Source organism: Hemicordylus capensis, chromosome 1, assembly GCF_027244095.1.
Source record: "Hemicordylus capensis ecotype Gifberg chromosome 1, rHemCap1.1.pri, whole genome shotgun sequence".
In the NCBI taxonomy this organism is placed as follows: domain Eukaryota; kingdom Metazoa; phylum Chordata; class Lepidosauria; order Squamata; family Cordylidae; genus Hemicordylus; species Hemicordylus capensis.
This window is the reverse complement of record NC_069657.1, coordinates 315,692,960-315,837,138: the sequence shown is the minus strand read 5'-3', so window position 1 is coordinate 315,837,138 and position 144,179 is coordinate 315,692,960. Positions and strand designations below refer to the sequence as shown.

Genomic DNA, 144,179 nt, shown 5'->3' with positions numbered 1-144,179 from the left:
TGAATGTAACCTTTCATACATCCATTACAGATTTGTAAACTTGTCTTTCTGAGTCAGGGAAAAGGTGCACTTTCTTATTTGAATTATTGCAGTTTGCCTTCCTGAAAAGTTAGCAAATAAATAATGTGCATTGTTCTTCTTGCTCATATTGAAAATGTCCCAATAGCATGCAGGTAAGAACTGAAAGGAAAATGAATGGCAACCTCTTTGCAGACAGGTTGTCTACTTTGGAAGCCATTAGCAACTTAAAAGATTCCTTAAACCATCTTGCCCCCAGGAGTTGGGAGGCAGCTCTCAGCCTGTCACCGAGACAAATTGCCAGTGGTCTGTTTCGTCCTTCTAAATGCCATTCTCTTGAATTGTCTACACAATTCTTCCATTATCTGTCTGGTGAACATTCTTCTTCCTCCTGCCTGCCTTCTTGATGTGGAAAGTGTTCTCTCCAAATCCACACTACTAGATCAGCTATGTAAATCAGTCAATTTCCTGTAGCTTGATTTTTCTTTGTGACCAGGGCAAGATTTTTCTTCTTCAGCCTCCTACCTGAAGAATGGGAGTGTAATTTAAGCAGATTCTTTTGTGGGAGTATTCAGGCACTATTTTAATTTCCATATATAAGAGGAACCCCGTCCTTTGCCTCATCTCACATCTGAGCCATTCTCAGTAAAATTGATTCTGCAGTAGATAATTTTGCATACATTTTCAACAGTTTCCGGTGGCACTGCTAGTGGCTCCGAATTTCTTCAGTGTTCTCAGTCAAACTGAATTGAAGTGGGGCAGGGGGGCTTTATGCAAAACATTTTGCCACACCTATTTCAGCACTATTTCAGGGGGCTCACATAAACAAGGGCAAAAATGTTGTCAGGATTGTGGCTCAGCTCCTTTACAGTGGTAGTTGTCATTGCTTTAAAGGAGGCATTCCTCATAAGGATTGTTTTCCTTCACCAAAAGAAAAGAAGAGATCACAATTTTTCAGTGAAAAGCTGCTTTTTTTACTAGGGTGGCCCACTGTCTGAAAAGTCACATTTTGTTTCAAAAGATGAACAAAAGAAAGTCACGTTTTGTTTTAAAAGATGAACAAAAGATGAATCTTTTGTTTGAAAAGATGAAGAAAAATTTGGCACAGTCCTTAATATGTCTAGAAAAGTCAAAATGCTAAAACTAACATGCTGACAAAAGTGGAAAATGTTAGCTCAAGGAATTATATTATTATAATTATTTTATTAAGAATATTTATATACTGCTTTTTAAAAAAACATTCTCAAAGCGATATGAATAGAAAAAGAAATAAGATAGCTCTCTCTCTCCCAAAAGGGCTCACAATTGAGAATGTGCATGAAGCGTTTTATGCTCATCCAGGGGGTGAGGGTGGAGAGCTGGGGCTTTAAAGAGAGGAAAGCAGATCTTACCTGCCCCTCCATCACTCCTCTGCCACCCTCACTGCCTACTGCAGCACTGTCGGTATTAAACGCTGCACCACATGGCTGCAGGATTGCTCCTTGCAGCCTGCAGACAACGTTGGCACATAAATGGCATCTGCTCATCCGCTGACAGCATTTGCATGGTCATGGTGGTGTTGCAGACCATGCAAATGGTATCCGCGCATGCACAGATGCCATTTACGTGCTGACGCTGCCCATGGGCTGCTTGAAGCAGCCCTTCAGCCGTGCAGTGTGGGAGGGCATTTAATACCAACAGTGCAGTGGTGGGGCGGTGGAGGAGTGATGGAGGGGCAGGTAAGACCTGCCTTCCTCCTTTTAAAGAACTCACTCAGCCCTCAAATTCAGCTGGGGCAGTTCAAAGCGTGTCAGTGCCTTGAATTAGAAGTGCCAAAATGCTTCGTGCACATCCCTACTCACAATCTAAAAAGAAACACAAGAGAGACGCCAGCAACAGCTGCTGGAGAGATGCTGTGCTGAAGTTGCATAGGGCCTATTGCTCTCCCTGTACTAAATAGAAGAGACTCACCTCTTCAGAAGAAGAAAACAATACCTTTGTGGAAGGAACTGTGGAACAAGACTCTTCACAGATTATTACATTAATAACACTATGTACACATTAAAATAATACAGGCTCCATTTACATGTAACAGGAGATTGGAGTTGAAAGGGCCTGAGGTTGAATTTCTTGTACATCCGAATGCGTGCAACTGCAGTTTAGAGACAAATGCAACCCAAGGTTTTCCTCCCCAAACCCCAATTTGAACCTTACATTTGTAGTGAATTTTGCCACTCCTACCTGAGGTTTCCTTTGGGGATCATCACATCCCAATGCTGCAGCGAACTCTAACAAGAGTTGAGGGAGGAACTTCCTCCCTCTCTCCATCTGTGATTGGCTGCTGGGGCTGTCCTTCATTCCAGTTGGAAGCCCACACAGCCAGTTCCCCCGCCTGCACAGCCAGTTCCCCCCCTCCTCTCTCAGTCTCCCTGCCTGCAGTTAGGATTCTGGTGGTTTGTCCAAATGTGGGCAGGTAACCGCATGGGGAGAGAGCAGAACTCCAGTTCCAGTGGACCCTCGATTCTGTGTTATGTGCAGATGAGGTGGCAGTGTTTTATGACAATCCTAGCTTTAGACTAATTGCCAAGTTTCTTCAGAGGAAAGGTAAAGAACAGGCAATTCTCTTACACCAGAGGTTCCCAACTGATGGTACTCCAGATATTGCTAAACTACAACTCCCATAATCTGTAGTTACAATTTATTGTGGCTGGAGATGATGGGAGTTGTAGTTCAGCAACATCTGAAGTACCACTGGTTGGGAACCCCTTCCCTACACTCATGACTGACTGACTTGACAGATCCCTTTTACCTAACCCTTACCCAATTAATCAGTGGTCATTGACTAATTGCAAAACACCAACAAGAATTCCCAACAACAAGAAATATTAATCCCAGTTGCATGAGAAACTCAGTCACTTGTATGAGGAAGAGATGTCTTAATCCTTTGCCTTCCAATAGTTGTTCTATCCCCAGCTACTTTTTGCTCTTCAGGGGAAAAGATACACGCATTGGTTTCTTTTGCCTAGCAGGAGAAAAAGTAACTTGGCGAGGGGAGGGATTTTTAGCGGGGGGGAGCACTAGACAGGAAATGGTTAAGAAGCCCCTTTCCTTTCCACCCAAGTCTTCTGCTTTCTATGGCAATGATGGTGGGGATGGGGAATCAGGGACAAATTATATGCGCTTGAGCATCTCACATAATCTGGACGTTAAAAACATTCAATCTATAAAAATATACGAGAGTACAGCTATTGTTTCTCAAAGTGACCCTTTTGCAAAGAAATGTGCTTTTACTATACTAACTTCAAGTGATGTTGCTTCTCTTCCATTCTTTCTTTTGCATGTATAGGTTGCATGTGTCTCTGGCTTTTACAGTTTGTTCTTGAAGTAACAACAAAAATGTCCAATGGGTTAAAATTTACAGATGAAGATAGAAGCTTTACCCCTTGATGACTCTAGCAGAAGAGCCCAATCCACCTCCCAGTGAGTGAATTATAGATATTTTCCTGAATGTGGTTCAAAACACTAACTGATCTCTTGAATCTTATTAGAGCAGCTCTCATTATACCAAGGCACACAAACCCTTTATCTATGTGTCTAAATGTGTCTGTGTGTTAACACATGCATATTCCAGCATGCAATGACATGTCTACAGTTAAGAGTTGGTTGCAAGACTGGCACAATGTGTGTGTGTTGGTGGAGGGGGGGGGTTGGAATATAAATGATGTAACATAGAAATGAGCAAAGAAGAGATGCTGGACTAGGTAGGCTTTGGGCCTGATCCAGCAAGGTTTTTATGTTGTTATGTGTCAGAGGCAATTAAAGCAGTGGCAGGAATAGCTGGAAGCAAGGAGAGGCATTTAGATTTTAGTATATAGCCTCCTGCTAACCTGTTCCTGCTACCATGGGAGAAAGACCAGCCACCTAGCCAAGGGAACCACTATTAATAGCAATAGCAATAGCAATAGCAATAGCACTTACATTTATATACCGCTCTATAGCTGGAAGCTCTCTAAGCGGTTTACAATGATTTAGCATATTGCCCCCCAACATTCTGGGTACTCATTTTACTGACCTCGGAAGGATGGAAGGCTGAGTCAACCTTGAGCCCCTGGTCAGGATCAAACTTGTAACCTTCTGGTTACAGGGCGGCAGTTTTACCACAGGGGCTCTGGTGGTGCAGTGGTAATATCTTCATCCCATGTGGAAAGACTCACCCCCTCCCACCCTCAAACTGAAACACTTGCTGCAAGGGCCCTGCCCCATAGCTATTTCCTGGGGTTGGGAAATATCCCCTCAGCCCAATGCTGGAGACAGGTTGATGACAACAGCAGATGACCCTGAAGTGGGAACAGTGGGAACACCAAAGGAATCGCCCTTTTAGGGTCACTGCTGCTTTTTTTACCCAGCCTGGTGCTCCTATATACTGCTTGCCTTTGGTAAAATGGGAGGGGAACAGATGCCCTGGTGAGAGGACAGCTAATTAGGAACATTGTATATAGATCTACTATATTTATTTATTTATTCATTCATTTATTAAAACTTTTATACCGCCCTTCCAAAAGGCTCAGGGCGGTTTACATTAAAACTATAAGAGTCATAAGGCATTTGTTGTCAATGTCCTTGCCTTTTGAAAGATTGGGAGAGCCTCCATATTACAAGATAAACAAAGATCATTCATATGACCATTTTTGGTGGGGCTGTGGAGGGCTGGGAGGGAGGCAAGACACAACCTACCTTCCCCCACATGACCCTTGCCGCTCTGGGAACGTTTGCTCTGTGTGCCCACACGACCAGCGCATCCGTGATGCCAGAGTGTGAGGGGGAAGGGGGAAAGCAGGCTGTGTCCTCCCACATCCCACAATGCACTGTGCAAGGCACTCCTTCTGCCTGGCTCTATATATGCTAGGGCTGCTGACAGCCTGAATTTCCAGACGACTGGGTGATGAGGTAGGGCATGTGCCATTCTACCTCACTTTTAGCCTGAGAAGAAAACCCAGGCTACTTGGCAGAGGACCGCCGGGATTGGTCCCAATCCAGGCAGTTTTCATGACCACCCTGACCCAGGCTAGTGCTACCCTACCCGGGTGAGGATGGTTGTGAGAACAATCTCATTGTTTGGTATTTACTGGTATAATTCTCTCTCTCTCTCTCTCTCTCTTTCTCTCTCTCTCTCTCTCACACACACACACACACACTTCTGCGCTTCCCTTTTTATCTGTTTTGTAATTGTTCCTGAAAAATGAATTTGGGGGACTTTTTTAATGGGCCTGGCCCACCAGGAAAGGTGGGGCCACCAAAGAAGTTATATGGTACAGAAGGGAAGCAGCATGGTGATGAAGATTGGACTGGCCAGGCAAGGGGAAGGCATATCAGATAAATACGGCCTATTGCACTTTCATGCCCTCTCTCCATCTTTGATGACACTGGTAGGTATTTCGGTGGCCAACCCTTGTGTGACATCCCATCCCATTGCTAAAGGGTCCCTCAGCTTTCAGGAATGGCTTTTCAGTAGGCTCAGAGGGTTGCAGCGATGAGGAAGGGACTGACAAAATGGCTCGAGGTCTCTTCCGCTAGTGCTGCTCAAGCTGCTCCCCACTGCTCTACTTGACTTTCAAACTACATTCTACTGTTGTTATGATACGCTTTTAATGTTAGCCACTTTGGAAAATTCATTTTAAAAGCAGGGGCTGAAATACTGTCAAATGTTACACACATGATGGAATGTAATTTTTGCACAATTGCACAAGAGTGCAGGGTGGTTGCGCCCCATCCATGAAGCTCTGGTAAGGTGCGAACCCATGCTATCACATGGCTGGGATCAGCAGCATGGATATTCCATGCCAATATCACCCGATTTGAAGGTAGGCATGGTGCTGGTATGGAAAATAATATGTACTTGTCCCTTGCCATGTGGTCTCCCAGGGGCAAATGTGACTTTGAAAAATGAAACAACCTCAAGCATATCAATCCTGGAACTGGTTGCAGCAATGCTCCTAGGAGCATTTTCAGACAGCAGGCTTTACCATGGGTTTTCTATGAGGCTTTACTGTGAGTTCAAAGTTGCCCCAAAAACCCGACGCAAAAAGTGGATGTTTTTTAACCCCAGATAAAAATCAGGCTACATTCTAATGCACAATGAAAACCCCAAATCGTATGTGAAGTGCTCCCTGTTAGCTCGCAGGGACTTCAGGGTAAATCTGGCCAATATGTGAACCCTCCATTCTGGAGGAGATATGAACTAAAAGCCCTGTGTGGAAAAAGCTCCAGGCAAGATTTTAAAAAAGTTTTGTGCATGTATGTGCATTTGTGAATGCATATTCTTCTTGTATATTAATCAACAGAGGCGAAATGATAAACCAGTGCAAAGAAATTCTGAATGTATTCACTTATTTGCCATTCTTCTCAGACTTCTTTTATTGTGTGACCATTTTGGAGATACTCATACTGCAAAATCTTCAGAGGTTTGTTCATGAATATTTTGCTTTTGAGAGTTCCACTCAACATTAGGACATTATTCAAGGAGAGAGATGGCCTTGGTTTAGAAGCCTTAATTTTCAAAGAGGACATTTTGTATCAAACACATTGACATGCAGAAGATACTTAAAATGAACAATTGATATGTATATTAATTCCTCTAGTAATCGCTGGGTTTGATACATGCTGTTCCTTCTGGGCATTTTGCATAGTTAAATTTCTGTGAAGAATCCAAAAAGAGTGCTACTGCACTTGAAATGAATTCTCCCCAATATATTATCTAGTTCAAAGAGGCACTGGTGCTTAATGGTTCTGAGGAGTTAGCTGTAATAACAATAAAAAAGTGAGATTCAACTTATTGCTTTCAATTGCATGAAAAGCCTCAGTGATCACTCAAACTATTCTTACATGCAGAAAGTGACAGAAAGGAAGCAGGTTTTTTTTTCCTTTTAAAGACAATACCACCTGGTAAGAGGAAAAAATCTTTTAAATGGTTACACTAATATACACTTACAAACCCATTTGAATATACACCTTCCAAATCTTTGCAACAAATCAAATTTGAGATGTGCCATGGATATTCTTGTATCATAGTTGAATACTCAATATGAAATATAGGATAGGAATAAACTGCTTCAGAGAAATCTCAGTTTTCTAAGGCTCCAAATTACTGGCTCCGCGTCAAGGCCATTGTTGGTAGCAGAAGAAGCTGCTGCTGGTTGATATCTTCTGGCTCTTTCTTCTGCTCCCCTGATGTTCCTTCAACTGTGGCGTGTAAGAAGAGAAGAGAATTGCAGCAGCAGGATGTAGCTCAGCCAAATACATACTCCAGCTAGAGTGGCTTATAATATCTTTCCCTGTCTTCCTTTTCTTGGAAACAGCTTACAGACTATTGACATGCAGCAGTATATTTCCAGGAACTCGAGGGTCTCAGAAAACTCCATAGAAATACATATGATGGGCATACACAGAACTGCCAACAAGATTTTCTGATTCCAATATGTGATTTGTATGGACCCCTCTTCCTACACATACACTAACTAGAGACAATAAGGCCATTCTCAATTCTCATGATCATTTTCGATGGAGGGGAGGGTGTGGGGACAAAGGCAGGATCGAGCTTACCTTCCCCCCAGATGATCTTGATCCATATGTGGGATGCACAGCTTGTGCACCCACACAATCCACACTGCTCTGGACAGCATGAAGTTCTGGAGGCTGGGAAAATGCAGTCCAGCCTCCAGATATTCCTAAACATGCTGCGCAAGGAGCACAGTGCATTGAGGGATTCCCCCTCCAGCCAAGTGCCCTGGGTGCCCAGCTCTATATCTGCTTGGGCTGCTTGCAGTCCGAGCACACACATGGCCCTGGACTTGGTGTGTGTGTGCTTTTACCTTTTTACCCAGGTAAAAGGTCTGGTAAGTATCCCACGCTACCCAGGGAGGCAGCGCTGGGATCGGCCTTCATCTTGGTGATCCCTCAGGCAACCCAACTCAGGTAGGGCTGCCCAAGCCTCATTAAGTTGTTAGAATGCTGCCGCCACTGCCTTATGACCCACTTCATCTATAGTTTGCCTTGGTGTAAATATGAATGGGCATTATATCACCTGCCAGGCATACACTATGAGGAGGAGGAAGAACCCCAGCAGTCTGATCTAATTTCTTGCATCTAGCTAGGAAAATCTGGGGGTGTGCTCCCTTGTCCTTGCACCCCACTTCAGAGCTAGGGCTGAGTCAAAAGAGGGCAAATTGCAAAAGTGTCAGTGGTGAAGGGTGTCTCCTCTTTCTGTTATTTTTTAGGGCTTGCTGCAAAAGGAAACAGAAATATTCTCATATTCAGGAAGAATTGCCTTTCACTCTGAATAGGCGTTTGCCCTCAGTGAGATCAGAACATAGCCAAATCTGGTCAGCATTGTGACATCATCATGTGATCCCTGTTTGGCTCAGATTACTCTAAGGAGAAGATAAACCCTAGAAAATGTGGCTCATGGATAGGAGAAACACTGAAAAAATATGAACATTTGGAAGAGTGGTAATACTCTAAAAGATGGCATTTTAAAAAACATAGCAGGAATAACAAGATAGCATGCCATTCGGATATGTCTGTGCCTCGGCTGGTTGAGAAATTAGATTTATTTTATTTTATTTTATTTTATTTTATTTGATAAATTGATAAATAAATTGGTATCAAGTAGTCTTAGCTGGGAACTTCTAAAGAATGCTTGTAGCAACTTAGACCAAAAAAAATGCCACTCATTTTGTGGTCCTCCAATTTTTCCTTGATTAAGTACTTCCTATTTGAAAATGGTATGGAGAGACCAGTTCCTGTCTGGAAGGGTTTGCACATGTTATTCAGGCAGTTTAAAACATATTTGAGAAACGTGTTTTGCATCTCTGTGCATTGTAAAATATATTAAAGGTAAAGTTGTGTCATCGAGTTGGTGTCGACTCCTAGTGACCACAGAGCCATGTGGTTTTCTTTGGTAGAATACAGGAGGGGTTTACCATTGCCTCCTCCCACACAGTATGAGATGATGCCTTTCAGCATATTCCTATATCACTGCTGCCTGATATAGGTGTTTCCCATAGTCTGGGAAACATACCAGCTGGGATTCAAACCAGCAAACTCTTGCTCCCTAGGCAAGTTACTTCCCCATTGCGCCATTAGTTGGCTCCATATAAGATATTACAGTTGTCAGTATTGGCGCAATGATCTATTTGCGCTGATTGCTCAGCCATGATGGCTGAGTCACAATGGGAAAGTGTATGAAATGGTAGTGGGAGGCTTAACAAAATGTTTTTTCAAAAGAAGGAATTAATAGCAAAGACTAAAGCAAGAAAGCCTTTTCCTTCTTCTCCAGAAATATTATACCACAGGTCAATTTAATACTTATTTGAAATGCATTTAAAGCATATCTGAGAGGGAATTTTATAGATGCTGTGTCACTTCATGAATGGGAAAGAGAAAAACAAAATCAAGAAAAACACAAGAGGGGAAGGAATATAAAAAGGATAACTCCATGACAAGCGAATATCAGACATGGCAAGGAATAAATTAAAACTGATGAACATACATGGTATAGCTAAGGCACTCCTCTATTCAAAACAGTTGGCTTCTGAATTCGGGAACAAACAAGGGAAATTAGTAGCAAAAATTTAACAGCAGGAAGCAAATCAAAATTAAAACAGTTAATACGTTTATACAGAATGGAAAACAACAGCTGAATTCTCTACTTTGGCAAACTACAAAACTGATAAACCTAAGCAGGAAGATATAAAGAACTAGTAATTTTAAGCCCGTTAAAATAACGGGTGCTAGTAGGGTTGTGCAGATATGTTTGTGAGATCTGTATTTCCTCAACAGCAAGGGATATGGTCTTTCCTCTGTTCTTGGCCTCAAGGTCTGTGGGGTTTTTGTGTGTGCTTAGTGCAACCTTTTGTTTTGGGCTTTTGGGCCGGTCCCGCCGCCACCGTTTCTCCTATTCCCTCGCCCAGGCTGGATCCGCCCCCTCCCCATGGCCTGGCACTCCCCTTTCAGTGGCTGGTCCAGAGGAGGAGGAAGAGGAGGAGCAGGAGGTGTTGGAGCAGTTGGAGCAGCTGGAGCAGCTGATGCGAAGCCTGAGGGGATGGGAGGCGATGATGGCTGCCGTACAGTGGCAGGTTCCAGGGCGGGCAGCGGGGGTGGAGTGGTGGTCGCACAATATAGGTCTGAGGCAGCGGCGGCAGCAGGTGGGTTTGGATATGGCGGCTTGCAGGGATGAATGTGGGCTGCCGGCTGTTCTGGAATTGGTGGCAGTTAGTTTTTTCCTCCTCCCCCTGTTCGTCGGAGGCAGGTCTGTCGCCGCCTCGCCCAGCTTCTTCCGTTGCCTCCTTCCCCATGCGGCGGCAGCTTGCCCGGCTTCCCCCGCCGGCTCCTCCCTCCGTCCGTCGGCTTTTCCTGCGGCAGGGCCAGTCCCGCCGCCGCCGCCTCTGCCCTCCCTGCAGCCCGGCCGGTCCCGCGGGCACCGCCTCCGGCCTCCCCGCAGCCGGGCGAGCAACCGGCCAACATGGCCGCCTGGTGCCTGCAGTCGTGTCTCCCTCAGCGTGTTCTGGGCATGTGCTCCACACATGCCCAGACCAGCCAAGGGAGACACAGACGCAGACACCAGAGACACGGGTGCACACACAAGGGCTTTATTATATAGGATGTCTTAGAATAACAACAACAACAACCAATATTTCATATATATCTGATTAACATATGCTTGTGTTAGATCAAACCGTCTCTCTAAAAGTGTCATTTTGTTGGTATCATGGACAATAAAGGCAGAAACAATATATCTCCAGGTCCTACTGAACTTACATCTGATTTATATATAAAAAATTTTACGGGTTAGTCTCAAAATTTGTGGAATTATTCTTTTTTACAATTAAGGAGAAATACCACAAACCTAGTCAAAAGCTAAAGCAAAGATCACGAGAAGACCTATAGACCCATATTATTACTAAACATGAATTACAAACTATCAGCACCAATCTTCGCAGCAAAATTAAATAAAATCTTGCCTGAATCCATGGTGGCTACTCAGGTTTCACAAAAATGGAAAGGAACTATTAGGAAGATTATTAATCTTATGAGTCAACAATTATGTACTTTATGGATGCAAAAAGGCATTTGACACAATAGAGCAAAAGTGTTGGCATCAAATACTGGTATCCTCTAGGCATGACTACTGCAATGTGCTCTGCGTAATACCACCTTTCAATGTAGTCCAGAAACTCCAGTTAGTACATAATTCAGCAGCCAGCTTAGCCCCTGGGGTAACTCAGAGAGTTCATATTTCTCCTGTTTAAAATCATATCGCTGGTTGCTGATAGGATTCTGGGTGCTGAAATTACTGTTAAGGCCCTAAATGGCTTGAGCCCAGGTTATTTTAGAGACACTTTCTTCTCTACAATCCCACTGTTCACTGTGATCATCTGACAGTAACTCAGGGTTGGGCCTTCTCTGTAGCCACCCTTGAGCTTTGGAACATGCTCACTGCTGAGATAAGAGGTTTCCTTGGTGGTCTTGAAAACACACATTTTAAATTGTTTTGTTGTAAACTGCATCAGGACTTAATGAGGAGTGGTATACAAATGTAATCAATAAAATAAAGGTGGGGGGCTGACTTTGCATGATGATCTGAGCTCCTTGGAGGACGGATGGGATAAAAATTGAACAAATAATATGAGGCTAAACAGAAGATGACTTACAGATTAGGATTTCAGTGGCATGCCATGTATGTAAAGCATCATCAGTTATACACTCAAAAGATATTTTTTTTTAAATAACCAATTACATTAGTGACATCATGTTGTGGACCACATCCAGACTGGTTAGTCATGATTAAGTACTACTTAAATCAATGAGATTGATTAGTTGTGACTAACTTAATTACTCTTCAGTGGAATTTAGTCATGATTATGTATGTAGGAAATCACTACATATATGGTAGAACTGTAAACATTATCAGGGTTGGGCAATTGTTCTTTTAAAATGATATAGTAAATATGTGAAATATATTTTCTGTTATCAGATACTATTGAGACCTATGAAGAATTTGCTGGGTTACTTATAGAATGGTGTAAGGAAGGAATTAAATCTTTGGTAGGGAATTTATTAACTGCAGCACAAATCATGATTGCAAACTATTAGACATTGGAATAGAGAAGGAGTGACATGAAAAACACAAGAGAAGCACAAGAGAAGGACTGACATGAAAAACTATAGCATATCAAAACTCATGACAAACAGAGTCATTCCAAATGCCCGTGGGAAGGCACAATTCATACAGGTATGTCTCTTTTAGAACAATGATGTCAGTTTATTTTATTTTATTTTATTTTATTTTGGATCACAGCTAATGAAAGTGTTAGACAAGAATTAGTGGTTATTATCTGATGGTCAATATACAATACCAATATCACAAGTTTTTCACATAAAAATGAAATAGAACTTTTTCGACATTTACATTGTAAAAAAGAAAATGTTACCATTGCATATGTACAGGGTTTTTTGTTGGGTGAAATATTTCTGCCCCTTCTCTGTGCAGGATAAGAGCTGTGGTTTGAAGGCACATGATGTTGTAGCCACTTGGTTAAAACTAATCAGGTCTGCATTTGATTGATTGATTTGGTCTGTAACTGAATGGGAGACCACCTGGCAACAGTGTTTACTATGCTGCCATGAACTCCATCATGGAAGACAGGCTCGCTTCTGCCTTAACTGTAATTGATATATAAATAAAAGCAGTATTTTCAATTTGAAAATCAAAATGGGCAAATATTTGGCACAACCCTATGCAGGGTCCTCACGATTGATTCACCTGTGCCCCATCTATGGTCCTGCGCATGCATTCTGAGACATGCTACAGCTGGCTGAACATTTGACTCTTTCCCGCAAGGCAATCCAGAGGGGAACTTGCAAAATGTTGCTCAGTGTTTCACTAGGTCTGGCATCCTTCCATGGAAAGAATGGATGTGACCTCAACAGCTTGGGTCCAGGGTATTTAAGAGAGCACCTTCTTTGTCATGAACCCTGTTGCCTATCAAGATCTTCTTAATAGGTCTGGTTACAGTTGCCACCGGCTTGTTTGGTGGTGACTCAGAACTGGGTCTTCTCTGTGGCTTTGGAATGTGCTTCCTGTTGAAATAAAAGCATTTCCTTCTCCGTTTGCTTTTAGGAAGACCCTCAAGATCCACCTGTTTTCTCAGGCTATTAACTGAAAATAATTTTAACTTGTTTAATTTCTTTTAATCTTATGAGATTGTTTTTACTTTATTTTGTGAAATTTTAATTGTCTACTTTATTTTATATTGTGTTTTAAATGTTGTGCACTGCCAAGAGATGGACATATCAGGTGGTATTAAAATATGAGAGGGGGGGGAGAGAGAGAGAGAGAGAGGATGCATGCGCATTAAGTGTGATGAAGCACATGGTTAAGACTAGACACCACCCCCAGGGATGCTGCTGAAACTGGGAAGAGCCAGAATGTGTATCTAGTGGACAAAACTTGAAATTTGTCATGACAACTGGACATATAATGAAGTTAAAGTAGCAGAGAGAAGAACTATTTTTCTTCCAACTACAGATTCTTTGCCAAAAGTCTTCAGGGCTTTTCCTGTTTCTTGAGACTGCAAGTCATTTATGTTTTTAAAAGTGGGGTGGGGGTGGGGAGATGCGATTTAACAATTTTGTATTTGGAGAGTGCCTGATACAAAGAAGCATCAATCTCTCTAGGGAGGAGCATCAATCTCTCTTTGGGCCTTACTGTGATTCAGACAATAAAACAAAATACTCTGCTTTTGAGAATAATAGCAGGAAATAAAAATTGCCTTTTGATTTAAAAAAAATCCCTTTTGATTGTGTATTTTGTCCTCACTCATTGCCTTCAGGCAATGTACAACAATTTTGGGAACACTTTACTCCCCTCAGGTGCTGTTATGTAGCTATTCACCTTTTTGCCAATCAATATTTGTAATTATCTATCTATCCTTTTGTCCTGGCCTTTGGAAAAGTGAATACTGGAGCACACAATCACTGAAAAGATTCTTTCCCCAAAATTAGAGTGACCAGAGAAAGTGATGGATTGACATCTCTTGCACTGATTATGAGCAATATTTTCTTCTCAACTTTTGCAGTTCACTTTCATTTTTACAGATTATGGATACCAATTGTTGTCTTTGCCACATTCATTTATTTAGATTTCTTTCTTGCCCTAGATAAGTTACTATAGATAGATACAGCTATAGCTATATCTTTCTCCAGGACTCACATGTAACATTTTAAAGGTGTGTGTATCTAAGATATTTTAAGTTTATACCTAAAATGTACAATGAATATGATGGACATTGGAGCCCTGCTCACTTTTTATGTGCAAGACTTGTACAATCTGTGTACAGGTACATTGTATACAGGTACAGATCTGTACATAGATACAGTTGTCATGTTATATTGAATGCAGGTACAGCAGTATATTTCCTATTTGTATGATGCATTTGAGGGACCTGTAGTCAGATTCACTTTTAAAATGAACACAGATACAGTCATTCACATAAAAACATGTATGTGTACAGATATCTGGATGCAGGTACAACATAATGTCTGAATAGGGTTGTGTTTGCAAATGCATGTATCATATAGGCTCTGACTGAATGGAGCTCATGTTGACTGGCAAACCCTCATTTTGAAATAACCCTCATTTATTGTCATCACAGGCCTGAAAAAATATGTTTGGGTGAGAGACCTTGACATCCTCTAGGCCACTCATTGATTTTTGTGGCTGGACTTAAGCAAGAAACCAAAGAAGGGTCTCCTATGTCCAAACCCAGCATGTGATCCATCCATCTCTGCTACAGGTTTGCTCACAATCCATTCCCTAGCTCACTCTGCCATAGTATCTGGGTGACAGATTGGCTGTGTGATGCTCAGGGGTATATTTACAGGTGGCACCGAGTGCTTCAGAGAAAAGGAGAGATGGGCAAAAATCACTCCATTGGGCCCTCATGCCACTCAGGAATGCCCCAGCTGCTCACATGCTTCTTTTGCTGCATGGGCATAGCATTAGTCAGTGTAGTGCTTAGAGGTCATAAGAACATAACATAAGAACAGCCCTGCTGGATCAGGCCCAAGGCCCTTCTAGTCCAGCATCCTGTTTTGCACAGTGGCCCACCAGATGCTGCTGGAAGCCACAGGCAGGAGTTGACGGCATGCCCTCCCTCCTGCTGTTACTCCCCAGCAACTGGTACTCGGCAGCATCCTGCCTTTGAGGCTGGAGGTGGCCTTTAGCCAGTTTTGTCCAGTTCACGTTTTTGTTGTAATTCTGACTGGGTGGTGTACGTGGGTAATCTAGGCCAGGTTTTGCAGGAAACCCAGAGAGAAAGAACTAGGCCTGCAGCCTGCTTGTGTGAGTCTAAATAGAATACTTTTCTTCATATTTTCTTGAAGTATCTCTTTTTCATCAGGGAAAGCTCAATGCCTCATAGTTTGGATGTTGCGATTGGCCACTATACATGGTATACGTCCAAACTGCATTCTCTGTTGCAAACACATGATATCTGTGGATGCTGTGCTGCACACACAGGACTTTGGGTTCAAGGGTATAACCAGCAGTGCCATTTGAGCACGACTGCAATACCTGAACCACTTCTTGTAGAATAATCCTTCCTGACTTTAGTGGTGTTCTTGCTGAGTGAGTCTGTTGACAATTGTGGTAATCTATGGCACCATTTCTCAACCAATGTGCCATGAGACACTCGCTGGTGGGCCCAGGGGCGTAGCTATAATTGAGCAAAAGGGTTCAAAGAACACAGGCCCCCAGCTCCTGAGGGCCCTCCAGCTCCACCCCTCCCTATTTTCTGCATTATCTCCCTCACTCTGGGGGGCCGCCAGAGAGAGTGCTGAACACGGGCCCCCTCTCCCCTAGCTACGCCTCTGGGTGGGCCATCCTTCCCAGTGCATTTGGGGTGAGTCAGGCCAGCTCCAAAAGTGAGAAGTTGAAATTCCCCACGTTTGGAGCTGATTCAGAGCAGCACACTGAATTGAAGCTCGCACAGTTGCTATTTGTTCCCTGCAGCAACACATGCTGCTGAGCTGAAGGAGAAAGCAAGCAAGCAAGAATGAATGAATGAATGAATGTTGAAATGCATGGTGGGTTTGCCACCACAAAAATAAGTGTGTGTATAAGAAGTAGGGATGTGTACAAATAGATTTTTAAAAATTCGATTTGTGCCCAAAACAAATCACCCCTGATTTGTTTTGTATCCAAATCTACCTCCTCCAAATCACCTCAGATTCAATGTGTATTTGCTTTGATTTGATTCGAATTCAGACCAATTTGGATCACTTAACAAGGTCCTAGGGGCACTGAATTGGGTTGGCGGGTAGGTCCCCATGGGTGCCACCTACCACCCAAATTTCAAGTCAGTGGGACACTTGTCTGATTCTTAATGAATTTCTTTAGTTTTTACTGATTTTGAACATTTCCTCCATAGGAAACAATGGGGATTCACACTTGCCATATCCTAACCTTAATATGGACCCCCAGCTTTCATTAAAAAAAAAAAAGCTAAGCTCTAGCCCTTGTAGAAGTGGAGTTATGGAGCAAAATGTGCAGTCATTATTTTTCAAGTGTTTGGATTCTTTGGTGTAAAATAACTTTTCCTCATAATGAATCCCTATGATTCATTGCACACCTTCATTTCTTCTGTTCATTTTGACTGTCACTGGACAGTGCCAACTGTCAACTGCCATGTGCCAACTACACACCCCTCCCATCTGCAAGGCAGTGGGGTACTCATTTTAATTTTTTGGAATATTGAAATGTCTAGATTCTTTGGTGTCTAATAACTTTTCCTCATAATGAATCCCTATGAGGATTCATTATACACCTTTGTTTCTTCTGTTCATTTTGACCCCACTGCTTTGCAGGTGGGGGTGGGGAAATAGTGGCATCCCATGTTCCAACTACTTCACAAGCCACAAGCCACTGGGTACTAAGTTTATATTTTAGGAATTTTTGAGGTGTTTAGACTCTAGTGTGTAATGAATCCTCATCGGGATTCATTATGTGGAAAGGTTATTAAGACACCAAAGATCCTAGACACTTGGAAAAAATCCTAGAACATAAACTGAGTAGTACCCCACTGCCTTGTGGGTGGGAGTGGGGTGTAGTTGGCACATGGCAGTTGACAGTTGGCACTGTCAAAAAGACAGTCAAAATGAATAGAAGAAACGAAGGTGTGTAATGAATTCTCATAGGGATTCATTGAGGGAAAGTTATTATACACCAAAGAATCCAAACCCTTGAAAAATAGTGACCACACATTTTGCTCCATAACTACTTCTACAAGGGCTAGAACTTAGCTTTTTTTTTTTTTTTTAAATGAAAGCTGGGAACCTGGGGGAATTAATAGGAAGGATCATAATCTCGAATCGATTTGAATCAAATCAGGCACGATTCGATTTGTACCCGAATCTAGCCAATGGACCACAGAGGTGATTTGTTTTGTCTCCAAATCACCTGAATCAGCTAGATTTGGGTACAAATCGATTTGTACCCAAATCAATTTGCACATCCCTAATAAGAAGGGCAATGTGCATCAATCCATTATTAATTTTTAATATGAGTGGGTGTTGGGATGAAAGAAGTTGGGAATCACTATCTTTGGCATCACAGGTATGCTCTTAGAAACCCAACGTTGCCGATTAGAACATGTATTCTGTGCTACCCAGGATTTTCTTTCCTTGTTAGCATCTTCTAAGCGAGCAAAGAGATTGATTGAAATCTGAAATGCATTAACATGGGACTCTTCCTAGTTCCTAATCTGCAAGCTCGTGGCTGTGGAACTGACATAAAAAGGCAAGAGAGGGCACAGCTGGCTGGCAAAACTCTCTCATTAGCATTCCTGCATCAGCAAAATTTGTTCAGAACGGGTCACCAGCTGGATTTGAAGACTACGGCAGCTCTTGTTTCGGAAACTGGTATTTTTCTTTCCTTTATTCGAGAGGCGTGTAAAATAACAGCCAACAAAAATGTAAATGTTTAGGGGTGGTACAGGGCTATTGGAAATTTCAGGCCTATTGGCCTTGGCAGCATCCTGGTAAGAAATTAGTGGCAGTTGCTTCTTTCAGAAGGCCTTCAGCCAGGCAAGGCTGTACAGCCAAGATGCTAGAGAGCAGCATGCTGTTTATGGATTGTCCTTATCCCAGAGGTCTTAAATGCTTTAAACTAAGGGGCTTAATCCCTTGGTTCTCAGTGAGGAGAGTGGTTTATGAGAGGCAACCCCTCAGCCCTATTTAAAACCATATCTACTCCATTACAATGGCTCCTTTCACAATCTAGCTAAAATCTGTTGGCCTCAAAGTAAAAAACAAATAAACGTAAGCCCATCCGACATGAGCACTGAGTATGTGGTCATGGTCCTTTTTTTCTATCCCCCAAATGCACTTTCCTTCTGGTGAGCAGGTCACATAACAGGCCCAGAGATCCCCATCGCAAACTACCACTCAAAATTATGACCTCTGTGGAGAAAGTAGAGAGAAGAAAATGTTTCTCCCTTTGTCATACCGTAGTAAAACTCAGGGTCACCCAACCAAGTTGGCATTAGGTATACATTAAGGAATACAGTATATCACTTCACACAGCATGTAATTATTTTGTAAGATTAACTGTCATAAGATGTGAAAGTGAATCTTACAAAATATTTACATAATGTGAAGTAGGGGTGTGTACAAGCTCAGAATGGAACACTAGATCTACAGAACATTCTGACTTGGAACAACTGGAGTGACCCCATTCTGACTTGGAATATTCTGAACGCCTTTTTGGATTCCGAAATGGCACACTTCTGGCCTCTGTGCACACACGGCAGCTATCTGCGTGGTGGTGCTGACTACGCAAATGGTGCTTGGAACATTCTAACTCTTAAGTGGGCCATTCTGTTCTGAGATTGGAACAGCCTCTTCATTTGAAAGGTGTTCTGTTCCAAACTTGAAACACTCAAAATGGCCCATTTTGAGGCAGAACGTTTCAAGCACATGCCTCATGTGAAGAAATGTGGAGCTGGCAACAGGCTTAAATGGCTTTTTAAGAGATAAGACATTCATGGTTGGCCCATGAAAAAGGCCTATCAACAGCAGTTAGCCATATTTGCTAGAGTAAACCTCTGTGTATATACTACCAGAGGAAGCATACCTCTGAACTGCAGGGGATGGGCATCAGCTTTATGATGTTTGAATGTCCTGAGGTTTCTCAGGGTGGTCTGAGATGTTTTGCTACCTGAGGTAAAGTAGGTAAAGGTGCTGAGCATTCTCAAGCCATGCTGTCAAAGCGGCATGCAAGCTCTCTTAAACTTTGCCACCAAGCCAGGCAGTGGTAGCAAGAGCATGCCTAACAGCACTCACTGGGCGGCGGGTTGGGGTGGGAGAGACAGCCCAGTGGGGTGAGCAGGGGGAAATGAACACCTTCACTCAGTGGAGTGAGGAAGGGCAGTGGCAACAGGTGGCAGGGAGGCCCGTGGGCTGGTGGCAGTGAGTCAGCGCTTGCCACTTCTTTGCCCCTCACTCTTGTGTCTGAGGCAACGCCTTCCCCCTGCCTCATAGAAGCCCTGAGGCTTCTAGTTGGCCCATGTGGAAAACAGAATACTGGATTACATAGACCCCAGGCTGAGCTGACAGGACAGTTCTTATGCTGAGTGATTATGCATCTATTTGTGATCTGGGTCCATAACCCCACTGGCCAAAAGCAAATGCCATTTGCTGATAATCAAGATGCCCAACAGATTGATCTCATCATATACTAATTGATCACAGGAACTGATCTTCAGCATAGCACAATATACACTTCATTACATTTTACCGCCCTCATATGTCCTCCAGCACTTTCCAGATAAAAATCAACATACTGTACTTGTTTTACATTACATGAGAAAGTAGCTCCTTTGCATGATGGGATAAAAGAGTTGCATGAACACAGTGTCTCCTTGTTTTTTGAGGGTGACCTGTTCCACTTCAAACAATAAGCTCTACACTTTAGAATACACATTCCCTTCCCTACTATGTAGAAAAAAGAATTTTTTATCCATTCACAACAATTAGAGCATCTTACAAATCCTATCTCTTATGTACTGTAATTTTCAGCTTTGCAAAGTCAGATTGCAATCCTAAACAGTCTCATTTGGAAGCAATTCCAAGTAAACATATCTAGGACTGGGCAGTCAAATTAAAGATGTTAGATCCAGATCCAAAGCGCGCGCACACACACACACACACACACACACACACACACAACCCTCTTGTCAATCAGCCAAATAAACTACTTGGCTGAAAATCTTCAATGTGTAATATAAAATTGAACACACCACCAGCAACTGATGTATACACAGGGATAGAACAGGGATAGAACATCTATCTATACGTAAATAGATGTTATAATTGGATGCTATGCTTTTGCCACAGTCCCATTTAGCTGGCATCACATTTAAATCCTAACCGTTTATTTTGCCTGTTCATCATTTATAGTATAACAAATAGTTTACACAAGGTAAATTGGTTGGAACCACATAGGAAGGCTGTCTGTTTCTTAACAGGAACACTGCATATAAGATAAAGACACTGATGCTTTGCCCACATATCAGCTCATTTAAGTTTTCTGAAAGGTGAGAAATATGAAATATTGGCATTGGTTGTCAATAGGTTTCTGGGCAAAATACAGCCCTAAATGGCTTTGGACGAGGTTACCCGGAGAGTGCCTTCTTATTTATAATCCCCCCTTCACCACACATTAAGGTTATCGAGAGAGGTTCATCTCCAGATGCCACCAGCTTGTTTGGCAGCAGCTCAGGAGCGGGCCTTCTTTGTAGTCGCTCCTGAGCTATGGAATGCACTCCCTATAGTCATTTGTGGCGTAACATCTTTATCATCCTTTAAAAGAGCCCTTAAGACCCATTTTTTTAAAGCCTGGCTTTTAGTAATCTTTGGATGTTTTAAATTGTGTTAAATCGTTGTTTTAACAGTTTATTTTGTTTCTATTGTATTTATTGTGAACCGCCTATAGCCTTGGAGTCAGGCAGTATATAAATTAAATAAACAAACAAACAAATGACAGAAGATAGAGCGACTGTGTGGTCTTCTAAAAGCAGGCCTCATCAATGCTTTTGGGGTGTGTGTCTGGCACAACCACCTGCTGTCCTTACCTCCTCCTCTGGGGACAGACCCTTTGAGTCCTCGGTGGAGGTAGGAGCCATGCTGGAGAAACCACCATGCAGGAGAAACAGGGGACATGCCAACTGGCAGAAGCTGAGCCCCAATGGCTGAGGGCAGACTGAGCCAGTGGAGGCCCCTGGCTTCGGAAGTGTTATATGCTGAGCAGCTGCGAAGGAGAGCTGCTGAGGAGGTGCACCGTGATGACGTGAGCAGTGTGCCTCCAGAGGGTAGGGGTGTGGAGAGGGAGGCACAGGGGATAACCAAGCCTGACTCAGCTCTACAAACAGGATTGGCCTGTTTCATTTTCCCCACAGTCAAGGCGGAGGAGAGCCCCCAAAATGCATGTTCCATGCCTCAGCACCACCACGAAGGCTTGCAATGAGGATATAGCATATGTGATCCTGGCCACTTTGGTTTCAATTAAAAACAGGTTTGCAGCTCTTGTTACAGTGCAGAGCAACATGTGAATATGAATCCTTGCTTGGCAGAACTTTCAGTTGTCACAAAAGTCAGATTTCAATGCCCAGCATAGCAACTATTTGTTGTTTACCTGTCCCTACGGCTTACTTATCCCAAAACATTTCCATCCAATTTTTCTACAATATTATCTTCATTCTTGTCAACGCCAGTTGAAAGTAGTTTCCTATAGCACTACCAGAAGCTACTTAAAGAGAAAGGGTCACTTAAACACCAAATAAAACATCATCATCAACAACAACAACTTTATTTGTTAGCTGTCCCATAACAAATAGTTCTCTGGGTGGCTTACAACACAACATTAAAACATGAGCTAAAAGCACACATTAAATCATAACAGACCAAATAAAACAGGGTTGGGGGAGAGAAAATATAATACAAACACAATTTTAAAACCCTGACAAAACTTATTCTGGCTCTGATCGGGGGGGCGGGGGGATCTAGGACTTTACAAGTAGAAGTGAGCCCCCAACCCCCTCCCCCACCATCTCAGCACCCCATTCATTATATGTGAAGTTGAGGGTCATTCTGGCTATTTGTGATGGGATGCATAAACAGAGGTCAAAACTTACTGTTGGCACATTGGCAGTACTTTTCCTGGTGCTTTTCCTGGTGCCATTTCTTTCTTTCCTGGAACAATGCAATATGAGAAGTACATGATGGTGTAGCATTGTTCTGAATGCAATCCGGCCAGTGCTTCCTGTCCTCACTTTAAGTCATTTCTCTGAGGAAGCCACTGAGCAAAACACCACCACTGCCTCCACTATTGCAGAACAGGCAATGGCAACAAAGAAAGGTAAGAGCCTGAGGCCAATTGGAGGAGAACCTTTTGCCTCCATAACTCCACACATTTGAGTAAAAAATGTTCACAGCTGTGAATTTTCTGCTCAGCCCAAAGTCTCTTCACTAGGCTGACAATAGTGATAACCCACCCACCCTTGGGCAATCACTCCTGCCCTCGACCTGTAGAGGCCTTGGGGAGGGGTCCATCTATCTCCCTTTGTGATGGCTGTGCAAAAGGTAGAAGCAGCCCCAAAGTCATGCACAATATGAAAGAAAAGCCAATCCTTCCCCACAAGCTCTGTAGCCAAGGGGGAACTAATGAGAAGGACTTGCACTGCTTCTTGACATTTCCAGTACTCTGTGTGTGTTGAAATAAGACCTTGGAACTCCATTAAGTCCTATTGCACATTTCATTTTATGGGGGTTTTTATGCAGAAAGCAGTAGTAAAATTGGCTTCTTCAAATGCTTCTGCAAAGTCAGCACAAGATGAAACAGACTTCTTCCTTCCCCTCCCTGAAGGCCTTCCAGTATGCACAGAGGGGAAGGGAAGGGGAGGGGAGGTGTCAGCAGAGACCACAAAGAGCTAGTTAGTAAGTCAAGTTAAAAAATGTGTGTAGAATCCAAGGGAAAGGGTTGTCGTATGGATGGACAAGGCTCTGGAGTTGAATCAGGAATATTAATGGTTTAATGAGATAGATATTATTTACAGAGAGGCAAGTACAATCTACCTTCAGTGCTCTTGCTGCTGGCTGTTTGTTAGCCCCGCCTCTACTCCAGAGGGAGTAGCAAGTAACTAAATAAGCAAAAACAAGTAACTAAAGCCCCATTCAAAAGTTGGCCTGGATCAAGGAATGGATTAATAAAAAACACCACAATGTGGATCGCTGAGAATTAGAATTTTAAAATCTACAGGGGGGAATCTTTCAGGGAAGTGTTTAGGATGTCTTTGTTTTATTATTCTTTTATCTTCTCTAAAACCAAACATCATTGGAAAAAAAGATGAAATGGAAGACTAATGGAAGCTGTGAGTACTCTGTTGAGGACAGGGCAGGGCTTCATCATGTTAAAAGCAGGTTAATGAAAGTCCAGCTAGAGAAAGGATATAATGAATGCTGTCCCCTACATTTAGGTCAGATATTTCCGAAAGTGCATCCCCAAACAGCAAAACATTAGCTTAATTGCAGAAGATAATAGGGCTGAGCAGTCTGTGTTGTGTCCGATGAGCACATTGGACCGAACAAGCCCTCTGTTGGGAGTTGCTGCAGGGAGTTGCACCATGACAGCAGCCAGGAGCCTCTGAGAGTCAGAGCTGTCAGGAGGCTCCCTGCTGTCGTGGCAGAACTTTGTTGGAGATCCAACAAGTGTGTTGGACCTTGCCCCCTCTCGCTGCTGCTGCCCTCCTCCTCCACCCATGACTGGAGGGGGGGGGGGCAGGAGACATGCTGCTTTGCTTCCTCTTTATTTCAGAGGAAACATGCACATGGCACACAGCTGCTTTCTGCAGCTTTGATCGAAGGGGGATTCTTTGATCTAAGGATCTAAGCTTGGAGGGGGCCTGTCCAATACAGCTGCCCCATGAAAACTGAGAGGGGCTAACGGCCCTCCCGGCATTGCCACTGCAGGGTCCTCTGGGACATAGTTTCAGGAGGTACCAGCCATTGCAGAGGGAAGAGAGGGTCTCTGAAACCTGACCTCCCCCCACACACACACACCCTGGTCCGCAACAGAAAACCCTGCTGCATCATGCAGGATTAGTCTGGATGCTGGTCAGTGCGTTGAAACTGGTAAATTGCTTCAAGACAATCTGGCTAAAGCTGTTGAATTTAAATAGAGGTCCAAGTTTAAAATGTACATTTATGATTGCCTTCAAACTGGGGAAAGTTGCTGGCCGGTGGTCATAAGTGGGCTCCTCCTAACACTTCTAGAGGACAGTCAGTAATGGCCACTGCATACCTGCCATCATGTCCCTATTTTCTCATTCACTGGAATGGGAAAATAGGGACATGTTGGCAGGAATACCACGGGTGAACAGTAAGGGAAATGAATGCCACATAGCAGCAACAACTGGGGGAGATTTGCTGTAACTGGAGACAAACATTTGTTTTCAGTGAGTAGAAAGCTATTTGAAAAAGAGATTGCTGCTCGTGGTGTTTCACTCATCCCACATTTACTTCTGGTTAACAGGACCAAAAGAAATATATGTGTACACCATGGGAAGCCATGCCTTTCTCCAACCACCTCTCTGTGAGAAAATATTGTTTGTCTCCAGCCTGTGTGCCTTTTGTTGTATGAATTTAGCACATGAATGGCACAGCTAGTAAGAGCTGTCTCTGTATCTTTAAAGTGCACAATGGGACTTGGGGAGAAAGTGGTAATACAGGTCCTGGGCTCTTTAGATTTTCAATCAGACACTGAGGAAATTGTCCTGTGTTATTAGCACACTCTGAAATCTTGGCTTTGATAAGGAATTGAATTGGGCAATAGATCTCCTCCATTAGAGAGAAAGCACACTCACTCATTCCCATTACAGGAGATATGGGCCCTATCTATACACAAACACAACCCTCATTCACAGTGTGCCGCTCTCATTCATTTCTGTGCCATTTGAAAAGCAGAGCTTAATGGAGTATCGCATCTTTCTCTGCTTATTTCTACAATAAACATAACCATATCTAGTGCATAAGGCTTTTGTGAGGGGAGCATTGACTATTACAACATCTTGGAATACTTGGGAATATTCCTTGCCCAGCCTGGGAATGTTCTGAATCTGGCCCTGTTCCTGAGAGTCCAGATGGCTATGGTGGCCAGCAGCATTCTGAGTCCCTCTCAAGTGGCGAAGACTTTCTGATTCTCATCCATGGAGAATTAATTGATTGTAATGCACTTAGATGAGACTGCCCACCCATGAAGTGACTCTGGAAGCTAGTCAGTAGCAGTCAGTGAGGGCCACTCCAGGGGGGATGGTGAGCACAGGGGAATACAATTTTAAATGGTGGCATACTTACCCACCATGGGTACCCGGTATGCTTTATAGGGCAGCTGACCCAGCGTCCTGTGGGGAGGTTGCCCTGCCTTTGCTGTATCCGGCCTGGAAACTTATTGGCAGCCAATGCAGTTCTTTTAGGACGGGAATAATGTGGTTTCTTCAGGTAACCCTGGAGACCAACCTGGTTGCCACATTCTTCACTAATTACAGTTTCTGGACTACATCCAAAAGCAACCCAACATAAAGTCAAGTCCAGATGTTACCAGCCTATGCACCACTGCTTTAAGGTTGTTTATCTCCAGAAGTGGACGTAGCTGGCATATCAGTCAAAGGAGCTAATAAAAAGCACTCCTGGCCGCTGCCTTAACCTGAGATACCAGGGAGAGGTTTGGGTCCAGAAGTACTCACACATACCTGCTCCTTCTGGGGGAGTGTAATCCCATCCAAAACAGACAAGATGGACTTGTCTGCTGAGGAACACCTGCATGTCAGTCATGGTCATAGAAACTCTGCACATTAGAACATATTCTGGGACATGTTATAGATTGCACATTTGTTTCATGCAAAACACTGACTAGGCCTTTTGGATTTGACTGTCTGCTTGTTGAATACAATGTGCTCCTGCAGCTATGAATTTCAGAGAGAGGGTTACAGTGATGGACAACCTGCCTCTGAGGGAAGCTTGCCTACACTTACTGAACCCCTATTAAGCTTCAAAGGAATCACTGTCTTCCCCAGAAGATATTTGGAAGTCTACTGCTCTAGGCTGTACTTATTCCACCCCCCTGTGTATTGATATCATATTGGGTAGGTTCTCAGGACCTACATGATGCTGGCAAAAGAGAAAAGGGGATATTCCCAAGTTGTGCATACTCTTGATTTCTGATTATAAGAACCCATTGATCTCAATTAAATGTCAGGTTGGCACAGTGCCAACCCAACATCACTAAAAAAGATTCCAAGTTCTTATGACCGGAAATCAGGAGGGCACACGCCTCAGGAATCTCTCCTTTTCTATTTCACTGGCAATGTGCAGGTTGTGGGAAACCAACCACAGTTTGTGTTGTCTACCTTAAGTCTCCTCTTGGAGAGGAAGGTAGGACAGACAATTTAGAGTTAAAAGTAGTGTAGAATACTGCTATTTTGTTTCTGGTACTTCACACACTTGCTTATTAACAATAATGAGCATTAATGAAAAGTAATCAAGGTTCACTGTGAGAGTGAGAAAGGTTATTATCAAAACGAGAATAAAAGCCATGTTTTTTGAAACAGGAAAGGTTTATTTAAATGATGTAGAAATACTGGAATTATTTGTTTGATTTTGGAACTGCAGCAGAACAAGAAATCTATCTTTCATAGTGCCACAGATGTACTGTGCTCTTGCAAATAAATATTATTCTCATGAAAACCAATTTCACTATAACTAGTGATGGAGAGACAGATCCCCACCACCACCATTAGCTTCTTGAGAAACATAAAAACACTTTGAATTTCTCAACAATTTAAAATTAACAAACAGTACTGGGAATTGTGTGTATGTGTGCGGGGAGAATATTCTAATTTGCTGTGCCCTGAGTGCTTGTGCTTTGAAATAAAAATAAACACATTGATAATTGTTCTTTTGGGGCAGCTGTTGAAGTTTTGAAAAAATGACAACAACCCACAGCTGAATACGTCTGCTAAAACCATCTCTCTTGTCAGAGGCAACTACCATGTCACTTATCACATTCAGTCCCTTCACTGGTTTATAGCCTTGTTCTGCATCAACTTCAGGCCCTTGCATCTAAATCTCTCGTACCCAACCTCACCCGTATTTCCTCTCTCATCACGATCACCACCACCACCGTTCCACTTTCTGTGCTGTCCACTAATTGCTCATCTTGCTCTCAGTCTCCTTCTCTCTGCGTAACACTGTCCTTCTTGCTAAATTCTGCTTGGAACAGCCCCCTCTTCTTGTGCTCAAACAAATGGTTTGCAGGCCTCCCACCCCACCCAAATCACCCTAGCCTTACTTTACCCGCACTTCTACAGCCAACTGAAGTTCACACCATATCATCCACAGGCTCTCTAGTTCTGTCTTGTCCATCTAATGTAGATTGTGAGCTCTTTGGACAGAGACAATATAATATTGTTCTATAGTCTTCAGAAAAAGTACTAGAAGGAACAAAGTGAACTTTTGCATAATTATAGTATGTCAAGGGTATGGGTTTCATGTCAGTTTCACTGGTACAGATTTCATGTGAGTACAAAATATATTAAGCAAGACTAAGTTACTATATATTTATTTTTTGCAGGTTTATACTTAATACCCACTCTTTTTTTAAATGCTGTATATGTCTTTAGAGTAGGTTGCTAGTTTAGTTCATGTGTCTTTTAACAATTCTCTAATAGAAGCTATCTTCTATTGTGCCACATATATTGTGGTATTACAACTAAATATTGCTCCCATTTAAAGCAATTTCTCTTCAACTATTGATAGGGAATCAGTGATGCATCATTTCAAAGCTTCCAATTCCCATGGCCCATATGTGAGGAAAACTTCAGCCTGATTTGGCTGTCCAATAGTCAACATGTCTGAGAGGGACAATATGAGACCAACACAGGTCTTGCAGTTCTCATGTTTGGTTCTGTGGTAAGCATAAGGATGTCCTGTTGGAAAATAGAGTCCTTCGTACACATCCTGCAACAGTTCTCAACTTGGTGTACAGAAAGTCCTTGTAGAACTTCCACATCCTGGTACCCAGACAGAGAAAGAAAGGCAATGTCCTCCACAAACACTTTGCTACAGAGTGGCCTTATGTAAAATCCAGCCTACAAAGCAATTTTGTCAGAAATCCCTCCTCCCGGCTAGTCCTACCACATATATGCTCCATAATTGCAGACACCCTACTACTGATCAGCTACAAAACCTAACCTTCCACCAAAGTGTTGGCTTATGTAGCAAAATACATTTCAGACTGGAAAATAAAGTGGCCATCCCTTCTTTAAATGTACTCTCTGTTCCACTGTCTGTGTTTTGGCATTGGTGTTGTTTAATCCCCTTCAGTCTCTTCTTGAAGCACTAGTTTGGATGTTCAGGGGGTTGTTTAACCCCAACAGGTCCCCTCTCCCTAAATATCAATTTATCTGTTTTAATTATTTGCATGACTGTAGAGTTATTTAGTTACTTCAATGACACATCATGTGATAGAACAGAGGTTTTAAAACAACTGAGGGAGGAGAATAAAAAGCCAAACAAAGAATACACTTTAAATATATGCAAATTATTTCTAAATAAAAACTGCTAGACAAATATCTAAATGGTCTGAAAAGAAAGCAAACAGCTTCTTCTCTGCTTCTGACAATTCCCCAGAAAACAAAGTTTGCAGAAATTAGCTGTATGACTTCTTTTAACTGATAGTACGACACTTTCATGGGCAGATACAAAGATCTCCAGAACATCATTTAATGGCTCATACATCCTTTGGAAAACAACAGCTTTTTTCTATGAACACACTGCACAGTGACAAACAACCATTAAATGACCACAATGATTTCCCTACATGGTGTTCAATATCTGGCCCATTATATTACGTTGTTCTAAGGCCAACATACAAATCTGATATTAATGACCTAATCTGTTATTTAGCCCACCTCTTTACCAGTATGGAATTGTTTTTTAAAAAATTATTTATTTTCTATCATCAGCACTGGATTAAAGTTAATGGGCACCTTATGCAGAATAATATCACAGAGCGCCTTTCCCATTCTGATACGATCGAGCCGGTCGTTATTCACACAAAAGAAAGCAGATGTAATTCACCCTTCAAATTCCATACTGCCTTTTAGTGAGGATGGCCACTCTGCTTTGTGGAGCTGGATTGACACATGCTCCACAGAGAGGTGCTCTTGGATAATCACACTACAACAGAGGCACTTACAGCTGATGCACCGCACTATAGCATCTTTAGCATTCTGAATGATCAAAATCTGTTTTCTTGGTATTTTGTCCAATACAGTCAATAAATGCCTACATGGAGAGTGATTCAGAAGATAGATGTAAACCAACGCTATGACAGTTTTGGGGGTTATTTCAAGTCCAATCCTTTACTTCTGTTTTGTAAACCCTAAAGTGCTACAGAAGGACATTGTGCCATTCCATTTTTTAAATGCCTTTTGCTTTCCTTTAAAAGTCTTGTTCAACTTATTAAGTCAAATATCATTGCATTTAAAAAAAATAATCTGAAGTTAGCTAATGCAAATCAAATAGGACTGGCATTTGTGATGCTCCCAGTTGGTGCATTTTCATTATTTCTTACATCCATTATGTATATTTAGAAATTTTATGTTCTCATCTAATATATATTTTAAGTGTTGGATTGTGCATTGGATGCTTTAAATGAATATAACATACTGAGGGCATTCACTCAAGCAGCCCTACCTGAGTAGGGTTACTCCTGTGAAGCATCGGGATCGGACCCAATCCCAGTACTGCCCTGCCAGGTAGCCCATGTTTTGTCCTTGGGCTTTTACTGAGGTAGAATGGTGCAAGTGCACCCTTCCACCCCAATCTCTGGTCGTGTGGCTGCTCAGACTGCCTGAAGCCCAAGCAGCCACAGAGCGCCTGGCAGTTAGAGCGCCTGGCAGTGGGGAAATCCCCCAAGGCACCACATGCCTCACACAGACCATTGTGGGATTTGTGGAGGCCAGGCTGTGTTTTCCCACCACTCCTGGCAGTACCACTTGTGTGGGCATGTTAGAAATGAGAATTCTAAAGCATTGCTCTTAGTACTGCAGTAACATCTTCTGGCCACTAGAGGCATGATAAGATTTTAATAGGTCTGTCTTGGTCAGTTAGAGTCTGTTAGGACTGTTCAGTTGTTGAAGGCTAGTGCCTGTTTGGTTGGGGGTGTGTGTGTGTGTGTGTGTATGTGTGTATAAAATCAGTATGTGATGCTTAGTTTCTTAATAAAGCTTTATTTGTTTTTTGAACTCAATCTCTTGGGCTAAACTTCTTTACCTCCAGACTCTGTTGTGTGAGGACTTTAATGTTTCTCCTCACACTCCTCAAGAGGGTGTGCGAGCAGGGCTGCCAATAAAACAATAAAGATTGTCTGGGGGGAAGGTAGGTGCGATCCTGCCTTCCCCTCTGCCCTCCCCAGCCCTGCACCATTAGGTCATGTGAATGACCTTACTATTTGATCCAACATAGATCCAACATTTGATCTTGGTGGAATGGAAGGAGAGCTGGTCTTGTAGTAGCAAGCATAAATTGTCCCATTTACAAAAGCAGGGTTCGTCCTACTTTGCTTTTGAATGGGAAACATGTGTGAGCACTGTAAAGATATTACTCTCGGTGATGAGGATGAGGCTGCTCTGGGAAGAGCACCTGCATGCTTGCATGAAGAAGGTTCCAAGTTCCCTCCCTGGCATCTCCAAGATAAGGCTGAGAGAGACTCCTGCCTGCAACCTTGAAGAAGCCGATGCTAGTCTGTGTAGACAATGCTGACCTAGACGAACCAAATGATCTGACTCGTATAAGGCAGTCCCCTATGTTCCTATGGACCTTGCCATACTTATTATGGGCAAATCTTTGTTAACTTGGCCTGTGTTGAATGAATCTACCGTATTTTCCGGCGTATAAGACGACTGGGCGTATAAGACGACCCCCTGACTTTTCCAGTTAAAATATAGATTTTGTTATATACTCGCCGTATAAGACTAGCCCCTCTTCCGCACACCAAATAAAACTTATAAGAACATCAGATTTGATTTCAACATGGTAATTTTAATTCAAAGCAGCAAAACTGTCACTTATAAACATAAGGCTGAATGTCATCAAACATGTACCGTAAACATACCGTAAGTGCAGGTGGATTAAACTCAGAAGCTGAATGAAAGGATAACACAATAAACGCATGGGAGCTGCCATACTGTTTGTTTTCTAAGCTATAAACTAAACTGGAACTGACAATGATAGGAGGAAGTTAACAAACAATAGAGAGAGAGCAAGTGCTGGGCAAGTCACTGGCGAGTAGCATGCATCATAACTGCAAGCTATGGTATTTTTTGCTAGCGTGACAGTTTCCCTTTTAAAAGCCTTCAAAATCCTCCTGTTCGTCATCTGATATCATAAGTTCATCAATGACATCTTGTGATACATTTGCAAGGCAGTCGTCATATGGATCGAATTCCGTATCAGATGGTGTGCTCTCAGCTTCGGCTTCCTCTTCATCTTGCCACAAGTAGTCATCCTCCATACCATCTAATGAATTTGATATTCCACACTTCTTGAAAGACTTGACTACTGTCTCTGCGGCAATATCATTCCAGGCTGTTATGACAAATTGGCACAAAACATCCAACTGTGGAGCACGCATATTTCCTCCTTTTGTGTACGACTTTTCGCCGCTAACCATCCATTCATTCCACTGTTCTCGAATGCGATCTTTAAACGGCTTGTTTAGGCACACATCCAATGGCTGTACTAATGATGTCAATCCTGCAGGAATAACTGCTGCATCCGTGTTTAGTCTTGCAAGCCTTTGCTTGGTGGTGGGAGTTAAATGAGCCCTGAACATATCCCACACCAGTAGACTACGTTTTTGAATAAGACCGCCTGGTCGTCTGCTCCATACATTATCAAGCCATAGTTTCACACCCTCTTCATCCATCCAGCCTTTTTCATTCACATGTACAAAACAACCAGCAGGGAACTTGAGTTTTGGCATTGTTTTCCTTTTAAAAATAATCATCGGTTTCAGTTTGTTGCCATCAGCTGTGCATGCTAGTACCACTGTAAAACTCGACTTCTCATGTCCTGTTGTTTTAATCAGAATTGTTTTTTCACCTTTTTGATGGACAGTTTTATTTCCAATCATATCAAAATTCATTGAAGTTTCATCCATGTTTCCAATGTTACTTAACGCATAGCCATGTTTAGTGCGCTGTTGTATTACGTAGCGATGGAAACTATTTGCTTTGCTATCCAGATCTGCAGGTAATTTTTGGGCAATTTTTGTCTTTTGCCTTAGTACCATATTATGCCTTGTCATGAATCTACTACACCAGGATACAGTGGCCTTAAAATTGTTGCTGTGATCTGGGTTAGATTTGGCCCACTGAAGTGCAAACAAGCGTATTTTATTTCGTGTTACTACATAACCGTTTTGGCGATGCTCATTCACCATGTCTGCTACATGTTTTTCGAGTTCTGGCCAATGTGGGGTGCCTCTTCTTAATGCACACTTACCCCTTGGCATAGTCTTTAATGCTTTTTCATTTGCTTTCCAGTCCCGAACCATCTTTTCTGTTACTCCATATTGTCTTGCAGCAGCGCAATTATTATGTTCCATGGCAAAGTTTACAACTTTAAGTTTGAAACTAGCTTCATATTTCTTTCTTCTTGCTGGTGCCATGATGGGGTTTGATGATGGCATGATAGGATTTTGACTGTTGGACATTTTCTATACTGTACTGTAAGTACACTGGTGCAGTACTGTGATACTGGCAATTAATTGGATGTGTACAAAGCCTGATTTGATTGGTCCCTGCTCCCTGCCTGTCCTCCCTGTCTCCAACTCCAAGCACACACACCTCTTTCACCTGCCTATTCCTACTTATCCATATTACCACTATTACCATATACCATAGTTTATTATACCATATTATATTTATTATGTTTATATTATTCAGATTTAATTCACTGGTATGTTTTTTTTATTACTGTAGCAGTCCCAGGTTAGCAGCATTGTGCGTGGAAAAATGCCTCCGGCCCGCCCCTTGTGTCTTTGCTGTGCGTCTCTCCTCCGGCTCGTGCGTGCGCGCTTGGGGCGTACGCCTCTACCTAAGAACTACAAGGCGTGCGCCTCGGGTGCGCGTGTGCGGGCTGGAGGGGAGCCGTGCAGTGCGGGATGCAGGGGCGGGCCGGAGGCGTGTACTGTGAACAGTGCCGCTATCCCTGCTGTGAAGATAGACACAAGTGGCTCTGTTTCATGTGCTGCCGGAATCTGTGTATGTTTCCTTCGAAGTCAGCGTGTTCAGTGGGCATTATTCTCAATTAAGGACAGCAGCTTCAGGCATAGACTTCCTACATGTTGACTCACTTTCCTCAAACCGGCACACCGACCCAGCGGAAGTAGCGATGAAGCGGCGGGCACCGCTTTCCCACTGCCCGCTGTCCAAACTGAACTGGAAAGCTGTGTGTGCAGGAGGAGGAGGTAAGGGGCACAACAGGAGCTCGGGACTACAATGGGCGGTAGTGGATGCAGGGGCGGGCTCCGCTTTCCCTCCGCCTGCTGTTACACTGCACCGGAAAGCTGTGTGTGTGCAGGAGGAGGTAAGGGGCTTTCCCTCCCTCCGCTTTCCCTCCGCCCGCTGTTACAAAGCACCGGAAAGCTGTGTGTGTGCAGGAGGAGGTAAGGGGCACAACAGGAGCTTGGAACCATAGTATAATTAGCGATCCCTAAACTACACTCGGCGTATAAGACGACCCCCCCATTTACGAGCAGAAATTTATGGTGTGAAAAATCGTCTTATACGCCGGAAAATATGGTAGTCAGTTATTTTGAGAAAAGAAAAGAAAATGTAATAAAACCCCAAAGAGTTAAAAAGTACTTATTTTAAAATCCCATCTAATGTTTGGTTTATTTGTGCAAATAACTTTTACTCTGCTCTAGTAACGCCAAAGGCTACTTTGTACCTTACATTCAGGTCCACATGTGTTTATGAGAATGTGCAAATATAGAAAGTTCCATTATACTAAGTCAGACTGTTGGTCCATCTAACTATGTTGATTGCCAGGCCCCCAGAAGCTTTCTAGTGTTTCAGAAAGGGGTACAGGAGATCCTCGTTATCTGCAGTTTCACAGATTGTAGTTTCATGTATACAATCTTAGGTCTTAGAAACCCAGTTTATCTGTGGCATGAAATATAGTTAATTTTTGCCTATCCACGGTTCCTGAGTGGCCGGAAATGACTTCCAGTGTCATTTTTGGCTGCCATTTTGAGTGCAGAACCATTTTCTGGATCTTTTGTTGTTGTTTTTTTAAAAAAAAGATTTAAAACAACAAAAAAGTGGATTTGGGGGATTTGAGGGTTATTCCCGGAGACCTGGAGAACTAGGTCCTATGTTTTTTCTACCCTCATATCAGCCACCTTCCTGCTTTTTAGTGTTTTTTAAAGCTCAAGGAACCTAACCCCCCAATCACCACAGACTCAAGGTCTCGTTATTCATGGTTTCATTATCCATGGAAATTGGTGGGACTGGAAACCCCACAAATAATGAAGGCCACCTGTGTTTCCAGTGGCACTCTTACCCTTGGACTTCAGGGCCAAAGTCCAGTGCCTCCATGCCCTGTGTGGGGCCCCAAATCCTCCTTAGTCAATCCTGGGTGTTGTGGTCGCCACTGGCCCATATTGCGCCGGGCAGCTGAGTGTGATTATGACCTGTGCCAGATGCTTTAGAGACAGAGGCGGGAGTGGGGAAAGAAAAAAGTGGAATGGGGATATGTTAAGTTGAATTTTTAAATGTTTCTGCTACTGCATATTTGCATAAATATACCCCACGCATTAAAAATACTATATTTGTCATGGTGAGTGAGTGAGTGAGTGTGTGTGTAGCAGATTAAAGCCTTTGTCTCCGAGCAAGCTCATGTGAGGGAAAGAAATGCTGAATCATCCCTGCTTGAGCTGCCTAGCTAGGCTTCTCCTAAAACTATTCTATATTCCCGGTAGGTTTAAAATGCTGCCGGCACCACCCCTCTTATTGACAGAGCTCCCTGGGCTTGGGGTGAAATCCCCAGGGAAACTCTATTTTGCTCTTGGGCAAGTACAAAAATCTTCCATGTGCAAGTTTGCACATGGTGAGAAAACTGATAGTTTCTGAGTGTTTGAGGACATGATTGAACCAGAGGATTGCACCCTTCAGGGCCCCCTCTTTCCTGAGTTAAAAACCAACTCGGAGAGGCTTGTAAACAGAAAAGAACTTTGAAAAACCCTGGTTTATTCAATTACTACAGACTGCTTCCATCTGAGGCTTTCTCAACTTTAATATACAGTTAAAAATACTTAATAGGATTACAAAAATAGGTTGTCTTAATGCACGCTTAAATGTTTATAGAGTCTTCTGCAATGCCCTAGGTAGGATGGGTGTAGGCGAGTGTTTCTTATTTTGATTATGTCACAGGTAAACAATTATAGACCAGTATCAGGAATATGCAAAAGCATACACACCAAAGAAATATAAATTTCTAACACAAAGTCTGACAAAACAAATTTTCCCCTAAATTAATCTTCCCAAAGCCAAAGCCCAGGCTTCCTTTCCTTGAACTCACCACACTCCAGATGAGAATTCGAGCTTCCTGCCCTCCTATCTTTCAAGGATCTGCAGAGTCATTCTCCTGCAGCCAACTTCCATGGCTGCATGTCATCCTGTGCACCTCTCGCCTAGCTTCTTTCTCTCTAACAAAGACTGCCCCTCTTGTTCCCAGAATTCTTAGCAACTGCTCTCTAAGTCCCACCCACCTGGTCTACTGATTGGCTACCCTGGAGCTCACCAACGTGTCAGTCAAGACAAGGGTTCTCTCCCTGTTAACTCTTTAGGGGGAGGGGAGTCTGATCACTACAGTGTGCCTGTGTGTAGGGGGATGATGTTTAACTTGCAGTGGCAAGCGGGTGGGCTACAGCAGAGGGCAGGCCCTCCAAAAGCCTTTGGGTCCAGGTTCCAAAATTACATAAGTGTACCTCTATGTATTTCCCAGTCCTACATGGAGATACCAGGGACTGAATCAGGGACCATCTGCATGCAAAGCACATGCTATACCACGGAGCCACAGACTTTCCCCCTATTACAACCCCCTGTGCAATTTATAATGTGAGATTGACCACACAAGTGTCTTTTTCAGCCTGATATATACATCTGCAGTTCAGAAGCAGCAACTGGCTATGTGCCTGGAAAATATGGTGGTATAATTACTGTTGGTTATGTAGTTCAAAAGATGCATGCTTATATATGACTGTATTTTATATATTCACATATTCATTTATCTATGGAATTTTTATCTTGCCTTTCAGGATGGGTGGCCTCAGGGTGGCTCATAACAAACAATATAAATTATAAATAAAATAGAATTCAAATACCAAAATATTAAGAAAAATACAAAAGATAAAAACAGCAATGAAAACAGAAGAGAAAAACAATTTAAAGGATCTCAGATATAATTAAATGCAAAAGAGAGCAAGATGGACTTCTCCAGGTACCTAAAATATAACAATAACGGCATCAGGCAAACATGTCTAATAGCCTTGTGCAATGTTTGGCTTTGAAGGGCTGAAACAAAATAATGTGCACATTGCCCCTGGTGCTGCCAGGGATAGCCATTTCTGCTGTGCTGTGTTCAGCACTGAGGAGGGCCATTAATGGAAGCCAGAGCCATGGCAGGCCCTAGCAACATCTGGGAAAGCACACAGGAATGTGCGCATAGATTAGGGTTGTGCACAAATCGAGGTTCATGAGCAATTCAAAGGGCAGTCCGGGCACCTTTAAGAGAGAGGAGAGCAGTTCCATACCTGCTCCGCCACTCGCCGGAGCTTTCTGCGGTGGTGTCACACATGCACGGAGGCCATGTACGTGCCGCTGTGGCGTGAGAAGTTCTGGGGGGTGCAATCCTGCAGCAAGACATGCAGCGAGTGGCAGAGGAACAGGTATGGACCTGCTTGCCTCGCTTGTAAATCTGCCTGGACTGCCCCTTTGAATCATGCACAAATCTCGATTCGTGCTCAACCCTAGCATAGAGCCCTGGGAAGTGAAGTCTTTCCCAGCACTTTCCTCGTAGAGCTTTATGCTCCCTGTGCACCTTTTCAGACATCACTAGGGCTTTCCATGGCTCCAATTGTTTTTAAAGGCTCTTGCACGTGCTGTGCACAGCATCATTCTGTGCAGAGATGAGTGATGGGAACAGCCACCTCTGCATGGGGACAGGGGCAATGTGTACATTTTTTAGCTTTGAATATTCAAAGCCAAATAATTGCACAAGTCTAATGTTTATGTTCTACAGAAAGCCACCTAATGGTGCAGCGGGGAAATGCTTGACTAACAAGCAGAAGGTAGCTGGTTTGAAACCCAGCTGATACCTATATCAAGCAGCAGCGATATAGGAAGATGCTGGAAGGCATCATGTCATACTGCATGGGAGGAGGCATTGGTAAACCCCTCCTGTATTCTACCAAAGAAAACCACCGGGCTCTGTGGGTGCTAGGAGTCAAAATCGACTTGACGGCACACTTCACTTTTACCTTAATGTCTAGGGAGAATGTTCCATAGTCTGGGAGCCAGTACAATTCTGTCTGTCAGCCACCACTCCTAGAGAAAAGTCGCTAAAGAAGATCCTAACTGGTGGGCAAGTTTCTGTAGGAGAAGACTGCTTAGCTTAAGTGATTTAGGCTTTAAGATCAGCATCAGCACACTAGATTGGGTTCCTAACCTGATTAAGAGGAATACAACCCCATCCAGAACATGACTGGAATATGAGATGTTGCTTTAACACTGACACCTCTGTGCTTGTTTTTTAGATTTCATAGATGTCGTATGTGGATCCAAACAGCTTTCAGAAAATGTTAGATGAAGGTAGATGGATTTATGAAAAAGGGAAGTTACTATACTAAATTGATAGAGTCACAGTAGCTGTCCATCTGTTTTTCCAGTACCTTTTTTATATTATTCAATGTCTCCCAATTAGAGTAAGTGCTATTTTTATTAATTACAAGAGTATGAGAACAGGAAAATATTTGCTTTACAGCTGGTGTATGTGCATGTATTCAGAATGACATATGATGTGTCATCCAAACACTAATCTAAATTTCATTTTCCCCACCCCCGAACCCCACAAAGGGATATAACTTTATAATCCTGGACTTGGAAAGGTGATGGTCTGCACTGTCTCAAATGATGGCTGGTAAGCCTATGGAGTCATTTGGATAGCTGACAGAGACAAAGGTCTAACTAGAAATCTTTGTGACTGTCTAGTTCTATGTGACATGTATCAAGTTGTACATATAATTATTCTAGTGCAAGAGGCTTCTAGTTATTTTATTTATTCTAGTTATTTTATTTACTCAGCTGACAATGCTCCTTATGTATAGATTATATAAAAGAAATAAAATAGCAAAACATTACAGTGATTAAAGAGGCTTGTTTTTACATTGATGGTCCCTCCTAGATGGAGAAGCAGCAACAGCAGCTGGATTTAGAAACTGTGACTCAATGTCATCTTCTCCTCCTTCTCCTCCCAGGATCATGGGAGGAGCCACCATTGGCCAAAGGGGTTCAAAAAACTCAGGCCGCACCCACAACTCAGGCCACAAGTGCAGCCCCAGACACGCCCCCCACATCTGATGTCAGATGCAGGGGCATTATTTTGGTCCCAAACGGGGCTGCTTGGCCTCGTTTGCAGCCAAAATCTGCCCAGGCTGCATTGGCTGCGCAGCTGGAGCAACTCTCCGTGCCTTAAAGGCAGGGAGAGCAGCTCCTGGTCCCACTGCCAACACAGCAGGGCTGATCGATCACCCTCCCAAACAGGGCCATGTGGCTCCGTTTAGGAGAGAGATTGTCCCGTGCTGCATTGGCAGCATGGCCGGAATGCTCGATTCAGCCCGCGCGGCTCAAAGTGGCGTGAACCGATCTCTTTTCCCAACAGGTCCGTGCAGCCCCATTTGGAAGGGAGACCACACCCCCGTGTCTGATGTCAGACGTGGGGGCATGGCTAGCCGGGCATGTCTGATGTCAGACATGGGGGGCAGGGCCAGGGGGCCACAGGGAGAGCGGGCCCGATCGCAACACAGCGGGGCCAAATGGGGCCGTGCAGCCCTGTTTAGGAGAGAGATCAGCTGGAGCTGCATTGGCAGCGTGGCCGGAAAGGCTCTCCTTGCCTTTAAGGCAGGGAGAGTCATTCTGGCCCGCACTGCTCAAAGCGGCGCGTGCCAATTTCCTTTCCAAACTGGGCCACATGGTCCCATTTGGAAGGGAGACCACGCCCCCACGTCTGATGTCTAGCTGGGTGCGTCTGACTTCAGACATGGGGGTGGGTCAGAGGGCTGTGGCAGCAGCCGCACATGAGCCGCCACCAGCCCGTCTCCGCTCCTGCACAGGATAGTTGGTGGTGTTACTTTTAATTAAATGCATTGATCCAGTATCATTCATCAGTGTGGTTGGTTTACATTTTTGCCCCCAAAGAAAAATATTTTCCACCATAATGCACAGCAACCAAAATTCCATAAATTCTGTTATTCACCATACTCTTAATTTCATCCCGCGGGGTTTCAGATTCCCTCTTTCCTCCTCATACCTTTATAGGTCTGCTTCCTAACTGCATTTAAGATCTTTATAACCATTCACCTTGAGGCATGAGGAGGATGGCAGTGTCATGTTCAGCCACTAATGAGGAAAACAGGCTTATGCGGAAGACAGACATAGAGGCGATTCTCATGATCGCCAAAAAGTGGGCTAAGGGAATCTAGCCTGCTTTTTGGCGACTGTGAGAACCACCAGGCTCGCAGGCAAGCCTGGTTGCTCTCAAGCAGGTTACCCGCTTACGGAGCCCTCCCCTAAGCCCAGGTTAGTGGAGTGAGTGCTGTGCTAACCTGGGCTCTGCGATCATGTGTTGCTGTGGCACAGCTCCGTGCCACGGCAACTCACAAGGAGACCCCCAACCGGGACGCTAAAAAGCAGCCTCCCGGCTCGGGGGTCTCTCCAGCATGCTCTGCGCACTTGTGCAGAGCATGCTGGAACTTCTGGGAGCCACAAGCCCCCCAATCCCCACAGCCCTTGCTGGTTCCATGACGGAGCCAGCAGTTGTGTGAGCGGCCGATCCGGCTGCCCAGGGAGGGCTCAAGGATCATCTGCAGGGAGAGCGGGCTTAGCCTGCTCTCCCCGCAAACCCTCTGGAGGCGGTTCTCACCAATCATGAGACCCACCTCTATATCTTTCTGAGTTTTTAGTAGATTGATGCAGCTGTGTAGTATTTCCTGCAGAGTCCTACTCTTCAGCCACTACATAATAACAACTCAAAGCACAATATGCACACAGAGATTACAATAGGTTGAGAATTATAGAAATGCAAAGGCACATTAAGTCCACACAGCACAGATGCATTCACTTGAGTAAATGGCTGACATTCAGATGAGTGCAGCACTCGTGCTGCTAAAGTTCTGCTGTGCTGGTGCTATGGAGGATGAATTATTATTGTTGATTCCCCACCCCCTTCCCTTTGAAACATACTGTGCCTTCTGAAAATATGTCCCTGAGGACTGCATGATCCTCAGGGACATATTTTTGAGAGGCATAGTGGGCTTTGGAAAGAAGGATAGATTGGTGAAAATCACACACACCACACCACACCAGTGCAGTTTTAGCAGCATCAGTGGTGCATTAGTCTGGATGTCAGCCACTGTTTCTTCAGGTAGCTGAGACAAAAAGAGTCATGCTCACATTACAGCAGTTGGTAATCTTTAAAGCAGAAGGAAGGCAGAAGTGCAAAATGTAGTCTTTCCCAAGCTGCTCAGCATTTATCTGTATTTAATATAGGGCAGAGCCAAGCTAGTTGCATGTACACCACCTTCTCTCTCTTGAGGTCTTAAAGGCAGCCCTTTAACTATGGAAGAAAGAGAAAGATCTTCAGTAGCATATGCAAAAGATAGCTCATTCCTTATTTCTGAGCAGCACTGAGCTGGCTAGACATTCAGCACATTTTCTCACTTGTAGCTTTAAGTATGTAGTATAGTAGCTAGAAGTCCTTTAGGAGAGAGAGAAACACTACATTTGGAGCTACTATAGTTGCTTCATAATTTGCCACTGTGTTGCTAGTCCAGACAATTTCAACTTGCCTCAAGCAAGCAGCTGAATGGCAAATTACAAGGCTGACTAGTTATAATAGTTACTGACATCCAAGGCCACACAGTGTGCATGATGGCAGATTCCAATGTTTCATCTCAAAACCTTAGCTGTTGTACATTTAGATCTACATATGTCAAGCTCTAGCATTTCAATTTTGGCCTCTGATAGGGACTTTTAAGTTTCACTTTAGATTGTGCCAGAAGTAAAGCTGTTCTGAAATCTACCATATTTCAGAAAAAAATAGTCCTATCCCTAACAAATGCTAAGGAACCTAGACTTCAAGAAATCTATACTTTATAAAATAAAGCCTTCCTTTCCCGGGAAGCATCTGTGATTCCTCAAGAGCCATTATTTTAAGAGTCTTTCCTCTAATGTAATACAACTTAAATTACAGTAGCAGATTTTTATGAAAGCAGGTGAAGCTTCATATATAACCTCTACCCCCACAGTTGATTTGCATGCAGTCAAAATGTTCCAAACTTGTAATATAATTGTACACAGTTGAAGATGTTGAAGACTGAATACAAAAGGTCTGTTTTTCTTACATAATGAAAATAGAGCTTTTCGGGCGGGGGGCTCTTTTTTCTATTCAAATGTACAGACAGGCTGTGCTTATTAGTCTAACGTGCTTTCATATAATTTGGCCTTGACAATGATTCTTCACAGAGCAATGCTGGCATGCAGAAATGAAATAACAATAACAGCAACAGCAGCATTTTGTGCTCTCTCTAACTCTCACTCGCTCTCTCCTTCCCATCAAAGGACTTCTGAGTGCTACACAGCAATAGATTTTATTTTTCTATAAACTCAGTGAGCTTATTCACACATTATGCTGCAAGGCACAAACATCATAGAGTTGCTGGAGAATCCCAAGCTCAAGCTCAGAGAGTTACTCTTGGGGCTTTTAGAAGCCCTCTCTAATGAAAGGGCAAACTTCCAGCCCCAAGAATTCTTCTCTGAGTTTTCACTCAGGGAATTACCCAGCTTTCCTCCCCAGCTCTGCACCCATCAGCCCTGTCCTTTATTTGTCTTGGTGTTGATGGTGGGAGAAAGAGCAGCAGCTCCAGCACAGGAGGAGGAGGAGAGCTGGTCTTGTGGTAGCAAGCATGACTTGTCCCCATAGCTAAGCAGGGTCTGACCTGGTTGCATCTGAATGGGAGACTTGATGTGTGAGCACTGCAAGATATTCCCCTCAGGGGATGGAGCCACTCTGGGAAGAGCAGAAGGTTTCAAGTTCCCTCTCTGGCTTCTCCAAGATAGAGCTGAGAGAGATTCCTGCCTGCAACCTTGGAGAAGCTGCTGCCAGTCTGTGAAGACAATACTGAGCTAGATAGACCAAGAGTCTGACTCAGTATATGGCAGTTTCCTATGTTGCTATGTTCCTAGGCTGTAACTGGCATCAGCACTCCAGGTTGCAGACAGGGGTCATTCCCAGCAATATCTGGAGATACCAGGAATTGAATCTGGAACCTTCTGCATGTACAGAATATCTGGTATCAGGACTTTCCTAGGTGGCATAATGGTCTGACTCAGTATAAGGCAGTTTAAAATTATCAGAAGCGTATTTTGTGTGTCTCCACTCATCACTCTGGTACAGCCCAAAGCAGCACACCTAGAGAAAAGTGGCACAGTGCTACTGTGCAAAGTCTAAGGAGGAGGTTCCCCCCTTATCTCCCATGTCCCTCTGATGTGCTGCTCTGTAGGATGACATTGTAATGGTGTGGTGGTTCTTGAGATCTGAAGTCTTCCTGAGTGCTACTGCAATGTGGTAGACCTTGGGAAGACTCAAAATCCCACAGACCACTGTATCTTTGGTCTGGCATACTGTGGAGTGATTCATCAGCATGACATCACTCATTCTGACAGTAAAAATCTCCTCAGTCCTTGTGGTGGAGCTGCAACAGATTTCTCCTGATGTACAGGTTCAGCATGCCAGGGTAATGGGATATTAGACTCCTATTAGACTCCCTTCTGTCTGTATGGTACTGATTTCCCCACCGTTGCTGCTGAACTGGTAAGTTAAGGGCAGGGGACTGAAAGGGGCCTACAGGGGTGCAGTGGGTCATTTCCCAACCTTCCTCAAATTGCCTTGAAAAACATATTTCTCCTGTGGTAGTGGAGGCGGGGAGATAAACTGGATCATTTCTGTGTTAATCCGAGGTCAACTCTAAGAGTTTGGCCATCTCTGATCTCTAATCCATACATTTGAAAATTTACAACCTGCCCTTAACCATGCTTACTTGGCAGCAAGTACAAATTACTTCAGGAGGATTCACTCCCACATTAACTCCTGCATGCTGAAGATTGCAGCCATAGTGTAATTCACTTTTTACTACCTATCCATATGTGAATGGACCTGGATTCAGGGACTGTTCATAGTAATTCTCTTTAACAGAGTAAGATATGATGGAAAGGTAACATACCAAAAAATAAGACTATATGGTAGACATCCCATATCCAGATTTCATTCAACAGCAATTGGTGAAGAGCCATTTAGTTTCTTGGTATAAACAGTGTACATCTGGAATGCCCAAGCTATAGGCATTCCAGGTGCCTGATAACACCTGGCCTGAATTATGATCAGAAGGGACTGAATGGATTATTTCCCCTTTGCTTGATTTAAATAGCATCCTTGATGTAGTGTATATATCTGAGGTATCACCAGCATATTAACAATAGTAAATTGAGACTTCCCTGATTATATCTCCTGAGCTCATACACTAATAATCTGAGACTACACAGAAAAAGCTCACAGCACTTTCCCAGCACCTCACTCTGAAAACTAGCAATCTGGAATAAACTGAGCCATGGAAATCCCACTAACCTCATCAGAGCATAACAGATACACTTTTCCCACTTAGTAATCAACACAGCTTTAAATCACCCTTGATCATTATACTTCACTAGGTCATTGACCCATTTATCAAACCCATCTCTGTATAAAAGCCTGAGTCTGGATTGAAATAAAGCTTAGAGATATACAGCGATTGCCCTCCCAATAACCCTTCCTAGAAATTAGGTTAGAGAGCAACCAGCAATTAGATTGTTCATTTGCCTCCAGCTACAGTTGTCTAATTTGTTGACACACTTTTCAGTGCAATAAGCATTACTCCTGCCTAACATCCTACAAAGATTAACCCAAATTCTTCTCACTGTTCTTGGCCAGCCATGATAGACAAAAATGGATTCTCATGGAGGAGGAGCTCTAAGTAATCCAGTTGAAACAGATCCAGAATTTGGCAAGAGAGACAAAAGGGTATTTTAAAAGGGCACCTTTTAAAAGTGGTGATTCTCTTTGTTTAGGGGGGGGGGACAACTAGCCCTTGAGGCGCTCTTATTCCTGGATGTCAGGGCCAAAGTCCATGGCCTCTACACTCCCTGGGGGTCCCCAAATCCTCTTTAGTCTGTCCTGGGTGGTGTGGTTTGTGTCCTCAAGAACCCACATGTTAAAAAATGATGCTTAACTTGCTGGGGTGGGGGGCTACAAAGGCCTTTAGGTCCAGGCCCCAAAGTTACCTAGGTGCACCTCTGACTACCCCTATTCATTCCCAGCACAGCATACTTCCAGTGGGTGTTGCTGGTGTCCATTTTATGCTTTTCTTTTAGATTGTGAGACCTCTGGGGACAGGGAGCCATTTTATTTATATCTTATCTATCTTTCTGTCCGTCCATCCATCCATCCATGTAGACCAATTTGGGAACTTTTGTTGAAAAGCAGTATATAAATATTCGTCATATTGTATTTACTCAGGAGAGATTAGATATTTGACAACTCTGTGTCATATACAGTATTCCTTGTTTGCGACAGAAAAAACTGGATTTTCTTTCCACCAAAGAAGATGGCAGGGAGGAATCAAGCATTGCACAATGTATTATGCTAACTGGGCTTTCACATCAGACCACAAACATGCTGAAATTTTCTGGCCAATTCTTTCTATGATTAATAGCAGAAGCCAAAATTACCTTCTTGGTCTGTACACTCTCATAAAACAAATAAAAGATAAGCAGCCAGCACATTGCTTTATCAGATAAATTCTACCAGTGTCTCTTGCCCTAATGTTTCTTCTCCTAGAGATTGTCTGGTAACCAAGGTGACCCGTAAGGATAGACAGCAGACATGGGATGCCTAAAAGTCACATAATCAGAGACAGGAGAGAGAGGTCCACCCCATTCCTTTGGTGCCACAAGATGTCCACTGCTGCAGTACAGTATCCACCAGTACAAGCATCCTATACTCATGCCTGTATCCAAATCAGATGCCACAAGGGATGTGTAGCTGCTACCGCACTGCATTTTTAACCTGTGTCTGTCTCCCTGGTAAGGTCCAGTAAAAGATACCTAAGCTTTTACTGATGTCATTGCACTCAGAATTTCATAATGACATGATGTCATTGCACTCAGAATTTGTTCATACCTGCTGAATTTTATTGGTTGCTACTTTCAGGGGACAGGCAGTGGGTTAGCATGATGACAATGGGTGAGCATGATGACATCACACCATGTCTTCACGAGATGAAAGCAGGGAAATGTAGGTTGTCAATGGAGGATCACAGCAGTCAGAACATTTATATACAGTATAGTTTGGGATTTAACAGCACACTTGCAGCATTAAAAAAAAAGATGCAGAAACAGGGACAACCAGTCCCACAGAGCTCATAGCAACTGCACTAGCTGCGCACCACTCACCATATTGCCCACAGACAGTTTCTCGAACAAGCAATGAATGAAAAATATATGGACAGAGATGAGGTAGGTGTAAAAGGGGTGAGATACTGCAAATACTAGAGGGCAAGGAAGGTGGAGCTCAAATTGCCAGGATAAAACAATGGAGGGATGATATTAAAAAGGAACTTAGCTTCTGAGCAGTATGAACCACAAATCCAAATAGGGAAGCTGGAAGTAACAGACTGCATACTGATGAGAATCACAGGTTTGAAATGTACAGTGACTTGAGGGGCTGAGATGAGAGTGCCATGGACAAGTAGAACCCTCTGTTGGTGCCTAACAGGAGCAGTGAATGCTAACAGGGAAAGAGAATGCTATATTTTCAGAAAAAGAGGTCCTTTTTCTGAGGCCTCTCTTTTCTTATGTTTCCCTGCAAGAAAGCTTAGAGGTAATCTTATAAATGTGGAGGAGGCAGAAGCTGTGTGCATCATAAAGGTAGTGAGCATGCACCCAAAATCAATGACAGAGAACAGGATGAGATGCAGACAGAACTCTCTCCTGCTATTAGCAATTACACATCACATGAAATTCATTATATCATTTTAGATATAATGAAAACACAGCTAAGAAGCCTCCTTCTTAAACACTAATATGGAAGCATACTCTGAGGCATACCTAGGTAATTTTAGAGCCTGGACCTAAAGGTCTTTGGAGCATGCAGTGCCAACCCTCCCTCGCCCAGCTGCAGGTTAAGCATCGCCCCCCTACACACACACACCTTGACACATGTAGTATTTTTAGCAAGTGAGTTCTTGAGGGCACAAACAGCAACTGAACTCATAAGAATGTAAGAATATAAGACAGGTATATTTATGCAAATATGCATTAACAGAGACATTTCAACACATAACAACATATTCCCACCCCACATATTTCTTTCCCCATCCCTCTCTCTGTCTCGAATGCACCCGGCACAGGTCACAATCACACTCAGCCGCCTGGCGCAGTGTGGGCTAGCAGCAACCACACCACCCAGGGCAGACTAAAGAGGATTTGGATGCCCCCAGGGGGTGTGGAGGCCCTGGACTTCAGCCCCAAGTCCAGGGTTAAGAACGACCCTGGATATACTGTACTGTAGGTAAGACCTACTGTATCAGAGTTGCCAGCACCTGAGTTGCCAGGACCTTTTGTTTTCTAATGGTTTTATTCTGTATTTGCTCATTGCTGTCATTGATGGCAACAGTAATGATAATAATTTACAATAACAGTGTTAATTACTTAGAAATATTAGAGTGACTGTAATCAATGATACTGTCCTACAGACTGACTCTGAACTGAGGTATTTAAGACACATATACATGCCATAAACTAGGTAATTTCCATCCAAGCTGCAACAGTTCCATTTTCTAAATCAACAAAGGTATGCAGAAGAGATACAGGTACAGTACGTACTATTTCTCTTTGAAAAGTTGACATTGACATGCCTTTATGTATATCAAGGACAAGGAAAAGCAATTGTAAAAAACAACAAAGAATACAAATTGTGCATTTGTATAACAAATCAATCTACATTAGAGTCATTTTAGCTGCAGGACACTTTTTCTTTTTAGAGGTATTGGGTGCTCGATAGCTACATATTTGAATTGAACTGATATCTGAGATAGTTTTACACCTACTTCAGAAAATGGAAGCATTCACTACTCCCTGTGCCATTTGGAGAATGTTCTGACTTTGATACTTCTGTACTCCTGAGACACAATTTATATACATTTGGTAAAAGGCTTTGTCATCTTATTTTTTTATCCCATTCCCTCAGTCCTTGGTGATTTTGTTTATTTTTAAGGCAGCTTTAAAAATCTGATATTTTGCTGTGCAGTTTTATGATGAAGAGATGATCTACATCCATTACTCTTCTATTGCTCAATGATGAAACAACATGTTAACAAAGGGAAATGCTTCTCATTCAGCTCATAATGCACCCTGCTGTTCAATTGGGACTGTAAAGAGTGTGCCTTAATGAAGGCAGGTGAGAAGGTGAAAAAAACTAATGAGGGTGTTCCTCTGCATTGAAAGATCACTTTGGAGCTTCACCAACTTCCTTTGTGTTAGGAGAATGCACAAATTAGGTCTGAAACCAGCATCCCCAAGGTCACAGAGGCCCTACTCTTTGCAGCACAGCCTCTTTCCTCCTTCATAACCAATTTTGCATCCTGCCATTTTAAAATAAGGTTTTAATTTACTGGTGATCAAGTGGGGAAAGGACACATTTTCCTTATCCTTTTTGGGGTGGGGGGTAGTGCCTAAGGAATGTGGGAGATCATGTGTATCAAAGTGTTCTATAGCACATGCATTGTTAAGGGAGTAGCTCCTGAACTGTTAGCTAGATTTAACTCCAGAGAACAACTTACTTTATGCATGTGAGCTGACTACTGCTCTTTACCTCTTAGACCCAGGACAAAGAGCTAGTTCTTACCTAAGCATTACTGAAGCAGACAGTGCAAAAGGGTTGTTACTTTGCAGAAAGCCAATTAGAGTTGCTGAATCCTGAAGTTAATGCTCAGAATGGAACCCCCACATCATGATTAGTACTAAGCTGAAACAGGAAAAGACATTAGTCCTACCAGATGTTAAGGAGTGCTCCTGCTTACAGCTTGAAAAATGGTGAGGTTGTCCTGCCCCACTGCTGTCACTCACCTGCTTGAGCCCGGTGCTTCCATAAGGGGTAACCTTTGGCGATCCAGGTTGCCACTCACAAAAGCACCAGCATGAATGGGCTGGCTGGAGGAATGAGTGAAAACATGGGGCGGGGCTTCCTCCCTGCTTTTGCAATTCTAAGTGTGAGCACACAGCTGGCACTCATAAGGTATGAATAGGGTGACTGTATTTCATGACTTCTTTCCCCTAGAACCTGCCCCACTTTTCAATGATCTTTCCAACCCCATTGTGAAAAGGTGTGGAGCTATTCATGATTGAAGGGCCAATCTCAAGGAAAGAAGAAGTGCACCCCCATTGCTGAGGTATCTGGGCTGATACTTGTTTGGCACAATTCAATCATGTCTAGTTGAGCAGTTGAGGCACATTGTAAATTGGGATGAATAGCCAATTGTGCATTCCATTGAAAGTAATGTTGTATGGATGGATGACATCTGGATGTGCATTTGAATACAAATATCACTGAACTGCAGTACATTAATTTGGAAACATTTTAATGTGAATCTTCATCCAAAATCTGTTCCAATTAGTCATGTGAAGCCATTCATGACTAAAGCTGGATAAGGGTTAACATCCAGCCATACAGTGTTAGCCAACAACGAAACCATCAACTCAACTTAGCAAGTCTCGGCTGATCATCAGAACTGCTGGGAGCTGTGCAGCTCCCGATGGCGAGCCCGCCTCTAAAATAAGGTTAAGGGAGTAAGCACTCCCTTAGCCCCATTTTTTAAAATCATCTGCCAGCCCCAGCTGCTTGCTGACTGAGGAGCTCCCAGCCAGCATCAGGGGAATCCCCATAATGCACTGCATACTAATGCAGTGCATTATGGGAGTTCCAGGGGCTGGGACAGAGCATCTCAACCCCTGACCCTCCATGCTGCCAGCAACTGCCGGCCATCTTGTGGATGGGTGATCTGCTGGAGAGAAGAGGGATTGTCTGAGGGGAGGTAAGTGTATACAAGCAGTATATTCCAGTGGGAAGGCCTTCTTTGCTCCAAGTGCAAAGTATATAGCCAAATCTGATTAGCTATGTTGTACCATTGTGTCATCATATTACATCTGTGATCCCTGATTAGCTGGGCTTACACAATGAAGAAGCCCTTTCATGAGAAAAAAAATCATTGAAGCAGCAGTAGCAGCAGATTGGGGAAACAATAACTGTCAACAAGAATGGGAAAAAATGAGTGGAAGACTGAAAGGAGGTTTGTTTGTAAGGCTCTTTCAGCACCCTCAAATCAACAACATTCACATTACAGAAATCAAATTTCATGAAAATTTGGCTCGGTATTAGCCATGATTTTCTATTGAACACTATTTTTTCCTCAGTGTATATGAACCAAGACTTAGAGTTAGTAGTAGCAGTAGTAAAAATTAGTCATGGTTTACCTTCAGATGTATCAGTCTCCTGTGTAAATGTATGGGGTGTAGGAGAGGAGTGATGGACCCTAGATGAGAAAAACACTATCACAAGGTCAACAAAAGAACAGAAAAACCCAAGTTAATAATAATAAAAACCACCCACTAAACAATAAAACTTTTTTTAAAATCCCAAATATACTTAGACCAGACTATTCTCTCTCTCTCTCTCTCTCTCTCTCTCTCTCTCTCTCTCTCTCTCTCTCTCTCTCTCTCTCTCTTTTCAATAATGGCAGTTAAACTGGTACACTATCACACTCCAGTCCAATTTAAAAGGACAAAGCAGAAATAGAAGACAGGAGAGATGAATATTGGGGGGACAGGATAGCTTCAGGGTATAGTTAATGATGGGAAAGAGAGACTAATGCTTGCATCACTGGTTTTAATTTGTTTCAGGTCAGTAGTGGTAGGAAGTCATTAACATACGATAGCTATTTCTTTTCGTATGAGTTTACTATCTCACTCTTTGTCCTAATAAACTGATCTCCCCATTAAAAAAAAAAAATCACCAGCCTAATTGGCACCTTTGTGGCAGTATCAGCACTCAAGCCTGCAGATATGTTGGCAATCCACTAATATGTATGCTGCTCCAATCACCTCTGCTGAAAAGTATGTGACTTGGATGATAGTGCTTTATGGTCTGCATCCTTGAACTATGTCCTTCATCATCCCAACCTGAGGCATATTGGTAGGCTGGAAAGAGACAGAAAAGCTGTCTATATCATTGGTGTGGTATTTCATTTCATATGGTTACTAAACATGAAAGTAACACATTGAGAGCTTTCTACAAAACTCAAATCCATGCAAAAAATAGAAAGCATTTCCAAATACTTTACAACATGTAAATAACTTCTTATTCAAATTTTTCTGTAATTAAGGCTAAAATCATATGCACACTTATTTGGGAGTAAGCCAGGTATTTTGATATATTTGCTTCCAAGTAAAGATGCATAGGAGAGAGCTATACATTATTCAGGGCAGATCCTGGATAGATTTGTCATTTTGGTGGCTGCTTAGTTATCCCGGGCTAACTGAACAATATCCCCTGCTAACTGAACAAAGAGGCACCTTGTAAAAGTGACTATTCTCTTATATTTAGCATGGGGAGAGCAACTGGCCCTATCCATCCTAGCACTGCATCCCTCTAGTGACTGTTGCTGGTGTCTATCTCAAGTTTCTTTTTAGACTGTGAACCCTGTGGGGACAGGGAGGCATTTTATTTATATACAAATCACTTTGGGGGCTTTTGTTGAAAAGCAATTATATACAGTATATTCATCATACTTATATTCTTTTTGTGGGTGTGCTTTTGACACAATAGATGGCAGTAAAGTTATCTCTAATCAGAACTGTTTTGGATTGGGTTGTTCTAGCTATTTCTATTACAAAAGCACTCAATGAGACCACCCACAAAAATAATCCCAAAATAATGTAAGTAAACAGGAATGAGAGAAATAGCTAAATGGCTAAACAAATAAAGAGTGGGAGGAACAAAGTGTATGATGGTATTATTCCCAATTTACAGATATGAAATAAAGCTGCTTAAACATGATTATTCAGAAGAAATGTCCCATTGATTCCAAGTGTTCATGCTTAGGAATTCAGACTAAAGCTCATTCTCAAATGGAGTAACAAACCTCTGAGATGGGATTCTGAACGCTGTTGTGAGCAATGACATCACAACAATGTTGGGCACAGTGCATTGAGATCATTCCTTACACAATCCCTACTGAAATAAATGGAAGCTTCACAAAAGCATAAATGCTACAACTGAGCAGCTTTTGTTCATGGGCAAGTGCAGAAAAAGGACCTTGTGGACTTTTTTCTGGCGAGAAGTTAGAGGGGAGGCCAACCTGCCATAAAATGATGTGAAGATGAGGATGAGATACAAGGCATTTTTGCCTAATTTTGTACATAAAGTCTGAAGCAGAAGTGTAAGCAGAAGGAACAGGTCACTGAAAGAAGCAGAACACCTAGAATGAACATGTTACCTTACAGATTCCACCTTTCCTTCTGTTGCCAGTTGCAGTAGGCAACCCAAATACTGAAGCAAACAGTCCATTGTTTAATGAAGATAAATATGCTTGGCCATTTTCATTAGAGGTGTGTTAATGCTGGAGCCCCCCTTCTGCTTAGATTCAGTAGAGCTCATGTTTTCCTGGCCTTTGGGGCATGGAGGAGCAGCATGTTATGTATAGTGAGTGGACTGGAAGAACCCCTTTGTGTCCACAGCAGCACTTTCTCTGTATACAATCCAAATGGCTCTTGCAGCAGCAGCAGCAGCAGCAGCAGCGTGAATGCTTTGAGGAGTGGGACTTTGAGGGTATTCTATCACTATGCATTAGATTAGTAGAAGAGCTGGTCTTGTGGTAGCAAGCATGACTTATCCCCTTAGCTAAGCAGGGTTCCATATGAATGGGAGACTAGAAGTGTGAGCACTGCAAGATATTACCCTCAGGGGATGGAGCCACTCTGGGAAGAGCAGAAGTTTTTAAGTTCCCTCCCTGGCTTCTCCAAGATAGGGCTGAGAGAGATTCCTGCCTGCAACCTTGGAGATGCAGTTGCCAGTCTGTGAAGACAATACTGAGCTAGATAGACCAATGGTCTGACTCACTATATGGTAGCTTCCTATATTCCTATGTTCCTAACTATACTGTGTAAAGGTCTCTGAAGCTATTCACATGATTGCTCAAAACCGGGCTGGGCTCCCTTAACCCGGTTTCGAGCAATCATGGGAATCACCGGGCTCAAGGGCAAGCCCAGTGGTTCTCTGGCAGCTAGCCTGCCTAACTACCCCTCACCCTAAATGAGGTTAATGGAGTGAGCACTCCATTAACCTTGTTTGTGTGTCAGCCGCAACTGCATGCAGCTGCGGCTGACACACTGGGGTGGGGGGGAGGGGGGACCCCAGAAAGGCACCATGCACTTGCATGGTGCCTTCCTGGGGTTCGGGGGGGCAGGGCACTGCACGGTGGCACTCCCATTCCCCCAACGCCTGGAGCTCCTGATGTAGCTTAGCTGTGGCCAGGCGCAGGAGCATCCAACAGGAGCAGCCACTCCCCGCACAAACCCCATCTGGTGCTTCACAGCAGTTGTGTGAAGCATGTCTTTAACTTTTACACAATTATACGGTGTAAAAAAATATACAAAGGACTATACTGGTAAAAGCCAGTTGTCTTTAACACACTGCAAGATGGATGGGAAATTCTAACTAGAATATAATTGTATGAACATTCAATTAGGAATGAATCTTCGTGAACTGAGGAGTAACTTCTGTGAAAATATACATAGGACTGAGCTGTAACAAGTGACCCCCCCCCCAGTACAGACTGATATGCGCTGCAGGTAGTTACAGCATGCCGTATTTTTAGTTACAGCGATTAAGTGCACTGTCCCCTTAAATACAACCCAGCCTGCAGCCTATCCACTCCCTCTATGCACACTGTCCAAGGAAAAACCCTGCCAGGGCTGTGCAAAGGACCTGCCAGGCACTGTACAAACTTAACTGGTTGTAAGTTACCAACATCTCTGTGAAGCCTGAATTCAGTAGCCAAGGTTCAACATACTACACAAGGCAAAGCAGAGAATTCTTGGCTGTTCCATGCCGCACTGTTACCAGCTGAGGAATTACAGTCTCTTCCACAACTCTTCCTCTTGTGTTACAACCCTTCTTCCTGCATTACAGCTGTGAACAGATAGATGACCTATGACTTCTCAATATATTCAAAACACTACACAAAAATATCCTGCCTCCTTTAGAATTATCTCCCATAACTAAGTGCTAAACAAATCACCTAACAAAAGAAAAAAGCAGTGAAGTAGTATATTTCTACAAAGCCCTTTGTTGTTATGTTGCGATTTAGAAATGAGAGGGAAAAAGAATTATCCTGCTGTTGGAATCTGTCCTCCTAGTTCAGGCTAAAGCTCTTTTAACGAACTGTGAACATAGAGGAGGAATGAGCCACTGAAAGAAAGCATGCCCTTGAGCTCTCTGTGTGGGCTGAGTCTGGTCTGTTGATATTCACAGAACATGTTTTACCTTACAGGGGGGAAAGGTGGGCCTTGATGTCCAATAGTTTTAATTTAAATTAAAAACAAGAAGAAATCTTGCAAGCAATCTCCTTTTAGAACAAGAATTAAATAAAAACAACTGGTCCCTGTAGGAGAAAAAGAAATATAACCACAAAAATATGTTCCGATGAACTGCAATGTTAAGTAAGGCTCTATTTTTCTGCACTCCGAGAATTTTGGAATTTTCAAATATACAGACACTCTTCTTGGGTGGGCAACTCCCCAGGCTTTCCTCCTCCAGGTCCTGATGCCATTTCTAAAATAAATGTGCTTCTCTTTTCATTGAAAATTGAATAATGGATTTATCATTAGCAAGAAGTTCATGGTTAAGTAACAGATAGTGAAAACCAGGATCTAATGGATTTAGCAAACTGCTTGGAATATGTACTAGGAAGTCTTCAATTCAGTTTCTCTTTCTGATGCTGAATTGCTATGTTGGTCTCAAATGTGTTCTTGGTTCAAAAAAAGTAGGCAATTTTATTGTCTTTCTTATTTGGAAATCTAATCTTTTGTTAAATGGAAATCAACCATTCAACAAAACGGATACAGTCCTGACTCTGCTGAAATTAATTCCCAAGTTCCCATTGACGTCAGTGTTATAAAAATTAAAAATAAATAACAATCAATGTTATTATTAATGTTAATAAATAAATAATAACTATCAATGTTAAATAACAACAACAATGTTATTGTGACCAGCACTACCCACTGGAATTCAGAGCACTTTATCCCAAATATATTAAACCATTTTTAAAACAATGGTTTATTTATTTATCATACTTTTATACAGCCTGATATGTACATCTCTAGGCAGTGTACAAAGTCACTGATTAAAATAAAATAAAAAAACCAATCACATAAAACAGTTATTAAAACAAATTATTACAATTAATTCTAATTAAAAGCCTGTGAAAACAGGTGAGTCTTGAGGGTCTTCCTGAAAACAAACAAGAGAAGATGCTCTTATTTCACCAGGGAGCATATTCCAAAGCCACGGGGCAGCCACAGAGAAAGCCCGGTCCCGGGTCACCACCAGATGAGTCGAAGGCAAATGAAACCAGATCTCTCCAGAAGATCATAACAGGCAGCAGGGTTCAGCACAAAGAAGGCACTCTCTTAAGAAATACTGGGCCCAGCCCGTTAAGGGCTTTATAGGTAATAACCATACTTTGCATTTTGCCCAGAAACATATCAGCAGCCAGGGCAGTTCTTTTAAAACTGATGTTATATGGTCCCTTTCTGTTGTCCCAGAGACCAATCTGGCTGCCACATTCTCTACCAATTGTAGTTTCCAGACTATGTGCAAAGGCACCCCCACATAGATTGCATTATAGTAGTGAAGCCTGGAGGTTACCAGCATATGTACCACTGTTTTAAGGTCATCTACCTCTAGAAATGGGCATAGCTGATGTATCAGCCAAAGCTGATAAAAAGTACTCCTGGCCACTGCCTCAACCTGAGAAACCAGGGAGAGCTTTGGGTCCAAGAGCACCCCCAAGCTATGTCCCTGATCTTTTGTGGGGAGTGTAACCCCATCCAGAACAAGCAGATCTAAATCATCTCTTGGTTCCCGACCCCCGACAGCCAGTACCTCCATCTTATTTGGATTCAACTTCAGTTTGTTATCCCTCATCCAGCCCATTACTGCCTCCAAGCAGGCATCTAGGGAAGATATGCCATTTCCTGATGCGGTTGATATGGCGAAGTAGATCTGGGTGTCATCAGCATATTGATAACACCCTGAATCAAACCTCCTGATGATCTCTCCCAGCGTTTACATGTAAATGTTAAAGAGGGTTGGAGACAGTATGGAGCCTTGTGGAACTCCACACGTTAGTTCTTGCTTTGTAGCACAACAGTCTCCAAGTGACACCATCTGGAATCTACCAGACAGATAGGAATGGAACCACTGTAAAACAGTGCCACTCAGTCCCAACTACCTCAGGTGGTCCAAAAGGATACAATGGTTGATGGTATCGAAAGCCACAGAGAGATCCAAAAGGATCAGCAGAGTCACAATCCCTCTGTTGATAGCCAATTGGAGATCATCCATCAGGCTGAACAAGGAAGTCTCAACCCCATAGCCCACAGGAAAACCAGTTTGAAGTGGGTCTAGATAATCTACATCATCCAAAACTGCCTGGAGCCAAGAGACCACCACCCACTCAATCAGCTTGCCCAACCATGGAAGATTAGAAACAGGTCTGTAATTAGGTACCTCGGGGGGATCCATTCCAATGCAGTCCCCCCCCCCAATGGTCTAATAATAGCCTCCTTAAGACAAGGAGGCATCCTGCCCTCCCTCAGAGAAGCATTTATAATATTTACCAGACTCTCTGATATGATTACCAGATGAGATAAGACAAGTTGGACAAGGGTCAAGAGAATAGGTTGTAGGATACACAGTCCAAAGCAGTTTGTCCACTTCCTCAGGAGTCACAAAATGATCCAATCTAATCCCATAAGAGGAGTTGCTGGATACCTCCACAGTATTATTATTATGTTGTTGTTGTTTACACAGTCAGACAGGTGTTATTGACTGGTTTGTTTTATCCAGACATCAAGTCCTTCCCAAGGACCTGGGATGGCTGAATTTTATTATTGTTGCTGTTATTATTATAGATATAGTCGCAGAATATAGGCTGTTCCCAGTAATGTTGTTTTTTGTAATTGGCTGATGGTGATTTCTGTGGCCCCTATGGCGTTGAGGTGCTCTTCAAGGTCTTTTGGAATTGCACCTAGGGCGCCAATTACCACTGGGATTATTTTGGTCTTCTTCTGCCACAGCCTTTCAATTTCAATTTGTAGATCTCTCCCCCCACCCCCGCTATTTCTTTTTCCTCTATTCTGCTATCCCCTGGTATTGCTATGTCAATTATTTTGACTTGTTTTTCTTTCTTCTCAACTACAGTTATATCTGGTGTATTGTGTGGCAGATGTTTGTCTGTTTGTAGTCGGAAGTCCCATAATATTTTTGCATCTTCATTTTCGACAACTTTTTCAGTTTTATGGTCCCACCAGTTTTTGGCTACAGGTAGCTTGTATTTTTTGCAGATGTTCCAGTGTATCATCCCTGCTACCTTGTCATGCCTTGGTTTGTAGTCAGTCTGTGCAATCTTTTTACAACAGCTGATTAGGTGGTCCACGGTTTCATCTGCTTCTTTACAAAGGCGGCACTTGCTGTTTGTGGTTGATTTTTCAACTTTTGCTCTTATTGCATTTGTTCTTAGTGCCCGTTCTTGTGCAGCCAGTATTAAACCCTCTGTTTCTTTCTTCTAGTTGCCATTCTTAAGCCATTACCCGGCCTTGGTGATGTTTGATTTTCCAGTTATATTGTGCAAATATTGACCATGCAGTGGCTTATTCTTCCATTTTTCTGCTCAGTTCTTGACTTGTTCTTTCTTGTAGGCCTGCTTTGTTTCATTGGTGTTGAATAGTTTCTCGTTATTGACCATTTGAAGTGCATCTTCTTCACTGTCCTTGATATATACTTCAAGGCCTCTTTTCTCCTCCTCTACTGTTTGATGGACTTGCAGCATTCCTCTTCCACCTGAGCTGCGAGGGCGGTATAGCCTATCGACATCGCTGCAGGAGTGCAGAGCATGATTGATGGTCATGATTTTCCTGGTCTTATGATCTAGCATCTCTAGCTCTGCCTGGGTCCAGTTTATTATTCCTGCAGTGTATCTGATAACAAGTATAGCCCAGGTGTTTATGGCTTATATGGTGTTCCCGCCATTGAGTTTGGACTTCAGGATTTTTCTAACTCTCCTGATGTATTCACTTCCAATTTTTCTTTTCACTTCAGTGTGTGCAATGTTATCAGCCTGGAGAATGCCCAAATATTTGTAATGTTCTTTCTATTCCAGGTTCTTGATGTTGCTTCCATTGGGCAGTTCTATTCCTTCTCTTTTTGTTAATTTTCCTCTGTTCATTATTAATACAGCACACTTGTCTAGTCCAAACTCCATTGCTATATCGCTACTGAATATACGGACATTGTTTAGCAGTGATTCAATTTCTGACTGGGACTTTCCATACAACTTCAGATCGTCCATGTACAGCAGATGGTTGATTTGACTGGATGTTTTAGATGTTTGGTATCTGAGGCCTGTTTTGTTTAGTATTTGTGAAAGTGGAGTCATGGCGATTACAAACAACAGAGGGGATAGTGAGTCCCTTTGGAAAATACCTCTTCTAATGCTAACCTGTCCAAGTGTCTCACCATTGATTAACTGTGTACTCCACATGCTCTTTGCTTTTTTAAAATAAATATCTGAATGTTTTTACTGACACCAGTTGTTTCTAAACATTTTAGTATCCATGTGTGAGGCAATGAGTCGAAGGCTTTCTTGTAGTCAATCCATGCAACACTTAGATTGGTTTTTCTTCTCTTGCAATTTTCTAAAATCATTTTGTCAATCAGCAGCTGGTCTTTTGTGCTTCTGGTGTTCAGGCAATTTCCTTTCTGTTCAACTGGAAGCTGCTTATTAGTTAATAAGTGTTGCATTATTTCATCTGCTATTATTCCAGTTAATAATTTGAACATGGTTGGCAGGCAGGTTATCGGTCTATAATTACTTGGAACTGCACCTTTTGCTGGGTCTTTCATTATGAGGTGAGTTTTCCCAGTTGCTAGCCATTGTTCAATATCACCTCCTTGCAAAATGTGATTGAACTGTTTTGATAGTTGTTTATGAAGGCTTCTTAGGTGTTTATGCCAAAAGCCATGCAGTTCGTCGTCACCTGGTGCAGTCCAATTTTTAATTTTCTTTGCTCTTTCACTTATTAATTCTGGTGATATTATTAGATCTTGCATTTGTTGGTTACATTTTTTGACCTCTTTCACCTAGCCTGCTTTTTTTATTATAATCTATTGGATTGTCCCATAATTTCCCCCAGAATTGCACTGTTTCTTCTTTATTTGGTGTTTCTATGTTTCTTGTAGTTTCTCTTTCTGAGCTTTGGTAGAAACATATCTGATTCGACTGGAATTGGAGATTCTGCCTGTGTTGTGTAATTCTGGCTTCCTATCTGCTAATCTTCTTTGACAGTGCTGTTATTTGCTGCATTATTATTTCCAGGACTTCTGTAATTTTCCTTGAATCTAGGTGGTATTTTTGGATCAGATACTGTTTGTTGTTTTCATTCTTCAGCTTCTTGTCTTTCATATCTTTCAATTTACTAGCATCTGATCTAAGCCTGGCGATTTTATTTTCTAATCTAATCTTCCATTTAGGTGATGTACTACTTTCTTTTTTTACAGGTCCACTGATCTTATATCCAAGCTCTTGTGGTGTTATTGTTGCTGCACTGTACATTAGTTGGTTTGTTTCTTGCAAATGTCAGTCATGTTTATTTACGGTCATTTCTTGCAAATTATTGGTTGTTATTTCTGCAAGTGCAGCATTTATATATTTTAATGGCTGAGCAAGTTTTTTTTGGCAACTGTTTTTAGAGCTGGAAGTTGAACCCTGGTGGTTGTTTGATTCATGTGCTCAGTTATTTTTTGCTTTAGTTCTTGTTGCTTTTCTGTTAAACGGCATTCGGGTTTTTGAGGTAAAGGCAAAGGGGAGGTTGCCTGGTTTTGATTTTGAAACAGTTCAGCAACAGTGGCATCCTCTATTTCCAATGCCTCCTCCACCTGCGCCTGAGCAATTTCTTCAGATAGTGGTAATTCTTCTTCCATATCTTAAGCCTGTGTTGCTCTTTGCAGTTCTTCCAGCTCAACTCCTGTGAATACTTTATTTCTTATTATGAATCTTCTCTGGTCTGCTAGCCTTTGTTCTGTTATTTCTGTATCTGGATGCTTCTCTTTCCAAATTTGGTACATTCTTTTTAAATAACCTCTTCTAGATGGACAAGACTTGTAATAGCAGATCATGATTTCCTTGTTGGCATTTTTCATATATTTTTTCCGTTTAAATGACGTTTCTTCCAGTAACCTTGCAGTCTCCAGCCCTGGTTGCTCAACTGAATATCCTGAGTCATGTAGCCCACTTGCTACCAGATGTCCAGGGACTCCAGCACCTGGCACAGTCCTTGTTGATCTGTGCGATGACCAATCCGGTATAGATTTATTAAAGTTATGTCTCACCATATTGTTGATGGGAGAGGCACTCTTCGTCTGGCTCCTCTGGTGAGACCTGTCCAGTATGGTTGGACCTCTGGCATAGCTCTCACCTTCCTCAGAGCACGCAAGCCCCACAACCACACCAAGGTAGTGCCTCACTGGGGGTTGTTGTTGTTGTTTTATTTATTATTTACATTTTAAAACCCACTCTTCCTCCAAGGAGCCCAGAGCATTGTACTACATACTTAAATTTCTCTTCACAACAACCCTATGTTTAGGTTAGGCTGAGAGAGAAGTGACTGGTCCAGAGTCACCCAGCAAGTATCATGGCTGAATGGGGATTTGAAGGTTTCCCCAGTCCTAGTCCAGCACTCTAACCACTACACCATGCTGGCTATCCAGTAAATGTGGAATCCAATTCAACCTGGATATGAAAGATGTTATCCACAAAAAAAGGCCTTTTAAAACATCACAGTGAGTGATTGATGGTTCCAAGTTTAAATTCAAGGGAGAGGGGTACATACTAGCCCCCTCACAACCCTAGACAACTGGATGTGAATTTGTAGAAGCAATGTGGGCAGAAAAGAACCACATCTTTGCCACCCACACTGCCAGAGCATAGATCTCCAAATGTACTCTTTGTTGTGCCCAATCAGATTCATGCCAAGTCTTCCTCCACTTGCGTTCTAGTTGTCTACCTTGCTGCTTCAGCTCCCATAGTTCATGCGAATACTACAGGGATGTCTTTAAAGCAGTTCAGAAAGGATACTTAAGAGTGATTGTGTCTACTGCTCTAGTGAGTTCATTATTCCATGTTTGCACCAGAGCATCGACAGAATCACTAGCAGAGCCAACCCTTCCAAGGCTTCTTGGAATCCTATTGGGTCCAGTAACCTCTTCGGGTGGAACAATCTAATAGGCCCTGCAGAGGTGGGTTGTGGCTGTAAGTTCTACCTTAACCAGATGGTAATCCGTCCATGACAATGGGGAGATGACAGCAGGGGCGTATGTAGGGTAGGGCAGGCAGGGGCACGTGCCCTGTGCACCACTTGAAGGGGGCTGCCATTTTTTAAAATTAAAAAATGGCTGCCAAAAACAAAATGGCCACCGCACATGCTCAAATGGCCTCTGTGAGGCCCTAGGCCACACCAGGCCTCGTAGAGGCCATTTGAGCATGTGCAGTGGCCATTTTGTTTTCAGCGGCCATTTTTTTAAAAAATTATTTTAAAAAACGGCTACTGCACATGATCAAATGGCCCCTGCGAGGTCCTAGAGGCCACTGGGGGGAGGGAACCTTTACAGACCCCTCCCATGGCCTTTAGGAAGCCCCCTGAAGGGGCTACAGGTAAAAATGATTTAAAATTTAATATAATATAATTCACTGTGCACATATTTAGTTTGGCACTATGTACAGAGAATCAGGGCTTGTGAATACTGAGCTGACGCTTATGACCTAGGATTGTATTCATTTGCTCTTACTCTGCTTCTTGTGATAAGTGAGTTAAATGTGATGTCTTAATAATATGGCTATTAATGGTGAGTTTGTCTTTGAATCAGTGCCTTAGTATTAAGGCCCACTGGGAGTTTCTTGCTCTCTTTCTCTCATTTTAACTGTCTTTCTGAAATACTAGAATATATTCCAAGCAGTGACACAGTTTACTCTGCATATCCTTTAATTATTTTCAGAGTATCTGGGAAAAACAAACTGAAACAAGCTCCACTGAAACAGCCCTTATTATTGTATTTATTTGCTGTTGTAACATGGGTGCCTGTGGGAATTTGTCATTATATGTGTAGTTTGGCTCTATCCTGCTTTGTGCCTCTGTATGTATTGCCTTTCTCATTGTTCATGGGATCTGTGGTTTGTTTTGAATAATATGGCACACATGTGGGGGGGGGGGAGAGGCAAGTTTTGTCAATTTCTTTTCAGCCTTCTATGCCTCCTAAAAACGTGTCCCTGAAATTTGCAGGACCCTTAGGGACACATTTTCAGGAGGCATAGACAGGGCTCCAGAAAGAAGGCGGGAGGGGTGGGGTTCAGTAAAATCTTTCCTCTCCCTTTGCACATGTGAAACATTATTCAGCATGTGCAACTCTAGTCTGGGTGTCAGCTGCTATGTTCAATGGGAATTACTCCTAAACAATTGCTCATAGGCTTGTACTCCTAAAAGTTGCTCATTTCAGCAGATTGGGGTCAACATGTTTAGAACAAGTCAAGTACCCCAATGATGAATTATTTAGAACTTTATTTAACTCCTACTATCTGAAGAAGTGCCATTTTGGGATTTTTACCAGTATATTTAAGTCAGCTGCCATCTTCTTGGTGGACAACTCATTGGGTAACTCATTATTACAGCAAACCTGTGAAAGTTTAATCACACTTTGCAAGTGGGGAATTTAGACTGAACAAAAGGTAACTTGCCAAAGTTTGTTTATGGCCAAGCTAGAATTTAAAACCAGATCTTTGTGATCCATCTTTATATACACGGGCCCACATAGTAATTATCTATTACATACAAGTACAAAAAGATATTCTAGGTAGTGAAGGTATACTTCAATGTCCTTAGGCAGCTTTCTACAGACTTTCTATTCCTGCCTGACTTAATAGATCTGAGTAGTGCTGAATATAAATTCTACATTTCTAGATTCCGAGTTTTCCAGATTTGCTTTTGTGACACAGATAGGAACACAAATGTGCATCCCAAACACAGAGATGTGCAGAGTTGTTGGGGCACAAACACATTAGAGCAGTGCTCTGCTATGTCAGTCAGCTATGTACACTGCAAATGCAATTTTCCCTTCCTTTTTCACCAACTCCTACTATCAGAAAAGCCAGATGCAAAGTTGCACTGGTGTACCTATGCCAGGCAGGAACAAAAAGTCTTTAGAATGCTGCCTAAGAAGCAATGCTTCCTTCTCATCCTTGGCAGTGCTGCAAATGTGCCTTGATGAAACTCTACTACACCAGTTTGGAAACAGGAGGCCACTCTGAAGACACTGAGCTTGGGGTCTTCTCCAAGTGCTGGTGATAGAAATCTGCTTTACAGTAACACTGAGTGCCAGTCCTAAGCATGCCATTGACAGATCACTGATCCATGAGATCACTGATCCATGACTGCTGACCTGACATTATTTAGCACTATATAGCACATTTTTATTCATGACATCACTCTGTAACCATGCTTAGGGAAGGGCAAGCACAAGTAAAGTGTGGTGGTATCCATCATATTTAATGTATTATACTGTTATCTTCCTTTAGAAAGCTCCGAGTGGTTTATATGGCAGGGCGTCCAGTGATTTCCCACTGAGACAATGATCAAGTCAGCATCTGCTTAGCTTTAACAATGCTACTGCATTCAGAACTGATGGCTAAAAGAGTGACATGACCCCAGAAGTTCCTGGCCCAAGTTTTGCCTCTTCCCTAATAATATCTATTATCTCTTAAGAAACTGAAAGAAAACAAGGCACCATACAGAATAAAAAAGAATTAGCAATGGCAAAATTGCCTGCAAGCTACACAGGCTAGTTGAGAAGATACTGTCCACTAGCCCTGCCCACCACACAATAAAAAACAATGGTATCCATGTCCCGCTTCCCTCCACCTGTGCTGTCCCATGTGGATTATATTATTTAAATCATATGATTAGAAACTGTTTTGCCCTCTCCGCTAGAGTATGTGGGAGCAGAACAAGGGGGGGGAGCATATGCATCCTTGTTTTTAATCACATGTTGGGTGGGGCTGATGGACAATATTGTCTAAACTGGTCCAAGTGAGGAAAAGGAAAGAAGAAGGGAGAGAGGAAAGACGATAGAGAGAAAGTAATATCTAGTTAAAGTTTCAGCAAATTACAGATGGCTGAAGGAAACAGATGTCCCGAGGTGGTGCTTCTCAAAGAGTGCAAGGAGTGACTGACTGATCCCACAAGGTGGTGTTGGATACACGATTATTTTCCAGTACCAACCCCCACTGCATAACAATATTGACCTACCCTACAGGGTTATTATAAAAGATTATTTGAAATATTGTCTGCAAAACGCTTTGAATGGAAGACTCTGAAAGCATTATAAAAATACTAAGCTTAATTATTTATCAAGTGATCTCGGGCCATTCAGCATATAACCGATCATTTATTAGTAGGGATAAAATGCCAGAGCGTGGGAAGCCCAGGATAAAGTGTTTTCAACCTTGAAGTGGTGTAGTTGTTTATACTGATCGGTGATAACAAGAGACACATCAGGGACCAAAAAGTGGAACAATAATATCTATTACAAAAACCTCCATTCTGCTTCCACCACCCCAAACTAGTCCACACTCTATGCTCTTTGTTTCTGATCAGTGTGGAGCCGAACGGAGATCGGAGGCCTGACGACATTGTAACTGGCTTTCATTAGCATCCCTCCCGAGCCTTTCCTTCCACCTGCTGGTGCAACAGCCTGCCTCGCGCCCTTCGCTGGCCTCCCGATAGCCCTGAGTTCAGTCGCGCGCCTCCCGGAGGGGCAGGGCACGCAGGGGGAGGGGCGAGAGAGGAAGTAATCCGGCTCTCCTGGTACTGGCTGGAGACACTCCAGCCGGAGAGGAGCAATTCTGTGGTTATAATAAAACCTATAAAGCTCTGTCTGTGTGTGTGTGTGTGTGTGTGTGTGTGTGTGAGAGAGAGAGAGAGAGAGAGAGAGAGAGAGAGATTGGGGGCGGGGGGCTGCGAAGAGGTAAGATGGGGCGGGGGGCCTCAGAGAGAGTGCCGGAGGGCAGCAAACACCAAAGAAAAACGTCACCTCGAGTAATATACCGAGAAGGCAGGAAAGTGCGGCCCCTAAGAGACGGCCATCTCACTCCACTCAAGGGGGAAAAAATTAATGCAATTCCAGAGAGAAAACTGCCGAGAAGATAAGGGCAATTATTATTATTATTAATAATTTAAAGCCTCTAACCCGATGAACGTGGGGGTGGGGGAACAGCTTTGTAAAGAAGGGTTAGGAGGAGGGGAGGAACAAGAGACCTTGCCAGTAAAGGAAGAACACAGGTCTTGCTCAGGAGGACACCGGGAGCCTCAGGAGCCTCAAGTTGTCTAGTTTGAAGTGTAAGAGTGTGTGTGTATAACCACCATGAAAACAGCCGCCCTCTCCCACCCACCCAAAGCACGCATAGGATATGTAAATATCCCAGTGCCTACAGTGCGGCTCCAGTTCCTCTATCGAGGGAACGAGCTCTGCTGCTAAGCACTGATTTACAGACTGACTTCTGCTCCCCCTCCCCACAGCGCGCCTCAGCCCCGCAGCGCGAACAAGTGTTGCTTCTAACCCATCTGTCCCTGTCCACCCCCGCCCCTTCACCCATGCTGCTCGCAGCAATGGTTTCAGCCTTCGGGGCGCTGCAGCCGTGCCACCACAGCGAACGACGAGTCCCTTTCAAAGGCCACGGCACTCTGAGGTGCCGGGGGGGGGAGGGGAGCGTACACACAGCATGCCTTGCTCCCTCAGAGACCTCCTTGAGTAGTCCAAGGGAAGCACGATCTCTCTCACGCTGGCTTCAGCCTGCAACAATTGGGCAAGCCACCCTTCCTTATCCCACCCAGACGTCAATAGCAGCGGCGTGTCCCTCGGCACTCCATCAACCACTCCGCCCTGTTCACCAAGCTCTCTTGACCTTTCCGTGCCCAGCACAACCCCAACGACCTTCTCTCCCCTTCATACCCACTTATTTTCCCTGTGGGAAGAAGAAGAGCATCTCTTTCTCCTTCAGAGCGAACCCGACCCCTGCCCGCCCCATCCGTCGCACGAGCGAAGTTTGGCGCTCTTCTGTCCACCACCCCCTCACCGCCCCCCCCCCCCCGCGTCCGCTCGCTCGCTCGCTCGCCCGCCCGCTGCGCTGGTTACTGTTGCCGTGATTCTGCGGCTGCCGCGGCTGCCAGCAACAGGACAAAGGCACGTCAACACGTGATGGCAACTGAGCTTCATAAATGGGACCAGGGGGGAAAGAAGGGGAGGCAGACTGTTAAGAAGGGGAGACGTCGGGCAAACCGCAACAGCAGCAGCGAAGGAGGAGGAGGACTGGGCTTAGGGGAGGGCGGTGGACGCACCTTGCTCTCCTCCCAGACTGGCAGCCAGGAGCAGTGCCGAAAAGAAGCACATGGTGAGGGACGCGGACGGCAGAGGCCGGCGCACGCCCTGACTGGCTGAGAGAAGAAGGGACCGACCCTCTGCTACCTCCTGCCTGCCGCCTGCCTTCTTCCTACCCCTGCTCCCCAGCTGTTGCAGCTTCGCCTTCTCTGCCTCTGCCTCTGCCTCCTCCTCTCAGTGCCTCCTGGCGGAGAAACTCGCCCGCTCCCCGCTGAGGGCAAAGCCTTGGAGTGGCGCCTCCCAAGGGTCCGGCAGGAGGACCCATCAAAGAGAGCACGAGGCGCGCAAAGCCTGCCAAGAAGACCAGCGCTCTTCTCGGCTGAGGGGGACCCGCAGGAGACGGTGCCATGTGAACGTGGAGAAAGGTAAGGAAGCGGTGCTTTGGGGAGCGCGCACAGCGCTGTCCTTTGGCCAGTGAGACCAGGCGGGCAAGCAATCCGCGAGGGGATTGGCCGCGCCTCGCTGTTACGGCTCTAGGTCAAAAAGAAACGAGGGACGCTATACAGCTGTCCTTGTCGCTCCACGGGGGTTGGAGCCCAGAGCCCAGCCTGAAATACGGAGGCACACCTGTCCATTAGAAGTACAGCGAGTCTCCCGTGCTATTTAGCAGTAAGGAACGAGCTCTCTTGGAATACGAGACACTGGGCTAGGCTAAAGATCCCGGTTTACTTCCCGGCATACAGAGACAGACACTTGAGAGTTCAGTCTCCACATACGGTTGGAGTCAATAGCAAAATCCCGACTGATTTCTTTGTATCATTTGGACTCGGTCCTTAGATCCCGATCCTAAGTCTACTAATCGGCGGAAGCTGCTTCCAGGTAATGTTCTCAGATCGCCAATTAATACACGATCTATTTCCTTAGCTGATGGGGTTTTGTAATCCTGTCCTTCAGGGAAGCTCAGGTAGCTTATGTGTCTGTCACATGTAGCTCACTCAGTGTGCTGTGTGTGCCTGTGTTCAACATATATGCTCTTCCGCTCACCAATGTTCTAAGGACTTTTTAATATATTATCTTAACTGTATCTGTGGATCTTTTGGGAAACACCTACAATATAGGTGTTATACCAGATGTATAAATGTTCCAGCTCTAAAACTGAGTAATTTTACTATGTAGAATCAATGCACAGATCTGTTTAAATAATTGTCTGCAGCTGAAATCTAGAATGATGCTTCTTTGGAGCTTTTATGAAATCCTACAGCGCTTGATGAACAGGGAAAGTTTCTTTGCAGCAGTAGAATCTAAATTCACGCACTAATGTCCTTTGTTAATGGAATGAAATAGTCTGTCTTGAATTATGCAGGAGTGTAAATAAGCAGGAGACTATCCCAATGAACAGTCATTACATTAATTAATGATTAAAAGGAGAGCCCTTTGTGGATCTCAATCTTAGCAACAGACTTTGGTACACTCCATCTATTTGAGAGAATTAAAATAGCAAAATGACATTTATCTGGCTCTTTGATGGCTTGCTAGGTTTTCTCATACTTATTTGTTATTACTATGCTTATATGGTACCACTATCATTGGAGGCTATCTGCTGAAACAAGTCATCAACAAAACCAAGGAATTCTGAAAAGCAACCAGAATTCTGTTGGTGATGTGAGTGTTAATGCTGTTCCTCTAGCTGTATGGCACATTGTGTACTACTCTCCTTTTTCCTGTATGTTAAAAGTACCATTGGTCCAACCCTGAAGAAATCAGAGCAGTTTAACTGTGTAAATAGGATAAGAATGAGTAGCTGGACAATTTATTTTCTTTAAATTTCATTACTGGTCTTAATAGATATAAATTTAACAAGAAGGGCAAAATCCCAAAACTGACAAGGGGGAGCTTTGTAGGTGTGCTAAAAGACTGGTACTTTGATGGTTAATATGCATTAATTCTTCTCCACCCAAAACCTCTCAGAGCAGTCAGCCTCCTAGGTTCCCTTAGGACTTTGTCTGACATAGAGGGTTTCATCTTTAATCCTAACCCTTTGGTGATTAATAATGGAAGACATTCTTATTGATTTTTCCTATATTATCTCCCCTACCTCCACCCACCACCAAACTCCCAACTGCTAAGGTTTTAAACAGCAGGAAAAGGCCACAATACTTCTTTGTGCACTGGTTATCCTGGATGCAAAGATGCTCAGAGAGGTATCAAAAAACAAAAACACTACTCTATAAATATTTCAGGTTATTCTTTTTAAAAACAAAAACAAAACTCTGCTACATAACAAGTATTCAACCTTGGTGCTAAGCATCAGGTATTGTACAAGTAAACACTTCTTTGGAGTGGGGCGGGGGGAGGGGGTTTATTTCAGAGGAACAAGCTAATCTACAATAAAAGCCTTCTAGGGCGAGGTATGTTTCAAGATTTGAGTGGAATGATGCTCATGGATATCATTTGACTAATATTAATTACACTCAAATGGTGTAATTATTTTAGAGAATGAGTGTCATTGTCTATCTCTGAATCATATTGTAAGTGTTACTTTAAGGAACCAATGTTACAGGAGCATGTTTCTTAATTGTCTATTGTGTAGTTACTCCAAAACACCTAGGAAAATGCCAGAAATATGTCTGAAGGAGGGCCTCTTTGGACGTGTTATGATATATTAGGGTAAAGTTTTATTTGTTATTTACAAATTTAAAAACCCGATTTGATATGGTGGTATGTTTTTCTCACTCTACCTGCGTATTCTTCCAGTGTTATTGTTCTTCTTTGCCTAAAAGAAGAAAAAAATGTACCTCTCTATGCTGTGTGTGTGTTATTGCTTTTGTTGCCTAATCTAAAGAATGTAGTCAGAGCGGTATTTTTTCATATATTTAATAACATTTAAGTAATAATATTATTCATATTGCAACAAGCGAAGCATAGCTAATTATTTTTTATAGACTACACATAACAGAAACTGCACAGGTCTTTTTGTTTCTACTCAAACAGAAACAGACTCATTAATATGGTGAAAGCTTAGGTTATGCAGTAAGTGTAAATGAACGATGGGATGAAAAGGATGAATATCTAATTAGTTAAAGCCAGTATGCATATTTTAGGTTGCAGTTAACTTGGAATTAGCTTTGTAGCAAAAACTGATAAAGGACTACCTTTTAGAATACATTGGAATAAGATTTAGAAATAAATAAATAAAATTATCCTGAACCAAATTTGTAAAACTAATAATTTAATTTCAGTGCTAATGAGCAATGGGAAGGGGGCTAGGAGTTGTCCAGCTCCAGAAGAATGCTTTCTATTAATCTACAATATAAACCCTACACTTCAAATATACTGGGAAAGTAATGGGAAAAAATAAAGTGGGAAAGGATCCCGGATTTTGTAAGAAAGGGTATGTTGCCTTTGAATTTCTTAGCTGTTCTTTAGATAATTAGGTTCATTCAGTTGCATAAAGAACATTCTTAAGAGTGTTAATGCATTTACTAGAAGGATGATGTGGGTTGTGTCCCAGGAAAAGTTTGCCTTTCTGTTTCTGAATTCCGTTTTCTAATCAGGCAACTGAAGTGTTAAATATTAAATGACTTTCTCAGATTGTTTCCTAATTTCATACTCTTTGACATAGTTTTGATTAAGAAAGCTCACAGACTGAGACAAAACTGAACATTTCAATGCTTCTTCCACCATGAAACTTTGAGTACTAATCTGCGTTTTCTTTTAAATAAAGCTTGATGAAGAGGTTAAAAAGCAGGTAAAAACCATAGACATCATGCATACCTATTTAGTTCCAACTAAGAATCTGGCAATTTTCTTTTCTTCCGGACTGCACCAATATATTTCATCCACTCACACCCACACATCTCAATAGTTTCTTATGGGGAAGGGTTTTCTAAAACATTCATGGCCTTTTCAAAGCAACCGATTCCATGAATTTTCTCCAGCAAATCAATCAAACTTCAAAGCATCTGTAGAATTCATTTCCCCCCTCTTAGGTGTATCCCCCTCCCTCCTGCTTTGTTCATGGCTATATCATTAGTTTTAGAAACTACTCACTACCCGGAAAAGGTACTTTGATGAAATTTTCCCATTATTTCAGAGTTTCTGAAATAATGCCCTCCACAGCTTTGTATCAAAAATGAAAACAGGGATATTTCCCTTTTTGTAACACAGACTTCATATAGCCAACTACTGTTTTAAAATGTCTACTGCAAGCAACCCTGGCAGTGGGATCTGGCCAGGTTCAAAACATCTGTACAGATGGACATAGAAGGTAGAGAGAAATGGACCCTTTTCATCACTATGATACTTCTCTTGTTTTCTTGGCTGTAGTGGACTGCATGCCAGGCCCTTGTACTCAAGATCAGTTTTGCAGATGTGCCAAAGCAGCCCTAAAACGGCATTCTGTTATCCATATGAAGATAAGTGGGAGGAAAATTTAACCTTTTCTATTCCTGTGTGCTGGCCAATATGGGAACATTTGTTGCTAGGATCTATGAGTCTCTAAATGAGCCTATAGTGCATGTATATAGTTATATTTTGAAGGACATCCACCTGATCTCCATAGATAAAACAATAAGTGAAGTGATCACTGATTGACATTGACAGCAATAATCAACAGCAATAACCTGAACAGATCTATTTCTACAAAATTATCCTTGTCATTATTTTATCAAAAGGTCTAGACTCTTACCATAAAGAGCTGTTCTTTGTGTTTCCTTTCTCAAAATGAGAAGGCTGAGATTTCATCCATACACATTTGTCCATTTTTGGTCATACAATGGCCTTTATTGTGCTCCATTCTCAAATATGAGAAAGATCAAACTTGTTTTTCCAAATGTTGGCACACTGACAGGGTAACTGGATATAATAGAGAACAAGACTTCTGTGCTTCATATTGATTGTGTAGGGAAGTTCAGCTGTGCAATTTTTCACATCATAAAACTGCAGGAGTAAAAAGCTGCACGTGCCTAAATTCCCCCTTTTACACAACTGTTGAAAGAACAAGAACCTTGCCCTTTCCTGCATCTGATCACTTGGCATGTTGATAAGAAACAAATTAGATTTCCCCCCCTACTGCATAATGCAGTATATTGATTGTGTATACTAATTACTTAAGAGTAAAAGGGCACTGCCAAATTATATTTTGCACTCAAAATTTGCATGATATAGAGACAGCCTTCTATCATCATGCATTTATTCTTACTGAGTTAGTCATGTTTACTAGAAAGACTTGTGTAGAAGATGCTGATTAAGAAACACTATAAAAATCTATTTTCGCCCAGATGGAGTAAATTTTCACACCTGCATTTTAGGAAAGCTTGCAAAGTTTTTCTCCCCTAGATGACTTGCAGTAGTAAGGAATCATTATTTTTAGACACATCTGCCTGCTTTTAACATAGTTTGGTAATGAAATAGATTTAGTAGGTCCTCCATGCCAATACAATTATAGAAATATATTTAGAGTTCTGAGACCAAATCTAAATAAGTGGATATGACCTTAGAAGATCCCCTCCACTGAGGAAGTTTTCTCCATCCTAACCCCACCCCCTTTACATTCCTGTATTTTATTCAGGAAGGTTATGTATGAATTTCACGTACAATAAATGTTCCAGATGAAATATCTCTAGCTTATATTACAACACACTTAATATTTTTTAGTTTATCAACCCTTTGACTTTTGATCTGCTGATACTAAGAACTTCTTCAACATTTTATAAGCTTTTCCTCATAGCTCAAATAAGCTTAAATAATAGTTGTTTATATGTTTATAGTTATGTCCTTTTTAGTATATATTATATAAACATGCATATTTACTACAAAAATTGCAATGGAAGCTTGCTTCTTGGACATAGCCCACATTTTGTTATTCTTGCTGTGAGTGATATATTCTACCATAATTACTTTATTCTTATTATTCAAACAAAAGCATCTGCACATTTTCAAGGTATGCACCACTGCCAAGCAACCTAGTGTGGTACCTTAATTTGCTAGGAAGTATCCATTTCACTAGTTATTTGTTTCCCTTAGAGCATGTATCTGAATACCTTTTAAACTTGGATTCAGCTTTAAAGAGAGACATAAAAATTCATCTTGAGAAAGATGCCTCACTTATGCTGATGACAGAAGATGTCATATATAATTTTTAAAAAACCTGTTTTTCTTTAACTGTAACTAGAGTTTTTCCATACATGATAATGTCTCATTCATTTTCTAAATTAGTTTGCCTTTAAGAACTAAACTGGGAAGAATGGTTTGCAGTTGCACTCATCACCTTCTGCTCTAAAAAATGGGTCAGCAACTTGAAATTTCTGGGCCAAATACCCTTGAGAGGTACTGCCTGGTCTCTCAGTTATCAATCTAGAAGCAAAGGAGGTGTGGAGAAAGTAGAGTCTCTGGCAGCAGTTTGCTGTTGGGCCTCTGGTGTCCATCACCCTCCATTCTTTCTCAAAGTGTCCCTCCAGGAGGACTAGTTGCTGACCAGGGTACTGTTCTGTTCTGTGCCTATTTAACCTTTAGCTCTGAGTGTTCTTTCATGCTCTTGTTTATGTCACAAATATAAGCTGTATGCTTTCCTCTATATGATTACTTTGAATATTTCACACTATGGATCGAGTCCTTCTGGCTTACCTCCAAAAGCATACAACAACAGCACAATTTCCCTAATGAGTGGTTGTGCTCTTTCAAATAAAGCTCTCTCTTTCTTTCAGAAATCTGACAATTTCTCAGCTTCTTTTTTGTGTTGCACCAGATTGCTTTTTCCAGGTCTCTAATCAAGCTGATCTGCATTTATCCTTTGATTCTGTATAGCAAACCGTTTAAACTGATAACACTAAGCTGTATTCAATGCCAGATCTGACTGGAGAATCAATAATAATCATGACTGTTTTGCTATTGATGTATACAAAATACATTGACCATTATTCCAACCAACTTTTAAGTGAAAGCTCAAAATAAAAACAAAGTCTAATCAATCCTTTTTACCTCAGTTTTGTCTTTGGTTGAAAAAGGAAACATCTGGGCTTTTATTACATAAATTTCTTAAACACAGATACTGTTGTTATTGAAGAAGTTCATGTCTCCAAAGATAATTTCTTTTCCTCCCTGTTTTCTTTATGATCTCTCTCCTGCCTTTTCTGCCCATAAATGTGGTATCATCCCTCACCCTGACTTTCTATTTCCTCCCACATCTACCACAGCTGCAGATTCATAAATCCATTCATCACTTCATCTGCAATGTTTCCTTATGCCTCTAGCACCTCCTTTCTGCTATATCTGATGAAATCCTCATCCATACTCTTATCATCACTGTCCTACAGAAGGATAATGTATATGAAGCACAGTGGTTTATGGCTTTCCCCAACCTCTAATCTGTAGCAAGTTGTGTCAAATTGATTGCTTTCCATCATTCCTACTCTTCCATTTCATTTGTTTGAATATAAGCTCTCTGTCTTTTTGTATTTGCTATTTATTGTCTGCAAAATATTGTAACCCATTTGAGCCCTTGGGATAGGATGCTTTAAAGCTATGAAAAGACATATCCTCCAATGGTTCACATGCTTTGTTTGGTTTTCAGGAACCAATTTAAACCTGTGCCTTCTTGGAATCTTGCCTCTCTCTGTCCTCCCAACACCATGCATGATTGGGCTAAAAACTTCCATCTACCCATGTATGGTCTTTCTTTATTACAAGTTCTCATTAGCTATCCATTAAAAATGATCACCTCTCTTACTTTTTTACCTGCATCTTGACCCTGGGCCTGAGTAAGAATGGAACAAAATACATGTTACTGAGATTCCTAACATCATGACATCACTTGTTGCATTTTAGAATTGCATATCAGGGAAAGTACCTTTGAAAGACATTCCAGCAGTTCATGTCTGGTAAAATATATGTGATCAGAGCAGATCTGCAGAGGAGCATTGCTACTAGAATTTCAAATCTGATTTCCTGGATCCTTGCCAGTCAGGTTTTAAGCCACAGCACAGCATTGAAATGGCATTGGTCGCCCTGTTGGATGACCTGTATTGTAACCTTCATGTGGGAAGTGGACCTCTTTTGGTTCTTATTGATCTCTCAGCAGCCTTTGATACCATCGACCATGCTATCCTTCTAGAGCGCTTAAGTGGGCTGCTCATCGGGGGCACTGTTCTTCAGTGGCTCCAAGCCTATCTCACTGGGCAATTCCAGTCGGTGTCAATTGGTGATGAGTATTCTGCACCCTGGCCCCTTTCTTGTGGGGTTCCACAGGGCTCAGTCCTGCTCCCATTCTCTAACATCTACATGAAGCTGCTGGACTTGGTCATCTGTCAGTTTGGGGTAAGTTTTCATCAATATGCTGATGATACTCAGCATTATATCTCTATCCCTAGCCAAACAGGTGATGCCATTTATGTGCTGACTCAATGCCTAGAGGCTGTCAGGACCTGGATAGGCCAAAACAAGCTCAGGCTCAATCCCTCCAAGACCGAGTTGCTCTTATTCAATCTGCGATGTGGTCAATTGCCGTGTGTGAGTTTATCTCTTGGTGGGGTTGCACTTCCCTTGAGAGAGACAGTTTGTGATCTGGGGGTTCTTCTGGACTCACAGCTCCTGCTTGGATAGCAGGTGGAGGCCGTGACCAGGGCTGCCTTTGCCCAGCTTCAGCTGGTTCGCCAGTTAGGGCCTTTTCTCAACCAGCAGGCCCTGGCAACAGTAACCCATGCCTTTGTTGCCTCTCACTTGGAATACTGTAATGCACTTTTCCTAGGGTTGCCTTTGAAAATGATTCAGAAGCTTAAACTAGTCCAGAATGCAGCAGCCCGCCTCTTCATGGGTAGCCATAGATTTGATAGTGTTACACCTCTTTTACGGTCACTGCACTGGTTGCCTGTTCGCTTCCGGGTCCAATTCAAAGTTCTGGTTCTCACCTATAAAACCCTTATGGGTTTTATGTATATCTCTGGGATCGTCTCTCTCGGCCAGTTGTGTCCCGACCTGTGAGGTCTTCTCAGTTGGCCCTCCTTAGTGTCCCAGGTCCTGGTGTAGTGCGTGGTGCCTGGGCCCATAGCAGGGCCTTCTCTATGGCTGCCCATCTTCTTTGGAACATTCTTCCCCTCCAGATTCATTCTGCCCCCTCCCTGGCTGCTTTTAAGGCCCTTCTCAAGACCCACGTCTTTTGCCAGGCATTTGCCCTTTAATAATAATAATAGTAGTAGTAGTAGTAGTAGGTATTGTTGTTCACTGCCTAGAGTCTTTGGAGGAGGCAGTATATAAGAAAATTTTAATTAATAAATAAATCTGTGGGATAAGGAATAACAATGTAGGGTTGCTTTTGATTTTCTGAATCTCTCCAAAGATATTGTCTTAGCTGATTTGCTGCCTGAGTCAAAGGATGAAACTTTAGTAAATTTTAAAACCTGCAGAGGTGTTTTTAAAAACAAATAAAATGTAGTTATCTAGAATGAAGATGGCCTATGGTAGGGTCTTGTTTAGGCTGGACACAGAATGGCTTCCACATCTGTGCATAATTATATTTAGAGACATCAATTTCTTTTTGTTACTCAAAAAGGGACTAGCTTAATTCTTGCTTGATGGTTTTTTGTTTGCATTTGCATCAAATTTGTGAGAATCATGACTTTTGCAAACTTCTTGATTTCCATAAACATACAGAAAAATACACTTGCAATTTAGAAAATGTCAGCCATACACCAAAATGGTGGTTCTTTTTAGTCAGGGATAAAGCAAAAATAAAATTAAAAACTCACCTGAAGTCACTAGACATTTTCAAGGATGCGTTTCACCACCTCACCACCCCATAACTATAAAGCATCTGTTTTCTTGTAAGAGGACTTCCTGAACTTTGTTTTATTCTACACACCACAGGGTTCTGTGGTCACCAGTTGTTGACAACTACTTGATGGCACACTTTACCTTTATCAAGCTTTCATTTAGTAAAGAATGTGGAGGTATGTGGCCTTCAGTGCCCTGCCCATTGTTCTCCAATCCAGTTGCTACCCCTCTTCATCTCTTTTCCCTGCTACTGTGCTCACATGTTGAAAATTGCCCAAGGTTGCTTTATTGCACAGTGGCAAATATGTATTTGCCATTGCATGACCATGTGGCAAAGAGCTGTGGCCAATCTTAGTTATCTGGTGCGTTTTCTGTATGATACATACAAATGAGAAGGGCACATTTGTTGGTGTTTTTGTTTTGATTTAGTAGAGCATTTAAATGTACTTTATAAATCCACCTGCAGCCTGAAGTGGTACAGTTCAGGAAAAGCTTTTCTGCTTGATTCTACTGATTATTAACTAGCCTTGTGTATAAAAGAGAGAATGGCACTACATTCCAGAAGACCCTTCAGAGACAAAGGGGGGCGGTTAACTGTACTCATGTGGGGCCATTTACCGTAAGTGGTTCTTGCATGGCTGGGGTTACATTTTAATTACCCAGCTGCAATACCATGGTGCCAGTTTCATTACCCAGCCAATACTTGGTGCCAGTTCCATGGAAACAATGGATGCAATTTGCCCCCTATTGTCTATGGACACTCATGCACAATAAGCACATAAGACCCAGGATTTTAGCATACTAATGATCGGGCAGAAAAATGTTTCTTGCCCCTATCAAGATAATAACAAAGTTCCTTCATTTGGAGTTCAGCATGAACCTAGCAGTTCCTTCTCTAGACGGAAATGAGTTACTCTAGTATTTTCATATCTCTATGCCCTCAATATTCTGTAGAACTATTGCTTTATCGCTGCTTGTAAACACAAAGCAATCTTATGTTTGTTTAACTAAGCTTTATTCAGTAGCAACTCAATTTCCCCCCTTCTTCTTTCCCTCCCTTTCCTTTCTGACTCAACTCAACACACACACCCCTCTCACACACACACTCTACAGGATCCCCACTGGGGCAAGCTTCTAGTTAACAAAACATAAAAGACTGCAAGATATAATACAACTATCCATGCCCATTGTCTTAGGTGGATGGGGGAGGATGAGGATTGTACAAGATACAAGGCAGGGAAATCAGACCATTGCTGTAGCAGAGGCTGGAATGGGTCACAAGAGAGGCAGGTTGAGCTGCATGGAACAGACGACTTGTGACTCTAGGTCTAGAGGAACTCTCAGTGTTGAGTTGTTGCACCAGCTGAAGTCTGGCAAGACCTACTTGAAAGCCCTACTCCTTCCTGGAGTTAACTAGGCTTTGATCCAGAGCATGTAACCAAGCTTGCTTTGCTCTGTCCGAAGTAGGTCCTTTGGGAGGAAAGCCCTGGGTAGTTAGATGGGTATTAGCCCAGGTTTGATATTGCTGCTGTTCCTGGGGCCCCAGGTGATGGAGGGTGAACTGAGGCTGTAACAGGGGTCCAGATTTTGTGTGTGTGTGTGTGTGTGTGTGTGTGTGTTACTGATCCCCTGAGTTCCACAAAAGGGTTGTCAGAAGAAGAAGTGAGCTTTGGCTGCTTAAGGGTTGTGGATCCTGTGGGAATGTCATCAGTTTTGAGAAGCCCTCCTCAACAGAGGAGATTTTATAAGGGTCCAAGACTGACTGGGTGCTGAGAAGATCCTGGAAGCTCACAGATTCTGCAGGTTTAAAATTTTTCCTTTAATTTTAATTTATAATATATACTTCTGCATACCTAGGGAGTTCCCTGAGTATGTAAAAACCACTACCTTATCTTTGGATGGCCCCATTTAACTTCCAACTCATCAGCACTTGACCATCTGCATTTGATTTAAGAGGAAAAGTGATTAAATGTTTAATATTGTGTTGGAATTATGGTTGCAGACCAACATTTACAGCTAATATTATAAAAAGAGGTTGAAGGTGGAACATAATTATGATATGTGGAACATTATTATATACATACATCTATATGGATGTTTAAAGTACATGGATCTCATCTAATTAATCTCTGAGCTTTTATTGCTTTTATCAGTTTAACTTGGAAGAATAAAAAGAATAAAAAGAAATAAATGAGCCTAGATAGTCATTCTTTGTTTTAGCTAAAGGAAGCCCCATTATCCTTGGTAGCACTCCTCATCTTTCTTCTGAGCAGGAGTGAAATGCTTTAGGGATATGTGAACTTTAATTCCCTCTCTCTGGTGGTTCTTGGCTGGGCTCACGGCCAAATCCACTGCAGTGACCCCAGACATTACCTGGAATGGGAAACACTATGGGAAATACTTCCCATAGCGACATCCAATGGTTTTCCTCAGTACTTACAGGCTACTTGTGCTTGGAGCAAGGTGGCTAAATCACTTTTTATTATTATTATTATTATTATTATTATTATTATTATTATTATTATTTTATATTTTATATCCCAATCTTCCCCCAAGGAGACCAGAGCACTGTACAGCATACTTAAGTTTCTCCTCACAACAACCCTGTGAAGTAAGTTAGGCCCAGAGTCACCCAGTAAGTATCATGGCTGAATGGGGATTTGAACTCGGGTCTCCCTGGTCCTAGTCCAGCACTGTAACCACTACACCACACTGGTTCTCCCACCCATGCAATTTATAGGAAATTGCATGCAAGGTTTCTATTCCAGGTGATAGCCAGAGAGGTTGCATTATGCTCAGCAGTACATGTGCCCAGCTTAGGTTAACAGGGAAGGAGGAGGCGGAGCTAGAGGCTCCATTCAGTCTCATATGGAGATCTATTCTTATGTGAAGGATTGGTTTTTGAAACATCAATTCATGTACTGTTTTGTGTTGTAGAAAGCTGATTTCCAGAGCAAAGCAGACAGGAGCTGAGGAGCATCTAGTTTGCAACTATTCACCCATTAGGAAAGATGTTCTAAAAGTTTACATTCTCAAAGCTGGGATAGGATAAAAGTTACAGTGAGCACCAGACACTAATGAGAGAAGTTATCAAGTCAAAAGACTGAAGTGTCTTTGGAAATATCATGCATAAGAAGACATTTTAAAATAATAGGTGACTGAATTAGATTACCTGGCCTGAAAAAAGAAAAAAAAAGAATACAGATCAGAAACTGGATGAAAATAACTGGAATCCGGTGATCTGCAGAAATGACAGTGTAAGTCATACTGGAAGTGGTGTTGTTTTATCTATCAGGGAATGCAGAGGGCCCAATAAATTAGAAATTTCAAAAGAAACAAACACATCCATAGAATTCGTTCATACAATGGTGATGCAATACACATGATGGATTAGCTACAATACAATACAATACAATAGCCAGAAAAGTAATGTAGTAGGGACATATTTTGCTTCCCCTGACACAAACTCATGATTATGAGATGCAAAAAGAAATTAGGAAAACAGCCAAAGGGAAAAAATGTAATAGTATGACATGCAATTATTTAGAATCATAGAGTTGGAGGGAGTTTGTAGAGTTTGTTGTACAAACATAGAGTTTGTAGGCCATCTAGTCTAACCTCCTGCTCAGTGTACTAAATCTAGAGCTGTAGCATCCTCAACAGGTGGCTGTGCAATCTCTGCTTGAAGATTTCCAGCAAGGGAGAACCTAGCACCATCCTAGGACTTGATTCCATTGTCAAATTGTTCTTACCATTAAGAAGTGTATCCTAATGTGAGGCCAAAACCTGCCCTTCTGTAACTTAAGGCCCATCAGATCTCATCTCCTGTCCCCTGGGGAAGCAAAGAACACGTCTTTTCCTTCTTCTGTATGACAGTCTGTAGTATAATGGGCCTCTAAAGAAAAGTAGGCAGGGGGAACAAATACCTAATTACCTATAAATCCCACCTATTTTTTTCTCTTCATCCATTGCTAACATCTACCTTCCCCAGATAGAATAACACTTCTTAAAAATACCTAGCAGCTTGGTAAAGCTTAAGTAGACAGTCAGAGACCAGATATCACAGAACCAAAAAGAAATGTACAGCTTATTTACAGGACAGAAACTTATTAGTTGCAGGTAATATTAGTTGGAAGTACCCCTAGCACAGTACCTCCAGTGACTGTTGCTGGTGTCTATCTTATGTTTCTTTTTAGAATGTGAGCCCTTTGGGGACAGGGTTCCTTCTTATTTGTTTGTTATTTCTCTGTGTAAACTGCCCCGAGCCATTTTTGGAAGGGCAGTATAAAAATCAAATTATTATTATTATTATTTTATTAACTTGTTTCACTTATTTCAAGATTTCTTTTTTAAAATGTATATTTATTGAAAATTTTTCAATAAATTATAAGTTATAACATTCAAAAAGAAGAAAAATATCATTACAATAAAAAACAGAATACAGAGTATTCCAGTTCTAGCAGATACTACCAAATGAATTAACCAATATATCATTTGTTGTACATGTGCCATCAGTATAGTACAAAGTAAGAATGTAGTCTCAAAGAGCATGGACATCTCTGACACTTACTATTCCAACACATCCCACCACTTCAATATTTCCTTAACATTCTATAGGCAGAGGTCTTTGCTTTTCTGATCATGAAACTCTCCCTTAATATAAAGGTAAAGTGTCCTGTTGAGTTGGTCTTGACTTCTGGCAACCACAGAGCCCTGTGGTTGTGTTTGTAGAATACAGGAGGGGCTTACCATTGTCATCTCCCACGCAGTATGAGATGCCTTTCAGCATCATCCTATATCGCTGCTGCCCAATGTAAGTGTTTGGTCTGGGAAACATACCATTTGGGATTCGAACTTGTAACCTCTGGCTTGATAATTAAGTCATTTCCCTATTGTGCCATTAGGTGGTTCTCCCTTAATTTACCTGAAGCCAAATTATCAGGAAAATAGGAAGCTGCCATATACCGAGTCAGACCATTGGTTTATCTAGCTCAATATTGTCTTCACAGACTGGCAGTGGCTTCTCCAAGGTTATAGGCAAGAATCTCTCTCAGCCCTATCTTGGAGAAGCCAGAGAGGGAACTTGGTACCTTCTGCTCTTCTCAGAGCAGCTCCACCCCCTAAGGGGAATATCTTACAGTGCTCACACATCAAGTCTCCCTTTCATATGCAACCAGGGTGGACCCTGCTTAGCTAAGGGGACAAATCATGCTTGCTCCCACAAGACCTCCTCTCCTCTCCTTATCTCTATACTTTTTATAGACATAAAAGGTATAGTTCTTCCCTCTACCAAATCCTCCTGACCAATGCTCCCCCCTGGTCAGATTCACAGATCTTGGCTGCTGTTCTTGATTGGTAATCTCACTTCCAATCAGTTTCCATACTTTGGAGATACACAGATTATTATGACACAACTGATGAGGCAGCTAGGCCACTGCTCCTTGTAGGCGCTCTCTCCTTCACTGCACAGCCCCTCTACTGCACAGCCCCTCTACACTGCTGATAGGAACACTGGTAGCACTTTCAGAGGACTAGACTCTGAAAACATCCACTTCTGTCCTTCCTCTCCTTCAGCAATCTGCCTTCTGTCTTCAAATCATTTCATCTCAACGTTGCTTCTTCTTCTGCTCAGGACCTCTGAATCTGTGGGCAAAAGCTGGCCTTATGCTGCTCTGGTGAAACTTCCCCACCAATCCACTTTTATGGTCACTCAAGCCTAATTCCTGTTCATCTATAACCTGAGGCCTTCTCTATGGAGAGTAGGGAATATTATAAATAACCAGTGGTCTAATAACTTCTGTCCATTTTGTGTATCTTTTGATGCCTCCAATGTGTATTCCAGAGTTCTTGAAATGAACTGCAATCTGAACCTAAGGTTTAAAGTTGAGTTAAGATTGTGGTTTATTTCAAGCACTTTGGTTAGAATAAGCCACAAGACCAGATGGTTTGGATGCCATGACCAATACTGGCTTGTTTCTGACCACAATCAGAAGCAGAACTGATTCTTCACACAGGAAGGGGAGGGGGAGGGCTGAGAGGTGATACACAAAGCCAGGGGTTAAATCTGAACCTGCCCAATGTGAAAATGTTAAATCTGAACCTGCGCAGCTTCCAGGCTTGACTTCCCTCTCAGCTACTCTACTACCCACCCCCATCTCTTTGTCAGCTTTCCCCTCAGAGCTTCTCTCCTCCCACAAAGAACACACAATTTAGTTATCAATATAACATTCTTCGTATAATTAACCCATTACTTGCCAAGGTAGTAGTCATTTCCCCACACATTTCTCCACACAGTTCTTCAGATATGGAAGAGTATAATCTCTGTACTCAGCCATCTGTTCTGCAGGCTAAACATGGGTACATAAGAACAGCCCTCCTGGATCAGGCCCAAGGCCCATCTAGTCCAGCATCCCGTTTTACACAGTGGCCCACCAGATGCCGCTGGAAGCCACAGGCAGGAGTTGAGGGCATGCCCTCTCTCCTGCTGTTACTCCCCCGCAACTGGTACCCAGAGGCACCCCGCCCCCAAGGCTGGAGGTGGCCTAGAGCCCTCCAACTAGTAGCTGTCAATAGACCTCTCCTCCATGAAGTTATCCAAACCCCTCTTAAAGCCATCCAGGTTGTTGACTGTTACCATATCTCGTGGCAGAGAATTCCACAAGTTGATTATGCGTTGTGTGAAAAAGTACTTCCATTTGCTGGTCGTAGATTTCCTGGCAATCAGTTTCATGGGATGACCCCTGGTTCTAGTATTATGTGAGAGGGAGAAGAATTTCTCTCTATCCACTTTCTCCACCCCATGCATGATTTTATAGACCTCTATCATGTCTCCCTGCAGTCATCTTTTTTCTAAACTAAATAGCCCCAGGTGTTTTAGCCTAGCCTCATAAGAAAGGTGCTCTAGGCCCTTGATCATCTTGGTTGCCCTCTTCTGCACCTTTTCCAGTTCAACAATGTCCTTTTTTAGATGTGGTCACCAGAATTGTACGCAGTACTACTAATTGTGACCGCTCCATAGTTTTGTATAAGGGCATTATAATATTAGCAGTTTTATTTTCAATCCCCTTCCTAATGATCCCTAGCATGGAATCGGCCTTTTTTACAGCTGCTGCACATTTAGTCGACACTTTCAATGAGCTGTCCACTACAACCCCAAGATCCGTCTCCTGGTCAGTCACCAACAGCTCAGATCCCATCAGCATATACTTGAAGTTGGAGTTCTTTGTCCCAATGTGCATCACTTTACACTTGCCAACACTGAACCGCATTTGCCACTTTGTCGCCCTCTCACCCAGTTTGGAAAGATCCTTTTGGAGCTCTTCACAATCAGTTATGGATTTCACTACCCGAAAGAGTTTGGTATCATCTGCAAATTTGACCACCTCGCTGCATACCCCTACTTCTAGATCATTTATGAATAAAGTAAAAAGGGTACCTTCAGCCTTTCCTTATACGGAATGATACAGATCCTCTCTCATATGCCTGGACTTCCAAAAACCTTTCTGCAAATTTTGTCACTTCAGATCCTAAGAAAACTTGCCAGTTTTCTCACCATGGGGAAAAAGATCTACTCACAGAACCCCTCCTAATTGGGCAAAGGGATGACTCATATTTAGCAGGAGGAGAGCAATTGTCCCTAGTTCAGTTACAGTGTCCCTCCAGTGGTTGTTGGTGTTTACCTTGTGTTTCTTTTTAGATTGTGACCTCTCTTGGGACATGGGACCATTTTATTACTTTTTCTGTGTAAACTGCTTTGAGAATATTCTTAATGATACATATAGATCGTTGTTCCTTATATATATATTTTAAATGAATTGTAATTGTTATTGGATGCTCTTTGGGGGGAAAGCAGGATTTATTTATTTTTAAATGAAAATCAGGTAGCACACATAGAAATAAAACTTTTACATAATGGAGGAAAATAAATACTGGAGTCCTTCAAGGATCTATATTCATAAATGACCAGTGATAAACTGCGAAGTAGCCAAATTTATGAAGGATCTTTCCATATTGTTTCTCCTTCTCTCATAATACTGGAATTCAGGGACATATGATGAAGTTACTTGATAGTAAGCTCAGGACAGGCAAATGGAAGGATTTATATACATAACACAAAATTAACTTATCAGATTATTTCCCCCAACATTTGGAGGGGGCTATTAGTTTAAAAGGATTTTTAGTGAATTCATGGAAGATAAGGCTATTAGTGGCTAAATAGAACCTCCATGCTCAGCAGCAGTACAATTCCACTTGACAAATATTGGTGATAAACATGGTGTGACTATCACCATTATATGGTGGTTATGGATTTTCCCAGAGCATCTGACTGGCTGTTGTTGAGACAACAGGGTGATAGACTATATAGACCTTTGGTCTGTTCCACTAAGGCAATTATTTTGTTCTTATGCTCTTATCAGACTGCTAAATGTGTTCAGAAAATCATCCAGTTTAAAATTCAGCTTTCATCAACAGCAGTAATGACCCCAATAACAGTTTAAAATTAGCATAATCTTAAATATTTATTGCATTTATTTGTAATGTCAAGTTGCTTAGAGCAAATGAACCATGTACAGGGTAAAGTTAATTCTGCCCCATCACAATTATAAATGGAATAGTCATTGTATTCTTCAGTTTTGTATTTAAACTGTTCTTTGTAACCTGCACGCCCTATGTGCATGAAACACACAACACACAACAATTAAAAAAAAAATTGGACCACTGGAGAGGAAAGAAACAGCACTCCCAGCATATGAGAAGCTGACCAGGAAATGACGGAGGGCATGCACACACCCTAATGACTGTGCACCTGCCATTTCCCGGCTGGCTTTTCACATACTGGACATGCTGGCGGGCCATTTGTTTCCTCTTCCTCAGTGCTGCAAGATATGGCAGCTGAGGCAGGAGCCAGAGGAGGCAGCAGTGGTGAAGGAATGAGGGGCTGGGGTAGGAGGAGGTGGTGACAGTGGAGAGGGACAACAGGTGAGGCCCTGGGGGCAGCCAGCTCATGTTCTTTGAATGTGCCACAACTCAGAACACGTCTCTGTCTATGCAGGTTCCCTACTCCCCTTGCATGGTATGTGATAACTATTGCTTGCCAGGATATCTGAATTTTGCTGCCTTTGGTTATCACCAACCAGGATAGAGTTCAAAAATGATTTGCAAATCCATTGCAAATGACATTTTGAAATCATGGCTTGGAGGCAATTCCTGGTTAGGGTAAACCATAGTTTGCCCTATTCATAAGCCAATACAAAGAGGCTCTTCACACGCGTGTGCAAAACCAGGCTAAAGGAGCCCAGCCCAGTTTTGCACACCCCTGTGTACCACCAGGATCGGGCCAATCCCAGCAGCACCATGGCAGCAAACCCGTCTATGAAGCCTCCCTTTAAAATGAGGTTAAGGGAGTTAGCACTCCCTTAACCTCCTTTTTACGGTTGTCTGTCATTCACCACAGCAAGCAGCCACAACTAGCAGACTCGGGGAGGGGAGAGGGAGCCCCATAATGCACTGCACACTCACGTGGTGCATTATTGGAGCTATGGGGTGTGGGGCAACACGTCCTGGCACCCAGATGCTCATTGCTGCCGGCAGCAGCCAGTGCTTGTCTGGGCAGGTGATCCACCTGCCAGGGAAGGTGGAATGATTGTCTGTGGGGAGGTATGGTCTTTAGGGCTCACTCCCCACAAACCTGGAAGTCCTTTCTCAGTGAGAAAGGGCACGTTCTGTGCTTAAACCATGGAAAGTCAGGGGGAGTGTGCTTTAGTGAGAGCCAGCATGGTGTAGTGGTTAGAGTGCTGGACTAGGACCAGGGAGACCCGAGTTCAAATTCCCATTCAGCCATGAAACTAGCTGGGTCACTCTGGGCCAGTCACTTTTCTCCCTGCGTAACCTACTTCACAGGGTTGTTGTGAGGAGAAACCGAAGTATGTAGTACACCGCTTTGGACTCCTTGGAGGAAGAGCAGGATATAAAATGTAAAAAATAAAAAATAAATAAAATAAATAGAGGGGAGGGATGATGATGACGACTAATGCTGCAGCAGTGCAACTTGCAAACTGCCTCTACAGAGTATAATAATGCAGCACATGCAAGGCTATTTTCACCAATCCTTCAATTTTCACCATTTTCATCCTCCCTCTAGAAGAGGAAAGGGGAAGAGAAAGCCTGTGTCATGATTTAAAGATTGGGCCAATGTGCTGTCTGAACTGAGCCAGAACAGCTACACTGCACTGGGAAGTAGCTCCACATTTCCCAGGAAGATTATATTATGATAATAATGGCTGACATCCTAACTAAGAATATGGAGGTGCAGCTTGCAAATAGCCTGCCCTCTAGTGTGCTTAGTAATGCAAAATCATGTATGTGTGGGAGGCGATTTTCACTTCTCCTCCTCCCTGCAAAAACATTCCTACAAACTAGAAGTAGGTCTCTGGGGACTGCATAAGCTTCAGGGACTTACTTCCAAGTTTCAGGGAGTACTTCTAGAGGAGGAATGACAATGGTGAAAATGGAGGGATTGGTAAAAATGGTCTTGCATGTGCTGCATTATTAAACTCTGTAGAGGCAGTTTGCAAGTTGTGCCTCTGCAGCATTCAGAGTGTTAGCACACTTGGCACTGGGCGGGGTGTGTGCGGTGGATTTATTTTTCTACCCCAGCAACAGTGGAAGTGCACAAGTAAGGAGATCACTACTAATAAATATTGTCTGGAGACATGGAGTTAAAGTTCCAAATAAAGTAGTTTATTTAGGAAATCCATCAGAGATAGATTAAGATCTATCATGGCTAGCTAATATAGGAAGTGGGAAGGGAAAAGTCTGTCTCTCAGGTGAGAAAATGAAACCTGAGACTATCAGCCTAACAAAGGGGAAGTAGAAAAAGTGTCGTCATAGAGGGGATTCCCTTGATCGCTATCTCTACCTTTAGCACCCCTAGTGGTCAATAGGGTTTCTGGTGCTAAGAGAATGCCATCAGGAGCTGCATCTCCAGCACCCCTTCTCATCATCTTGTGCACCAATTGACAACTCCCAAAGTCTCTCAAAGAATCTGGAACCAGTCTCTTGGTAATGGCTTGGTCAGTCCATTTGCTAACATGTCTTAAGTTGGGCAGTACTTCAGCTCAACGAGCCCACTCTCTTGTGCCTCTTGAACATAGTGGTTCTTTGCATCTACAGTATATATTTGCTGGTCAATGACTGAATAAATTTATCTCTCTCTACAGTATATATGCTTTGTTCCATCAAAGAGAGTTGGCTGTACCCTTGGTTGTCCTCAGACAGACATCTCAGTTGGCTTTGGTTCATTGATTCTGAAGTCTAACAATAACTTGTGTAGCCATGTGGCTTCTTGACATGCTTGGCCAGCTGATATGTACTCTGCTTCTGTGGACGAAAGCACAACAATTGACTGCTTCCAGCAAGTCCAACTGATGGCTCTGGCTCCATAGAAAAATAGATTTCCACTTGTGGACTTGTGTCCTTGGCCAAATCTGCGTCTATGTATCCCACTAGACTAGGGTTGCTGCTTGCTGATATCAAGAGTTTGAAAGGCATGGAACCCTTCAGGTTTATTCCCAGCTTTTTGACTATGGTCCAGTCATTCTTGGTTGGTGCACTTAATCTTCTACTCAGAATTCCCACTGCTGCAGCCATGTTTGGCCTCATGATGGCTGCTTTGTACAGAAGCTTCCTAATTGCTCTTCTGTTGTCTGGCAATGGCTCACTGTCCTGATTTTGCTTCAGGGAGTTTGTCTCCATTGATGTACTGACCTCATTGGCTTCTGACAGTTTCAGACATTCTAGAATATCTTCTGTTTCTGACTGAGAAGGTAACTTGCATTCTCTTCTCTTTCTATTTGAATGCCAAGATAATAGGAAACGCTTCCTAGTTCTTTCACTTCTACTTCTTTGTTCAGGTGCTCCACAATCTCTTGACTGTATTGTTTCCTCTCCTAGCAAATGATCAAGTTATCAACATAAGACAAAACACAAGTCCATATGTCATTTTTGAATCTCTTGTATATGCAGGGACCAGCTTTTCATTGTGTGAACCCCTCCTTGAGTAACATCTGGTTCAGATTCTCATTCCATGCTCTAGCAGCTTGCTTCAAGCAATATATGCTTTTCTGGAGTTTGTATACAAACCTCTCTTTTCCAGGTTCTTCAGATCCTGGTGGCTGCTTCATGTAGATGTCTTCCTCTACTTCTCCATGCAGAAATGCAGTTTTCACATCTGGGTGATCAACTTGCATCTTTCTTGCTGTTGCTCTGCTGAGAAGTACTCTTACTGAAGTATGCTTCATACATTTGAAAATGTTTCATCATAGTCTTCACCAAATTTTTGAGAGTATCTCTTGCCTTCTAGTCTGGCTTTGTAGTGCTCAGTGTCACCTTATGCATTGTTTTTGGTTCTGAAGACTCATTTGCATCCTACTGATAGTTTCAGATAGTTCCACAAGTGTCCAAGTTTTATTTTTGTATAGAAATTTTATCTCTTCTTCAGCAGCTTTTCTCCAACATTTAGCTTCATGTGTTGGCAGACTTACAATGTGTTATTATGTGCAGAGTTCCTGGGTTTCTTTCTTTCTGGCCATGTAGGAGAGTCTCCTGGGTGGGACATCTTTGTTGGGTCTTTGTGAGCATCTCACTTTTGGCTCAAATTCTGTTTCCCCTTCTGGTTCTGGTACTCTGGTTAGCTCCAGGCTTTTGAAAATGTCGTCTTCTCTTTGTTCTTTTCCCATCTGGATCTGTCATCCAGTTTTTGGTACTTTGCTTGTGATTGTCCTTGATCTTTCATCAAAGTATGCTACATTGCATATTCTCACTGTTCCAGTGGCCACATCAAGGCTTCTGTATCCCCCCCCCCCTAGTTTACATCCAGAGAGCATTCCTTCTTCACATCTGCAATTCAATTTATTCCTTTTCTGTTTAGGTACATATGTATATGCTTTTGATCCAAACATTGTGATATTTCCTAATTTGGGTTTGTTCCCATGCTATAATTCAGAAGTTTGTCACATCTGTTGCTTTGTTTGGCAGTCTGTTCTGTAGGTAACTGGCAGTCACAACTGCTTCTCCCCAAAATTTGCTTGCCAGTCCTGCATCCTGCAACTTGTTCCTGGTCATCTCTAATCATGAGTCTTTCTTTCTGCTATGCCATTTGGTTTGGGAGTGTAAGGGACTGTAAGTTCATGTTGAATGCCTTGTTCCCTTAGGCAGTTGGCCATTTCCTTTGATATAAACTCACCCCCATTATCACTTCTTAAGGTTTGAGGTTTCCTGCCAAAAGTGTTCCCCACTATTGCAACAAACTGCTTAAATTTCTCCAGAACTTGACTTTCCTGCTTTAGCATATAAGTAAAAGTGTATCTGGAGTAGTCATCAATGAAATTCAAAAAATATCTGTTTCCTCCTGATGATTCAACTTGCATTGGTCCACAGACATCACTATGAATCAACTCAAGGGGGTGCTGTGACTTTTTCTGGTGAGAGCTTTTTGTTCACTGTCACATGGTGAGCCATCGTCTTTACAGGACTGAACTTTCAAGGCTTCCACTAAACCCCCGTCTCAAGTTGAGAAACTACTTTAATGTCTCTATGTGCAAATTGTCAGTGATATGTTTCACATTGCTTATGCAAACATCCCTTTGAAACACTGGCTCTCTCATTAATGCAATCAATCTCATACAAGCCACTTTCCTTTAAACATCCTTTCATCAACAACTCCTGTTTTCTCTGATGTAATAGTAATCACCATTGAACTCTACTCAATAACCTCTACACATGGCATATGTGACTGAAATTAAACTGTTTTCAAGGGTAGGGACATAAAGAGCTTCTTCAATCTGTAGAGCAACATTATTTCCCTTTGGTAGCTTGCATCTGATTTTTGCTTTCCCTCTGCCATGATCTTTCTGCCATCTGCCAGGTTTACTGAGGTTTATCATTCAAATCCAGCTCACTAAACTGTTCCTTGTCTTTAATCATATTTGCAGTTGTGCCACTATCAACAGTCAGATTCCCACAGTCATTTTTGCAAACACTTTCAACAGACTCAAAAGTTTAAAAAATGCTCCAAACCCTTTTTCGACTGTTTCTTTGGAATCTCTGTTAGCCCTGTTTTTCTGGTTTGGAGACATTCTGGGTGATAAGTCATCCCTCTTGGAATTTCTTTCAGCATGGCTACTTTGGCCAGGGCCTTTGTTCTGAGAACAGTTCACTTGCAAATGGCCTGGCTTCTTACACAGCCAACACACCTTGCTCTTTTGTTTGGTCTGAAACTCTGTAACCTAACTCTTGCTCACAGAGCTCACTAGAGCTACATCTCTTATAACAAAATCCTGAGGACTTGAAATCAGAAATTCCAAATCAATCTCCTCCTTGATTCCAAAACACAATATGTCACTTGAAACTTTTCTGGTAGATTGTTCAAAATAAATCCAATAATTACTTGAACTGTGAGTTTTACACTTTCGCACCTTCTTGGAATGTCCAGAATTTGATTAACATGCATAGTTAAATTACGTCTTTTCTTGAGTTTCATAATGCACAGTCTCGCAGTCATATCAATGCTAGTATTAGTTTCTTCCTAGCATACAGGCACTTTAACATCTCCCAAGCTTCTTTAGCTATCTTGGTCTTTCTCAAATGAACAATAATTGAGTCAGTCACGAGCATGAAGATGAATCCATAGACTTTTCTGTTTTTGGAATCCCATGCTGGTTGTTCTCCAGTTGCTTCAAGTCTGTCCTCCTCCAGGTTGATGTCTAGTACCTGAGCCATGAGAAAGGACTCCATCCTGAATGACCACATTTCAAAATTAAATCCATTCAGCCTTGGGATCACTTGTGCCTGTGCTGCAGTGTCTATGGCAAAAAAGCTCCCTGCCATTTCTCTGGAATGCCTTTCCAATCAAGCAGGCTTCCCACTTATGCACTGTACCTTTTTGTGTGCGTTGACTGGGCTCATAACCCTGTTTGAGAGCTCAGCTAGAAGAGGAGATTTCTTTATCCAGCCCAGCAACAGTGGAAGTGTACAGGTGAAGAGAGAACTACTAATTAATATTGTCTGGAGTTCCAAATAAAGTAGTTTATTTTAGAAATAAATTATATATAGATTAAGACCTATCATGTCTCATGGCTAGCTACATCCAGTGGGCTGGAAGAAGAAGGAAGTCTGTCTCTCAGGTTAGAGCAGTGATTCTCAAACTTGGGTCCTCAGGTGTTATTGGACTTCAACTCCCATAATCCCCAACCAAAGGCCACTGAGGCTGGGGATTATGGGAGTTGAAGTCCAATAACACCTGAGGACCCAAGTTTGAGAATCCCTGAGTTAGAGAATGAAACCTCAGACTATCAGTCTAACAAAGCGGAGGTAGAGTAGATTTAACGTAGTCATAGATGGAATTCCCTTGCTCACTATCTCTACCCCTAGTGCCCCTAGTGATCAGAAGTGTTGCCGGTGCTAAGAGTCAATGTTATCAGGAGCTGCATCTCCAACACAGAGATCATTTTGAAGGCATTGGATCCACATTTACCTTGCTGTTCTCATTATATCCACTCTCTCTGACTCAATTACCAGTCTGCTCTGCAGAAGCAATTGCAGGGTCAGGATGACACACCTAGTGTGCATGTTCCACATAGCATTGTTTCTGGTTTTATAGAGGCATTGCATAGGCTTCCTATTATGGCATCTGTTCTTCATGAATATATGCCCCTGAGGGCCGCATGATCCTCAGGGATGTATTTTGGTGGCACACAGCAGGCTTCAGAGGGAAGGGAAGATTACAAAAAATTATCCCTTCCCCTGCTCAAGCAGCAGCACAGTGGTAGTCTGAGACCTGCACTGTTGAACATGTTCAATACTGGTTTGGATGTCCAGCATTGTTTCATTAAATTTATTCTTAACAATGAATGAATGCCAATGAAATACTAGGCCACTCTAGTAATTTTAAGTTGTAATTCATGTTTTTCAAGTGATTATACCTAGAGAGTGAGAGTGTGTGTATGTTTTATTGATTTATTGAGTATTCCAGTACAAAAAACTCTTCCCACATAAAGTTTCAAATAGGGATGTGCACAAAGTGTTTCATGCACATCTGGAGGGGTGGAGAAAGGTCGCTTTAACAGGAGGTAGTCAGGTCTTATCTGTCCCTCCGTTGCTCCTCCCATGACCTCCACCACCCCAGTGCGGTGCTGTCTGAATTAAGCATCCCCACTGTCTGTTCTTAAAAGCCACACCGGGGTTGCTTCCTGCTTGGGAACAGAAAGTTCCCTGTTCCCAGCAGCCTGTGGCAGCATTGGCCTGGAAATGGTATCTGAGCATGCACAGTCACATGCTCAGATGTGCATCTTGAGTGGTCAGCAACACTATGCTGACCACTCAAGCTGGCGTCCTCACATGCTTAGATGCCATTTCCAGGCCAACACTGCCACAGACTGCTGGAAACAGTCTGTGCAGCCCCGGCGTGGCTTTTAAGAACAGACAGCAGGGCTGCTTAATACAGACAGCTCCAGACTGGGGTGGTGGGGGACAGTGGAGGAGCAACGGAGGGGCATATAAGACCTGCCTCCCTCCTGTTAAAGCAACAGCGCCCTCACTGAAATGATTCGACAGGGGAAGCTTGAAGCATTTTGGCACCTCAAAATAGAGGCACTGAAACGCTTCATGCACATCCCTAGTTTTGAATTTGTTTCAGTATAACCATTAAAGCACATGAAGTGTCTTTATTGATTCCCCGCATCAACTATTTCAGTTCAACTACTTGGCTGATTGAAAAACCTGTGAGATACAGTGTGGGAAATTAATGTGGTGGAGGTGGGTTGTTGTTGTTTTGAAAACTGTATTCTTCTTCAGGTGCTATCTCCTACCAGAAGTAGGTCAAATAACATGCCAAATCAGATCAAAATCTATTTGGGGCATAGAAAAAATTTGTATAGTAATTCTTTTGAGAAAAATTGGCTGTGAATTTTATGCAAATGAGGGAGGATTTGCATGGGAAATTTTTCTGGAAACAAATTTCAGAAATCTTTCCAGTTCATTTTTTTTTTTTGAAAGCCCTCATCTCTGTCTGATTTCTCCCCCAATATTCCCTCTATCTTTTAAAAAAGTTTATACTTTCAATCATTTTGTTTTGTAGCAGTACACTTTACTGCTGTACCACTCAAGTGCCAGAGAGCTCTTCTGTTTTTGTTTTTGTTTTAAGTGATGAACATCAGCTGCCCCCTTTCCCCTGTAGCAATGCCTCAGCATTTTGTAAATATTTGGGATATTTCATTTGCTGGTTGCTTTCGTTATTTAATTCTTAGAAAGCTGTGCATGTTTCTTCTCCCATAGGTGTTTTGTTTTTTTTAAAGCAGCAAACCGGTATTCTTTCTCCCTGTAGCAAGGATATCTGCTTGTCATTCAGTTCAGAAATATGGTATAGCACTACTAACACTGGATTGTGCTAGCACAGGAATAGCACTAAGAATAAAATTATCTGGGTCTGTTTAGTGGTCCTGAAGGGGCTCTAAGAGCTATGCTACCTCGCCCAATATCAGTCTTCAGATATCTTCGTCATATATCAAGATATATTTGCACATTTTATATAAAAATGCTCCAGTAACATGCACTTCAGTGTCACTTGAATAATTTGTTTTGCTTCAGCTTTAATAAAATCCCACTGCTGTCTTAATAGGTGCATCTATACGCATTGCCAATGATTTGCAATTATTATATTCCCAACAGCAAACAAAAACAAAATTAATGCCAGTTGCATCCCCCAAAGTCTAAACTATATTACTAATGAACTCCCTAGCATTCTCAAATATGTTCTTTCTGCAAATACAATAACTTGGAAATTACTGTAATAATATAAATGCAGAAATAGAGGAGGAAAATCATTGAAATGTTGAGTGGGATTTGCTTGTCATGATCCCATTAACCATTGCATTGGTACAGTGTATGCATACAGAATGGTATTTTGCTGAATTCCCTACAGAAACCTTTTTAAAAGCAGAGAAAATCTAGAGGTTTTGTTTGTATTTTAAACAAAGATATTATCTGAACACATTTTTGCCCTTTTTAGAAGGAAAAGAATGTAGTTAAACTGAACTGACTGGCAAATCTTACTGCAATTTTGTTTGTCACTGAATTGCTTAGAATATGAAAATCTGAAAAGTCTACTCAAACACTGCTTTCTAATCTGTCTACCATTTAATGATTTAAATAAACTGCCTTGAGATTATTACAATAAATAAAAACAATAACATAAATAAATGATTTAAAAAGTAAAGTAAGTACTGCCTTGAATTATAGAAATAAGTATTGCTGACTTCACTTAAATAGTAACTTGTATAATTTTAAAGTGGTTAATTGAAAACATCTTATACAACACTCCCCTTGTATCATAAATTAATAAGATTGTTTTTATCTTAGTAAGATTGTTTTATTTTAACACTAGTCTTAAAATATTTTCTATCATTTTTACTCAGTTAAAAATTGGCATACTTCACCTCAGGGTTTGCTATATGTTGGTTATCAGGAAATTTATTTTTATTACCTATACAGTTCACAAAACAATTTTGTGGGTGGAATGCTGCTCATTCTTACATTTTAAAATTTGCTGTAAAGGAAGTTAATTGTTTTATAGCAATAGTATTGCTTCTTTAGTTTCCTGCAAAAATGATATTCCTGTGTCATGAAGTAGACTTTAAATTTTGAGGATATCTAACTGAATTGTGCATGTGGCACTGAATCCTCCGACAGTGATTGACTGAGCTGGTGTAGAGGCATGGGATGTTTGTGAATATTCCAAGTACTTAGGGAACAAAACTATCAGAACTTATTCTAATTATATTAAACACAAAAAACAATTACAATATTATGAAATACCATTAACAGAATACAATTTCTTAATTAAATGAGTCCTAAGCATCTAAATAGAATTAATCCATAGTAATGCTTACAGTAAGTATAAATTATACTTACAAATATATTACAATTATTTGTTATATTATTATATTATTTTATATTATTACAAATATATTAGTAGATTTTAATCTTCAGTGGCTATATTTTATAGAATAAATTAAATTTAGAAGGATTAATCAGGATTCATTTAGGCAATGTTAAACCAAAGGTAGGTTTTTTATTAATTTCCAGTGTTATACTATCAAAAATCATGCTATCATATATAAGGTAACATCAGTACAGTCTCAGTTTTAGTCCAATTTCTTTTACATATCCTAATATTACAAATAGTATATCCATAGAACCTCTCATATGGAATATTACCCCAGTCACTTGTGTCCAGAACTGTGCAGATGTCATGACCATATAATTTAGACATCTGTATTTTCTACTTCACATTGCCATAACATAGAACATTCTAAACTGTTCTTTTTTAATTCCCCATGAACTCTGGTGCAATGTTGCATAGTTTTAAAAATACTTTTCTGTCCAATTGGCACATAATGATATTTTCACTCCCATTCTCCAAATGAATCCCCATATTTCTTTAAACTTCTGCCATCCATTCTCCAAATGAATCATTAAAGAAAATGATTTGTTTAAGCTTCTGCCATCTATTACTTCATGCCTTACAGCAGGGCTGTACTACTTTGGCCCTATGAGGAAAGGGAAAGTTGCCAGTTTGACTGGGACTAAACATCACATAGGATTAGTTTTGTTGCACCAGAAGCTCAGAGGCAAGAAGGCTGAGTGGGATGGTCAGTGAACTGAGAAAGGGAAATCCAAATGAAGGATAAGTGAAGAAGGAGAAAGCTTAGGGAAAGGGGCAGAAGAGATCAGGAACTGAGGCAATAAGGAAATAAGGGGCGTGTGAATTCTTGCTGGCTAGCCCAGTGGGGTGTCTCACTGCTCCCCCTTACAAAGGGAGACTTGTGTGAGGCATCTGTGCAAGTGAATGCTCCAAGGACTCTTTCTACAGCTCTGCAGCATCGTTGCTGACAAGCCCCAATGGAACACAAAGAATGAGCATACATGAATTAGCATTATTCATGTTGACAGGTTACCATGTATGTCTGGTCTCCAAACTGTAGCTCCACAGTTGTCCTTTCCTAAAATGCTTTCCACACTCCCTGATAATTCTGCATCCACAGGAAATGTTCCTCTGTTTCCTCTTCCATCCCGACAACTCTTCCTTCTATGTGTGATCTGTCAGTTCATCTCCCCTTTGCCCAGGTATGCAAATACGGTCAGGTTGCCCTTCTTTCTCATTCTAACCCTGCTCTCTTTTGCCTTTCCCCTCCCACCATTTAAACCAAGATATTCATAGTTAATCCTGTCCTATCATTATCATTCCCACTTCTGGCTCCTTTCAGCATCTCCCAGCTTCCCAATAGACATTAGCATTGCTTTTTGATTGTGTAGGAGTTGGTAGTAAGTGGTAAACAGTTTTTGGTGCAGCTGGGGAGATGAGAGGATTAGCACTTTTACAACTCCTTTGTCTTTTGTATGGAGCCAAGTTTTTTTTTTTTTAAAAGTTCTATAAGTGTTTTGTTTCAAGACAGAAAATTACAAAAATGTCTGGAACTGAAGCCCCCCGCCCCCCAACCATCATTGCACCCCCAAATGGAAGACTCTGCCCTTTGCCTTCATAAAAAAGGGCAAAACACCCCCCTTTTTGCCCCAGCCTTAGATCACCTGCAGTGACTTGGCATAGGCCTTTGGTGTTGAGCAGAGATGTAGAGCAGAGGTGGGGGGATATGTATATTTAAATTGAAGTGGATTGGACAAATTATTGGTTTTTAATTTTTAAAAAAATTAAAAAAACCCATTAAAAATCCTATAACTGCCTTGTTTCATGGCAGAAAATTACAAAAACTTCTGGAATAAGCAAATATATATATGCGCACTATGCTCAAGTTGGTTTGCAAGCCAGAAGGTCTGAGTGAGAACTGTGAAGCATGTGTTGTGCTTTTATTTTTATTTAGAAATGCACTATATGTCCAAGCAGATTGGATGTGTCCCAAAACCTCACTCACACTATTTACACTGTATGTCACCAATCAGTATGATTCTGTAACGATATGAAGGAGGCCCTGCACATGCTGATTTGCCCCCCAGCCCCGCAACCTCCTACAGATGGCCCTGCCTGCTGGCACTGTTTGTAAAGATGGGGAGGTTCCATACCTACTAAGGATAGCATCTTCAATCATACTCCCACTGCTACTCCCATTATTTCCAAAGTGAGTAGCAGTGGAGTGCAAGGATGCATTCCTCACTAGGCATGGTGCCTCCCTGTCTTTGCAAGCTGCACTGATGGGCTTCATATTGCTATGGAAGAAGGAAGCACACCTGTTGGTTGGACTGTTTATTATAAATCAGCTCTTGGCACTTACCACCTAGATCCTTGTAGAGTCTGGGGCTCTACAGACGTGCAGGCTCTCCAGACACGCAGGCAAAACTGGGCTAGAGAAGCCCAGACTGGTTTTGTTGGTGCGTGTGAACCACCAGGAGTCATGTGGTTCCCAGTGGTGGCATGGCGGCAAACCCACTTAGGGCATCTGCCACTTAGCTCTGGTTTGGGGCGAGAGGGCACTCAGAAACTGGGCTAACGGATCATGTGTCAGTGCCTCTCAGCTCCGCATGGCACCTACACACAAATATCCTCCCCACCTGCATTGGGAAGCTCCCCATAATGCACCGCACGCTCATGTGGTGCATCATGGGAGTTCCTGGGGCCCCCTGGTCCCCAAACCTCCTGGCTGTCGGTAGCAGCCAGCAAACATCTGAGTGAATGACCCACTTACCCAGCCAGGAGAAAAGGATCATCTGTGGGGGAGGAAAGCATTTTGAGGCTCCCTCCCCTCGCCCCTTTTGAGTCCTTTTTCTAATTGTGAAAAATGGCTCTCTGTATGTTTCCTGGTAGATTTTCTAGGTTCGACACAAATTATTACCTCTTGGCATACAATGTCAGAAATTTATTGCTGGCCTCCTACTTTTTGCCATAAAAATCTATTTTTTCTAGATAGGAATGTCCAGATTTATTTATAATGTATTTACATCTTGTCTCTCCCAATTGGCTGAAGGCAGCTTATAGTCTAAACATAAAACATCAGTAAAACTACACAGTAAAAACCAGGGAATAAAAATTACAATGGAATCTATAACAGCTATAAAATAGCAATTTAAAACAGCAGAACCACAGCATACAATAAAAATACTTGTTGGAACAGGCAAGCCTTGATTTCCCACCCCCCTCAAAAAAAAAAAAAAAAAAGATAGGCAAGGAGTCACAATTACATAATCAGAGAGCCGGTTCCAAAGTAGGGGCATGTATAAGCCATTCAACAGTGAACTGGTCTGCCACAAACTGGGCTGGTTTGATGTTTTAATTGTGAACTGAACCGGCCTCCAGGAGAGGCTAGCAGGTCTGTGATTGAACTGAACCAAGCCTGGTCTGTGATGGACCAGTTTGCCATGGTTCAACTGTTCAAGGGGCTATGCTTGTAAAGGGGAATCTGGTGAGGATTCCCCTTTACAAGCAAAGGGAAATCCTAGCTTGAAAATGCTTCTAAAGGGTGGCCAGGTGGGGGGAGGAGTGGTGGCGATGAAAGGGCACCTTTAAAAATAGATGTAAAGTGCTTACCAGTCTTGAAGCCCCAGCACTACCCCCAGAAGCCTGCCTGCACAGTGTCACAGTTCCAGAACTGACCTGGCCTCCATGGATGCATGGAGGCCCTTTGTGTGAGGCCATTTGCACAAGTTGACTGAACTGTTTCACAGAGCAGTGGTTTGGTTCATTTTTGGTCTGAATTTGAACTGACTGCAAAAATCAGTCCATGCACACCCCTATTCCAAAGCTTTGGTGCAAAAAGGAAGGAGAAGGAGGAGAAGAAGCTCTACTCTTTCTCATACCTGTTCTCTCTTCTCTATGGGCCAAGTCAAGCAGGACACAGAAAATCTGTGATTGAATCTCCTGGTTTCATTTTTACCTAAAAGTAGAACAGGCAGGTTCAAATTGAAATGGTACTAAATGTTCTCCACTGTTGGTCTAATAGCAGCTTCAGGGGAGAATTCAGTTTGGGAAAATTGTACCATAGGTTCCAACTATCACTATTAACTAAGGATAGCCCCTGTTTTCTGGAATATGTCCCTGGCAAATCACTGGCTGTTATGATGTGCAGCCTACCACCTCTGTAATAATCCTCTGTGGGGCTCTTGCAGACTTCAAAGGAAGCTCCATCACTGCCCTGAGGCAGCAATTGTGGAGACTTTATTTCAGCAGGTTTCCGCATAGAGTTGCAGAAGGAAACCTGCAGAAATGCAGGTTCTACAATCATTGCCTCAGGAAAGCATGGAGCTCCCTTTCAAGTCCACAAGAGCTCCACAGTGGATCATTACAGAGGCGGTAAGCTGTGCACCATGTCAGCCATTGTCCCTGTTCTGTCTCTATTTTTGCCTCTTGTGGATGCCTTGTTTGGTTTTTTCCAAGTGAGTTGCTAGAGTTATCATTCTTTGAGATTTGTCTCCCTCACCCTAGTCTCTAGAAATTAAAACTCCAAGTGAATGGGTGAATGGATCTAGTGTCCATTGCACCTGTGTATAAATGGGTGCACAACACTATTTGTGCACAGCATATAGCAGGTGGAATTTAGTCTTTACTAATGTGTACTTGTGGGTGGGATTGTATGGGCAGTAATCCTTGATATGAGAATTGGTTGTTACAAGTGTATCCTGATGTTCAATTTCATCTGCAAAAATGTTAGAGGTATGGGCTTGGCTTATCTGCTTTGGTAATCTGGAATAATGTGTTCTGCATGCACTTTATTACCTGCTTTCCACTGGTGGCATGCTTATAGTTGGAACTGTACACTATGCCTCCCAGGTTGCTTGTCTGGGCCCTCTACACATTCACAGGTATGACCCTATTTTCATCAGTGAAATGTTGGGTTTGTGTGGTACTTGGGGAGGGTTAAGTCCTCCCTCCCCATGGTGCTGCTACTCCAGTCAAATTTGGAGTGTCCTGGGGTGTCTATTAAGTAAATGATCATGAAAAGAAAAAGGCACTGAGCTCCTGTGTCTCATTTGGTTTGGCCTATAAGAAGGGCTGCCCTGCCTAAGTGTAAAAAAATGGGATCGTTCATATGGAGAAAGGTGGTCCATGAGATGTATTGTGTCCCAGATCGTATAGAATTTTAGAGTTCAAAGCAAATGCCAAACTGAGGCAGAAACTAACACAAAGCCATGTTGTAGAACTGCTGTTCTGACTGTCTCCTTACCACTTAAGTGTCAAGACTAGCTACAGTATTTTGCAGGGACAGTCCCACATAGAGAGGTCATTCACACAATCGAAAACTGTGTTCTACCCAGGTTTGGGAACTGTGTGTACTCCCAATTTTTGATTGTGTGGAAGCAAGGTAGGAGGAAAACCTGGGTAGAAGTGATTGTGTGGAAGCAAGGTTAGAGGAAAACCTGGGTAGCTTTTTCTCCTACCTTGCTTCCACACAATCACTTCTACCCAGGTTTTCCTCTAACCTTGCTTCCACACAATCAAAAATTGGGAGTACACACAGTTCCCAAACCTGGGTAGAACACAGTTTTCGATTGTGTGAATGACCTCAGTGTGTATTGCAGTAGAAAATCCTTATATTTACAAAAGCATAGATGACAGTGATAAGATCCCCATACTCCTTGAAGGGACACTACTGACATGTTAAATGTCATGAGTTAATAGTGTCCCTGGCCAGAGACATAGGAACATAGAAAGCTGCCATATACTGGGTCAGACCATTGGTCTATCAAGCTCAGTATTGTCTTCACAGACTGGCAGCGGCTTCTCCAAGGTTGCAGGCAGGAATCTCTCTCATCCCTATCTTGGAGAAGCCAGGGCGGGAACCTAAAACCTTCTGCTCTTCCCAGAGCGACATGACTATATTTTAACAGAATAATTGAAACTCTATCAATAAGGTGGACTTATATAGACTGGTATAACTCAGACAATCCAGACTGAAATTTTATTTTGAACAATATTAACACACCAAGATTTGATAAAGTAGATTTTACGGAACAATTCCTAGTGCTCAAGAAATTGTGACAGTTGTCCTGAGTAAGAAATCTATTCTGTCTGGGTTCACCTGCAACCTACTGGATAGACCCAATCCACCACAGCATTTAAACACTGGTTGAAAATTGTGGCAGCTGCTTCTAGATGCTTGGAGTAATACTGAGTTAGGTATGCGCAAAGATAATAAAGCCAGACTATATTGGTGCACAACTGCTGTATACATGGAAGCAGCAGTGCCACTGTCCCAACCAGTGGTTGCAGAAGCTGGATCCCTGTAATATCTCCCCTCACCTCAGTGGGAGGAACCACAGGAATGTGGCTTGTGCAGCTGGTGGTTGGGACAGGAGCGCCGCTGCTTTTGTGTACACAGCAGCTGCAGTGCATATGTCCATTACCTTTTTTACCTTTGGCTCCATTACCTTTGCACGTAATGTCTGCCAATGATTTCAACGGATGATTTCACTCAGTGACTTCATGTCTCTGTCTATCATCCATCCATCCATGGACATAAGTTGCCCATATAAGTTGCCCCACACAGATTCAGTCAGTCCCTGCCATGCAGGGGCATCGGTGGCCAGTATTGGGAAGAGGGTCTGCTCTACCCCGTCCCTATCCTCTCCAGTCAGCACTTTGTTCAACAGCTAGCTGGAAGCTTCTTTCTCTGACTCTGAGAGAGCCTCTAGTCAGTGCTTGAATGAAGCAGTGACTGGCAAAGATCAGGAGAGGGGAGGAGCTGCCCCTCTTCCCAATACTGGCCACACCTCCTGCATCTGACACTGACTCAGGGGGCATTATTAGGGTGCACACTCACTGCTGTGTGCACACCCATTTGCAATGGGGTATGGGCCGACAGCAGGAGCTTGTTCCTCAGTTGCTGATGAGCTTTGCTTCCCCCTGGGAAAAGTCCTGCAAACGCCCATGTTCTGTCTTACTGTGTCTGCCTGTCTATCTGCTTTCCCACTTTTTTTACAATTAAAAATAAAGTAGCTTACAATCATATACAAAACAATAACATATAAAACAAAAACATTAACCATGGTTCAGGATTACAAAACCAACAAGAAAAATCAGCAAACAAAGCAGCAGACAGACAAAAACAGTCTCATAGACAAACAGAATAAAATAAAACCTCTGTGGAAGTATGTACAACAGCTCCCAGGCTGCCAAGCAAGCCTCTCCCAGGGCTATCTTCTAAGTTGTGTTGAAAAGGGGAAAGGATGTCTCTTGATGCCTGTGGATGTTCCAAATGATGCAATTGAATCTTATAGCTATTGAGAAATTGTATCTGAGTCACACATATTCATTTTGGAATTGTGTGATGCTATTATATCAATCAACTTCTAATGTTTTATTCTTTCCTTCTACTTGTTTTACAGAAACAAGAATGGTCTAAACATTTTATTGACCAATTTGGAATAGTAACGTTATGACTGATACAGTAACATATCAGAATTTGAACTTGATCCAGTTAATCAGAGTTGTGCTTTCAAGTGGTCCACAAGCCCATAAAAATTAGAAGAAAATGATGACAATCCTTTTTGAGCAATCAAAGATGAATCAGAATTAATATTCAATTCCTGATGAACTTTGATGAAACTGTATTGAACATGAGGGGTTAAGAGAAAGGGAAAGTGTTGCTAATTTGCATGCCCAGGATCCAAAGGCCCATGTGTGAAAAGGGTGCAGGGAAGAATTGCCATTTTCCCCCTGTGGCAGCAGATCTTCCATTGCACAGAGCGCTTAAATATCTGGGTCTGAAGGCTGGAGGATGGCATGTGGCACAGGGGCATGGGGCGGGGGCGGGGGGGAGAGACTGGCAAACATTTGCCCTCTGATGTGAATGGAAGTGTCTTCAATTCATGGAGGAAATACTTCAGTTCCAACCTTTTATAAACAATACCACTTTTATTACCTTTAATGAGCAGAATTGTTTGTGTTCACTATTCACAGAAAACACACAATGAGGCTATTCTCACGATGAGAGAAAAATGGGCTATAGGAGCCCAGCCCGGTTTTCTCCCATCGTGAGAACCACCGGGCTCGCAGGCGAGCCTGGTGGTTCTCTGGCAGCTAGCCTGCCAAAGAAGCCCTCCCCTTAAATAGGGTTAGCAGAGCGAGCACTCCATTAACCCCGTTTTCCCAATCGTGAGTCGCCATGGCGTGGCTCCATGCTGCGGCGACTTGCAGGGAGACCCCCGCCAGAAGACTAAAACTAGCCTCCCAGTGTTGGAGGTCTCCCCCAGATGCCCCCCACACTTGCGCGGGGCATCCTGGGGCTTCCGGGGGCCAGGCAGCCCCCAATCCCTGCAGCCCCTACCGGCTCCATGACAGAGCCAGTAATCATGTGGGCAGCTGATCGGGCCGTCCAGCAAAGAGCAGCTGCTCATCTGTGGGGAGAGCAGCTAAGCCCACTCTCCCCGCAGAACCCTCCCAGGCTCTACACACGGATCGTGTGTAGAGCCTCAATGGTTGGGTTCAGTTGTAATGCGAGACCACAATTAAATCATGATTTTATATTACTAGCATAAGCCTCAGGCTTGATTACTTGTTCCTGCCATTCAAACATATGGGGAGGACATGTTGAGGATTAAAACAAGCCATGATTTGAAATTGCATCTGAATCTGTATAGTTCTGGTTGATGAACAAACCAGGATATCAAAACAGGATTAGATATTGTGTTTTAAAATGATGTATCAGATAATAGTAATTGTGTGAGGGTATAATTCAGAGGGGTATACTTGCTAGCAAATAATTGTAAAACAATATGACTTTTTGATAAGTCTCCATACAGCTTTTTATGCTCTGTTCAGTTTGGTTTGGAAGTTTCATACAAGAACTGCTCAAAGATTTGTGCAAACATTCCTATGAATGCCTCCCCCACCACACTTTTTTGGGGAGGGGTGTTTCAAGCAAACTCAGACCATCACAACTCAAAGTAGCTTTTTTAATACAGAGGAGCTTAAAAAGCAGCTTGGGTGTTCAGCAGAAAAAAACTGCTAAAAAGATAATGCCATACAACTGGTAGGGATGAAGAATTGATGCATGTGTACCTCTTGATTGCAGCCCCTGGATTGTATTCTAAAGTTTCCTTTCTCTGGATGAAGATGTCCAGAGGATAGAAGCCTAGAGTTCTCACCTAGCAGGCCATCTCGTCCAGCCCCACTGTTCATTGCAGGAAATCCGGAGCTAGAACATCCTCGGTAGAAGGCTGTCCAACCTCTACTTGAGGACCTCTGGGAAGGGAAAACCTCCCCGCTGGTTCTATTGTCAAATTGTTATCATCATTAAGAAGTTTCTGCTAAGGTTCAACTGAAATCTCCCCTGGAGCATTTTCAGACAGCAGGCTTTACTGCAAGTTTACTGCAAGGCTTTACTGCGAGTTCAAAGTTCCCCCCAAACCAAGCGCAAAATAGTGGATTTTTTAATCCTGGATATAATTCAGGCTATACTCTAACGCTCAATGAAAAACCCAAAGTGTGTGTGAAGTGCTCCCCAATAGCTTGTAGGGACTTTGGGGTAAATCTGGCCAATATGTGAATGCACACTCTCTCATCTGGGGGAGATGTGAATTAAAAGCCCTGTCTGAAAAGGCGCCTGCTATAACTTAAGCCCGTTGTTGTTGTTGTTGTTTATTTACGATCTTAGATCAAATATCAATATACACAGTAAAAAGAGAAAACAATAATGGAAACAAAGTCTAAAATGTCATCAAATATATAAAATCAGGGATCTTTGGCAGTAACCGATTGCTGTGCTCTAGCTTCTCTTAGTTTGGTCAATGTATAACAAAATTTAGCAACCGCCAGGGATATTGTTGGGTCCCGGTCTTCTAATAAGCATATAAGAATTGTCTCCACTGAGTAGCTTTGGAGATCTTTCAGATACTGAGATAAAAATAAATCTCTTTCATCAGTACAAAGTGGACAATGTAACAGTGAGTGCATCAATGTTTTGGGAGCAGCTCCGCAAGGGCATAGTCTCTCCTCATAGGGTTTTCTCTCAAATTTCCCTACTAGCATCGCTGAGGGTAAAGCATTCAAGCGAGTTCTTGTAAACGCCCAGCGCAGCTTTGGTGAATAGATTGTATAGAAATAAGAGGCTGTGACCCAGTCTTTCTTGGTGCTTAGGAATTGTAGCGGCCTATTTACAGAGGCCCTTTCCTCCTGGAAATTTATATCCCTAAGCCTTTGTTTAACTAGGGATCTTACCGTTGACTTGCCCTACTCTCTAGGGTAGCAAAGATTTTCCCATCTTTTGTGTGGCAGTCCTTCAAATATTTAAAAAGTGTTATCTCAGTCAGGTCCCTTTCTCATAGGGCTCATTTTATAGACCCCTGACAATCTTGATTGCCCTTCTCGGAACTCATTCCAGTTTGTCTACACCCTTCTTAAAGTGCTGGACACACTACCCCAGATGAGGTCTGACTAGTGTAGAATTAAGTGAAACTATTCCTTCTTGTGACTCAGAAACTATGGTTCTATTAATACAGCCTAACATTGTGTTAGCCCTTTTTGCAGCTACATCACACTGCTGACTCATATTCAATCCCAAGATCCTTTCCATATATACTGTTGCCAGGTCTCCCATCTCCTCTTTCCCCATCTTATACCTGTGCATTTGATATAGTTTTGCCAAAGTGCAGAACTTTGCATTTGTCTGCTGAAATTCATTCTGAATTTCATCAATGCTGTTCTCACGATCAGCCAAGACTGGGCTAGGCTGCCTGTGAGAACCAGTGGGAGCAGTGCCATGGCGGCAAACCTGCCAAGGAAGCCCGCCTCTTAAATGATGCCAAGGAAGCAAGCGCTCCCTTAACCCTGTTTATCTGATTGTGTGCCAGCAATGGCTGAAGCACTCGCTGGGGGGATCCCCACAATGCACTATGCACTCGTGCAGGGCATTGTGGAATCTCTGGGGGCTGGAACAACAAGTTCCAGCTCCGGATCCCTCCGCCCTGCTCCTTGCTTCATGGCTCCCACCACCAGTCCTGCAATCGTCTGCAGGGAAAGTAAGCTTTTTGGAGCCTTCTCCACCTCCACTGCCTCCCCGCCACCCACCTGCTCTTGGCAATCATGAGAACCACCCCATTTTGTTAGTTTCATCCCAGTTTTATATTCTGTTAAGGTCATTTTGAATTTTATTCCTGGCTTCTGAGGTGTTAATCTGTCCCTCCCAAGTTTGTTGCAGCTGCAAATCTGGTGAGAATATCCTTGTAAATCACTGATTTACAACATTGTTGAGGAGTACCAGGCCCAGGACAAAGCCCAGCAGCAGCCCTCCAAACCTCCCTCAAGTTTTATGATGAACTGTTGATGAGCATTCTTTGAATACACTTTTTCAGCCATTTGGGAATTCACCAGTCAGTATTGTTTTCTAGTCTGCATTTGACCAGTTTGCTAACCAAAATATCTTGGGAAACTTCGTCAAATGCTTTGCTGAAATCAAGATAAATTATGTCCATAGTATCTCCACAATCTACAAAGCTATCAACCCAATCAAAAAGCAGATAAGATTAGTCTGGCAGGATTTATGCTTGACAAGTCCATGCGCTTCTACTAACCACTGCATTAGTACAGGAAACCTTAGGAAACCATTATCAGCAGCTCTGCACATGTCAAGATGTTTTTAAAATGCCATTTAAAATATGTGCTAATCTTTTGCAGCAGCCAGTGGTGTGACCAAATTTTTAAATGCATGGAATATCAGCTTGTGAAGTGGCCTCTGAAAAATCTAGATTAGAACATGTATCTAACAGACCCAGATAGAAAGTCCAAATAAAATGAAAATAGTTTCTAACAGTTTCCCCCTAATTTTTCAGCCAGAAAAATCTTGCAGAACCATGCATTGTATTTCAAGCATCCTGCAGCTGAATGAATGTCCATCTGTTGCATATTTAAAATTATGTCCAATGTTAGATAGATGAAGGGAGAGAGAGATTATTGGACACTTCTCAGGTAAATTGTTTTTTTGGCTTCTATTCTACCTTTGCTTATATTTAATTAAGTTTGGTCTTCTCCCCTTTCCACCAGGGTTTCTTCCCACACTTTCCCCCCCAGTGCGTATAACTGAAATCTGGGGTTATGAAGTCAGTCCTAGATGGCCTCGCAGATACGACCTTCAGAACAATTACGACAGACCTTCTTTACATGGGTTCTAACGATATCCAGTACGAGGATCTTAAAAGCGACATGGCCTCCAAGCTAGGATACTACCCACAAAAATTCCCTCTTTCTTCCTTCCGAGGTGATTTCCGATCAAAAATGACTGCAGGAGAAGATGCCGCCATCTTGGGTGTGCACTCATCGGATCAAATCAATATTACAGATTTTTACAACAAGACCCTGTCCACCTTCAAGGAGAATGAGGAGAATATACAATGTGGGGAAAACTTCATGGATATGGAGTGCTTTATGATTCTGAACCCGAGCCAGCAGCTGGCCATTGCAGTACTGTCTCTTACCCTGGGCACTTTCACAGTTCTGGAAAACCTTCTTGTCCTGGTTGTCATCCTGCACTCCCGAAGCCTTCGCTGCAGACCTTCCTACCATTTCATCAGCAGCCTGGCAGTTGCTGATCTCCTGGGCAGTGTGATTTTTGTCTACAGTTTTGTTGACTTTCATGTTTTTCATCGGAAGGACAGTCCATATGTGTTCCTGTTCAAACTGGGTGGAGTTACAGCCTCGTTCACTGCCTCAGTTGGCAGCCTTTTTCTCACGGCAATAGACAGATACATATCTATACACAGGCCCCTGTCTTACAAAAGGATTGTCACCAGACCAAAGGCTGTTGTAGCATTCTGTGTGATGTGGACCATAGCTATCGTAATAGCTGTCCTCCCTCTGCTGGGCTGGAACTGCAAAAAACTCAATTCTGTTTGTTCAGATATATTTCCACTAATTGATGAGAACTATCTCTTGTTCTGGATTGGGGTCACCACTGTACTTTTGCTTTTTATTGTGTATGCCTATATGTATATACTGTGGAAAGCCCATAGCCATGCTGTTAGAATGCTCCAGCGTGGCACTCAAAAAAGCATAATAATTCACACTTCGGGAGATGGGAAAGTGCAGCAGATCACTAGGCCTGAGCAAACACGTATGGACATAAGGTTAGCCAAAACCTTGGTCCTCATTCTTGTGGTTTTGATCATCTGCTGGGGTCCTCTACTCGCAATTATGGTCTATGATGTCTTCGGGAAGATGAACAAGCTTGTCAAGACTATCTTTGCCTTCTGCAGCATGCTCTGTCTGCTGAATTCCACAGTGAATCCCATCATCTATGCTCTCAGGAGCCAGGACCTGAGACATGCTTTCAGGAGCATGTTTCCAAGTTGTGAAGGAACTGCACAGCCTCTTGATAATAGCTTGGAGTCTGACTGCCAGCATAGACATGCTAACAATCCAGGTAATGTCCACAAGGCTGCTGAAAAGTGTATTAAAAATACAGTTAAGATTGCCAAAGTGACCATGTCTGTCTCCTCAGACACAACTGCAGAGGCACTGTAAAACAAAGACCTCTCAGCATCATGAGAGAACAAGAGAGTAAGAGAAATCAAGAGAAATTCATTACTTCAGAAGTGTGTGTTTTCTCAAATGTATCATTTTAAAGTTTGTTCTCATTCTTTTAAAAAAGTGGCTGTTTTTATGAGTCCTGAGCAGTAGCCCCCACCTCCAAGTTCTACAAATAAGGTTGTAAACTATGGTCTGAATATGGTTTTCCTTTGGCAAAATGCTAATTTAATAATAATAGCTACATTCTATTATTATGCACAAAACACCACATTAATCAGTGAGAAAAAATGTACGCATGGGGACCTTACTGAAAATTGAGACATGTACAACAGTGTAATCAAAACAGAAATAAAATTTGAAATTGTAGTTTTATTTCCAACGTGAAATATGTTAATTGTCTGTAACTAGGTTTTCATTCCCCCTCCCCAAAAGCGGCAGTACTGGATTGTAGAAGTTTTGTACCATGTCTTGTGAGATGTATGATGTTTCACTGTATGTTACTGATATTTGTCTAACCAAAGTGATTAGGTAGACTTGTGTGGAAGTAAAGTAAAGTATGTGATGATGTATCACCCTCCACCCCATGAAAACTCTTCCCATATTTTGAAGAATTCCTATGAGGTATTTTGAAAATTTTACATTCTTAGTGGTTTTTTAGTGAACTTAAAAGGAAAGACTTTGTATTTCTTCTGCTCACATTTGAAATCCCAATTAAGTATAAAACTCATGTAAATATGGGAATAACAGCAACAAAGGAACATAATACACTGGTTCAAACACACTAAAAAAGAAAACTGTATTTTTCAAGGGGCCATCTGTTGTCTTGTAGAGTGTTGGCTTTTTGTGGGAAATCGTTTGAATACAAACATTACCCAAAAGGAAGATTTCAGGTAGGGGCTTCTTTAATTGATAACTGGGGTTTTTTTAGTCTGTTTCTGCTAGCATTCGATCTCAGAAGACAGCATGTGTCCAATTCAAAATGTACAAAGTCATCGCTGTGATGTATACTTGAAATGTGTGGCATTCCTAAGTCCCAGGTTTAAATAGATTTCAAGCCTGAGATGCCAAACATCAGTGTTCGGTAACAAGAGGATAAAGTATTAGTATTAGACTTTTAAACAGTGTATGTGTGTGTGTGTGTGTGTGTATATATATATATCTCCTTAAATAAGATCTATGTACTTGTGTGTATTGTGTACGTATTCTAAATAAGTGTGGGTTACATTAATATTACTAAGATAAGAAATTGTGACCAAATGTTTTCCTTGTATTTCTTGTTGCACTCTTTGCACTTGAATTCCGTTTCTAAAAGTGAGTTCTTCCAACCAATCAGTAGTGAAAATACAGCTTGTAAGATTCAGAGCACATTTGCAAATCCATTCTGAAAACCCAAACTGATAACTAAAGGGGAAAAAAATAATATTTCAGTATTAGTAAAGGACATAAACCCATTTATCCACAATAACCACAAGAATAATCAGAAGATGATGAATGGTGTTTTGGACAAACAGAGGAAAGTTAAAACAGGCATTCAGAATTGTCAGAATCCGGCCCTTCTAGCCCTGAAATGCAAATACAGACCATCAAAGTAGAGCAATTTAAAGGCCCAGGGCCTAGCCTCCACCCACTCCAGTTGCAGAAGCAGGCTTCTTAGGAAAGCTCTAGTAGCAGGGTGGAGAGAAGAGCCCCTAAACCAAAGCATCAGAGCATAGTTGAAGCCTCTCAAGGTTAAGTGCTCCAAATCCCCATTCTCTGCCAGAATTAAGGATGCAAGAGGCAAAAATTGACATTCCAAACATTTAAAAGGAATAGTATTTAAGCCTTACAATCCTTATTGCTAGAACAGGGCTGCCCTGATTCAGCAAAAGTAATTCACTTGTGGAAGCAAGCTTCCTTGTTAGTAAAATGTGCCATCGTGTCAGTGTCGACTCCTGGCTCCCACAGAGCCCTGTGGTTTTCTTTGGTAGAATACAAGAAGGGTTTACCATTGCCATCTCCCGTACAGTACGAGATGATGCCTTTCAGCATCTTCCTATATCGCTGCTGCCCGATATAGGTGCTGCCATAGTCTGGGAAACATACCAGCAGGGATTCAAACTGGCAACCTCTGGCTTGCTAGTCAAGTCATTTCCCCACTGAGCCATTAGGTGGGTTCCTTGTTAGTACCCACTTCTTAATTAGATGCTGATCATGCAAAAGAGCACTCATTTGGCCTATAACCATTTTTCTATTCTGAATCTCTGCATCCTGCACTCAGGACAGTGTATGGGTCCTACTCTGGGTCAGAGTCTAAGTACAGAGCCAGGTTTCTGAGGGGGCACTTTGGGAGATGCATCTAATGCTGTATTTGTGTGGGTGTGTATATGCAGATCCTACTGTTGCATGTGGAGCTGTATGTCTGGGCCAATAATGGGTACATGGAAACAGAAACCATTACAGATCAGGAAAAGACAAAGCTAACATCATTTCATCATCTAGTCATCTAGTCAAAATACTGCTGAGGGTGCAGATAGAATGTAGCCTGCCAAGAACTGAAGCTCCTGATTGGGGAGACATGGCTTGGGGTAAGAGGATATTGACTAAGGCAGCCTTGTGTATTTAGAATCCTCAGAGGTGAGTTCTGAGGCAGAAGAAAAGGAAGGCAGCCCTGTGGCTGGAAGGCAAGGCAGACTTGAAAGTGTCAGAGAGTCCACCCTGTTCAGCAGAGCAGATCTGTTTCAAAGAGCTGTTTTCCCCACTCTGCATTTTAAATGGTTTGAATTTTTAATGTAAACCTCCCTGAACTGCTTTAGGATGGGTGGTATATAAATAAAAATAAAGTATTGCTTCAAAATACACTGCCAGACGGGTAGGGAGGGGTTGAGTAAAACCCAGTCACATATATGTTAGAGATCAATCTGACTTCTTTGTAAAGCAGGGGAGGAGATGGAAGAACATATGCCACAAGCAGTTTGCAATATAAGCAAGAAAATCCTTCCTCACTCACTACCTAGGAGTTTTTGCTAGCATTAGACAGTGGAGATTTCCTTCTTGGTCCTGGTCAGTGATCTAGAGAAGCATCAAGCTTGTGAATTACCGGGCAATGGAAGAGGCACATCTTGTCTTTAATGCATGTGTTTTAGGAGCTGTCTTATGCAAAGTTCTTTTAATAGAGAAGATCCAGTGAAGTAGGTGGGTCAGTCAGCTCTGGGTAAAATAGTAGTTTAATAACTCCTCTCTCACTACTTCTTTGTCAAGAATAATAGCTTCACAAAATTTAACATTAGATAAGGTTCTGCATCCTCTATATGAAATCAGCAGTAGATTCTGAGTGTAAATAGGAGAGAGTGCATTTTACACTCATTGTATATTGGGTAACCGAATGCAGAGGAACAGATGTGACTTGACTTGAGACCTCAAGTCAGTTGAGGTCTCAACTTGTTGATTAGTTCAGCCTTGCAAGTTAGGGCCAAACTTAATTAGGTCATTAAATTAGGTCATTAATTAGATCGTTTGGTTCCAAGGTATCTTTTTTTTAAAAAAATGTAAGTAGTAGCTATGAGGACAGCAATCCAGATTTAGGACCATGATGTGGGTGAGTGAGACTTTAACCCTTTGTTCCCACCAAGATGCTGATCCAGATTTGGGGGAAGGGGCATGAGTGCTATTTCTCCTGGAAAGTAGTCTCCCATTCATGCCAAATGAGAATTCCCTCTCAGGGCAAAGAGCAGCTGCACTCAGATCAGAACCATGGTGGGGACAAAGAGTTAAAACTGTAGCCCCAATTCCAGTTCCCCCTGTGTGGGTGCAATGACATTTAAAAAACCAAATGCCCAGGGCAAAACAATATGATAAACATCACATCTAGTTTGACCCTTAGCCAGTCACTTGAGAGGTATAACAGTTCCTTTCAGGTGAAGCTGCCCGGTCTATTGGCAAATACTTTCTACACCTTCTTGGTGAGGTTGGACTGGATGTAAGATAGAGGCATTTAGTTGCTTGATCCTGGAAAATGTAGCATGGTCCATGAAGGGCTCAGTTATTTCCATTCAAGGTTTGTTTTTTAAATCAATCCATAGTTCTAATGTGTGCTCCAATATTCTCCAAGAAACCCTCTCACAAGGGAGTTTCCTGTGACTTCAACTGAGGGCAGTTTTGCCATTATTATCCTTTTCATGGACAGAGTTGCCCTCTCCATTAAAATGAATGAGTAAGCCCTTACGGGCAGGCTTCCTCCATAGGTACATTGAACCTGCCATACACACTTGAAATGGTATGATTGATCAGATTGTGCTAATTTCAAAAGGAGTCGGAAACTTTTATCATCATGATTTTTACAGTAAAAACCAGTAGCTAGTTAGGTATCTTCAGAGGGAAGTTATTGAGTGTTCTGGACTCAATCCAGGTCACAAGGGTGCAGCTTCTGTGTGCAGAGGGATTCTCGTAGAACATGGCAGGATCTTGTTTGCCTTTCTTCTGCAATGTGCCAGACTGTTACTGGGAATGGGAGGCTTGCATTAGCCTCCTATAGCCCTGTCCAGTTTTTCTCACTCTGTTTGTTTAAGGAATGTGCAGTCCTCTGATGCACTGAGTGGCTATGTGGCATGTATGGGGAGGAGTGAGAGTGAGAAATAGGATGTGGATTATGCCCTAAGGCAGAGGTTCTCAAACATTTTGATACTGTTACCCTCTAAAATAATATATAAAGCTATGTGACACACACACACACACACACACACACAAACACACACATGTTTAAAGCTACTGGCTGACAGCCTGACTATTGATGTGTAGACCAGAAACATGTTGCTGAGGAAGAATGCCCACACTTTGAAAGCATGCAGATGAGTGCAGGGGCTAGTGCTTTGTTGATGTTAGGAGTACACACAATTTGTTAGTCAGGATGCCAGCCACTGATTTGATTTGGTAGAGATAAGTAAAGCATGTGTGCCTTTTAAATGAGGATGAGCTTGCTTGCACCTACTGATCTGTTCAAACAGTTTTAAGTTTGAGACTGCCAGTCTAATTTCAGGCTCCAAACTATTTTTACTAGGTATTTGCTCATTATAGCAGCAACTACTGAAAATTCTGACTCACACAAGTAGGAATCAGCTGAAGGGATTCAGTATTTTCAGGGCTTTCTCACTTAATTCTTTGTACTCAGTTTTGCACTGTGGGCCAAAATTCAGAAAGAGAGCCAGTCGAGAACGTAAAGTGAAGAACTGCTTAGGCTTCTCCAAGGCATGTGGGGCAGGGGAAAGAGCTCCCAGCCAGCAATTCAACAAACCGTTGACTGGGGAAACTCTGTAGAGGCTGACTGGCCCCGTCCCCAGTGTTGGCCCCACCCCCTGCACCTGAGATCAGATGCAGGGGGCATGGCTTGTGGTACACACATGCTTTGCATGCATGATTAGAAATCAAAAGGGGTGAAGGAGCCACTGGCAGGACATCATCCTCAGGCTGCAGGCATGCTCCTTACGCCCATGGATTTGTTCTAACAAATGTCTCCCAAGAGGGAACTCTCCCCTGGCCCATCAGCCAAAGAAGTGCTACTGCTGTGCTTGCCCTTGGTTTTGTGAGCAGCAGAGGAACCAGTAGTTTGGGGCTTCTGTCTCTCTCTGCTTCCCATCATCCCTGACTGTCTCCACACCTTGAACATGTCAGGTAAGGCCAGGGCTGTCCTTAGAGAGCCCTGGCAGGGTAAGAGACCTGGGGCAAATCAGCTAGTGAGGGGCCCCTTCCGTTTAATGCTAATGGGAGTTAAAAGAGCTGGGCCCAGGGTGGTCACCCTGCTTGCCATGCCCTAAGGACAGCCCTGGGTAAGGCCCCTGCTCTCCTGACAGCTCCCTTCTGAGTTGTTTGGACAACTCAAATTGGGGCCCCCGTGGGGGTCTTGAACTCCATTTTGAGAACCCCTGCCCTATGGGATCCCTTCATGTGCAGTCTCTGTGCCCGTGATGGACTGGACTGAGCCATCCTTAGTTTGAAACTTCTTTCTTCCTCTAACAGTAGTACATCTTCTATCTGAATCAGTTCTGGAGAAAAGGAGACCCAAAGTACAAAGAAAAAATATTTCAAGATCTATTTTTGAAACCGTCTTCTTGTGATTTTAATGCATACTGTATAGGTTTTTGTTTATGTATCCAAGCTCTTAAATTTATGTGATTTAAAAAAAAACAAACTATGGGACAATGGGGCTGTCTTGGCACTAAACATGGTGCTTATTGATATAATAAGAAACAACATCCTGTGAAATAGTATCATGCATTCATCAATGTATTTCATTTGCATATATGAGTTTAAGTGTGTGTGTGGGGGGGAGCTCTCTTAAGTGTGCGTGTTGGCCAAACACCATTTCTCAGCTGACCTGGCTATGAAGTCCCTACAAAATGTATGCTAAATATAATGGCTGTTAGATACTGTACTTAAGTTAGTTGTACTTTAACCATGCTTCAGAACTCAAGGCTATGCAAATGCTTAGGAAGGGGAGGCACAGCTCCTCCTAATCCCTTTTAGCAGGTGCCAGAAATCAGCACACTATTCCAATGACATCCCTCCCAACCAAGAGGTATTATTATTTATAGTATAGTGCCTAAAAGTATACTTAGACACTTTCACTGTCATTGCTGTGGAACAGTAGCACACCTCCTAATCTGTTTAGTTAATCTGCAAGTGTTCTTAAAATCTAGGTTTCTGCATCTATCATTTCTGGGGCCCATAAAATGCTGTGACCCACCTGTCACAGCATTGGAGTCCACAATTCTGTTTCCTGTGTCTGCTTCTTTCTGCGCCGAAGATGACAGCAAACATTGGAAGCTGACCTGTCTGTCCCAAACCAGAGCATACATGTAGCTCAAACCAGAGCATACCTGTAGGCTGTGTTATCCAGTGTATTCATGTAGCTCTACTGTAAACAGGATTCTGTATTCCAGTGGAGGCGACAGGGGAGTGTTCCACACATGTATCCCCCTGCATATATGCACTGAAGCACCCATGCCCATAAGGACTCATTGCACTGAGAGGCCTGGTGAGCAGGGGGTTGTCCTAAGAGGTATGATGCCTGTGAGCATGAAGACTCCATTTAGCAATAGCCATTCAACTATGATATCTGAATGTGAAGATAGCCATTGAGGTGGGGCAAGAAACAGTAGGCAGTTACCACAGCCAAGTGGCAACCCAAAAGAACGGGGTCCTGCACCATTGCCATGGGTGCCCAGTTGAACCTGGTGAGGCAGAGGGCAGCTTGTGGAGCATGATGCAAATGCAGTGCTAGTGAATGGCTAGCTGTGTGATACAGACCGATGATGTCATTGGCCCTCTGCATGCAAGGCACTGCTGGCCATTCACCACCAACTGCCCAAATGGATGCTGTGCAGTCTGTCTCCTGATTCATTTGCCTCCATGCCTGTCCTGTGATAAAGGCATGGCCTACCCATCCTTTTGGGGCACTGCCTGTTTACTGCTTTCTGCATACCTCATCAGCTACCACTGCCTAAATGGATTATCTCTGTTTTCAGAGGCAGGAGACCTCTGATAAACAGATGCTGGGGACAAACAGTGGGGGGGGGGGACTACCAACTCTTTGATGTCCGGCTTGTGATCTCCCAGAAACATCCAGCTGGCCATGGCTGGAGACAGAACATGGACTGGATGGACCTTAGTCTGATCCACCAAGGCAATTCTTATGTTTTCATGCATCATGAACAAGTGGCTTTCTTCATTTAGGGAGGTTTGCTATGAAAAAAACCCACCTTCCTTTAGGCTATGCTATTTCCAATTGTCCATGTTCCCTTGGTAATAGCCTAGCAGCTTATCCACACGCTGCTTCATAGCCAACCACCCACTCTCATAAAATGAGTAGCTCCGTGGTTAACAGTTCTGTGTATTTATTAACTTTAAATGTTGTGTATATCTGTACCAGAGACCATCTGTATTATGTGCAAGTTAGATTCTCAACAGTCTTAATGTATATTTGTATATTACCTCCTCAATGCTGTGCAATCACTATGGATTTCTTTTTCTTGCACTGATTAAAATGCCTCTTGTATGATAAACAAAACCTTTCATGTGACGATATAGGGTTGAATGTATGTAAATAAAATAAACAAAACATTTTAAAATGTCAGCTATACAAGCAGTGGCCTAACAAAAGTCTGTAATTGTAGAATAGAACAATTAAGTTGCTGTGACATCTGAAAAGTTTCCAGGGATGCAATGTCAGAGAAAGGAAAGTCTTTCCTTGTGATAATATGAAATAGCAAAATTGGATTTCTGTAGGTTTTTATTTCCATTGTTTCCAAGTGGAGAGCCTATCTCTTTTAATGTCTGTAAATCTAACATTATTACTTTCTCCTTGAAGTATATTGTATTGTTAGATGTTTGTTTGAGCTGGTAACATCCTTGCAACTGCTGCAATATGTTTCTGTTGGCAAATTGTATATTACTTTGTACACAAGTTCTGGTAAGACTGTCATTAAAAGTAGCTTCTACCATTAAACTACCTATAGAGAAATAGTAGTTCTGTAATATTACCTATGTATTACTACCATACCATATTTTATTTCTCCAGTGTAATTAAACTATTATTTATTCAAAGGACAAGTATTCTGTTTATGTGAATCTGAAATTATTATGAGATTGTCACACGGTGATCCCAGGAGATTTTTCAGCATCTTTACACGATCTGTTTAGATCTCATTGCTAACGATTCTGCATCCATAGAGATACTCCCCCCACTCCTGACCTGTGTTTCTGGATTCTCATTCTGCTGGTATGTCTTAAGGTATGGGATGTGTTCAGTATGATGGAGGCTGAATAACAACATCATAATTAACAAGGAACCTACTGCTGTTGTGCTTTTCTGCCTTTTCTTAGTTTTAGGGATGTGCAAAACTTGCCGCCTTGTTGCTGCAGATAATTCTACCTTGTTCAAAAGTGACATCACATGTACAAGACACTGAAAAAGCAGGTATGCAATTTTCACAAGAGTATGACTTTCCAAATTATAATTTCCCACACTAATTTGGATTCCAGCAATACTGGAATGTATTCCATTTAACGATGCAAAGACCTGGTTTATTTATGCAAGGTTCCCACTGAAGGGCACAGAGAGTGACTAGCTATTGTTCATTTCTCTGGTCTAACTGGTGCTCCTCATGTTTCTGATTCAATGTAAAATAGTTATTATGCATCCATCTGGTCTAAATAGTGTTCATTATTATAGTTGCCCATTCAAACTACAAATTCATCAGCTATTCTGTATCTATCCATTCTAACTGTGTATATATCATGTTGCCCAGTCAAAGGAGGTCAGCTAATAATTGTGTTTCCAACTAGACTAACTGGTGCTCATCAAAGTTTTCAGTTCAATTCCTAACCAGCTCACTGCTGATTCCCCATTCTGTGCTAATAGCACATTATCTTGAGCAACACTGGTTCGTGTGTTAAAATGTGCAGGGGAAGGAATAAAATTTGAGAGTGGGGGAGACAACTGTTAAAAAAATGGATATAGACTGTAATCATGTTAAACATTTTCAAGTTTAGCATTCTTTTTCATCAAATCTAGTACAGGAAGGAATATCCCTGGTATATCTCTGTCCTGTATAGTGGCTGGTCCTTCATGAATTCCAAGTCTGGAATTTCAACCTTTGTTGTCAGTTTCAGCAATATGGGAGAGGCAGATTTTAATCTATGATTACTACTTTAATTGATTAATTGCACTATTGAAGATTGAAGTATTACTTTTTTGACAAAATGATTTGTTTTAAATTAAAAACAAGGTGATTTTTAGGAGAGAGGTCATAGATCACTGGTAGCAGAATTGCAGATGGTTTCCAGGTACAATCTCTAATCCAAGTAAGACGGCCTCAGGTAACAAGATGGGAAAGACCTCCATTTGAAAACTTGGAGAGCTGCTGCCAATTAAAGTAGACAATGCAGGACCAGATATATAAAATCATCTGACTTCGTACAAGTCAGTTTCATATGAACTTGAGCCAAACTAGATGTTACACTGGAGTTGCATGAACAATCTCCTAACTTATTTAAACTGAAAAGCAGTCTGTGATTGTGAGGGAAAGAATGACAGTGGAGAAGGACTGTCAGGGACTGAAAGGGACTTACCCTTTCCTTCCTGCCATTTTTCTGATCAGAATTGCCCCCCAGCTACTTATTCACCTGTTGGGGAAAGTATGTGGGATCCACATATATTTTCCCTTGCAGGGAATAAAGCAGTTCGAGGAAGGTACTTTTGAATAGTCAAACACTGAGATGGGAAAAATTTAACCAGCCTTCTCCACCTGGTTCTTCTGCTGAAACTGGCAGCTGTACATGGTTTTTCTGTCATTGTTTAAAGTCAGGAGCTGCTTATGTGTTTAGTTTAGACCTCAAAGTCCAGTTCTTACATAGCTTTTCATCTTCACACTGTGCCTCCTGCACCATATGAAAATATCTTTATCAGAATGGGTCATTCATGTAATTTGCTCAAGGACAATCCCATAAACTGGATTTGTCCACAAATCTATCCTCAGTTAACATGACTGCCTGGCCCCATTCAGACGTATGAGTTAACTGGAGTTAAGCACGGCCCAGGCTTCAATTTGTAACGCCAAATCATGCAGCAGATATTCACCAAAGTGTAGCCTACAGAATTCCAGTTCCCTGACATCCCAGCAAGCTCCACTGCCTGGCTGTGGGCAAAGTGTCACCACATCAGCAAAGTGGCAGCAAATGGCAGCGATCTCAAGGAGGGCGTGTCCTTTGCATTCCCTAGCTTCCTCAGGCGGATGACAGCTTAACCCTTTCCTCACTCTGCTCCTAGCTATGTTATTCTAATTAATTTTCTGCAAAGCAGTGGATCTTGGGACTAATACTTGGCAGCAGAGGGGGACATCTTCCAGAAGGGGGTTCCCTGGGGAGTGAGGGGCTCGGGGCAAATCACACATGAGTCCAGGGCTGAAGGTTTGCTGCCTCCATAAAATGCAGAGAGGAGGAGACTGAACTTGGGTTGCCAACATTACGTTGGCTGAAGTCGGGACAGGGACTCAAGGGGGCCGGCGGGGGCATGGCCACCTAGGGCCAGGGCTTGTCTTTTTTTAAAAAAAAACTTCTAAAGCCACAGGACAGCGCATCCCAAACTCTGGGAATGGCTGCTCCAGGGCAGGGTTGGCTGGGGTGGGAGCACTGACAGGCAGCTAAAAGAATTAAGAAGAGCACTCCATCTCTCAAGCACTCACCACGGAGTCACTGACTACGGACTGACTGCAGGAGGAGGGAATTGAAGAGAGGGTGGGCAAAGGACTCCCTTCCTGGGCCCTGCCTTCTAGGGATGTGCACAAAACCGGTTTGCCCGGTTCGGTTCGAATTTGAATCAGGTTTGAACCAAGAGGGGGTGGTTCGATTTTGGTTTTACTCGAACCCCTCCCCTGGTTCAGTTCGAATTCGAACCAGTTTGGACCAGTTTGGACTGGTTTGGTCATCCAAAAATGGGTAGGGTGGTAGCTGGCACCTAGGGGTACCTGCCACCCAAACCCCAAAGCAATCGGACACTCGTACAGTTTTTTTAAAAATGAATTTTAGAATTTTATTTTTATTTTTTTCTCCTAGGGTTCAATGGAACTTGAACCAGACCATTATTCCCTATTGTGGAGCACCCATGGTTGCCAACAACCATGCAAACTCCAAAGCAATCTGACACCTCTATGATTTTTTATGAATATTTGAAATATTTTTAATTTTTCTCATAGGGTATAATGGGACCCAAACCATCCCATATCCTCTATTGTGGAGCACCTAGGGGCACAAATGTGGGGTGGGTGGTAGGCACCCAGGGGTGCCTGACACCCACAAAGTTCCAAGGCAATCGGACACTCCACTGATTATTGGTGAATTTTAAAATTATTTTTTAATTTCTCATAGCAAATAATGAGGATTGCAGCAGATGTATACCTTCATGTCGGGGGGAAAGGGTGTCCTAGAGTGGAGTGGAGTGAGTGGTAGTTCCCAAGATGGTCAAGGAAGCTATCAGAATTATTTGAAAGGAATTGGGCAAAAGTCTGATTTTTAAATGATTTTTGAAGTTTATGCGACTTTAAGGTTTTTCTCCATAAAGAATCATGGAGGTGTCAGCAAATGTCTAACTTCACGTCGGGGGCAAAGGGGTGGCCTAGAGCAGAGTGTGGTGGGCGGTAGTGCCCAAGGGGGGCCAGGTAGCTATCAGAATTATTTGAAAGGAATTGGGCAAAGGGCTGATTTTTAAGTGATTTTTGAAGTTTATGTGTCTTTAAGGTTAGCAATGAGAGTGGATTCATGGTTTGTCATTGAAAACCTTATATGCTACCAAAGAATCTACACTCAGAACACTTCAGAAACAACAAAACCCAGTACCCCATGGGTTAGAAACCCATGGGGGTGGTTGGCACCCTCGCTCTGGGCCACCCCAGCACCCCCCAAGTGCAGTTATGGGGCTGCTGAAACCTCCATTCTTCCCTATGGAGAAAAACCTTTAAGCCACTTGTGGGGTGCTGGGGTGGCCCAGAGTTAGTGGTGGTCTAGTGCACAGAGGGTGCCAACCACCCCCATGGGTTGCTTACCCATGGGGTACTGGGTTTTGTTGTTTCTGAGGTGTTCTGAGTGTAGATTCTTTGGCAGCATATAAGATTTTCAATGACAAACCATGAACCCACTCTCATCTGCTAACCTTAAAGACACATAAACTTCAAAAATCACTTAAAAATCAGCCCTTTGCCCAATTCCTTTCAAATAATTCTGATAGCTTCCTGGCCCCCCTTGGGCACTACCGCCCACCACACTCTGCTCTAGGCCACCCCTCCCCCCCCCGACGTGAAACTATACACTTGCTGACACCTCCATGCTTCTTTATGGAGAAAACCCTTAAAGACGCGTAAACTTCAAAAATCACTTTAAAATCAGCCTTTTGCCCAATTCCTTTCAAATAATTCTGGTCGCTTCCTTGCCCCCCTTGGGCACTACCACCCACCACACTCTGCTCTATGACACCCCTTTCTCCCCGACGTGAAGCTATACATTTGCTGCAATCCTCATTTTTCGCTATGAGGAATTCAAAAATACTTTAAAAATTCACCAATAATTGGAGGAGTGTCCGATTGCCTTGGGGTTTTTGGGGTGGTAGGCAGCACTGAGTTCCTACTACCCACCCCACATTTGTGCCCCTAGGTGCTCCACAATAGGGGATAATGGGCTGGTTTGAGTCCCATTATACCCTATGAGAAAAATAATTAAAAATATTTCAAATATTCATAAAAAATCATGGGGGTGTCCAATTGCTTTGGGGGTTGTGTGGTTGTTGGCACACATGGGTGCTCCACAATAGGGAATAATGAGATGGTTCAAGTCCCTTTATACCCTATGAGAAAAAATAAATATAAATTTCAAAAATTCATTAAAAATCGTACAAATGTCTGATTGCTTTGGGGTTTGGGTGGTAGGTACCCAAGGGAGTCAGCTACCACCCCACCCACCTTTGGAGGTTCAAACTGGTTCAAACTAGTTCAAATTGAATCACCCCATTTGGTTCAAATTCGAACCTGCAGCTCGAACCTGATGGCTGGTCTGGTTCAAATTCGAACCTTTGAACCACCCTGCTTTGAATTCGAACTGGTTTGAAGTTGAACCAGTTCACACATCCCTACTGCCTTCCTCCAAATGAGGTAGATGGGCGATTTTAGGCAGTGGCGTCATGGTCAGTGCTTGAGAGATGGAGTGCTTTTCTTAATTCTTTTAGCTGCCTGTCAGCCCACCCCGGAGCAGCCATTCCCAGGGTTTGGGAGATGCTGGGAGAGCTCTTGTTGCCGCCATTCAGCAGCAGCTCTAAAAGTTCTTCCCCCCACAGTTTAAAAAATAAAATCATGGTCAAAAAGCAGGAGAAATTGTGTCTTGAACGGGACAAGCATTCCCCCGCTGAAAGTCAGGACGTCCCACACCGTGCAAGACAGTTGGCGACTCTATCAGGTGAACACGACATGCAAGGTCCCCTCCTGATTCTCCACAGAGCAGTTAACTTTTCCTCCTCTCTCCTCTTTTCCTCCTGTTCTTCTGGCTACTTTGTTTTGCTTTTTAAGGAGGCAACAGTAGAGCAGCAGAGGACACACTGACAGAGCCATTCAATGCAGTCCTTTCCCCCAGTCCCTTTGTGTTCTCCCCATTGTTTATTGCAAGGCAGTAAACTTTTCTCTCTCCTCTTTTCCTCATTTCCTCTTACGACTTTTCTCAATGCCTCTGTGCCTCCGTGCATGCTCACTCAGCCCTTCCCTCAGAGTTCAGTGTGGGCATGGAGAGAAGCAGGGTGACAGCCCCAACACTGCATGAAGTGCAGGAAGCCTGCATGGTGCCTCCTCTCATCCTCTGAGTGGGAGTAGCAGCAGCAAGAGAGGACAAGCAAGCAATGCAGCAGTCCAGGGCAGGGAGTGAGAGCCCAAGTGGTCGTACTCTCCACCCCCTGCCTCCCTGCCATGGCCCAGGTGAGAGAGGGGGAGCTCCCCAGTTCTAATGGAAAGAAACACAACCGATATAGGAAATAATGATTTTACTTTACTGCGAAACAAAACGCTTTACAGTGCCTCGCAGCAGGAATTAGTAGGAGGTTTGTGTCTCTTTAAATTTCACAGCCCACATCACTATTTCCAGAAAGAACAGGGAAGAGAGGGAAGGATGTGGTGGGGGAGGGGCTGAATCTCCAAGAGGCGGCCAGTGAAAGTGCCACTTCTTGGACTGCTGTTTGGAATAGGCACAAAACTGCAGTTATGGCAAGTCAGCAGTCGCGCGTAACGCTTCGGCGGCAAAACCTCAGTTGTTGGCAGCAAACCTCAGATGTAACTGAAGGTTATAACTGGAGTTTGGCAAGGCAAGCCAGAGATATCTTTTTACACTTAACTGCAGTTTCATGCATTTGTATGTAATAGAGTTCCAACCTCTTCCCCAATTAACTGCAGTTATCCTGTACCTCTGAACCGGCCCTCTTTCTGTGCAAACTGGTGCTATCTGAGAGCTGCCTTACAGTATGTGAGCAGAATATTGTGATGGAGCTGGGCCTTGATATCAGCAGACATTAAAGCAACTCTGTAAAATACCACATTAAACCAAGGTTCTAAAATGCACTGGTCAATCATATGAGGAAAGTTACTTTACAAGCTTGAAACATTGAGCCTTCCAAACGACAGAAAATGTGTGATGGCAGATGCAGGAAATGTCACAAACAAAACATTATGCAAGAAGACAGTGAGCCAAATAATTTCTCCGACATATGTACCATACACATAATTCTGAACTGAGAGTGCTTTCTAGCTCATATATGGGCAAATGCACATATTAGATACAGTTTGAAAAATAATCCAACACTACCCTTGTTGATATTAAACGCCCCCCCCCCTTCAAGTTACCCTTGATAACAGGGCAAAGAGGCATCATTTAAAGAGGTGGCTCTTTTCTATTGAGCGGGGGGCGGCACTATCACTATTCAGTCCAGCACAGAGTCTCACCATTGGCTGTTGCTGGTGTCTCTCTTGTGTTTGTTTTTAGGTGGTGTGTTCCTTTGGGATAGGGAACCATTTTCTCCTTCTTTTGCTTCTTATTTCTTTTGCTATTTAAGCTGCTTTGAGATCTATTTTTGTTGAAAAGTACTATATAAATATTCCAAATAATAGCAGTAATAGTAGTAGTGGCTGACATGGCAGGCAGCCTTCTGTCTGCATTTGGGATCTGCTGGGGCTGCTGTACAACTGGAAAGGCAGCCCTGATGGTGTAGTGTGACATGGCATCTGCAGAACATCTTGAAACCTCTCCCAAGCAGCCACATAGCATTCCTTCCATTGCTTGCTGTGGAAGGCATGTGGCATGGCTGCCCAGAAGTGGTTTTCAGTTGTTCTGCAGCCGCCCCACTGTGCTATGCCATCAGGACAGCTTTTCAAGGTGGGCAGCAGCCCGGTGGGTCCCTAACTCCAATGAAGGGCTGCCTGCCATGTTGGATGATGAGGAGGAGGAGGAGGATGAGAATGATGATGATGATGATACAAAAATCTACAAATTGAAATACAAAGATCTACAAATTAAAATTGAAAGGCTGTGGCAGAAGAACACCAAAATAATCCCAGTAGTAATTGGCACCCTAGGTGCAATTCCAAAAGACCTTGAAGAGCACCTCAACACCATAGGGGCCACAGAAATCACGATCAACCAATTACAAAAAGCAACTTTGCTGGGAACAGCCTATATTCTGCAACAATATCTATAATAATAACAGCAACAACACTGACAATAAAATTCAGCCATCCCAGGTCCTTGGGAAGGACTCGATGTCTGGATAAAACAAACCAGTCAATAACATCTGTCTGACCGTGTAAATAAATAAATAAATAAATAAAAATAATTAATTAAATAATTAATAAATAATATTGAGTGTGCAATACTAACAATTTTACAAATGGTTTCTTGAGCAACCCATCTTGCATTCTGCTTACTAAACTTGCATACTAGAACACCAGCACTGAATATCCATGCCTATTTCTAAGTCTGCTTGTTGAACGTTTATGACATCAATCATAGTACAATGAAGGAAATGGTATGATGACTTCACCCAAGGATTGACACTGCTCCAGGAATTGACATTGCTTCACACAGGAATTGAATTCAAAGAAATTCTTATGAAGACAGTCTAAAAGGATAGAAAGGATTAAATACATACTGAGTTCTGAACATAAACTATCCTTTGATATTAAGCAAAATGTTGTGAATAGACAAGAAGTGATGCTAAGACAAGCACTGTGTGTTCTTGCTGCCTGGTAGAGAAAACAAAACAACAACTACTACATTTAGATACTGCTTTTCAACAAAGATTTTCAAAGCAGTTTACATAGAGAAATAATAAGTACAATCTAAAAAGAAACATAAGATAGACACCAGCAACAGTCACTGAAGGTACTGTGCTGGGGGTGGATAGGGCCAGTTACTCTCCCCCTGCTAAATAAAGATAATCACCACATTAAAAAGGTGCTTCTTTGCCCAGTTAGCAGGGGTTAATAAAAATAAAAACTGAGGCTCTGGGAACACTGCCTAGTTTTGAGCTGATTTTTTTTTAAGATTACTAATGAATTTGCATTAGTGGTAATGTAAGCACAAAGAAAAATGTGCTTAGTCTAAGTCTGTAAAACAAATGTGTTCCACAAATAAAATATTCAGAGGGAAATAAGCCTAATCCTATCAAATATATCACCAGCACCACCACCACCACCACCAGCAGTTACCAAAGCAATACAACTGTCATCTCCACAACTCTTGCCATGTGAACTAATGCACACTAATTTCCACACTGAATTTAAAGAAATTAACTGCTGAAAAACCAGTTACTGAGAGGGGTAATCTAAGGGCCAAGCTGCATGTGATAGGGGCAGCTTTATTAAGCTGGTCTTAGGACCGTAATAAATTTACTAATACTACTGATAGGGGCAGCTTTAAAGACAGATCTGTCCCAATTGTATGTAAAGTGGAATTTGGGGTAGGATTTAAAGTAGAGGCTCACAGATGGTGGTGCGTGTATGTGTGCGTGCATATGTGCTCTCCCCAAACACTTCCTTCCTGGACAGAATGGATATGCATTTCGTGACTGTGCTGCTAGATTTGAAGGTAATTGAAAAGAATACCTCTGGGACAGACAGTACCTCATTAAAGAGGAGTTGTTGTAGGGATCTGAACTACTTGTGTAGGTGTAATGACTAGTGATGCTGGCAAAAACTTTCCAGGTTTGGTCTCAGAAAAGAATTTTGGGTGTTCAAAATAGCTGAGCTTCAAGGAGAGATGAGTTCTTCCAGTACCCAAAATTCTTCTCTGCTCAGAAAATTTTGCCAGCAGCACCCTTTCCTCCAGCAACACCCTCCCAACCAGCTCCTATCCTTGAAGAGCATAACGCCCCCCTTATGTATGACCTACAGGGAGTGAGAGTAGGAGCAGCGGTAGCAGCTGCTCTGTCCTATGTAGAAAATGCGGCAACAGACTTTTAAAAACAGGCCTGGGGCTCTTGAGACTAGTTTTTCCAAATGCTGAGGGCACTAAATCAGCCCTCGAAAAGACTAGTAGTTCCAACAGTTCCTTTGCCTTTCCCTTGATTACAGGGAGGAAGCAAGCCTTATGTCTTATTTTCTTTCTTTCTTAAAAAAAACCCCATTGTGGCTTATATACGATGCAGCACCCTGCTGATCCATAGGTGAGATGAACCCTCTTGTTCCATCTTTCCCCAAACTCCCTGCATCCTGCTAGTGAAGGAAGAGAGGCTCCATCACTACCAAGGATTGCATAATTGCTGTAGCAATGAGCTTCCCATCAGGAATAGGGGCCCCATCACTGCAGCAATTACGTAATCCTTAGTAGTCACAGAGCCTCTCCTCCTTTTCTAGCAGCATGTGGAGTTCCGGGAAGGATGGAACAAATGCTCATACCCTGTTCTTGGGCACAGTATTATATGTAAGGCACAGCAGATATGTATATCTGCTACTGTGTCTTTTGTACAGGAAAGAGGCTTCCACCAACACAGAGGGATGAGATATATTAGTTGGGTCTTCTGCTTTGACACAAGAAGAGAGCTAGAAGAGTCGAGGTCATATTCTTCCCTTTAGACACCAGTGACTGTACCTGATGCTAGAAAAGTAAGTTGCTGCTTCAATACTTCTTTCTTCAAAGAATTTTCATTCTCTAAGCCTGAGTTCATCTAAGTGGAAGCTGAAGATATTAAGTATCAGCATTTCACAGAAGGCCTTTATCATTTACCATATGTTAAAGATTTCTAGAGCTTCCTCTAACAACCAAGCAATCTAGCATCCTTCATCTTCTCCATGCGTGATAAAAAAACAAAAAACCAAACCAAACAAATCTCTGATTATACTCTAAAAAGAAAGGCAAAGCCAGCTTTCACATTCATGTGCTGTTCTTGCTAATTCCCAATCTGTCCAAATCTTGCTGATTATCAGAGGTTTTTAAATAGTTGGTTGTGATATCTAATCTTAGACTCAAAATCAGCTGGCCTTTGCTTAAAACTTGTTCCTTCTTGCTGAATATTAAACAAATGGGTAAACCCATTGGAAAGATCCCATCTATCCCCAGGACTGAGCTTTTAATCCTAGGCTACCTGCTACACGCCCCCCCCCCCCCCCCCGCCCCACTTTATTTAAAGGAACAAGTTTCTGTTCTGGAAACTGAAACACAAGAAAATAGCAAAACAAAAAAAAGACTACAAGTGTGAACTGAAAAAGAAGCAAACCAGAGTTGCCTCCTGTGGTTTTAGTGGATATCAAAATGAATGCTGCAACGTCAACTCTGCAGACAGGAAACTATTAGGCTGACTATTAGCTTCTGTCTTCATCCCTAGGACTTTGTCTCCCACTGACAGACTAAGCTCACTCAATTCTGCTGCTGCTGCACCTCCTCCTCCTCCTCTTCCTCCTCCATTTTCGTGGTCTGCTTCCCTGTTTATGATTCCTTCTCTTGCTAAAATGCATCATTTGCAGGTTACCCTCCATGGCCCTTGGAGGATAAAAAGTAATCCAGAACCCTATCCATCGCCTAAATAGACTGCATTTTTAAAAAATCTTGTTGCCCTTAATACAAAATATTTTTGAAACCTAATGCTCTCACTTCATATTATTGATGAGAGCGAAACTAATACTTTTTAGAGTAGGAGGAATTAGGAATTTAGGCTGGGAAACAGGAGGAAGTACTCCATCTGCCCAAAACCATAATGGCTGAGTATCTAGCAAAACATTCTCAGTATAAACTTAGCCATGCATTGTTAAAATTCCCTAAATGATTATTCAGAATCTGACAGACAATATGGAGATTGTACAGCATTTTGCATACTACACAGTGCTACAGAAATATTGATCCAATAAGAGCAACAGGAACTCAACTTAGAGCAAGCTGAGAAATCTGTATAATCTCAGAACAAAATGTGGCTATTTTTTTTTAAGTTTGGGGGCATTGAGGCATAGCAATAATAGAAGAAGGCATGACCTTTCCATATGATGAGTCCTTTGTCAATTCCCAACTTGGTAAGGTTGACAGATCCTCACCCAGAGATGGGGCCTATATGCTTAAAGCTTCAATCCCATCATATGCGCACTTACTTGGGAGTATGTCACACCACAATCAATGGGGCTTACTTCTTACTAAATATGGATGCAGTACAATCGTATGCATGGTTACTCAGAAGTCAGTTCCATTGAGCTCACTGGGCTCTCTCTCTCTCTCTCTCTCTCTCTCTCTCTCTCTCTCTCTCTCGTGTGTAAGGGATGAACTTCATGCTACCATTTTTTTTAAATCATGGAATCGCTTATTCTGAAACACCTAGCACTTGCCTGAGGACCCAGGGCTGTAATTAGGAGTAAAATGTCTGAATAATAATATGCTTTAGGAGCAAAATGTCTGAATAATAGTATGATTTTGTTTGACCTTTCCCTCAGCTCCAAAGTCCACCGGGCTACCATGAGCACAGCCAGGGTCCTCAGCTTGTGATTGGGGCTGATGTGCTTGCTTTTTACAACTCAAATAGCAGCCACTGCAGGCCCAGTCAAGGCTGTGGTTTTGGGGAGAGGGCTTTATCCCCTTCCCCGCTACCACAATCCCAATCACCTCCCTCCCCTAGCTGCAGTTTTCCCACATGTAGGGAGCTCCCATGGCTGCCAAGGGGAAATAGCAGTCTCAGGAAAGCCACTCTGGATTAGGACAGAGGTGGGAGCAAAGGGTTAAACTCCTCTCCCGACTCACTATGGTGTGGATTCTGACTGGGCAGCTGCTACTTAAGTTGTGAAAACTGAAAACATCTGTTCCAGTCATGGGCTTAGTGTAACATGTAGTTTTGTCCTGAAAGCAGCTATCAGGAATCATTCTTTCTCACTTCAAGCAGTTACCGAACAATAGAAGGAGAACGGAGGAGAGATAAACCTCTCAGTAATTTACTATTCCTAAACTGTGTGAATTGGTACCCAGAGCAGAGATGCAAAATCATCTGTAACCCGGTGAGTGTACCCCCTGGTGGGACGCAAGGACACATGGGTTTCTTGGGTCTTTGGGAGCTGCTGTAGACACACAGGGTTACACACATTTGTCAAGTAATACTTTATTCAATCAGCATTTGCAACTTAGAAGTCCCATTTATTTCCATGACACTTGCTTAGGTAAAGTGTGCAGTCAAGTCGATTTCAACTCCTGGTGCCCACAGAGTACTGTGGTTTTCTTTGGTAGAATGCAGGAGGGGTTTACCATTGCCTTCACCCGTGCAGTATGAGATGATGGCTTTCAGCAGCTTCCTATACCACTGCTGCCCAATATAGTACCAGCAGGGATTCGAACTGGCAACCTTCTGCTTGTTAGTCAAGCATTTCCCCACTGCGCCACGTACGGTGACACGGCACTTGCTTACAAATGACTATAATCTTGTGAATTGCCTACTGCAAATCAGTTGCCAGAAAGCTATCTTTCATCTTACCTGCTATCAATAGGAAGAGTTCATCAAATTGTTTGTCATCTTGACTGCATAGCTTTCCTGTGCAAAATCCCCCTTGCAGAAGACAGAGAGGCACCACCTGTCCAGAGTAGAAATGACTACACGTCAGGTTGGCTTTGCTTCTTTTGTTATATGCTAACGCACTCTTCACACAACACTACCACCTAGCAACAAGAGCCCTAGTCCAATGTTATGTTCAACACTTGTATGAGCGTCCCATGCACACGGGTGCAGAACTGTACACAGCTGCAGCTATTCAAATGTAATGGGACATAGGTGCAGCAGTACCCTTAGGGGGCTGTATATAGTCCTTCAAACAAAAACATGTATTTTGTTTGAAGGACTATATACATCTGTACACAAGGACTATATACACATGTACAACATAACGGCTGCATTTTCACATAATGCAGAACCGAGGGTCCAGTGCACAGTCCCACTGCCTCCCCCCCACCGTGTGGTGAGACTGCAGATAGGAGGGGGAATTAGCTTCATTGGGGGAACTGGTTGTGTGGGCTTCCTTCTGGAATGAGGGACAGCCCAGTAGCCAATCACAGCCAGAGTGAGGGAGGAGCTTCCTCCCTCAACTTTGGTTAGAGCTCGCTGGGACTGCAATTCAGCATTTGTATGTAACAACTCCAAATGCAAACCTCAGGTAGAAATGACAAAACTTGCTACAAACTAAAGGTTCAAATTGCAGTTTCGGGAGAGAAATTGCGGGTCACTTTTGTGTCCAAACCATGATTTCAAGCATTCAGATGTACAAGAAATTCAACCTCAGGCTCCTTCAACTCCGGTTTCCTGTAATGTGTGAATGTGGCCAATGTCTGAATAGGACTATGGTCATTTGAAAATCATCCCCATGGTGAATTCCAATACAAATACAGTCCCAGCCACTGAGAAAATGATAACAGCACAAATTAATTATTACAATTAATTCTTGCCTGTCTTCTGTGGAACTCAAGGCAGTGTATGAACAGTTCCCAGGAAGGCTCCTCTAGCCACTGACCAGGGCCAGACTTCCTTAGCTTCAGCAGGATTGTGGTCTTATATGCCTCCAGACCAAGGCAAGTGTTGTCACTATGAGGTAGCCATGAAGACTTTTATTCCCATGCCAATCATATTTAACTGGGAAGTCAGTCTCATTTATTTGAATGGAATATATTTCCAAGTAAGTTTGCTTCAGATTGCAGCCTTTAGTAGCATGTGTAACTGGGCAATGTGCAATCAGCAGGGGGTGATGGGGGGGAAAGCCCATCATATGATAACAGAAACTAGTTATGTGATGCATTCTGAGAATAGCTGTCCTGGCTTGGATGTCACATTTCAGCTTGTGAGGTTGCCACAATGAAAGACACATCTTGTACATAAATACAACTTGGAAAGGATACAGGTTCTCTTATGAAAAGCAAAAGCAAATGGCACATGTTGATGGCTCTTGGCTTGCAACAAGCACAGCAGAAATTTTTATTTCAATCATGATTTCTGGTGATGTGTTTGAGAAGTAGGCTGATTTTCTTCAACATGTGTTTGTGGGGGAGGCTGTAGACATTGCTTTCCATATATTTACTTCTGGCAAATCTGTTCAGTGTTTATCCCATAGAAACTTGTAGTATGGGGATTTATTTATTTATTTTGGACATTCTTTCTAATCTGAAACGCAGTTGTGATGGCTGACAAATTAGAGTTATAAAACCCATAGGGTCTCACATAGGACTTGTATTATATGGGACTTATATGAGACTATGGGTCTCTTTCCTTAAATTTCTGTGTTTGCTTTGAGATTTGGAGCATCAGACTGTTATAAATTATTCGGGGGGGGGTGTATGTGTGTGTGTGTGTGTGTGTGTGTGTGTGTGTGTGTGATAAAGCTACATTACATTTCTAGTTAATTAGACAAATATGTTTTTTCATCCATTGCATGTCTCTGATACAAGATAAACCAGAATCTGTCCATATACAACTTGTAATCGGATTTCTTGAAATTCTCTATCATTGGCAATACCAAAGTGAGTACAATACTGACCAAACCTGATGGAAAGATAATGGCCTCCCTGATAGCATCTGGTAAGAGCCCCTGGTGGCGCAGTGGTAAAACTGGCGCCCTGTACCCAGAAGGTTACAAGTTCGATCCTGACCAGGGGCTCAAGGTTGACTCAGCCTTCCATCCTTCCGAGGTCAGTAAAATGAGTATCCAGAATGTTGGGGGCAATATGCTAAAATCATTGTAAACCGCTTAGAGAGCTCCGGCTATAGAGCGGTATATAAATGTAAGTGCTATTGCTATTGCTAATGTCTAACAAATGATGGCAGCTCCAGTAGCAGCATGCTAAATTTAATCCTTATCTGGATTTGGGGGTAGATTTCTACCCCCAGCTGTGTAAAGGCAAACCACTGCACTCCCAGCTATGCTCTTCTTGACAAAATTTTACCTGCACAGAATATATCCACAGGTACACCCCTCACCAGTTATAATATTTATGTTAATAATAAAAATATGACACAGAATAGAAAACCACCACCCAAATTAATGGACTCCCTATGGTGGGGTGATTTCTATCCCATTCCCATGTTAAGCCAACTGGTAGAAAAACCAGCCCAGAAGTGAATGGACTTTTAATCGTGGGGTAGTTCCCACCTCCTCCATCCCATTCCCATATTAAGCCATTTGGGATAGGACAGAACACCCTGTTTCCAGGGGCGTAGCAAGGTTGGAGTGGGCCCAGAGACAAGATTTTAAAATGGGCCCCCCCGCTCACTGAAGCTCAGCTCATGAAGTAAAGAAATCTTAAATGAGGCTTAATAGTAGTAACAAAATACCATGATGCAAGTCAGTTAATGGTATTAGAGAAAGACATGCTGTTCTGGTAGCTCCAGGTCTTAACACTCACATCCATTTTGGAGGATGAATACAACTGAAGGAAGCCTGGGCGGGTGCATGGCTGGGGAGTCAGTCATGTGACTTGCCTCTGTGGGGCACCCCAAGGCAGTGGGCCCCCAGACAACTGTCTCCCCTTGCCCTATTATAGTTATGCCCCTGCCTGTTTCTCTTTGGAAACTTCAGTTTTGTTTTCGCTTTCAAGCTCAATTGACCTTGAAAGATGACAGTGTCTGAAAAAAAGTCCAAAGCACTGTGCTCCTGAGTTAGGGCAGATGAAACCAGGCCCTCCCACAATGCTAGACGTAGTGTTTGGAACAAGTAAATTATTCAGAAGCAAAAAGCAGGAATTTTAGCCTTGCAAAAGCAGGAATTGCAAACCTTGCAAAAGCAGGAATTTTAGCCACCAGAACGAAGCCAAAAGGATCACAATAGCAGCAACCACATGTCACCTGCAGTAAACCTGGCATCAGTGGATCAACCATCCACATTATTTATCTGGTCTTTCCCCATTTCTCCTAGTGGGATACAGTCACTAGGAGGGGTTGGAGCTTGGTTCCAGGTGGAGAGGGCAAGATGCAGAGGTGGGATGTGTGGCACGAAGCAGTCTGCTGAACCTCACTCACCTGCCAGTGAAGGTACCAAGAAAATGGGTTCCATGACAAGCAGAAATGGCTTGTCTATAAAGCCACAAGCAGTCCAACACTGGCCCAGTGCAGATATCATACATGAACACATAGGGCAGCATGTGAAACCATCAGTCCCTCACACTGTGCTCTCTGCCTGACTCACCCAGATGTCAGTGGTGTGGGGTCCTGACATGCCACTCGGGCCCACCCTGGAGAGAGGTGAGGCCTGGCCAGATTGAGTGGTGCAGGTCAAGCGACAGGAGGAAGCCAGACAATGGAAGGGGTCATTAGATGCTGGTATAGCACTAGTGTGAACAATGGCAGTGAGGCGGGGCTTCTGATGCCTGAGATGGCTCTGGGATATACGGAGCTAGGTTTGGGAAGAATGAAAGGAGGCTGGGCAAAGAGGTTTACCGGGGAAGGATGGGATGGAGGCAGGAAATGGAGGAGGAAGTAGGAGACCTTTGAAGGGATGTTTGTGTGTGGAATAAAGGCATTTAGGGATGCACAGATCAGTGCTGAGGTGGGGTCTGGGTCCTCCAGTAAGAGGCCAGAACAAGAAGAGTTTAGTCTGGCAGGAGAAGGCAGTGAGTGAATAAAAATATCGCTTGAAGCCCTGGAGAGCTGCTGCAAGTCAAAGTAGACAATACTGCTCTAGGTGGACCAGTGGTCTGACTCAGGAGGCAACAGCTTCTTATGTTCTAATGGAAGCACCTTTTTTTTAAAAAACCACAAAAAAACTTTTTATTCAATTTTTCACAACATAAGATACACACACGAACACACAAAAAGAAGAAAGGGAAAAAAAGAAAGAAAAACACAAAAAAAGACAAGAGGACTTCCATTAGAACAAGTATAAGTTACAATACCCAAGTCTTGCCTGTAATTTAATCATTCTCCCCCTGTTAAATCGTACGAAAGTCAGCTCTGGGGCATTTTAAAAACATTTTTGTTACCACTCAAAAGCCTGGTAGAAATCCATTTTAAAATGTTTTTAGGTAAATAATAAGAGGGTCCCCCTCCCTTTTAAATGCTTCAAATTTATTTCTTAATAATGCTGTTAGCTTTGCCATTTCTGCCAACTCTAACACTTTAAGTATCCAGTCTTCTTTACTTAATGGAAGCACCTTGACCTAACAGATCTGAAAGCATATCTTGGCAAGTTGTGCAACAATGTGTACAACCATGAATAACATTGTGGCTGCTTCAGGTGAACAACTGACCCTTTACATGCACTCCAAAACCTTGTTGGAGCACATGTAGAGGGGCCATTCAGATGAGCACCCCTCTCACATGATTAAAAAGTGCACCAAGGGCATGTTGGCACATTCACCAATGATGTCAGGGCAGGTACATTCTTGCCGCAACCCTGATTTGTTATCGCGTATGCAGGGCTGTGTTCATCTACATCTGCCCTCAGAGGATTGTGGTGGGGCCGGGGGAGAACTGTTTCCCCAGTGAAGAGCTGGCAGAGGCTTTCCTGAGCAAGGGGCTGGCCTATGTAGACACTATGAGATACAACAAGCCAGAGATGCAACCACATTCACAAAGGGAACCATTGTCATCTGTGTGTGGCTTGAATTGACAGAAGACATTGGTGTGTACCAAAGAAGTGTGTGCCCAAGGACAGCTGACCAAGAAACCAAGCAAAAGATGTGACAATTTTGGGAGACTGGCCTGTAGAATGCACTTGATCAGCTCCCGAACCTGTGATGATTAGGTAAGTGACAATGTGTCCTTTCCCCTGAAATGCTGAGAGCTGAGATGTTGAAGCATGGATTCTCATTAGTGTAGGATTTGAAACGTTCATTTTTCTTAGCTAACAACTCACATTCCCATTGAGTTGTGAAATTACACAGGGTGCCATGCTTGGGTGTGGGGGCCACAACTGCACTCTCGTGAAGTGAAATATTAAATTAGTATAGTTTTTATGGTCTACAAAATTAGACCATATATAGTTTTTATGGTCTACAAAATTTGGAGGGCATCCAATGTAACTACTTTGCATGCCCAGATGGAGGGCATCCAATGGGACTACTTATGAGTAGGAAGTCCTACATGTGTATGAAAAATCATGACTCAGGATGGCTCCTTCTCTGCAGGCAGCCTACAGTACAACTCACGAGAGAGGGAAAGACATGCTGCAGATTCTGGTGGTGGCGCAGCACCATGGAGATGAAGGCAAGCAGTCCTTCTAGCCTTATCCCTGCATGAGGCAACTTGATGCATAATTGGTGTGAAATCGAGAACTAGCTTGGGAGGAGCTTAACACAGCTACCAGAGGGTAGAGTTTTTATTATCTCCTCTGTAACTTTGCGTTTTCCCCTTTTTTATCCCTATTTTTATAACAACAGTTTACTTAAGCCAGGATTTTAACCTCTTATTAATACTGGAGTATTTTGTGACTTAAGCATGGATTTAAATCATAAGTGCTTTATCTAGTTTTGGAACTTCTCTGAGAACACAAGACGGGGGGAAAGAAACGCCCGCTTTCAAGCCCAGCTGCTGATCCGGAACAGCAAAGATTTTCTAAACAGTCAAGAATTGACTCTTTTGCTACTGGAAAAGTAAGTCAATCATCTTTGGTTCTTCTCCAAAATAGATTCATGCCTCTCCAGATATCGCCCTCTAAGCAAATGACTGGAGCGTCAGACTCTTCACAAAACGCTTAGTGCCCTTCACTGTTCTCTGATAAAGATTTGGCTGATTTGTTTATGAAGCATTGTGATTTAATTGCTGGCACTTTCAGCCATTTAACAAAAACACTGAATAGTCTGGAAAATAAACTCAACACCATAAAGTTGTTGCTTGAAGACAGGTGCCCGGGGTCTCCATTAGCATCTTGCAACCCCCGTGATGCAAAGGGCTCTCGAGCTGTGTATTCTCAGTCTGCTGACTCCTCATTTTTCCCACCAATTACTGAACCAGTTGGGCTAAAATTGCAACCTTGCAATATTTATCTTCAAATTGTAAACTCACCACTTAACCGTGGCCGTTGGAGTTATAAATCAGTAATTTTGTACTCCCTGCGACAATTAACTGGACGGGACATCCAGGGCAAAGATATTGTTGCATATTCCTTCTTGCCCAGTATGAATAATTGTCAAGGGCTTATGCTTGTTTGTAAATCACCCTGGCTCCCAAAATTACTTCTCCGATCTCAGAGTTTCTTGAATCAGTTTGGAATAAAACCCCAAGGGTGTTTTGCCACTTCCAGCGTTCTGCCCCTGGTCATGAAGAAGTTAAAAACACAGCCGGCCAAGCCTGTTCCTGCAAACTCCTTATCTCAGTCTAAAAGAGAAACAACAGAAGCTAGAGCAGCAGATCGGGCAAAATGCCAAGGTCGTTTTCTTCGCAAGAATTCAGCATGTGTACTAAAATGTCCACCACAGCCAGTGTCCTTGGGCATATCTACTCTTATTCATCAAGAGTCATTAGAAACTTTGAATGTGCCGCAATCTCTGTTTTTGGATGATCTTGTGTCTCTAAATGAGGGTTCAGAAGATCCCCTGGTTCCAGAGAGAAATTATGGAAGCCCTGAGCATGCTGTTGGAGAGAATGACGAGCTGAGTACTCAACTTAAGGACAGACTCTTGAAAGATCCTAGCTTTGTAAAACAAGCTTCTTTGGCATTAAAAGAAGCTGGTCAATTTCCTCTTGATAATATTGCTGGTTTGTCTTTTGATCCCCATTTTGATTCGCTTACTACTCTCTTGGTTTCTGACCCTTCAACTCCTTTCTGTACGTCAGATGGAAAGGCTCCTTATTTGAGAGCAAGTCATCTTTCTGATGGGTTGCCTTCTTCACTTCTTGACACCCAACACACCCTTACTCAAGAAGAAGTCCTAGAGAAGGAGAAGGATCCCGCCCCTTCGACTCAACTAACTGATGATCATACTGACAACCTAGCCAGCTTGTTTCAAGCTTGACTGTCAACATCGAAGGAAACAGTCCATTTGTGTTCCTGGAATTTGGCTGGCTGGAGAACAAAATCCCGTGATCCTGATTTCCTCCAATTCATAAGTGACTTTGATGTGATCCTTATTCAAGAGACTTGGTCACAAACTGAGTTATATTTACCTGGTTTTAAATCTATGTCTTTGGGGGTGATATCCAGCATGGTGAAGGGGAGGCCCCATGGAGGCATAGCAATTCTCATTTCCACTGCCCTGCAATTTACATCTATGCCTCTGGGTAGTTTGGATCAACTTGCCTTGGCAGTTAGGGTAGATTTTGGTAACATATCTCTAATTTTATTGAATGTTTATATTCCCCCAATTTCTACACATGCTGAAATAAGATCGACCTGGCAGAAAATGGAGTCGTTTATTAATGAGCTCCAAATAACCCAGAATAACTCATATTTAATTGTAACAGGATATTTTAATGCTAGGATAGCAGCAGGTGACATTTTGCTCTTTTTCAAATTTCATCAGCATCCCCCGCCTTATGATATTCACCCCCCCACACACTTGTTAGGAAATCTAAGGATGTTGTGAGGAATTTCGCTGGTCTAAATCTTATTCAAACCTTTAGAAAAGCTGACCTCCATTTACTAAATGGAACCCTTGCCCCAGATTACCCGGCAGAATATTTGCGTTCGGCAGGATTTAGGCCATCTCTTCTGGATTATATGGCGGTTTCTAGAAACCTGCTACCCTACCTTAAGAATTTTCGAGTTATTACATGTATTGAAAGTGACCGTTCCCCTCTGATTCTGTCACTGGCATTCAGTGAATCATTCCGCTTAGAGGCTTGTTAGCCTCTTGCTGAGGAGATGGAAACGGGTTGGATTAGATCTAGATGGACACCTGTTTTCCAACTATGTGTAGATAAAATAATCTCTTCTTTTGAAGTAGTTTACCTACAGGCAGATATTATTACAGGTTCCCAAAATGGTATAAGTTCCTCTTTAGTCGAATCATACAACTGAATGATTGCTTTTTTTACATCAGCTCTAGTAGCTATGAATCCAGCACCCTCAAAGGTTATTAAATACACTTCATACATCTGGTTTGATTGAGAATGTTTGGAGGCTAAGAAAAAACTTACCCAGTGCCTTAAATTGTATGACACAGGTACTTCTAACGTAGCACCATCAACTATAATAACTCTTAAGAATCAATATAAGAATCTGGTAAGAAACAAGAAATTACAGGCTAAAACGGCTGAATGGGATGAACTTATTGCTGCTTCCAGACTTAAAAACCAAACACAATTTTGGCGTCTAATTACAGGTTCTATGGGTAGGGTTCCCTCTTAACCTATATCCATGATACCAGTTGAAATATAGGTACTTCGTTTTTCCAATTTATATCAAAAAGAGGGACCCGATATTGCAATAGTAGTTATAATCCTAGTCAGTTGCCAAATTGGGACCCGGTTACTGTTTCAGAAATCGAAGCACTAGTTAAAAACTGCAAGAAAGGAAAGGCCCCAGGACTTGATTGTATTATAACTGAATTTGTTAGTAATAACCTTGATTAGTGGGCTCCCCTCCTTGCTTCCCTTTTTACTTACATAGATGCTTCAGCTATAATCCCGGAGGACTGGGGTATTTCAATAATAGTACCACTTTACAAGAAAGGATTATGGGAGGATCCAAATAATTTCCGACCAATTAGTCTTCTTAGTGTTGTCAGGAAGTTATATGCCAGGCATCTTTTGAGGAAACTCCAGGATTGGTTGGATGATCAGTGCATCCTAATGGCTGAGCAAGTGGGGTTTCGAGAAGGCTTCTCTACAACTCATCAAGTATTTACATTGCAATTTTTGGCTGAAAAATATTCCTTTAGACCTAAATCGTCCCTGTTTACTGCTTTTATAGACTTCAAGGCAGCGTTCGATTCCATATCTAGGGACAAACTCTGGCTGAAGTTAAAGGAATCATCTATAGACCGCCGTTTACTTTTACTAATTTACAATTTCCATCATAATACCCATCTCAGAGTACAATGCTCTAGAAAAGGGCACCTCTCGTCTGAGATTCCTGCCTATAAAGTTCGGCAAGGATGCGTCCTTGCGCCAGTCTTGTTTAATTTTTACATAAACTCAATAGTTTCGCATTTTAATGATTTGGATGTGCGCCCCCCCAAAAAAAACTTGTTGGCAGACATGTTTCATTATTGCTCTATGCAGATGATATTGCCCTTTTATCTCAGACCAGGATAGGTCTCAGTCGTGCTTTGACCTCCTTAGGTAAGTCTACTGAGAAGGAGGCTTTAGAGATCAATTATTCTAAGACCAAGATAATGTTGTTTTCAAAACACCCCAAAATCTTTACATGGACAATAAACTGGTATAGTATTGAACAGGTTAAGGTTTTTAAGTATTTGGGGGTCGTATTCCACCAAACTGGAACACGTAAAGCCCATCTTGATTATATTTCCCAAGGTGCTCAACAGATGGCAAATGTGATTAAGTCCTTCTGTTACTCTAGGGGTGCCTTTTTCATACCAGCGGCTATAAAATTGTTGAAGGCCAAGATATATCCCCAAATTCTTTATGGGGTGCAGATCGGTCCTCTGGAAAATTTCTCTCCGCTTGAAACAGTGCAAACCAAATTCCTGAGGGCTAATTTTCAGGTACCCAGGGGTACAGCAAATGCTGTCCTTCATAGGGAAGCAGGGGTCACCACTCTGAAAGCAAAAGAATGGTTTTGCATAATTAAATTTTGGTTAAGCCTGGTCTTCTTTCCGGCTGGTCTTGCCCCTTTAGTGTTATCAGACAGTTTCGTTTCCAAATGGAAATCAGCTCTGAAATTAAAATTGCATCACTTGGGCACGTGTCAAGAAGATCTTATTGGGCGAGGATTAGAGCAGGTGCTTTGCTTTGTGAAGCAATGACTCCGAGATATAGATTTGCAGGAGGAGTCTGCACGGTTACCTAAGGGAATTTACTTAGGTTCTCAAACTTTTAACTATAAACTGGCTGAATATTTAGACCAGATCTTGGTACCAAAATTTAGGAGATTTCTGACCCTCGCATGATTGAACGTATTCTCTTTGGCAGTACTTGAAGGTAAATTCAAATGACTTCCTTTTTATCAGCGCTGTTGTCGCTGTGGCTCAGGGGATATAGAGTCTATCACCCATGTTATTCTTTATTGCCAGTTTTATAAGGACGCTCGCACCTGCCAGTTTTATAAGGACGCTCACACCAAATTTATTGCTCCTATTTTAGCCATTTATCCTGGTCACACAGACCAATTTTATTTGGAAACTAGTAATTTTTAGCCTGTTGTAATAACGGGCGCTAGCCTTAAGGGGAGCTACTGCCACCTCTTGCTGAGGCCGCGGCCGCCATCGGGGCTAGTCGCCCCGCCACCGCCTCACCCGCACTCTCGGTGGCGTCGCAGCCGCCGCCAACGGGGCCAGTCGCCCCACCGCGGCCACAACTACCTTTGGCCGAGGCCGCGGCTCCGCCGCCGCCTCGGCCACACTCTCCTCCTGCCGTTGGCGGCGGCCGCTTCTCCTTGGCCCGCCGCTTCTGCTCCTCCCGGCCCTCTCGCCGTAACGGCGGCGGCCACCATCGGAGCCAGTCGCTCCGCCGCGGCCACCGCCTGGTCCAACATGGCCGCCCGTCTCTGGGCGGCCGTATCTTTTTCGCCCGATCTGGGCATGCGCTCCGCGCATGCCCAGATCGGGCGAAAAAGACACGGGCGGCACGGACGCACGCCCAAGGCTTTTATGGGTAAGGATTATGCTGGCCAATTTTAAACCTGTAATTTCAGATAATGTGGCAAAGTTCTGTTTTGTGGCATCAAAGCTCCATAAAGACTGTATTAGTAATTTGAATAGTTTGTGATTTTGTAAACTTTTGAAATTTTTGAATTTTCTTATTAATGCTATTAATTGTTATTGTTTGTTAATCTGGTCTGTGACCGCAATAAACATACAATCAATCAATCAATCAATCAAAGACTCAGGATGAGGGTTAAAGATCATGAAAATATTGTTCAAACATTTGGCAACTAGCTATGACTATGGACTTGTGTATTTCAACCACTACTTCCAATGAAAAAGTGAACATCCAAGTTCCATGCCATAAAGAATATGAAAATGCAAACTCATATAAATGACTCTGAATACAAAAACTGATTTCCCACAAAATTTGGAATATTTTAATCAGTAACAATACAACAAATATTTTATGAATACAACAAATATCTATATACTGCTTTTCAACAAAAGTTCCCAAAGGAGTTTACACAGAATATAAATACATAAAATGGCTCCCTGTCCCCAAAGGGCTCACAATCTAACAAAGAAACATAAGATAGACACCAGCAACAGCCATTGGAAGGATGCTGTGCTAGGGATGGATAGGCTTATTTGCTCTCCCATTTGCTAAATAAAGAGAATAAAGAGAAGGATATGTTATATAATGAGCAGAAGAAAATTTTTAAAATGACATTTCCTAAGAGGCCAGAATCCTTCCTGCTGGGAATAACTCAAGGAGAGTTCTCCAGAAGGAATTTAACATTTTTTATGTATACAACCACGATGGCTAGAATAGTATATGTGCAGAAATGGAAAGACAATAAAATGCCCTCAAAAGAAGACTGGTTGATAAAAACTTTGGAATATGCTGAGATGGCAAAACTTACAGCACTTAGAAGGGATGAAAATTTGGAATGTTTCACAGAAGACTGGGAACTATTTTTACTTTACTTAAAGAATTGTTTTACTAATATGGACCTTTCAGCAGGGTTTGAAATGTAGTAGTAACAGCAGGTTGGGTTGGGTAAGAGTAGTAATGTGGAGTATGTATGTTTTGAATTATTATAGCAATGGTTTATATGTATAGTTAATGTGAACCGCGCAGACAGGTAAGCTGGAAGTCAATAGTTACTTAATCAAATAAATAAATGTAATTGGATTGTAAAGTTATTGTAAAAGCCAATAAAATTTTAAAATGCAAAGAGAGAGAGAGAGAGAGAGAGAGAGAGAGAGAGAGAGAATCACCACTTTTAAAAGGTGCCTTTTTGCTCAGTTTGTATACAAATGAATAGGTGAACCCAGAAAGCTAATCAAGTCTTTATTTCGGTCTATGACCAGCATAACAGCAAAACCAGAAAGAATGGTAAAGCATAATTTGAAATCAAATGTATTGTGTGACATGGGGAGAGGCAAGCAGTTTACTGGTCATGAAAAGCATTAACCTCACTGCCTTGCCTAAGGCTTCCATTGCTATCCAAAAGCATATGCACACGATCCCCACTGGGGCGGGGAGGCAGAGTTCCACCTACCTTCCCCCAGATGATCCTCAGTGTCCTTGTGGGTGCGCCGTTGCGCACCCTCATAATCCATGCAGCTCATTGACCTGGCCTCCAGGAATCCCACAATGCACTGTGTGATGTGCATGGTGCATTGGGGGATTCCCATGGGAGCCAGGTGCTCTAGGTGCCTGACTCTGTGTGTGCTTGGGCTGCGTGCACATGATCCCAGGGTGAACCCAGGCATTCGCACCCTTTAACCCAGGTAAAAGCCCAGGTACAAAACTCAGGTTTGTGGGGACAGCAGCGCTGGGATCGGGATTGATCCCAGTGCTGGAAATGAGCAGCCCTCTCCAGGCAGGGCTTCCCTAACCTGGGTAAGGTTGCTCATGTACATAACCTTTAAATCTTTCATAGACACAGAATGAGGCTAAACACATATGGGGATTTTCAATATATTTATGCAGTAAGGGCTAGGAATGAGGTGTCCAGTGAATAAAATCACTGAAAGGAAAGGAAATATTTTGGCCGCCCATGTTCAAAAAGAGTGTATTCAGACTGGAAATGTAAAGTGAATTGCAAAGTATGGCCAACATCCAGGTTAAGGAAACACCTATGCTATGTGAGAAGTGGTGACGCTCCTGATGGCTTCAATGAACTGAGCAGTGGCAATCACACATGAGGGAAGGATTTTGAAAACCTCCCTTTCTCCCAGAAGTGCTCTATACCACACAAAATATGTCTCTGGGGGTTGTACAGCCCTCATGGACGTATTTTTGTGTGTCACAGCATGCTTCCAGGAGAAGGGGAGGTCAGTGACAACCCCCTATGAGCGTCAGTGCTGTGCAAGTCAGAAACTCATTGGGAGCACCATCACTTCTCACATAGCACCACCACTTTCTTAGCCCGCATATTGGCCAATGTGTTTTTGTTTTATTTTTATTATTTACTAAATATTTTCTGTATGGCATACATTGCTTTTAACGTTGCTTATGTAAGCCACCTTATGGGGCCGAAAGGCAGGATATAAATATTTCCAATAATAATATACAATAAATAAAGAAGAGAAAATGAGACAGAACTGGCAGTGAAGAACATGAGTAGCAAGTTAAATATATATGCTGCTAATGTGAAGAGTGGTTGCCATCCTGACTAAATTTACTCAAGGAAGCCCCATTGAAATTAAAAGGATCAGTTAGACATGCCTAACGTGTCCTTTTAATTTCAATGGGACTTCCTTGTGCAAATTTAGTCAGGATGTCAGCCCATGTATGTTGTGAATAAGGCTTATTCTTAATATCCCCAGTAGGGCTACTTATGTACTTAAAGTTAAACATGTGGTCAATTATCCAATTAAATGAAAT

The 144,179-nt window shown here is 42.5% G+C and overlaps 1 protein-coding gene across 4 annotated transcripts; it reads left to right on the top strand.

Annotated features, from left to right (window-relative positions):
- The first annotated feature begins 49,601 nt into the window (after window positions 1–49,601).
- CNR1 (cannabinoid receptor 1) lies at window positions 49,602–117,163 on the top strand. 4 transcript variants are annotated; one of them, XM_053287312.1, is made up of 2 exons: window positions 49,602–49,633; window positions 107,108–117,163. In XM_053287312.1, exon 2 carries the CDS (start codon window positions 107,159–107,161, stop codon window positions 108,581–108,583), a length of 1,425 nt encoding a protein of 474 aa, XP_053143287.1. In that variant the 5' UTR covers window positions 49,602–49,633; window positions 107,108–107,158; the 3' UTR covers window positions 108,584–117,163. The 4 variants fall into 4 exon arrangements, with proteins under 4 accessions (XP_053143287.1, XP_053143284.1, XP_053143282.1 ...); XM_053287309.1 differs by lacking the exon at window positions 49,602–49,633 and adding an exon at window positions 66,113–66,728 and having other exon boundaries at window positions 107,135–117,163; XM_053287307.1 differs by lacking the exon at window positions 49,602–49,633 and adding an exon at window positions 66,113–66,728.
- Window positions 117,164–144,179: the final 27,016 nt, after the last annotated feature.

Coding starts and splice junctions, on each gene's coding strand:
- CNR1 (XM_053287312.1), top strand. CDS start 107,159: ATGAAGTCAGTCCTAGATGGCCTCGCAGATACGACCTTCAGAACAATT.